Raw genomic sequence first — 144,179 nt, 5'->3', positions numbered from 1 at the left:
AGGTATGGTGGAAATGTTGGACAAAGGATGCTGAATATGAAGCTACCGGGCAGAATTGAAAGAAGAAACCACAATGAAGATTCATGGATTTAGTGAAAGAGGACATCAGAAAGTTGGTGTGACAGAGGAGGATAGATAGAGGGTGAGATGGAGGCAGATGACCTCTAAAGGGAGCAGCTGAAGGGTAGAGAAGAAGATGAATTTGTAGAGGGAACCTGGTGTTTGTATTGGTTGCTGCTGTAATTTATAGTCCATCTTTATACCGTATGTACCTGCTTATACATGTGTAAGACTCTGAGAAAATATGGGGTCTATTCCTGTACATTTTACAGAAATTGAATGGATCACAGACTTTATACATACTTCTATTTTCCCTTTCTTATTACACTTTCTTTTCCATAATCCAACACAAAGTCTCATGACCCTCCATTTTTCCCATAATAAATCTGTAATAGGACACAAGGCTGAACACGAGCGTGAAAGCCATGCCCGATGTTTTCTATACCAGTTTTCTATACTCATTTTATTTGTGATTGCCTATGGGCCCCACCTGCTGGGACTGTGAAGGTCATATCACACCAGTAAAATAACCCACAAGTCCCCTAGCTGAAGTGATCAAGTATTCAGCATCCATCTCAGTACACCAGGCTTTATTTCTGGTCCACTGAACTTTTAAATGAGCACCCATCTTTGGGGGATTTTTGCTTTGTAACCCTACTTAAATAGCCCTGTATTCTAGTTTCCCTTTATTGTCGCCCTTCTGTATGCACAGTGTATACAGCGTATGTAGACAGTGTTCAGAGTTACAACATGCCCAATAAAGTCACTGCGCCTGCTCAGCTCAATTCCACTGTTATACTTTGACTTATAAGTAACACTTATTTGTTCAATTTGGTAATCAAAAACACCCATATCACTCGTAAGTCATTGCAGGGCAAAGTCATTTCAATTTTTTGGTTAACATGGTAACCAACATGGCTGAGGAGGACACATAGTGGATGGGTCAGACTTTTGGAATAAGAGGTCATTCATCAGCTTGTTCCGCTAGTCTGTAAGCACGGCTGTTATTAAAAATTGCAAAACAAATGGAAATGTGTTGTTAAGGATATTCTGCACTCGCTGTCAACAGTTCTAGTGTGTGTGGTGAATTCATTGATTCACTTCTGCACCTACAGAAAATGTTTTTGATGTTTGTCCCGTTAGTCTCCTGCGTTGTGTCTGCAATCTAAGACAGATAATTTTGCACTTTTCAAGCTGTGACTATATTTTTCTGAGTGATATATGCATGTGTGTTTTCTATTTTTATTGTATTTTATTTTATTTAGAATATCAACGTAACTTGAGCCGAATGACTGCCTGTCAAAGTTTGTTTCCCATTTCATTCATATTGTGCATAAATCAATAATGTTCATGACTGTTTTCCAGTGTTTTACATGTATGTGAATATCACGAACCGCCGCCAGAGGGCAGACTCTTCCAATGGGAAACAGGAAGCTTAAGCAGAAATACAGTAGTTTGGCCGAAGAAGACGGCGAAAGGAAGTTTGTAAACTGCTGTTGTTTTGTTTTTTCATTCTTATTGTCATATAGTTTAGACAAAAAGAAGAAAAAAGAGAGTCACTATGCCCGTTATATGTGCGGCAACAGGATGCAACAATAAGTTTGTCAAAGGGTCGGAAATAAGATTTTACAGGTAAGCTTTCTGTGCAGCGGAGGAGCTAAAGTTTCTCTTTAGCTTGCAACGGTATTGTTGCACAGCGTTGGTGTGTGTTTTCAGTCGCTTTAAGATGGCCTCAAGATTGAATGCAACATTAAAAGGTTTGGACATTAGCTTCAAGAAAAGCTGCCGTGATTTAGCTTAGCATTAGCTCCACAGAGCTAGCTAACGTTAAACGTGAGGGTGCTGACATTATACACCGCACCACGACGCCACACAGGTACAACGTAATGGCTTTTTCTGGGCAAGTTACTTCACCGCTTTCCTGATTTTTCAAGCTTCGTTTTCTTGAAGGAAGAGTATCTACTTAAAGCTAGTTGCTTATGGTTACGGCTTATGTACATGTACACGGTGTTGATATGTTAATGCAGCCCACCAATAAACCTATTTAACAAATTCCGGTTGCACATAAGGCTTTCAGAAGTGAATAGAAGGTAAGTTGACAATAATTTGGTAGCTTGATAAAATGTTACTGTAATAAATGTAGTCACTCGTTGATGCCTCGGTCAGTATCTGCTTTTAAGCAAAGATATAGTTTACAGATTTGTAAAACATAATCTGGAATTTCCTTGCATGTAAAACAAGTCCATGTAGACCAGAGTTTTGAGGTTTTGGCCGTTCACCAAAGGAAAGTTATCTTATCATTTAATTTATTCAGTTGGCAAAAGATGAGAGGAAACTGTAGGATGTTCTGTTAAGTAGGACTGGTACATGCTTAAGTGTAATTCATGGTCCTGCAAATGCGTCCCTCTGCGTGCACGTTTCTTGCAGTCCTAGATTGTAACTGCACGTAGCTGGAAATGAACGATTGGTTGACAGGCGGGCTGGAAAGATTAGCAAAAGTACCCCCACAAAACTTGAAAGATCCAAAATATACAGCATGAAAAGCTCAGCCAGTGACTGCAGTGGAGACTTAGGGCTCATTGTTTCTAACATTCGTTTTCAGTTCAGCTCTTTGTATGTTAGAACTTCCACTCCTCTCCGTGGCTGACAGACCAACAACGGCACAAACAAGAGTTTGTTTGTGCTGTTGGGTGGCTGTAACTCAGGTGGTAGAGCAGGTTACCTACTGATCGGAAGGTTGGTGGTTCGATTCCTGGCTTCCCATAGTCTGCATGCCAAATATCCTTGGGCAAGATACTAACCCCAAATTGCTCTCCGATGCATCCATCGGAGTATGAATGTGTGTGAATGTTAGTTAAAAAAAGCACTTAGACAAATGTGCTTGTCTGGCATCCCCAGACTACCAAATTACCTTTGCTGAACCATAATTTCTTTACATCTTTGGTTAATCACCAAATATTCATTTTAAGCCAGGATGTGTTGGATTAACATTCACACTTTGAGAGCAACTCAGGGTTCAGTATCTTGCTTAGGAATACTAGGGCATGCAGACTGGAGCATCCAGGGTTTGGAGCATCTCTTCTCTTTCTTGTGTGTCAGGTTTCCTCTTAGCAAGCCTCAACTCGCCAGCAAATGGGTGCACAGCCTTGGGATGAAGAACTTCATCCCAACTGCCAACACTTGCCTCTGTTCGGAGCACTTTAGGCCAGACTGCTTCAGAGACTACAATGGCAAACAGTTTCTCCGAGAGGATGCGGTGCCCACCATATTCACCCAAGGACAGGATTCCTCAAAGGTGCGGTCTCACAACAGGATCATGCTTATTCTAAACAGGTGACTCTGCTTTCTTTGTTTGAGGTGATAACGCTGTAAATTCCACAGATTGAACTGCGTAAAAGAGGAGTAATCCTGAAGGAGACAAATGTCGCAAATCAGATGACGACACAAGCGGACAGAGACAGAGCAAAAGAAGCTGCTCTTCGCAGAGACAAAAGAGGAGGAATGAGGGTGAGTGTCTCTTTTACTATTGTGTATACTGTGGGAGGGTAATGTGTGCTCACTTTTTTACCCCTCAAGAATTATTTTTAAAAGTCTAAAATGCAAAAATAATAATAAAGTGTCATGACTGTTGCATAAATGCAACAAAGCCATGATGTTTTGATATAACATCAGAGGTATTAGAATATTAACCAGAAGCCATTGACTGGATCATTTGAAATAAAGCAGTTTCTTTGTTGTCATTAAACCACGAATCTCTTTCCCCAGTTGTCTCTATGTGTAATATAAAGTGTATTATTTATTTTAGGCCTAATTTATCTCTGCATGAGCTATATTTCTTTGTTATTGTTATTGTTGCAGGGTGGACGAGGTGGCCGTGGAGCGAAACAGCTGTCAGACAGGTGAGAGATGCTTGCTGTACATCCACAAAAATGCATTCTAAAGCATGAAACCTTTATTGTGCTTACACCTACCACTACCACACACGTTTTGGAAATGCTTGCTGATCCAGTTTGGTGTTGCTGCTAATGCTCTTGTGTGTTTGCATGTTTGCAAGGCGAAACATCACAGCTAGGCTCACATCCTGTTTTCTTTGTTTGTTTTTTGTCATGGTTCTTCTTCCCATTGTTGTGGCTTCTCTTGGTGAATAATATTATTAAAATTGGGCTAAAAGTCAAGCCTGGACAGGGATCAGTTTTAGTTTTAAAATAAAAATGTTCCCTGTGTGGATGCAGGCATACAGTATCTCCACTGACTTTGTTGGTAGAAGCATTTGTTTGTGCTTAACACTAAGTTCTTTTTGTCATGAATCCTTTTTTTACTGTCTTGCACTTAGTTTGCTAATTAGATGTGAACATAAATTATGCCTGCGTGGATAACATTCTCCTTTTCTGGCTTAAGTGATTGTGCCCTTATGCAGACTGTTGGAGAAGAAACACATTAACAAAAAAACCCCAACAAAAACTTAAATTAAGACCATCTGCTGGTGACATTCCTCAGATTTCCGTTCTCATTTGCCAGAGTGTGTATTGATGAGCCACTACAGTGACCATCAGAACGATGAAAAAATATTGCCATAAACAGTTTATTTTGCGACAGCACAAAACAAACGATAGCGTAAAATGAAACGATAGACGTTTTTATATCGTCATCTGATATATATCGTTATATCGAACAGCCCTATTTTTAAGTATTATTAACATTGTCAGACATAAGCATTAAATTGGGTTCATAAAGAGGTGGTTTACATTCAGTTATGACCTTCTTACGTGACAGTTTCAGAATGAAATTTAAAAAAAATGATCAAAACTATCAGAAGAGAAAAGCTTTAAAGAAAACCAGATGCAACTGTTCTATAAGACATTGTCTGTTTGAATCACGCAGGCAGAATGTTGGAGCCAAAAACAAAGTGTACGACAACAAAGGGCGACTGCTCTCCAATGGCAAGGACTTGTGTGACTGTTTGGATGTGGACTGCATGGGCTGCTTCTACCCGTGCCCTGAATGTGGATCTCGCAGGTGTGGCATTGAGTGCCGCTGTGACAGGAAGTGGCTTTACGAGCAGATGGAAGTGGAAGGTGGCGAAATCATCCGGAACAAGTTCGCCATTTAGTTTTCAGATATGCTTTTCTTTCTCTCTGATTTCATATCCAAATCAGGCTGATGGACCATTCAAGACTATGATGCACTCTTTAAGAAATAATCCACAATATTTATCAAGTTTTACAAACCTAACAGGAGAAGAAAACTCTTTTTTTTTTCTCTCTTCTTTAAATAAAGATTTTTTTCTCAATATTTAATGTCTGTGCTGTTGATATAGTGTAGCATGTTATTTTTAAAAAGGACTTTTCTGTAGTATTATCAGCAGTTTGGTTTGTAAATGGGGAAAACATATGGAGTGTAATGTATACATTGTATAGTTTGTATAGATGATTGGAGCATGAAGTCAGTAACATATTCATCAGGGAATGGGATGGTGACATAGTATCATCCAAACACTAACAGGGTTTTAAAGTTAATCATAAAGTTAAGGTGACCAATTTATTATATATTAAAACACTGCCTAAATAATAATAATAATAAAAAAAAAAAGGGAACACCCAGTCATCGCCCAGGGCGTCTTGTCTTAATACCTGTCGGGCACACAACATTTCATTTAAACATTTCACTGTCACCAAAGCAGGGGAAATGAAAACTGGTTTATGATTCTTAAGTGGACGAATCGATGTCCCTGAATTTTAATTGACTTTGAGTTATACTGTTCCCTATAATTGTTCCCTTAATTCTTTTTTTTAATTTAGTGGTGTGGATTTATTTTATTTGTGCGGGATGAGTACAGAAAAACATTAAAAATGTCAGCCTCTGGAAGTGTGCAGTGTAGAGGATTACATAGTGACCTAACAAATAAATGGTCGCTGGTTCAATTCCAGAACACAACTCTCCTTTTGGGTTGTGTCAGGGAGGGCTACTGGTATTAAAAACTGCTGAACTACCCTTATCACAAGAGGTCTGCTGAATGTAGCTCTGTGGGTGTATATATACGATCACATTGCAGCAACTTAATGCATTATTAAAGACTGCAAAAATGACCTGCTGAGGTTCAACGCAGTGCTTATGCAATACAATACTACAAATTTGGGTATAAATCCAATATCAAGTGAATACACAGCCAGTATTGCTGATACAGATACTGATATTTTTAACCTATAAAAGCAGCGTATGTAGGGGAGAGCAGCGGGTCGTGATTAATGAGATGAATCATTACGTCCCACAATATTTAGTTAAAATGAAAGAATACACATTTCAGCTTTTCGTGTATTTTGAAACTGTTTTTTGGAGACCTGGAATGTAAATGTGCCTGTCTCTAAGTCACTGTCTGTTGTTTAAATGTGCTATAGGTAGGCTACAAATAAAATAGATGTGACAGTCAACACAAAAAGGTTCAGCCATTTTTCATAGCATATGTCTGAGGTATATTTAAATAAAACATTTCCAACACAATTCAGTGGGCTTCATACTCGACAGTATCACTTCTATCATCCTTTCATCGTTTTGATACCAGACTGCTTTATGTTTGACAAGCTGTTAAGACATTTATCGACAGAAACATGAAAATAGATGAAAAGCATTAATAACAAAGTAAATAAAGCCAGTGACCCGTTTTAAAATCACAGAATAGTGTGATGACAAATGAAATTCATGAGCGGAGCTCCTCATCCCCGTGAGTTAGACTGACAGATAATTTCTCAGAGGTTTGAATGTCAGGACTTTGCTCTCATTGTATATCTGATCCGCGCTCATTCAAAGGCGGCGCTGAAATGGGAACTAATCCTTCCTACATGTATTCCCACCTTTTTGACACAGAGTCTTAATTATTTATATTACAGAGAGCACTTTGGCATTAGCTTAAAGGCTGTTTAACGACAAATCGTTCGTTTTTAAGTACACGTTTTATCAGTTATCCAGCTAGTAAATGATTACCCTTGAAAATGTGATTCATGCTAAGTTCCACAATGATCTTTTTGCCTGATTATCACAGACTGGACATACTTCAGCAGCAGTCTTTTCACTCCCTTCTTCGTACTGACCTAAGGCCATAGACAACAGCATGACACAGCAGTTCATCGTGCCGGCTGGCAAGAGAATTGCAGAACTCCTCAGACAGTAATGTCTCATTTGTACACATCCCGCTGTCCTTGAGCTCAGCTGTAGGTCAAGAGTCATGCAGCCCAGGGTAGCTTCGCCTCCATACCCTCTTCTTATTACCACAGATTGAGCAATGGCAGCAAAGGCTGAAAACTATGAACTTTAAAGAACTGCAACGGTGGATATTTTACTTTTTAAAGGGCATGCTAATAAAATGCAAGTCCTTTTTTTTACTGTACATATTTTTTGGAGAGGAGGGTGCAGTCATCTCACTGCAGGCTGTGTTATGAAATGGAGGCATGCTGCCCTTCTTTATTTACCAGCACCACTGTCTTTATTTATAATGCTGTTAAAGGTGTACGTGTGAATGAATCTTATTAATATTTATAAAAACATGAGAATAGACAGTTGATGCAAACATCGTTCATCACAGCCCGTGAAGCTTTGTTGTCTGATTTAAATTCAAGTTGAACTATTTTCCCCATGCAGTACAGTTTGTTATGCAGCGACTCAGAACACTGAGGACGCTCCAGATACAGGTATGGGTCTTCAAAGGACACCTGTATGCTCTCTCGTCATCGCTGCCGGTGTCGTTATGTTTGATGTTGGAATCGATATCAGAGCACTTTGTTAAAGAAGCAGTTTCCTTTTCATTTAGAACAAGTTTCCTGTTTAATGAGCTCTTGAGAATGAATATTTTCCGCTCGTAATATATGCTGTCAAGTCATGTTTTGCTGTTGTTGTTTTTGCCTTACAGCAGTGTGGATCTAGTGATGGCAATGTCTGTTGGCTGGTTCATTACATGGATTCAGACTTGAATCTTGTCAAGTGTGTGGTAGATTGGCACAGTATTTGTTAGAAACACAAACACACCCATGTATGCACTGCAGTTGTAATCAGTAATCCCGACCCCCTTTCATCTGGTGCTGTGATCAGTTCCAACCACTTCAACTCAATTTAGTTGTACTTATATAACACCAAATTACAACAACAGTCGCCTCAAGGTGCTTTATTTTATAAGGTAATGATGCTACAATGGTACAGAGAAATTTCTACAGTCAGATTACCTCTATGAGCAAGCACTTGGCAACAGTGGGAAGGAAAAACACAATTTTAACAGGAAAAAACCTTCAGCAGAACCAGGCTCAGGGAGGTGCGGCAATCTGCTGCACGTGGTTGGGGGGGAGGGGAGGTAGACAGCACCAAAGATGCTCTTTTAGAGAGCCAGGTTTAATTATAACTAATGATTAAATCCAGATTGGTGAAGAAGAAACACTCTATTGCAATCTAACTCATTAGTCAGGTCACTTTACTTTTAATATTAATTAAAAGTGATTACAATTTTACACACTACAGCCAGGTTAGCACTGTCAAAATGAGCATTTTTCAAAAGGTCTTTTAGTACTAGTGCAAGTACCACTAGCCTGGCTAAGTTTTATCTGTCACATCAGCGCTCTTAGCAGATTAAATCATATCAGTTCAACTCAAGCTGGATGCTACACAAAAACCTGACACAATTACTGGAAAGCACAATAAAACAGTTTACTGGAGAAACTTCCTAAAGTACTCTAAAGTCCAGAAAATAGAGTAATCTGCAGAGTCCGACCTCAGCGTCTTTAACAGCTGTTAGCATTAACACACACAAACATAAACTTCTAAAAATGGTTTGCCCTGTTTTCTTACAAAATTCTTCATCCAAATAAATAAATAAATTCATCATAGCCCGAGACGTAGCCATCCACTACATCACTGCGTCCATTTCCTCCCTCGAGCAAAGAAAGCCATATGACACCTCATCCGTAAACTTGATAAAATGTCTATTGCAATACTGGCTGCGGCGGTCATCAGTGAGGACGGAGCACAAACCTCCAGGGGGCTACTGGATAAAAACAAGCCACCGTTAAAGGACACCGGTGACCAGAACGGACGGAAATCTGTCAGCAGATATGCAGCCTGCAGTGTTCACAGCGAACTGGAGATGTGAGCCAAGTGAGTTGGAGGCTGGAAGTAAATCCATGAACATTGCTGTGAGACGACCAAAGGTCTGTTGGGACGTTGACAGAGAAAATGGAGTAACGGGGCTGTCACATCTTTCGCTCCTGTAAACTAACAGCTTCTTTTATTTTTCAGTAGAAAGAAAATTCATTGACAATTAATCCATGCTTTGAGCTCAGTAGCATTCTAAGATTTTCAAATAATGTTTCTAGCTACTTGTATTACCAGCTGATGACAGAATTACATACAAAGGGAAGCATAACTAAAATTAAGCTTCCAGCTTAAAACTTAAGAGCATGCACCTATGTCAAACACCCAAATGATCTCTTTTGGCTCTGTTCAATGCAGAGGCGTGGCATGTCTACCCTGAGCACCTTCCAAGTGATCGAGATCCTCATTATAGCTTTTAGGCAGCACGCAGGCATCTTTCAGTAGAAGCTCATTTATGCAGTTTGTATCTAGGATCTAATTCTTTGTTTAATACCCCACACCTCTGTCCATTAGCGAAGTTAGAAATTGCTGTTGATATCCGTAGAGGTCAAACCAACATGTCTTTTGCAGGAATTGTCTTATTAATCCCCCCACCCTCAACCAGTTATGGCACATGGCTGCCCCTCCCTGAGGTTTCTTCCTGCTAAAAGGGAGTTTTTCCTTCCCACTGTCATTGAAGTGTTTGCTCATTGGGGGTCATCTGATTGTTGGGGTTTCTCTGTATTATTGTAGGGTCTTTACCTTACAATAATAAGCATCTTGAGGCGATTTTATATAAATAAAATAGAATTGAACTGAATTAAGCAAAACATCAAACAGTAGCTTTAACCTTTTGAAGTGGAGAAATGTTGTTTTCCTATATTTGCCCAATGCTTTCTCCTAATTGGAAGGCATCTATTTATTTAATCATAAGTTCAGAAGCCAGATAAGATGAGCTGTCCAGCCAGCTCTTCCGGTTCTCCTCTCAGTTGGCATGCCTCTGAGACCTCCAAGTTTGCCTGAATCATCTCAGCTGACACCTTTCAGTGCAAAGAAGCCTCTTCAAGGATGAGACCAGCTACTTTATGGAGTGAACTATAAGTGACTTCGTTCTTTTGGTCTAGATCTAGATGCAAAGGTGAAATGTAACTTAGACCTGATCTTGGGTCCACTGTCCTTTCGGTTGTTAACATGCAACATGTTTGGTTATCAAGCTAAGAACCATGGCTTCAAACCTGGTCCAGGTGGTTTCATACTCAGGTAGAGACCGCACCAGTTTGTGGTGAAGGTCATGGTCAGATGAAATGAAGACTCTTGTCCATCCACTGAAAACATAGTGGACTGTGCTGAGGATGTGGATATAGCTCTTGCATTGTATGGTTTGTTTAAAAATCCTCCTTCAGGCTGCTTGTATGGGAACAGAAAAGGTCCGTTTGTTGTGATGTGGTCAGCACTAAAAAGGCTGCCGCCTCACACCTGTGGGCCATGCTCCATCTCTCTACATGCCAGCGTGGACTCTACTGCCTGCAGCTTAGGTCAGTTTTGCCTGTAGGCTTGATTATTACTCCATCTTAGCTCCTCTTAGTCTCTGACTCAAAACAACAAACTGAAAATTTGTTGGTCCAAACAAGATCCTGAACTTCAGCAAGCTGCTGTTGTACAAGTGCAACAATACTTTATGTAATCATTGCCCATGGATTTCTGTTCTGACCTCTTTTGCTATCATTGATTTTCTCGCTTGTGAAGGCACTTTAGCTTTGACTTTTGAGCTACAAGCCGTGGAAATATTGATATCCACTGAATACAAGTTTCTTGAGCAGCACACTTTTAGAATCACTCACAAACTTTATGGCAAGCGTCTTTTCATCACCCACTCCACAGCACCCACAGTTGTGATATACATTAAATAAAAATTGAATTAAAATGTGCAGTATTGTCATGCAATTGTAACACAACTTACCTACATCTTTTTCTCCCTAACAAGACCGACAAATGCTTTACTTCCTTTCAGGATTCCAGTGGAATCCCTCACACGGATGGGATCCATCCATCCATCCATCCATCCATCCATCCATCCATCCATCTGTTCTCTTCTGCTTTTCCTTGTCAGGGTCACAGGGGTGCGGGCTGGAGCCTATCCCAGCTACCATAGGGCAGGAGGTGGGGTACACCCTGGAGAAGTTGCCAGCTGGATGCAGGGCTAACACAGAGAGACAGACAACAGTTTGCACCACATTCACACCTATGGGCAGTTTGGAATCACCAACTGACCTAACCCTTTGGACCTTTGGGAGGAAGCCGGAGTACCCATGGTTATTAAAGTTAACAAGTAAAATTAAAAACTAAAACTATACTGGACGTCTACAAGACTGAGTGCACTGCTTTCAATGCATCACACTGCTCTGCATCGCTTCCTGCTGTTTCAACCCCTCCATCAACTCAACATCCATCAGTAAGACTCCAGGGAGATATCTACTTATCACTGCCCAAATCACAACAGCAGTCGCCCCAGGGCACTTTATACTGTAGAATAAAGACCCCACAATAATACAGAGAAAACCCCAACAATCAAATGACTCCCTATGAGTGAGCACTTGGTGACAGTGGGAAGGAAAAACTCCCTTTTGAAGGGAGGAAACCTTCAGCAGAACCAGGCTCAAGGAAGTGCAGGCATCTGACTGGATAGGGGTGATGGGAGGGACAAACATGAGTTATGTGACTGAATTGTGGCCTTTTGTTATGCTGTAGCTACCTAAGATGTGCCATACCTCAAAAATATTAAACATAGATATATCTCTGTGTTGAGAGACCCATTCCTGGGCACTGGAGGAAGATTTTCACAGACTGAAAGGCTAACTTTCACACATGCTGATGTGTAATGAACAAAATCTCATTAGGAACCTGATCCAGACTGGAGATTCAGAGTGTCAGGATAACTTGTCCTTTGTTGCTTTGAATGTAACAACTTTTAATTTAATCTATCTCTTCTGAACCTTGAGACCTAATTAAAGGAATACTTTACATTTATGGAGTACCCAATTAATTAGAAATATCGTGTTAGATACGGTTGGAACAAATTATTGATAGACTGATAGAGCAATGCATTAAACAACAAATGATCTCAGCAGTTAAGCTTACCATAATCACTACTTGATCAATCCTCACTGTGGTAGTTATCAAAAGAATAGGGGCAAAGTGGAAAAAAAATCACAGAGAGGAAATGGTGGGCAGGAAATGACACATTATTAGAAAATAATAATATTGTTAATGCACACGCACACACACAGTGACACCACAACCTGCAGTGACGCAGATAAGACATAGCAGTGCCTCAGCAGGTAGAGTGGGTCGTCTTCTAGGGCTAACAGAAAGGTCGGTGGTTTGGTCACTGCAGTCTCCTCCAGTCCAGACGCTGATGATACTGAACCTTAAAATGTAAGAGCGTGAATGTATGTGTGTGCATGATCATTTACTTAACAGATGTATGTAAGGCCTGTAGTAGAAAAGCATTTTGATTTCTCAGTCAGAGTAGAATAATGCAACATAAGTGCTGGTCTATTTACTTAATTCCTGATCTTTGCCTTAGTGGCATTTTTTTTTTATTGGTCTTGTCAGTGTCGCAGATTGTCATGATCCATTATACGTGATTGTCTCACAAAACACTGAGACTGCAGAATCACTGTATCATGATCACATCATTTTTTGTGCAAAAAGCATCACTATAGTGTTGCGTTGCCTCTTATTGCATTCCAGCCCCTGAAAAGGAAAAAAAATATACACTTTAGTTCAACAATTAAACCGTGTTTTGTTGTTTTTTTTCACCAACAAACCCACATGCTAAAGCTGTTAATGAATGAGTTGCTGTCCACAATGCAGGAGGATAAAGCCGGTGTGTTGCCAGGTAACAGCACTGTAGGTAGTTAACAGCTTGTCATATTAATGAGTGAGTTGTTGCTAGCAGCAGCCTCAGGTTTGTCTCTGGCCTTATAATAAGATTTTATGCTAACAGTCTGTAGAGTCAGAAGATGCACCTGCATTGGGCTAAAAATAAGTCTGTTCCAAACTTTATCGTAACAGACTTTTTCAGACTTCAGGGCGCGAAGGGCTCATTTATTCTTCTTCTCATTTCTCTGCAAAGGTGTCCATTAATTTTGCCTTTTTCTTTTGTCCCAAATTTTGAAAAGTCCTTAGTTTGGATCAGAGGAGAAAAAACAAAGCTTGCAGGTGCATACTCTGTTTTATATTCATTTTTTAATCTATATATGTTTTGAGGCCTCCTCACACCCAAGCATACAATATTAGATCTGTATCTTTAGCTGGCTTATAGTTTCCACCACTTTAACAGCTCTGAGGTTTTCTGCTCACTAGGCTGTGTTGAGTTGAGTAGAGAGACACCGATTTGCAGGCACTTTGCAGGGGGAGGGGGGGGGGGGGGGAGTTCAATATGCTGCAAACTCTATATTTTCATTTCCACCTGTCAAAAGAGGAGGAGAAGTGTTCTGTTTTCTTTGCAAGATTATATCCTGTTCTCAGCAGGGAAACCTGACTCGCAGGATTATTGACTTTCAGGGGTCAGTCACCCCGCTCAAAACAAAAAGGGAAACTGTTGGGTGGTTGCTTTTCTAGCTGACTCTACAGGTCTGCTGCATCTACACAGTTTCTTCTGCTGTGACTTATGACACTATAAGACTGAAGCGCGCCACTAATAATGCAAGCGGTCTAATAACGACTATTGATACCTGTGTTCTGGTGTGACCACAATTACCTACACGTATAAAGAGAATAACTTTTAAGGGAGGGGTTGCATTTATAAAAAATTTTAATAAAACAGATTGAAACAGAAAGGCTTGTATCACTGGTTTATTTCAGAGGGAAGAGGTGCAAAGAAGATAACTGTTAAGCGCAGGATGAATACTGGGGTTCTTTAAAAGGGCTAACAGCTGGGTATGTATCCAGACAAGGTCCCGCAGTCTGTGTTTGCATTGCATGCAGTGCACTCACACTTCCTGGCCACAGGGTAGATGAAACCCCGTGGACATTGCTCTGTGTATTTCACCTCGTAGGACCACTCTCCGTTGCAGGTTTTCTGTTTGGGCCCGTCGTCAGTATGAACATAGTTGGGATCCTACCAGCAGAGCAGAGGGATCAGACACATGGATATAAACACAGTCAGTTCCATTTCTTTAAAGGGATTTCATTCCAACTTCATGAATCTGACAGCTTTTGACTTTTGCTGCCACTATTTAAGATTATTTAGCTTGTGAGACATTAAAAAACTCAAAAGTACAAGATTTTAATCGGCTTTGCAAACATTTTAATAAATAAACTAATACCGGACTACAACCCTTTCAAAAGGGTCACTTGTGGTATCTTTTGATGTTAGAGGTCAATTTTAAATTTTCATTTTCTATATACTTGTACAAAGTTTGTATAATTTTGATGGTCATTGAATGTGTGCTTTAACCCTAAAGCTTGTATTATGTAATGATCTCTCATTATAGTATTTTTCTTTCTTTTCTGTTTTTATGGAGCAGTAGTATGTAGAGAGGGAAAACAGGTGGAGGGCCAGGGAATGACACAAGAGATGGCTTGGTGAGGATCAAATGTGTGCCCCTGCAGTAGCCTTTAAGAGGTCTGCTATAAAGTTGTAAATGTGATTTATCTTTAAAGAAAACTTATAGCAATACATAATCTTACTGAACACTATAAAATTTTCAGATTGCAACTATTATTGTCACCCCCAGCCACTCAGACTGGATGACTGCGAGGCTGGTTCTCGGTTCTGGAGGTTCCTTGTTGTTAAAAGGGAGTTTTTCCTTCCCACTGTCACCTAGCGCTTGCTCATGGGAGGTTATGTGATTGGGCTTTTCTCCGTAGTGCCTTCACCTTACAATAAAACACATTTAAGTGACAGCTGTGGTGATTTGTATAAATCAAATCGAAATGAATGATTTCCTCAGGAGCACTGAGCTCAGCTTAACACATCACGTCTAAGCAGAATAAACGCACATGTCTCACCGGGAAAAACAGTGCACAAGTAGCACAAGTTAGAGGAGAGCGAGTCACTCTTCACCTTTTGGAAACACTGTCCTTCACAAATGGTGGTGTCGACGAACTCGGTGGTGCCGCAGGTGTCCACAGGGAGGCTGATGTTCTTTGGGCGACAGCCGGAGCTGCAGTCTTGCTCCGCCCCCGCCAGCGCCAGCACTGCTGCCATGACAACCAGCTGCATCCTCTGCCGGATGCACTACACGCTGCTGCCACAAGAGGTGATCGGGTATCAAATGAGGCGCTTTGAGACAATGTCAGAAGTTTAGTGTTGATTAAAACGCGGCTGTGTCATTATACATGATTATATTATGGAGATGTGGATTAATGGCGTTATTTCCTCTACAGAAGAGTAATGTATACACTCAAATGTGCTGGTGTGCATTTACAGGAGTGGTGGCTGATTTAGTGTGCTGTAAAACAAAATGTATTCTGAAATGAAAAGCGGGAAATAATAGTCGAGATTATTTTTTATTTTATTTTTCAGAGTTGGATCTTATTTAACTGCACATTTTTATTCATCTTGTAGACTAGATCCTAAAAGAGTGGTTCACTTAAATTAAAGCATCCAGCCATGTAAATATAGTCATAGCTTCTGTCTTTTCAGATTAAAAGACATCCATCTCTGAAATGTCTGTCTTCATCTCAAGGTAAAACGATAAATATTGTAAAACACGATTAAAACATGCATTCTTAATGGTATTAAAAAGATTACATTTCCAAAGCTCAGCACATTACTCAAGAACAATAGCATGTCTTTCTACAGAGGAGCATTCCTGACTGCAAACAGATGACCTTTAATCTAATAAAATACAGATAAAGCATGATTAGCTCAAGGCTCAGTGAGTTTTTCCACATCTCACACTGATATGTCATTTAAAGTATGTGGAAAAAGGGAAAGAAATATAAAATATATTTTGAAAAGCTTCCAAAGTTTCCAAAGCTAATAATAAATTTCCACTTTGAAAAACGTTTTTTAAATGCTAAGGCAATTATGGTTCGAGAAAGCTCAGAAGCAGTGCTTTAAATTAAATTATCAAATTAAATTAGGAAAATTTGACCTAAAACTACTATAGATACAAATGAATAACTGCAATAAAAATAAAAATAAAAAAACAAAGGAAAATTGTGGTTTAGCATGAAAACAATGAAAAGATGACAACCTATATCTTTTATTAAAGCCAGATAGAAAATGAATTCTATTATTAAACAGCCTAACAAAGATGATAAACGGATGATGCACAGAATTTAATAAACCTCTTCTAATTAACCCCTTTCATGCACACGGCTGTTTCTTCAAACTAAACCCTTAAATGACATCATTTAAACTCTTTGATATGTAATATCACAAATTTTTTTTTCTGTTAAACCTCTTTCTAGAGGAAGAACTCAATCTGCCACGTCCCCACAACTATGCTATAACCTCATTCTGTCTTTAACAGCAGATCCGTGACAACGTCTTCAGCAGCTTTCTTGTCATCTACATGAACAGGAAACATACCTGTAGAGCTCTGCTGATGCTTTGAACCTCTGCTGAGAGTCCTGTCCCTTCGTTCGCTCTCTAAACACCTGTAACAGCTTTCAACCTGCAGCTGTCTTTATTGCTTAAATAGCACCGCTCACAAATCTGTTTAATCCTATCAGCCTTGGCCAGGGCGATAGTTTTCCTACCTGTTTATACATAACAAGCAAATCCTCGTGTCTTTCCTTAAACACTGCAGGGACGTCCCATGGCTCGAGGCCTTTCCTCCTACAAACGAGGAGGAGTGGGGCGGTATCTTCAGAAATCTTGTTTAGGTTATGTGAGTGAAAGGCGCAGATGGACACCAGAATTATAAAAATAAAACTGCCCCCACAGTGAGATGGCAAACATAGATATGAGATGCACTAATTAATTTGTGTGCTCCATCTCCATTACTCCATTGTGTCATTTCTTCTTTTTCCACTGTGTCAACAGCGCTGGCACATATTGTTGTATTTATAGATTTATTAGACCACCTGCCATGAAAACAAGAAAACACAAACAATTTAGAGATCTGTCAAAAACTTGTTTAAAACGATAAATTATATTTGTTATTTGTGAGCCAAATAACAAACTGAATTCATGTTTTTATACCCAAATTTGAGGCGGCACGCCGGACTTCTCTGAGGAGTCAGGAATTAATCGAGCGTTACATTCAACCAGGAAAACTATATTTTCTGTTTACGAGTGTAAATAAATAACTGATTTGACATCTTAATCCAAAAATAAAATAATCTTGTTTATTTATTTATTTTATTAAACAGTAAATTTGAAAATTCTTGGGGAAAAAAATTAGCATTAAAAATATAAAGTGCTTGAGCACACGGGTGGATTAACCATTACAGAAACTTACAGAAACCAGTACTTACCAGCAATGTTAACTTAGGGCAGCATACGCTTTACACTCGATGATGGTCTCTTAAATTTATTAAGCACTGTGTGTACAGGCCAGCTATTATCCAATATGTAACATACAAGTAAAAGTAAGTAAAGTATTTTTCTTGTCATGATCTGAACAACGATATGTCACTGTCTGTGAATACAGGAAGTCTAATCAGCAAAAAATATTTGCTCTAAATGAATTGCTATTTTAGGACTGTTCCTGTTCCTTCACATCATTTTATCTCAATGAGGTAAAATTTCATTTTCTCTTGGACCCAGTGATAGAAGGCACATTAAAGAAACAGCACTTCCACAATGAGCTGATTTCTTTCAGGTAAAAAGGTTTATTGTCTGTCTGGTGTAGCAGACATTCTGACTCACAGCAGACACTCATTAGTGTATTAAAGAAGGCTGCATTATCTCAGGGGAAAGCCATTGCTGTTGGTAAGTGTCCTGTATGTGTTAGCTCAAGGCAGATACTTAAAAAAGTAAACTCCTAAAAACAAATGAATTTGTTTCGTTGATTTGCATAAAAACATGGAGGAGGACTATATTGTGGTGCTCAGTGCCTAGAATTACTGTTAATGTGAGATGTTTTATTATAAAAGGATAATTTGAATGCATATGGCATAGCTGAGCAACTGCTACAGAAACACTCTTGCATCCCTCGCCTCTGTGATCATCTTCATCCAGATGTACATCTTCAGAGCCCTGTGTTGTCCTTGGTTACATTATGCTTGTTAAAATTTAAAAGATTTGATTTTTTGGTTGTTTTTTTGTGCATTATTAGGATCCACATTAGCATCAGTGTTAGTTACTCTTGATGATGTCCTCCATTCATACGTACGCATAGAATCAACATTCACAAACACATGAACATAAGTAAAAAAAGCAAATCTTTACAGATATTATTTTGATTCATAAATAAATCTTATTTCCTCTATAATGTCATCTCATCCATTTTCTTAAATGCTTCTATACTATTCAAGGTTTCAGGGGTAACTGGAGCCTATCTCAGCTTAATAAATCTTGAAACTGCTCCTACTTTAAATGAATCTTATAATTTTATGTTGACCATTTCGTGACAGCATTCTATATAGTACATTATACATTTATTCCAAGTCACGTTTATAATATATTCCTTATTAAAATAGAATATTCTGACTGATGTTTAGCGGTTCGCCAGTCCAGGTTACATTGCATTGCAGCGTGCAACATGCAGTTTTATTCTGTACTACTTGTGCACCTATGTGAAAAATAGTTTCCACGGGACTACCTACAGTAAGCACACAACGTCAGCAGCTTGTAGATCCACATTCAAGTAATCTTAAGTGATCATTTTCTGTATGACTTTATCTGTCTTTCACATTGTTAGGAAGGAATTTTGGCCAACTGTTCTTTACAGCACTGCTTCAGTTCATTGATATTTGTGGGCATTCGTTTAAGCTCAGCTCTATCCAGTCTCATCTGTCCAAAGGATATTGTTTCTGAACTCTTTAGTTTGTTCAGATGCAGCTTTGCAAACCAAACTGTGCTGCCACGCCCTTATCAGAGAGAAGAGGTGTTCCCCTGGTAACCATTTCAAACAAGCCATACTTGTTCAGTCTTTTTCTAAATGTGCGGCCATGACCTTTAACAGTTAACATGCTAACTGAGACCTGTAGAGTCTGATATGTAGCTCATAGGTTTTAGCATTTTCTCTGAGCATTGTACTTTCTGACCAGGGGGTGAATTTTCTTGGATATTATGTTAACACATCTGTAAATCCGATCAGTAAAGAGCAAAAACTTCACTGCTCACCTATGTATTACAATAAAGTTTAACTTTGAGGCATGTATGAAAAAAAGTGGATTTCAATGGAGAAGTAGGCAGGAAGTCAGCTTGCTAGTTTCTTTCTAAAGATGATATGCCATACACCATGATCTGACCCAGGGAGGAAGTGTGGTTTCACATAAATATAGACAGATAACTAGACAGCAGTGATGTCTGTGAGGTTAGTGAAGTTGGGGTAGCTTGCATAAAATGGCGTGCTACCTGGTGGCTAGCTGCAGAGCTGTGGTTGGGATAATATAAACATGTGTCCTTTTTTTAATGTGAGGTTCCCTGATGGGAAGAGCCAGATGCAATCCTTTTGCAGGAATGTGATTGAAATAGAATATCTGAGAGGATCCATTCACATTCACACAAGGTTAGTTATTAACATGCCGCTGTGTGTTTGGATGACTCGCTATGAAAGATTCCTGATCCTAAGCCTCATTTACCGATTTAAATCTTAGAGTGACTCTTCCCTGAAGCATTCAAAAATTTGCGATTTGGCACCGTGAGCCCGTGGGCTGTAGGTACATCGTAAGGTTTTAAAAACTGAGTTTAAAACCGAGCTGCAAATTTTATTTTAATAATAAAAAGCCATAGAGGCAGATTATGACCACTGATTGTTTTAGGGGTTGTTTATATTAAATAAAATATTTAAAAAATGTTGTTAAAAACAACATTCTTAATAAACGTAGCAGGATCTATGACTTAGAAGCAGTATTGTAATGTAATCACCTAACAAGTGGATCCAACTCTTTGAGTAAGTATAAGTATTTTTGCACTCGGGTACAGCTTTAGATTTTATAGAGCACATACAGATTCCAAGATTCTGTGAATCTTCGAGAAATTCAGTGTTCTGCTGCTGCACTCGGTAAAAGTTAGCACTGCACCACAATCTGGACAAGCTGCAGTGACAGTAGAATTTAACTACCTGGGCAGCAGCCATCACAATTCACCCAACTGCTGCTCCGTCTGCCCTTGCAGCCACTAGGGAATCAGGTTTCCCGGGCATCCTGCTAAAGTGCCGTACCTGCTTAATAAGGCTGCAAGGACTTTTATTGAGTCAACCCCATCCTCTGCGGTGCTACTTCTTTTTAGGAAATTTTGGCAGAAATGCATCATGTTTTTTGTGCATTTTGCCCTGAATGAACACTAGGCAGATTTGATTAATCTTATATTTAGAGCAAAACGGATCATTAGTCATTTTCTGAGAAAAAAATGGTACAACAGATGGTAGTTCCTCTTAAAAAAAAGCACATCTGCTCTGAAAATTGATTAATTAATTGCGGTGCTGAAATTATATCATCCATTCATGCATTCTGTCGATATGCTGGCTATCTGGATAGAGAAGGTAAGACTTTGAAATTCATGTCTGCATCACAGTCTGAAAATCAGCCCATATGCTCTGCAGCAAGCTAAAAGAAAACACCAGCAAAGAATTGCTGAAATTAGCAGGATGTTTCCAAGAGAAAACACCTTTTTTCCCTTCCTACAGCCATGAGAAGAAGTCCTGCCCTGTCACATCAGGGTCCACTGGGAATCAATTGGGCAATGATGAACTGTTCCCGGGCCCGTGATGATATTCTGCTTCATAACTCGAAGCACTGCTATATAAAATGGGCTCCTTTGGGTGTAAAAGCTCATAGCTCTAGATGAAGCCACATATAAAACAGCTCCAAGTCATACATCTTGCTGACATCACAGATTTCATCCATGGGTCATTGGTTTTAAGCTTAGGAACAGAGTCCCATTGCTTTCTCTCTTTTCTTTTTATCAGTGCAGCATAAACACTGCCATAACCGCATCAACACCCTGCACAAACATGCTCAGTCACACCTCGCCCCTGTCCTCTGCTGCTCCGTCTGCTAATGCATGAAACACAAGCAGACTTCTTTAAACTCGTTTTGTCGCATGCAAACCCCCCTAAAAAAAACAACAACAACAAAAAAGACTCAGCAGTGCCCTGAACGCACTGCATCACCCCACACTCACGCTCTCTCCCGCCTTCCACCTGGTCTAAACAAACGCCTCCACAGCACTGCCAAGGACAAGACTTTTGTTTGGTGACTGCGCTGGATATTTCTGCGTGCAGGTCGAGTGTGGAAGTAGGTGGTAGGTGTGCTTATGTGTATCGACCGCTGATGATTCTTTGCTGACTTCTGTTGTCTACCTTTTCTCCTTTACATTTTAATATTCAGTCTCATTTCATTATTTGACTTATTTTAAGCAAATGTAAATGTGTTCTTTTATTGGTTATAAAGTCCTTAAAAACAGCTAAAGATGTAAAATACTGCTCAACAAAAAATTAAAGGAACACTCGGAAAGCAAATCAGATACAAATGGGGAAAAAATCATGCTGATATCCCTGCTGTGATGGACTGAGTAATGTGTTAAGAAGAAAAGAATGGCACACGATTTGATGGAAATTACAATCATCCAGCTATAGTGGGCTGAATTCAAAGACACCCACAAAGTCAATATTAAAAATGATGCAGCAGGTTAGTCCAGTTTGCCAAAATATTACAACTCAGAATGGTGCTTTATTTTATTTATTTTATCAACTTTCCTTCTGACGATGCTATCTGTGTTGAGAGCTCAGTGGATCTGCGCTGGACAGTGCAGATCCACTGAGCGCAGCGCAAGCTAGCAAGACGGAAGCTAAGCTCCTTGCAACATGGCAAATTGAACCTCCCCCACCCTCATTCAGATCTGGCGTTTGGAACTATTTTGGTCTTCATGTGAAGTATGACCCTGAAGGTAAGCGCGTCATGGACAAAAGTAAAACAGTATGTCGGATGTGCCACGCAATGCTCAATTACATTGGTGGGAACTAGTGCGTTAGCGCAGTTTGCTCGTTAACGTGTTGACACCGTCCAGCCCCATGCACGGGGCGATCCGTGGTAGCTCGTTAACGGAGATTGGCCGTGTTGTGGCGTTAAAGTCATTTCAGATTAACGCTGACAGCACTAGTGGGAACACAATGAATATGACTGCACATTTACGCCGACATCATCCTAGTGCAAAGACAAGTGGAAGCAGACAAAAACAACAAGCACGCATGCTACAAAAACTTTACCCGAGTCATTTAGACAGCCGTTAGCACATGATTCTCCTTATGGGGACCTGATATGTTTAATATGCTGCTGAGAATATAGCTCAGAAGAAGCGTATAGTATAGCTTTTATTTTGGAAAGAGCCATTTCTCTGTAATAAACTCTCTTTTCCAAAGATGAGTGATTCCTCGATCATCCATCCATCCATCTTCATCTGCTTTATCCGAGGCCGGGCCGCAGGGGCAGCAGCCTAAGCAAAGAGGCCCAGACCTCCCTCTCCCCAGCCACCTCCTCCAGCTTATCCGGGGGAATACCAAGGCGTTCACAGGCCAGCCGAGAGATATAATCTCTCCAGCGTGTCCTGGGTCTGCCCCGGGGCCTCCTCCCGGTGGGACATGCCTGGAACACCTCACCCAGGAGGCGCCCAGGGGGCATCCTTGTCAGATGCCCGAACCACCTCAGCTGGCTCCTTTCGATGTGGAGCAGCAGCGGCTCTACTCTGAGCCCCTCCCGGATGGCCGAACTTCTCACCCTATCTCTAAGGGAGAGGCCAGCCACCCTTCGGAGGAAGCTCATTTCTGCCGCTTGTATCCGCGATCTCGTTCTTTCGGTCACTACCCACAGCTCGTGGCCATAGGTGAGGGTAGGGACGTAGATCGACCGGTAAATTGAGAGCTTCGCTTTTACACTCAGCTCCCTCTTCACCATGACGGACCGGTGCAGCGTCTGCATTACTGCAGCTGCAGCCCCAATCCGTCTGTCGATCTCCGGCTCCCTTCTCCCATCACTCGCGAACAAGACCCCGAGATACTTGAACTCCTCCACTTGGGGCAGGAACTCATCCCCGACCCGGAGTGGGCACTCCACCCTAAGACTCTTATGAAAAGGATACCGAGGGAACAGTTTACCCTGCCCGGGATAGGGTTACCGGGGCCCCGCCCTGGAGCCAGACCCGGGGAGGGTGCCCGAGGGCGAGCGTCTGGTGGCCGGGCCTTAGCCCATGGGGCCCGGCTGGGCACAGCCCGAAGAGGAGACATGGGCCCATCCTCCCGCAGGCCCACCACCCGCAGGAGGCGCCATAGGGGTCGGGCGCATTGTGTGTCGGGTGGCGGCCAGGAGCGGAGGCCCTGGCGGACTGACCCCCGGCTGCCAAGACTGGCAATAGGGATTTCTCGATCAGATAGATTTATTTTTTTATTACTTTGTTGTTTCAGCAACAATAAATTTAAAAACTGTACTTTTGAGTTAATATATATTTATAATTTTAATAAATGACAAATTAAAAAAGCATGAACATTTTTTGTATCGAAAAAATATTGAACCGTGACACCAAAGTGTCGAACCGAACCGAACCGTGAATTTTGTGTATCGTTGCACCCCTAATAGATAGATAGATTGTCAATTAAGCAGATATAAGGCCTGGAGTTGATTCGAGGTGTGGTGCTTGCATTTGGAAGATCTTGCTGTGAGCAGACAACATGCGGTGAAAGGAGCTCTCCATGTAGGTGAAACAAGCCATCCTTAAACTGCAAAAACTGGAAAAATCCATCAGAGAAATTGCTGCAATATTAGGAGTGACAAAATCTACAGGTAAACTGGTGAACTCAGCAATGCAAAAAGACCTGGACGTCCACGGAAGACAACAGTGGTGGATGATCGCAGCGTCATTTCCCCCTTCACAACAGACAACACTCTCCGGGAGGTAGACGCATCAATATCCAAGTGTACCATAAAGAGAAGACTGCATGAAAGTAAAGAGGGTTCACTGCAAGGTGCAAACTAGTCATAACCCTCAAGAATAGAAAGGCTAGACTAGACTATGCTAAAAAAAGCCGACACAGTTCTAGAAAAAACATTCTTTGAACAGATGAAACCAAGATCAACCTCTACCAGAATGATGGCAAGAAAAAAGTATGATGACGGTGTGAAACTGCCCAACACATACCACATCATCTGTAAAACACAGTGGAGGCAGTGTGATGACTTGGGCGTGCATGGTTGGCTGTGGCACTGGGACACTAGTGTTTGTTGATGATATGACACAGGACCAAAGCAGCCGAATTAATTCTGAGGTGTTCAGAGACAGTGTCCGCGCAAATCCAGCTAAATGCAGTCAAGTTGATTAGGCGGCATTTAATAATATAGATGGACAATGACCGCAAACATACAGCCAAAGCAACCCAGCTGTTTATTAAAACAAAGAAGTGGAATATTCTTTATTCTGATCTGATCTTAACCCAACTGAGCATGAATTTCACTTGTTGAAGACTAAACTTTCGACAGAAAGGGTCACGGCTAAGGGGATGAGCTGTGTGGAGAAAATAAATGAGGATCCAAGCACAGGCACTCACTGAGATGTGAAGGTGGTTTATTGTAAAATAAAGCACAAGGTGAAAAATGGCAAAACGGAACAAAAACTAATCATAGTGGGTCAAACTAAACTACTAAATAGCAAACATGAACACGAACATGTAGGAGGATGAACGGTGGCATAAGAAGGTGGACGGCAGGGAAAAACACACGGAGATTCGCAGTAGATTCACAGACAAACCAGCAACTAGTACACACAGAAGAACACAAGGAGATTACACACAGGTGGGGAACACAGCTGGAAGTAATTGACAAGACGAGGCAGAGGAAGCAAAACTGAATACACTCACATGAGACACGGACCTTCACAATAAAACAGGAAACAAGAAACAATTCACAAGGACGCTGACTTGACGCTGAACTAAACCTGCACTAAACACAAGACACAAAACCTAGGAACTAAACCCTTAAGCAGAATAAACTGAAGCAGACTAAATAATAATAATAATAATCATCAAAGCCCAACAAGAGATCAAGAATATAACCCATCCATCCATCCGCTTCCGCTTATCCTTTTCAGGGTCGTGGGGGCGCTGGAGCCTATCCCAGCTGTCATAGGGCGAGAGGCGGGGTACACCCTGGACAGGTCGCCAGTCTGTCATAGGGCCAACACATACGGACAGACAACCATTCACACCTAGTGGCAATTTGGAAGAATATAACCCAAAATACAAAATCAAACTAAAGCACAAGCAACTCAAAATGCTGGGTCAAAATGACCCAGAACCATGACAGAAAGGACCACAAACAAACAACAACTAAAAACCCTGCAGAAAAGGGGCTGGCCGAGTATTAAAATAGAGGAAACCCCAGCATCTGGTGATGTCTATGAGTTCAAGGCTTCAGGCTGTCATTACCAGCAAACCAACTATTACAAATGAACCTTTTATTTTCAGTTCTTTGATTTGTCCAATTATTTTTGAGCCCCTGACATCAAAAGATTGTCTTAAAAATTGCTGCATTTTTCTGCAACGTTTTTGTTCAAGCCACTGAATTAAAGCTGAAAGTCTGCACATCAACTGCATCTGAGTTGTTTCATTTAAAATTCACTGCGTTAATGAACCAAAACCCAAAGAACCAAAATTAGAAAAAAAGTTGTCTGTCCAAATATTTACGGACCTAACTGTATGTTAAACCTCTTAAATTAAAGCTGAAAATCTGGGCTTGAATAATGTGTTGTTTGTTTGATTTAAAGCGCACAGTGCTGGTGTACAGAAGCAAAATTACAAAATATGCATCACTGTCCAAAAACATACCGAGATATCTATGATACAGCGCTGAGTTTTATTACATACGGACAAGCTGTAAAGGTTATCATTGCTTCCTGTACTGCATTTTAAAGTTAAGTAAGTAAAGTTGTAATTCTGCATGATGGCTTTGAAAAAAACAGAAACAAATATTGATTGTGTCTCATGCATAGAGAGTTTGACATTTCCCTCGTCTTTTTATGAATTTGGAGTGCTGGATGTTTTTCAGCGGGTATGCTTTGTGAGAGGCAGAAGGGTTTTTGATGAGCTCTGGCACTGGTTCAAAGTGCAACTAAACTTGTGTTTAATAAGGCACCTTGCATCCCCACTCTATCACCTCTTATTATTACTGACCTCACAACTCCCTCTGGTGCTGACTGAGGTGGATACTCGGTGAATAAGAGCAGGGGTTGAGGGGAGCATGATGTCTCCGTGTGCGGTGGGTGGAAAGAGCTTACATGTGGTACAGACTAGAAAAGACCTCCACTTAAGTCTTAGTTAAGTATCTGAGAAGTACAGAGAAGGAGAGAAGACTGTGAAGATGAGGCTCTTTAGAGAAGCAGTGAGTGAGATTTGCACTGTCAGCAGCATTGATTACTTCACAAGCACAAGCATACACATTGGGTTTTACATTTCGTTTCATATTCTCTGGTATCAAAATGTAGCACAATGGCCGTATGAAAGAGTTAAGAAGGAGACTGCACAAGCAACCAAAAATATCCCAACAGGAATATTAGAAGTAGAGATTTAGTAAATACCTTAGAGGATTATTAGGATTCCTCAGAGGAATATTGTATCTGGAATAACAGGCTGTCCGTGCCCTAATTAGTGCTTTTGTTTCAGATGTATACTTTGAATCAAATGGACTGAACTCAATGGGCTATAGCTACTGATTGCTTTGTAGCCCAGCAGTATGCCTGCAGCAGTACCTGCAGAAAAACTAATTATGTGTGCAATCAAACCTGGGAGGTTTCAAAGGTGCAGTGAGTAAGACCTGAGTGCAAAATGATCCACATAAATCTGCGGCAGCAATAGGGTGAATAATCGATAACACTGACTCAACAGTTACCTCACCAGGTGCTGTGATGTCTGGTATTTAAAGTTACGGCAGTTGTTATCCCAAAAGACGTGTCTATGGACACCTTTGACCCGTTAACAGACGGCTGACAGCACAAACAAGCTGAAAGTATTGCCAAGCAATGATGAAATTACAGAATATGATATGTTTGTGAACTGCATTTGTCCTCTACTTGTTTTGGTCAGTTGCATCCTTGAGCACACTAATCATCACATTGCCTATTGTGTGTTTCATGCACCAAATCTGTCTTCTTTTGCTTGGAGTATCATCATTTTCACAAAGTCTTACAGCCGTATGCAAATAAGAGCTAATGTGGCCACATTAATGAAAAATCCTTGTGGTATTCATTATACCCACTTGTCTGTGGTTTTCAGTACTCATTACTCAAAAAAGTAATGCATTCCTAATCGCCTAGTCAATAGTAATGCATTGTTTGACTAATTAATACCCTAACACAGTAATTTGTTAGCCTGCTTGTTGTATTGCACTCTCCATTCTTTCTCCTGCAGGCTAGTTTCGGCTGAGAAGATGACCTCTAATTACATAGTATATGAATTGTTGTGCAGTCGCTTTAAAGAATATATAACAAATTAGACAAGAAAGGTCCTGAAATATTTTGTCTTTCTGTCTTTCTTGGCAGGGTTACTGTTTACACTGTTGACACTATGTCAACACTGCTAGTGCTAGTTTCAATCAGGTTTGTGTCTGGACTTTGAGCAGCTCATTGCATCACCTTGTTTTTTTTATTTTTCAGCCATTCTGTTGCAGATTTGCTGTTGAGATTGGGATCATTGTCCTGCTTTGGGCTGATATTGGTCAAGCTTTGGCTGTCGGATGGCTTCACATTAGACTCTAGAATGCTTTAACAAACAAAGTTCATAGTTGACTAGGTGACCAAATCTACTGTTGTGAACTTTAACGTTTAATAATGCACAAATTTAAATGATTCAGACCAACAAAGAGCCAAAACCTGCTGTTTGTACAGAGGTGCTCACACTTGCTCATGACTGGTTAATCCAGTGCATTTGATGAGCAGCATATTGCTACTATTGACCACCTTAATTCCTATGGAAGCATTAAGGGTGTGTGTAGTTTTTCACTGGACTGCATAGACTCCTGTGAATGCGTTCTCATGACTGTATATTGACCAGACTCTGGTGATTAATGAGATACATCCCAGTTACATGCAAACAATTTTATCCCTTGAACTATGTTTTAAATTTTTTTTTATCACTTATGACAAGCCTTACTGATGTAAACAAACTTTGAAAAAGCAATAAGAAAGTGTTTTCTGCGTAAACTTCAAAGACTCCAGCTCTATAAATCAATTTAAGAGTGAGCATGTTTGAAATTTTCTTTCTTTTAGTTTAGAAGTTAGCACTTGTTTGGCTGCACATGTAGATTTGATTCATGTCTTACTTGATGTTTCTGTACACTGCAGTGTTTTATACTGCCCAGGATTAATTACAACTATGGCAGACAAGAACATTGGATTATGTCACGCTGTTGAAGCTCAGTAACAAAATAACTTATTGAGACCAAGAAAAAAGTTGACCCCAAGTTGCTTTCTGATGCATCTGTTCGAAGGTGAAGGGAAGTCATGCTCGGTGCTGTCAGGAGATGAGGTAGAGGAGGGACAGACATTATGGTTTTTAAGTTGCAGGACTTGATTTCCCTACAACAAACTGCAGTAACGGATCATCTGGTACTCTAGAGTTACATGTGAATTATCTACTCATCTACACAGGCCTTCCACGATCTCGGCAGAATGAGGCCAACAGAGCACATGGTTTTTTTTTTAATGACATCTTTATGGCCACATAGGAAGGTTGACTGAAAGGTTTTGTTTGGGGTTTTTTTGGCAGATATTATGTTTCTGTTGCTAAAAATCTAATTGTTTTCTAAATTTGAGAGTGTTAACTGGGTTGAAATTGGCTCTTTTTTTTTTTAGCATGGAATATGAAACAGGTCAATGTGGCCATAAACGCCAAGACAGGTGGTTCCCTGTTTACATCAAACAGAAAATAGGCACTACCAAAACATCAGAGCCACGCCAGCCAGAGAAAGGTGGAGCATTAACATCAAAAACATTCTTCTGCATATCCATGTTGATGGCATGACTCAGATAACATAGGATGGAAATGTACTTCCCTAGTTATAGTGAATTCAATAAGTCAAGACAGATTCATCAAAAGTAGGCAGTCCATCAAAGCGACAAATGATATATTAATACATAAATTATTTTGAAAACAACAATTTGTTGTAATGTGTTTCTTTCAACCACAGTGGTTAAAAATCTCAGTATCAAAACAATTTCTTGTTTGGGCCTCAGGAGGAAGAAAAACATCAAGATCATTTCTTACTTTGAACGACTGCCTAATCTTAGCCTCCTAAGACCCAAACTCTTCCACTGCATGCATTTTTAACTTCTCTTAGATATTTGGGCATATTGGGGCCCGATAAATGTATAAACAAAGAAAAAAATGGTTTTTTTTTTACCTTATTTTTGTTTTAATGAAAAATCAGAGCCACATATGAGGATATTCGTTTAAAATTTTGATAGAACAGTAGCAGTATAATGTCCTCGTAAGTGGATATCAGGCCGTTGAAAAACAAAATTTAGTGTTTTGGTCTAAATCACCCAAAATGTGATGTCCACATATGTGGACGCCAGGTCCTAGGGGGTTAAAGAATCTGTCTTGACTTATTTAACTGGCTATAAATGGGACCCAGTATATCTGAGTCCTGAAGGTATCATGCCATGAATGAACACCTATTTACTGTTCAAAGTAGGGTTCAAACTGGATTCTCAATGGCATGTCCTCCACTGAGCGTTCACCTTCCTGCTCTGTCTGGTCCTCCTCCACCTCATCACCGGACAGCACAAAGTCTGACTCCCCTTCTACAATTCTGAGTAAAGTCCTTTCTGCCTCAATCTTTCCTTTGCTTCTTGAAGTGTGGATATAGGTTGAAAACAGGAATGAGTAAGTCCTCCTGTCCACTACACAGAACACTGTCTGTGTAATGGACAGTATTCACAGTTCTTTGCATTTTCCACAGTTTGTCATGTTACAGCCTTATTCCCAAATTCATTTCTCACCTCAAAACTCTACATGCGATACCCCATAATGACCAAATGAAAAAAAGTTTGCTTGAAATTCTTGCAAATTTAGTAAAATAATTATATGAGCAAGGGCCATCATTTTGAAAAGAAAGCCCATGTGGAAACTTGAAACCCTGAGATGTCTCCTTGACAGTACAGTAAGACTCAAATAGATTGCATGAATTGTGCTCGTGGAGGTCTCAGACTCGTGTCCCCCCAACAGAGGACAAGAATGAATCGCTGGGTCATAGGAGGTTAATGAACACTTTGCATTCTGTTTCGAGTGCTCTCCTAATCAAATATCAGAGGGAGGGCAGGCACAGCGAACATGAATTATTGGTTTTTGTGGCCTCTGTGAACATTTTTTTTGTTGTTGCATGAGCTAACCTTTTTTCCTGTGATAATATTAACAAAAACAATGTTAAACGATTGTTAGGTGAAGTGAAATTGTATGAAAAGTATTTCCAGTGCTTTAAATTCACACTTTTTAAAGTTACAATATATGGACGTATGTAAATAAGTGATGTATGCATTTTCTGATTTAATATGAGAAAATAAACAACAACAACAGCAAAAACACCGATTAATTTTTTTAGGAAAGTGGTTGGTGACTGCAAAATGCATAGTTAAAATATTATGTTAATGCATTACTTTTTTTAATGGTGGGGAGACACAAACACACCGGCTGCTACCCAGCAGTGACAATGAAGGGCAGATGAAGCTCGGGTGAGAGACTGCAGCACGGTGCGCAGTGACCGGCTGCAGCCACTGGGGGAGGACCGAGCACCGCCTGCACGAGCTGCGGTACACGAGCGACTTTCTCACTGAGACTCTCCATCATCACACAGAGACACACACACACACACACACACAATGGGAGGGATCCAGGAGTATAGGTAGGGATACGGCGGCAGACAGACAGATGTGCGATGCTCAGACTTAAACCATGAAGCCATTCCCCCTCGCCCGTGCGAAGGTAAACTTTTACCCACCCTCGTATCTTGTCTTCGTGTGGAGCTGTCATTGATGCCAACTCGCTACGCGCACACCTGCTACTTCCTCCTCTTCTTCTCATTCTTTTTTTCTCCTCTGGAGGGGGTAACATTATTGCTCTCGGCATACCAGAAGCGATGCAGCAGAAACGGAGGCTGAAGTGGCGATAGATCCTGTTGAATTGAGACAAGACGTCGAGACGCAGCCAAAAAAAGTGTCCTCTCCAGAGTGCGTCAGAGCACGGATGTGTGTACTGGATGTGGATATGGTCGCTGCGTGGATACAGCGAGGGATTTTGCGGCGTTACCCTCCAAAATCATAACGGGGATTTGAGCGAGAGTGAACAACTGCATCCTCACCTAGCCTCCTTCCCCTGCTTCCTCCATCAGATTGGTTTGTGAAGAGGGGGGGCGGGGGAGGGGGGGGGGGGGACTGAGGCGATGTCGTTTTGGCCCCCTTTCAGATGTAAGTATGGATGTTAGAATAAAGGGAGGATACTTTAATGCGTAAATTGTATTGTAACCATAAATGTCTTCCATATTCCTTTGTGTTCACTCCATAGTAATAATGATGGTGATGATAATAACAATGATGTATTTTGATTGTGTATTCGATAAAACAACACACATCGATATGAAGGTTTTGGTTTTATTTGCCTAAACCAACTGCTGTTTCCTCCTCTCTTCTTGTTCTCGCAGCTCCTGAGAGCGTCAGATGAATAAAGTCATTCAAATTCACCGGAGCTGTATAAAATAACGGAGATCTCTCTTCCTCTCTCTCTCTTTTTTAAACTCGTCCTAAAATGGCAACCATGAGTGACCAGGGAGGATCAAAAGACGCATTCGGGCGCAAGCCCGCCTCGCGGAGAAATTAACCACCTGATGGGCACCGGAGGAACCGAGGAGAGACTGTTTAGGTGTCGCTTGTTGACTTGGTGATTTACAATGCTGAGCAAATAAGGGGCGCTGCAAGTTTGACCGAGCGTCTGCGTAACAGGCTATGCCACCGGCCTTTACATCTGATCTTTTTCCTTCTTTCTTCTTCTTCTTCTTTTTTTTTGGATATGGTAATGATGTCATGAAATACCGGAGGAGGGGGGGCTGTACCTAAACTGGAAGAGATGGCAATCAGTATCATGTAAGTAGGATACATGGGATTCGCTCAGCATGGACCCATCTGAGGTGTGTTTGCTATTCTGACTTTCTCGCATTCACGACTGATTGGTCGAGAGGCTTCATGCCTCATTTTGTCTCCCTGCGCGCGCTGAGCTGCAACTTTTGTCCTCTGGTCTGCGTCCACATCACAGCGCGCGAGCGCTTACTGTAAGCGTCCGCGGACCGAAGCGCTCACTGACTTAAAATGGAGTTTGCCATGGTGGGCGCGGACGGTGGGTGCAACAGCCACCTGCCTTACGGATATGCCCAGGCTCGCGCGCGGGAGAGGGAGCGCGAGAGGGAGCGCCAGGCTGCCCACACCAGAGCGGCGGCCGCAGCGGCTGCTGCCGAAGGTGGAACGTGCACGGAGGGAGGTGGAGGAGGAGGTAGCTGCGGTGGCGTCGGAGGGTCCACCTCCAACACCTCCTCGAGCGCTCATCTCCTTAACAACCGCCAGCATCAGTCTCGCGCCGCCTCCTCCGCGAACGCCAACATCAGCAGCGGCGGTACCGCCTCGCGCCCCTCCCCCTCCTCCTTCACCTCCACCACCACCACCTCCACCTCCTCCTCGCAGCAGAACCAGCAGGAGCCCGAGCAGCAGCAGAGATTTGTCCGAGAGCGGAAAAAGCAGCGCGGCGTCGGACGCTGGAGACGGAACCGGGGCACTCTCGGTGGGGACCTGCGCCACTCCGAGCTGGCTCTGCTCGGATCCGAGGAGGACATCATGATAGAGGAGGAAGAGGCCGAAGGAGCCGAGGAAGAGGAGGAGGAGGGGGAGGGAGGCGGGGGCGACCGGGGGAGCAAAAGGTCGAGTTTTTTGTGCAACATGGATGATGAGGAGGAGACCGTGTCGATCACCGACAGGCGGCCCCAGTCCGGATACGAAAACGTTTACAGCGAGTGCGGCTGCTGCGAGAGAGTTGTCATCAACGTGTCGGGTCTGAAGTTTGAAACTCAGCTCAAGACGCTCACTCAGTTCCCGGACACGCTCCTGGGAGATCCGGACAAGAGGATCAGGTACTTCGACCCGCTGAGGAACGAATACTTCTTCGACCGGAACCGACCGAGTTTTGACGCCATTCTTTACTACTACCAGTCAGGCGGGCGCTTAAAAAGACCAGTCAACGTCCCATTTGACATATTTTCCGAGGAGGTCAAGTTTTATGAACTCGGGGAGGAGGCGATACTAAAGTTTCGGGAGGATGAGGGCTTCGTCAAAGAGGAGGAGAAACCTCTGCCGGAGGATGAGTTCAAGCGCCAGATTTGGCTGCTCTTTGAGTATCCGGAGAGCTCGAGCCCTGCCAGGGGGATCGCGGTCGTGTCCGTCCTTGTTATTGTCATTTCTATTGTGATTTTCTGCCTGGAGACGCTGCCGGAGTTCAGGGATGACAAAGAGTATCTACAGCCACGAAACAACTCCTCTCAAGCCGATCACGGATTTACTCCTTTTAACGACCCTTTTTTCGTCGTGGAAACGGTCTGCATCATCTGGTTCTCGTTTGAGATTATAGTTCGCTTCTTTGCCAGTCCGAGCAAAACTCTCTTCTTTAAAAACATTATGAACTCCATAGACATTGTTTCCATTTTGCCTTATTTCATTACTCTCGGCACGGACCTGGCGCAGCATCAGGGCAACGGACAGCACGCGATGAGTTTCGCCATCCTGAGAATAATCCGCCTTGTCAGGGTGTTTCGCATCTTCAAGCTGTCCAGGCACTCTAAGGGGCTGCAGATCCTGGGTCACACCCTGCGTGCCAGCATGAGGGAGCTGGCCCTCCTCATTTTCTTCCTGGTCATAGGTGTCATCCTGTTCTCCAGCGCGGTGTACTTCGCCGAGGCGGACGAACCCACCTCGCAGTTTACGAGCATCCCGGACGCGTTTTGGTGGGCTGTAGTGACCATGACCACAGTGGGTTACGGAGACATGAAGCCCATCACTGTGGGTGGGAAGATAGTGGGCTCCCTCTGCGCGATCGCGGGCGTGTTAACCATTGCGCTCCCGGTCCCGGTCATAGTGTCCAACTTCAACTACTTTTATCACAGGGAGACCGATAACGAGGACCAGTCGCCGGTGGTGGAGAGCATGCCCCCGGGCTGCCCGTACTTCCCTGACTTTCTAAGAAAATTCAAAGGCTCGCCCTCTGGCTCCTCGCTCGGTGACAAAGCGGAGTATATGGAAATGGAGGAGGGGGTGACGGAGTCGCTTTGCGGGCTGGACAAGAGCCCCAGTAAAGGAAACGGCACAGACATAAGCAGAAAAAACAGTACTAACTCAAAATCCATTCAGACTGACGTGTGATTACAATTAGAGTTTATTATTATTAATTATTTTTCCTGAAGAAGAAGAACACGCCCTATAAAGATAATTTTGAGCATCATTTCTGCCCAACAGCAGGTGACCCCCTCCCGCCCTCACATCCCCAACACAAGTTTGAAACACGCCTCAGACACACACACACACACACACACACACACACACACACACACACACGCGCACATTCATGCCAACTGATTGGCAGGTTGTGATGCTTCTCTCTCTTTCTCCTGTTTTTAACCATCGCGCACTTCTCTAACAGCAGCCTTTCCCCCAAACCATCTTCACCACACACCAGTCTATTTGTTCATCTAAGCTGTGCGGGCTTCCAAATCTGACATCAAATTGAAATTCTAGTAAAGACAGGCTATGCATTCGCACTTTATGAGTTTCATCTGTCAATAACAGATATAGGGATGATCGTTTTTGCTGTTATGCAATAAAGTTCAAAATCTGTTTGCACTAATGTAGATTTTTTTTTTTTTTTGCGCTGGGTTTTGACAGATTTGTATTCAGAGACAGAAGCTGTAGGCCATGAAAGTGGCGCGTATTTAGTAATCCTCTGACCACTTCGCTAAAGAATGTTTGAACAACTTCCTCACAGAGAGCAGACTAAGGATATTAATAATCCCCTTTATATGCTGCCAGTAAAACTAAAGAAAAAAGAAAAAATTGGAAACGAAAATACGGATAAGTCTTTTGTAACTGTTCCAGTATTTAACATTAAAGAAAAGCTAACTGATAAGACAGCATTTAGTAAACCAGGGCTACAGTTATTTCTATGACACCTACACAACTATGTTTTTCCACAACAGGCCAAAAGAAAAAAAAAAAGCCTTCTATTGCTGACCCACTGCGAGAGCTAAGCACAGGAATCACCAGTTTATAAAATGGCTGGAGAAATGACTCGCCCCAGGTTTTGTATGGACATGCTTGTTGGAAACTCGGCGACAGCAGTTTCCCCCAGTTTCATTTAAACCACCTCAAAATGACAATATCCCTTTACAAGGAGGCAGATGGAAAGTTAAAGCAAAAATGACTCATCGTGGAAACTCATTGGAAGGGAGCTTGCGAGCAATTTTCTCTCCTGTCTGCTGGACTTCGTGCACAATTCCTTCCCCCCCCCCCACCCCGCCTCACCCCCCAAGAGGACTGCGATTATCTGCGAGCTCGGAGGATCGTCATGATGTGGATGTCTTCCAAGGTATGTGGCCCACAGCTTGTGTGTGAAAATTATTATTTGTTTTAAAAAAACAACCTTGTAATGATCAAAACAGCGCCAGTCACATGTTTTTAATGGAAAATATATGCCACTAAACAAGGTCCCATCTCGAGAAAAACACTTTCATTCCGAGCACGACACCCTCACTTTTATTTTCAAACACTCCCGTGTTACTTTGACAACAGAACCACGCGTGAATGCGCGTGCGTAAAGCCCTGTAGACGCTGGAGGAATGTGGCGCACATTTTTCCAGTCTTCATGTGGCCAGTTGATGTTTCTGCTGTACAACATTTAAGCTGTGTTCAAGTGTCATATGCAAAACCAATAACTGCAAAACTAATAAGGTGACATAAGTCAGATTGCTGTGATTTTGTGCCAAATATTTGGAAAGATCTAACACCAGGAATTGTGTTTCTGCAAAACTAAATTCTAAGTATGATGGCAAAGTGCTGCAGAATTTACTCCCTGCTTTGCTGCACATCAAAAGATCATTTTACTTGTTTACTTGTTCTGTTTTGTTATATACTGAACTGCTGCTTTTATAATTCCAAATGCTTTAGTTAAAGATTTTTAAATCGCAGTTTTTGCTTTTCAGATGAGGAAAAAAACAAGAAACAAGTTCCTCACTTGAATGTGCGGGTGCTTGTGTGTGTGCGTGCTTGTGTGTGTGTGTCTGGCACTAGATGGATGTTTTTACAACCATCTGCTGAAGGAGGAAAATTTCTCTGAGTGCTTACACTAAATCTTAGTTTAGGACATGGATGCACAAGCAGGACTGTGTGACATCAAATAGTCTGAGAGCCAGTCAAAGTTAAATATGCCATTTACACAAGTGGGATGTGGAAACTAAAAGCTTCCAATGCACAAGAAATAAGTCAAACTTAGAGAAGTAAGAGGCATCCTGTGCCAAGCAGTTGAACTTTTCAAATAAGCAATCAAAGCAGAGTACTACAAGTTTTAAAGCACATCTTTGTGTTTAAAATTTGAAGTGATTTAACGCATATTTATACATTAGGCACATTAGGCCTTTATTTCCAATAGAGAAGTAGTGCAGTAAGAACAACAAACAAAAAACTGTTTAAACTCTAAAAACTGTGTTGCATGCTGGGAAAAGTCAAGAAAACAAAAGTTGATTGTCTCAAGACTTTTCAGTCTTCTGAATACTTACAGAATGCATCAAAAGGTGCTATGACATCAACGCTCAGTTCCCATCTTAAGTCAAATCTAAATGCGTCTGTATTCATAAAATCGAACCAGACACCTCGCCACTCACTGTCATTGCTTCTCAGCGTTTCTCTGCACGCTAACACTGCATCAGCATGTGATAATTTATCTCACGGAGCGCTTTCTATCCTCAGAGGAACTCTTCACGCGAGATATTCTCAACACCTGCACCCACAGCATCACAGCACACTCTTGGCACAGGGCCATCTCCTCTTGATACCTCACACTTTGCACTTACATAATGTGGCTTATGGCAAGAGGCAAAATCCAAAACATTTTTTATGCAAATTGTGTGGGTCAGGCATATTTTAAGGCTTGTAGCTGCTGAGTTGACTGCAACAGCGTGTGTCATCCTGAGCCATGGAAGCTCAGCGACTCGTACTGTTCATAGAGTGCTTTTGCCACGTACTGGGGGAGTCTTTGTAGTGCAGATTTAAACCATATGGCTGGGCCATGTGACCAAGTGAGAGTTATTTATGGTTGTTTTTCAAAAGGTATTGCTTTATTTACCACTTTTTATTGTACCAAAGAACATAAAAGGGGGGAGCACATAATGTCAGATTTGGTTATGTAAGAACAGGAAGTACAGATGAGGTGAGGTTATCAACTCAAAGTTTTCCATTTTTGGCAATCAGAGACTAGTTTGAGTAATCTCATCTGCATCAGATTTTTCCAGTGTCAAGATTTTGTTATTGCTTCTGTTATACAGGGGTGAGTTTTGCTTTTCTTATCCATTATATGAATAGATGGATTTTAAAGTTAATTATTTGACTGAATCCAACAGCTTTACTGATGATAGAACTAATAATAGCCCAACACGTGTAAGAGGTGCTAATACAGCCATACTACTATACCACTGCCTGTTGCTTGTTGATAAATGTTGTCTACATTGCTCCTGTGTACTACACTGTACAAACAACAGTGAACCGCAGCGTTTCAGTCTAGTGGTCACATTTTTGCTATACAGAGCCAAAGCCGGGCAAACGCACATGGCTGCCAAGTAGGATCTCTGAATCTTGCTCACTTTTTGAAGTTCATTACAAATGTGCTTGTTGATGTGCAGCTCTAAAACACAAAGGATGAGGTGGTTTATGCAACCTTAATGTTGCATAACCTAATGTAATAGTTTGGACTCAAACGATTACTTTATTGGAGATTATGTATCTGAATTTCAGGAGCAGGACCACGCCTCCAATCACGCTCCTTCCACCTGCCATCTATATGGGTTCCCCTAGTTCTGCAATCTGTTCATTCTCGTGTAGGTGCCCCACCCTCCCTCCCTCCTTCTTCTCCATTCTTCAACTTCTTCACTCCTATTTAGTACATGAGGATCTGCCAGGCTGCCAAACCGCAGCTCAATTCATGTCAAAGTTCTGTCTATGGCTTTCACGGTCATTACGCCATCTCGTGAGCATTAGTGGTTGTCTGTCTCTCTGTGATAGTATGGTGACCTGTCCAGTGTGCTTCTTAAACCTTTCTGCTCACACATACAGGAGAACTGAGCGAGGGCTATGTTCCTATTTAGAAATAGTCTGGTTTTTAAGATGGAATTCTCTTATATGTTTTATGCGTTAGAAAATTATTGTTTTTTTGGTGCTGCTAGGGCTGACGTGGTTAAGCTAGCAACCCACGTACCAAATGAGCTGCAGGGGCCGGGGTTCGAGTCTTCTCCGATCGTTTCCTGCGTGTCATTGCCCCTGCTTTCTCCGCTCTTCCTTGTCTACTGCCCCTCCTCTCCATCCACAAATGTTTGCACCCAATAGTTTTCAGAAACAATGAAAACATTGCAAATGCATTTAGGTATGGTGTGTGGCCTTTCTTCTGTGGGAAATCTAACCCAGTGGTTAGCTCGTCCATGAGGTCTGTGTAGGTTTTCAGTCATCCAGCCCATGGTTAAGAATAATCGATTGGTACTCAGTCTTTTGTTTTTTTTTGGAATAGCTGTCACACGGGTTTCTGTTTTAAATGATCTGTTGATTTTAGCTCCTCACACCTTTGAGTCCATTGTCTACATTTTATGTGAGAGTTGACTCCTCTGTGCTGAAACAACCTGCTCTGCATAACAGAAGCCAAATTGTGCTGACAACCATAGGTCAAAGTCACGGCTGACCCCTGTGACAAATGGCTCATTTAGCTGTTTGGAAAATGACTTCTACCTGCAGCCAAGACATCCATCCATTTTCTACATCAGCTTATACCCACTCAGGGTCACAGAGGGCTGGAGTCTATCCCAGAATACACTGGGCAAGAGGCAGGGAACATATCAAAGATAGTCAATGACAGACCGATAAAACATATTCAGACTGAGCGCTTGACAGTCTACTTACAATGAAGACCAAACTATGTTCAGTGACAAAGCAAATATTACATATATTTATATTTAAATTATGTTTATTTATTTAAATATATTTAATTGTTCCTCTTTTAATCGTATAATAAATAGGCATAAACGTTCAAAAAATATTTACTGACCATAAATGTGATTTATCTTTTCCATCTCCATTTTCTATTCTTGGACTCTACTAGAGAAGTTTGAATTTCAGGATGTTAAGTTTCAGGACCTAATCTGCAGTGACTCAGTCTTTTACTTTGAAAACTTATCAGATACTCTATATTAGCAGTAAAGCATGTCAAGTGGAATAAAAACCATTGAGTAGTGGGTAGTATCAAGCCCTTCAGATCACCTGCGTATGAAACAAAATATTTTAGTGTGAATAGCAGGTGGGCGGGGTATCTTTCTGTGACATCACGAAGTTCTAGGAGTAGAAAAAAAACAGTGTTTAGAGCAGCCTGAAACCTGAGCTTTCAGCTTATATGATGCTATTTTAATACCTTAACGACCTTATAACACCTAATATGTTACTAAGCAATGATGTTATTATGACTTATAATTGGCATATAACCTACAAACTAATGTTTATTCTGGGAACAGTAGCTTGATTACACGGCCATTCAAACTACGTGTCCTGAATTTATGTAATGCCTTTGGCACAGAAGAAGACCGTGAAACAGATGCAGCCAAGTTTCTCTGATTGTGAGTATGACATCAGAAATTATGGAAATGAATAAAGTAGGAACTGATGGTGAAATTTAATATCTGCTTAATATTTGGCTGTACTGTAATAGCTCAGTACAGAGGCTTTTGTTTTTGCATTTATAAAAGAAAGTTTGTTTTTAGTAGTTGATTCGACCTCGGCTTAGCCTGAAGGTGGGTGGAACTATGCTGGGGGCTACATGAAACTGCAATACTTAGCGTGGCATGCAATGATTTTACTAGTCGGCACTAGTCTCAGACCTCATTTCACTTCAGTTTTATATTTGTGCATTGCTGGCATCCAAGCTTTAATTTGTCTTCATTCGTTTCCCCTTGTTGCCAGTGCAAAGCTGCCTTTTCTCACCAGTTCACTCCACTTGCCGATCAAGGGAATGGACCTGCCATGATTTTGTTATGTGTCGCTAACACGTTTGAGTGCTCGTATTTTCATGCTTCGTGGCCACAGTGGTCAAAAAGTCATCTTTTCCTGTAATGTGATTACCAACAAGCGACCTAAACAAGTCCTTTTTATGTTTTCTATTTGCCACTTATGTGAGAATGGTGACTTCTGTGTGAAGAAGTGCATTCCCTTAGCATCACCGTGTAAAGTGGGATGCCCTGGTAGAGATGGGAAGCTGTCAAAAAAATAATATCTACTTGCCCACACAATCACTTGAGGACATGTCTTATCAGCCAAAATAAGTGAAACAAACCGTGATGTGTACAATTTTCAGTGTATGTCATTTCCTTTAAAAAAGGTAACCAAATATTTGGAATTTGAAGAGTAAAAGCTCTTATTCTTCTCACAGTTTCCACATTATCCACATGCACATTTCTTTTTTTAAATAAATGCAATGACTTTGTGAAAAAAAATCATTAATGTGTCAAAATATCGTAGACCGGAACAACACAATAGTGACCTCTTGTTTGAGAAAGGAATCCTTAATTTGCTGTTTTAAGTAATTATGGGAAATAATCTTCTCATAGACCAGCCATCATGCCTCAATGATAAAATCTTTTCCGTTGAAGTATCCAGAGCAACAAGAAGAGAAAACAAGCAAACAACAGAGTGGAATTTCATGAGGCTGGAATGCTTCTCCATTCATCTGTCTTGCCAATACATTAATCAGGCCTGATAAAACTCTGTCAGCCGGCTGTGTTGCCAACGTGCACAATAGACGATCCCAGCTGTTGTCACTGTGCGAGTATTTGTGATAATTGTTGTTCTTTTGTTGAAAAAAGAATTCAATCTATGTTCCTGTAAAATCATTAGTAAATAGTTCAAAAAATGCAGGAGTGATTAATCACTTTAAACTCAGGAAGGCTGTTAACAAGGTATTGCTGAGCTGCCGTCCAAATCAATTGGTCAGAGAAAATTGAGAGACAGACAGCTGACAGAGAAAGGATTAGAAAAGAAGTGCTCTGTTAATCAAGCAAAGAAGCCTGATTAACATTTCTGGGTTAGTTTACCTGCTGTTAAGAACACCTCCCCCAAACAAACCTTATCCAGTCATAGCCTAACAACCAGGGATGGCAGTAATGCGCTACTGTAATCTGATTACTTTTTTCAAGTAACGAGTAAAGTAAGGGATTACTATTGCAAAAAAGTAATTAGATTACTGTTACTTTCTGGTAAGCATGCTGCGTAACTGTGTTACTAAACCGCGATTTTGTTTGTGATAGTGTCTCGTGACAATGAAGTACGAGCGTGCGACGCCTGTGGCAGCAGACGTGTGCAGATCAACAATGGATAATATGGAGTGCGGGAGAGAGTACGACCATGCAGCGTTTAAAGGATGAACGTACTTAATTACTTTAAGTTTGATTCCGTAAAAAGTGACAAAAACATTAGCGTCTGCTGTACACTCTGCGTGGGAGGAAAACTTCTTTCTACATTGAAAAATGAAACTTCAACTTTGAGCAAGCACCTAGCAAGCCGCCACGGGAATGTAAAATTCACAGAGAAAACCCCGGATCCCCCCATTGACATGATCACTGTGGCATCGGCCCACCACTCCTGCTAAACATGTGAAAATAGATTTAAGAGTGACAGGACTCAGTGCAGCTGAGTCTTTGATTTTATTTATTTTTTGCTGTGTTTTACTTGCATCTATTTGAAAGTGAATGTAAACACAAAAATATTTTATTTTATATGCTGGAGTATACAGAAAATAGGTTTAAATGTTAAACAAATTTCTTCAAGTCAAAGACCGTTATATATAATTTAATTTTTGCTTGATGCAATGTGCATAAAATTAAAACATTAAAACTAATAAAACAAGTTTTAAAAACAGACCTTTTCATTTGATTCAATTTTATTTTCAAATCAAATCAAATCAAATCACTTTTATTGTCACATCACATGTGCAGGCACACTGGCACAGCACATGCGAGTGAAATTCTTGTGTGCGAGCCCCACAAGCAACAGAGATGTGCAAACACAACAACACAAACGAGCAAAATACAAGAATGGCCAACCTGAAACTAATAAATATATGTACAATATATAATAGTGTATGCATCATATGTATATGATATGTATATGATGGATTATGCAGAAAAAGTAGAATAGGGCTGAAAGGTCTATTGCTTTATTATATTTTCAGAGTGATGATGTCTATGGTGATGGTATCCCAGAGAGTAAAAACAAAACAAAACAAATCTTAATTATTGAAACAGTTTTTATATGAATAACAAGTTAGTTTGCCCAACTAACTTTAACCCAGTGGTGTCAACCATACATCACATGATCTGGCAAACGGTCAAATTGAGCCCAGTGGACAGCTTTACAAATGGTGGGTATGTTCTGGCATGATTTCTGAATGATCCTTACAGGTTCGTGTTGAGTCATTATGAATGGATCAAAATTATACCCTTCTTAGTGAAAAAGATTACATGCGGTGTTCCGTATCACACCAAGGCCGGAGTCACGGTAGGTGGAAAACGGTGTTGGGAGACCAGGATAAAGTTACTGTGCATATGTGCAATAATAATAAGCACTCACAGTTATTTTCTGGCTTCAAAGTGACTTTGGTGTATCAACATGGTGATAAAATGCCAATAACACGAAATCAGTCTGCTATCAGTTTTTGATTTAATGGGGTCAAGTTGGCAATTCCATGCAGTCTGTTTGTGATACTGTGGCTATGAACTGGGATAAATTGCTGAAAAGCACAAACCTGCTGCTGTTTGTTGTTAATCTGCTGCAGTCTATATAAAGAGTAATTCAAATAAATTACTTACATTCATAGTGTAGCCAGAACCTCATAGATTTAATAAAGAAATTCATAGTATAGTGATGCAGTCGCTGCAGGTTGGGGTTTTTACTGAAAATGACACAGGCACCCAGAAACTCTGCTTTTATATATAGGAATATAACCAGAATACAACCAGGCTGAGTCACAGTAGTGGTTGCACAGGGGTTGAGGTTGTTGTGCTCTCAACCTCTGGGAAACCAGATGGTTGCTGCAACTCCTTGCACTCTGCCTCCAACTGGAGGGAGGTTGCTGTATATTTTTATTGTACTGTGTGTACTTGTGAGCTATTCAGCATCATTTGTAATCAAAGTACAGTTTTGGATAACATCTCCGATTATTCATTATCTTTTATTGCAAATGGACGGTTCAATAAAGAATGCACTTGATTTTAATTGTTAGACCGACTTGAGATGAAGCTTATGAAATACTTTTACAGCCCAGCAAGCTGTAAAAGCAACTTTTGCAATAACAACAGTATTTGTGCTGCGGTTTTGCTTTTAGTCAGAAAAATCCAGAGTATTGCTAATCTTTACTTATCAGAGCATATTGTTTAAAAGATTAAACAATTAATGGTTAATATGGCATCGCTATCACTGTAAACTACCTTTATTTTTATTTAACGTGATAAACAACAATTTGAACAGGTTTGACTCGCTAATTGATCCATGTCAACATCCTAATTGCTCCAGCCCATCATGCATTTGACAAAGACAGTTGGGTTCCTCCAGTTTTCCATGTATCCGCTGTATTCACAGCCCCATTGGACAGGAGCAGATAATAAAACACACCTGGGATTACATCTCTATTGTAAGTTTAAACCAGCTTGTGGTTTCCATGTAGCAGTTACATAATGTCCTTCTATTGAAGAATAGCAACCTGATTCTCTGCACCCTCCACTGTATACCCTCTTTCCAACTGGCTGCATTAATCTGACAGCATCTCTGGCTTTATTGTGTTACTTCACTCTAGACGTGAAGATTATATTGCTAATTACTCATATGCTTCCGTATTGGATTTCGCCGCCCACAGTTTATGTTATTGCCTTACAGTTATTAAAAATGGTGCTTGTTGCATGTTCAGCATTTAAAAGAAAAAAAAAGCTGGTTTGTTTTTATTTTTGCTTTTGTTTTGTCCTATAAAGAGGACATTCAGTCCTCTTCATAGTACCTTATTATCCTAACAGAGCACTTTGTGCTCAGACTACAGGCTTACTTTTGATTCCAGTTTTCAGTAGTTTTCAGTCCCCTCTGTTATGGAACCAGCTAACAGTTTTGATTCAGGTGGCAGATATTAAGTGCCGATATTGATTTTTGATTAAGCTTATATTTAGAGCTGGACCAGATGACCCCGAAACCTCCGTTAGTTATGGTATAATACAGCAGTCCCCAACCTTTTTTGCACCACGGACTGCTTTAATGTCAGACAATATTTTCACTGACCGACCTTTAAGGTGTTGCGGATAAATACAACCTCCTGGAGGACACGGCGGGTCTGGGCCCGCACTGGGCAGGATGGCTGCTGTGTTTGCTTTGGATTACTTCTCACCCCCCACCCAACCCTGTGCCTTGTCACGTGCTCCATAATGTTGTGCTGTGGACATTTATGTGTTTTTTGTGCAGAGGAGTTTTTTTGTTTCCTGTTCTCATGCTGTCCTCCCAGCAGCCCAGCATGAGTAGAGGTCTCTTTTTATCCTCTTGTACTTTCCCATTGTAGTGTATATTTCAGTGTTTTTCTGTAACGCTACCGATCTCCGACCTGTATCCCCATGTGATGTCTGTGTTGTGTGTGCAAGGTCGGGGGGGGTGGGGGTCCCAATTCACTGCAGGGCAACCTGCATGTGGCGAATAAAGCCTTGATTGATTGATTGATTGATTGATTGATTGATTGATTGATAAATTATTAAGCTCTGGCTCTTTCTCCCATGTCTCTCTTTTGTCTTGTCTTCCTCCGCTCACCCCCAGATGGTCGCGGCACCTGACTGTCCCTCCCTGAGTCTGATTCCGCTGGAGGTTTCTTCCTGTTAAAAGGGAGTTTTTCCTTCCCACTGTCGCCAATTCCTCATAGGGTGCAATCTGATTGTTGGGGTTTCTTTCTATATTGTAGGGTCTTTACTTTGCAATATAAAATTCTAACTTCATTTTGTTCGAATGCAGAGTTTATTTAGTTTCTAAAAAAATGGATTAATATTTCAGTATTTAAATGGCCAGTTTACCTGTAGTGTACACAGAGGTATGAGGGGTCAAAGTGTTGATGAAGTTTGCTGTCACACACAGTCAATCTGGGGCAACAGAGGATTACAGATTTGTTATGGCATTGGGAAAGGTAAGCATTTCAAAGATTTGTCATATCAAGTTGAGGCTTTTTTCACCCCTCATTTTCCAGAGTGGTACCTAAAACCCCACAGCGCTGCAGCTTTTTGTGAACAAGCTTCAGATTTGATTAAATAGAGCAGCTGCTCAACCATAAAAAAAAAAAGTTTTCTCTCCTGCTCCCTGTGAAGATGAGCTGGCGAACAGAGGATGGGTGCCCTGCTGGTCCTGTAAACGTTTGAGAGGCTGCAGATGCTGTTTATCAACTGTGGAAATCTAGAAACACACATCAGCATGTGCCAGAAAATCACTGAAGGGCAAGCCTGACAAATAGTCAAATATGCACTTTTAGATTGTATTGTAAACCGTATGTGGGTAATTTAAGTTTCATTTATATTTGGAAACAGAAATAGTGTTTGGATGGTCGCAATCTGAGAACTCTTAGGCTATAATCTAATAACTTAGCCTTTAGAGGAAGCAGTAATTCTTCGTGTTCTTTGTGTCATCACTGTTTAAAAATACTAATAAATCAAAAAGTGCTAATAAAAAGCCTACTCTGCCGTCAGATGACTTCGAGATTGGATTTCTGTACTTCTTAGGCTCTCAACTTTTGAAACTAAAAATGTGGCCACTGCTACACAAACTACAACTGTCAAGCAGAACGCTTGTTAAAAATGTTCCTTTAGATCAGATAATAGAGACTCTGGTTTTTATGTCTAGCTGTTTATTAGTTTCCATGAATTACAATTAGTTTTATCATTAATATTCAAAGATAAAGAATTTTAAGCTGTACATTGAAAATCTATTTAGGTACAAATGCACAAATGCAACCCCCTAGGGCTAATTATTGGACCAAAAGATAACTACATGTACCTCTCTGAAGTCCAAAAAAGGTAGATTTATTTTCCCAAACAGTTAAGAAAAATTACCAATATCAGAAGACAGTATGCTTGGACGCATTGGAAATGAAATGGGGTAAAATATACATTTTACACTTCTATTTCAAGGTTTTTGTTTTTTTTTAATTTAATGTAGCTATTTGAAAAGCATTTAATTCCCCCTTTCATTCTGTATGTTTTTCTGCATATCAGTGCCACAAATGTCAGGTAGTTAAAGATACATTTTCACCCTTTTTAATCAGTCACTTTTTGTACAGTTGCATTAAAGTACAAAAATTGTCAGCAGAGTTACGACGCTGATGAAGATCAAGACTGGAAATGACAAGAGTACAAATACGTACTGCCTGCCAAGTGCGCGCAGCAGTGCTTGTGTAATGCCGCAGTGACAAGCCATTATACCCTAAAGGTGCAATAAGGCTCTTTATTTTCTGAGGCTACAACTGTGAGATCAGCCACAAAAGGTGATACACAATGTAGAGAACAGCAGATAATGTTCATATCATTTTTATCACCATATAAAGTCAGTATTATCTACAGAAAGGCTGTCCAAGAGTAAAACATAATTAACTTTTTCAAATGCTCTTTGAAGTTGCAATTTTTTTTGTTCATATTTATAAGATAAGGGACTTGGTTGAAGTCCTGACCATATACAGAGCTGCGGCTGGCTTTGAAATCAGTTACAAGAAACAAACCCAGGGAAACCCGAGCATCTCATTAGGCCAGATGTCTCTGTGTTCTCTGTTACTAAAGAGGTACAAGTACTGCCAAAGTGGACTTATCTCACTGTTATTTGCTCCAAGCATGTCAGCACTGAAATGGACAAACATATATGCCAAATACTGGTTTTAGGCTTGAAATCGTACATACATGTCATTATAATTAGACTAGATTAGACTAAAATCATTGCTGCAATTACTAAACATAAGACTCTGTCTGTCTTATGCCAGTGCATTTGCTTGTCAGGAAGAAAGTATTGATTCATTGGACTTTTCTCTGTGTTTCATACATTTAGCGGCGGTCAGAAGTGCAATTAAAGTGTGCTGTCGAAACTGTTTGGTCTAAATGCTACAAGCTACTCGCGATTAGATAACAGACAAATTCTCCTTGAGTGGATAGGACAAACAAAACCTGATGACAAGGTGGTGTTAGGGTCAGGCAGTGCATCATGTTAATACAATGTCAGTGTCTACATTTCATTAGATTAGAGTGGAAATGAGATGACACTTGTAGTTACTACATATATATATACACACACACATATATATTGCAGGGTGCATTTAAATTTCGCTACCCTTTTAACGCAGTGAAGACACTGCAGTTGTAGCCCACAGCATAAACTGATCCTGAAGCTTTGTATTAAGTGTTTCTGAAGCGTCACGCAGCCCCAACATTAGCAACATAACATGTTAAAACAAATATCATAGTAGCTTTTCATGCAGACCTAATCGTGTTAAAGCAGCAGTGTGGAGGAGTGTTTCTTAATATTTCTGGAGACTAAGCCTGCTGGACCTTATGTATTTAATTTAATGATAGGCAATATTATATGAAAACCGAAAGAGCTACATGCTCTCCATTATTGATTCAAATTACTGTGTGCAATGTGCGTGCTGGATTGATGTGCAACTTTCTAGCCTCTTTTAGATAATTGATTTATCCACAAAAGCTGCAAATTGTCTACATGGCTCTATTGCTCTCATCAATCACTTTTACTGCAATCAAGCAACAGATAGCAGCAAGGCAAAGTTAAAAACAGACCGAGGAAGAAAGTCAAAGACTCAAAGAGGGCAAAGGATAGGAAATAGCAGGCTTGAATTTATCAACTGGGCAGACACATGACTCCAGTGAGGGGATAGACGTGAAAGAAGGGGCAACTGCATGCCAGCCTTATCAGAGCTAATATTGTTGTAAATCACATATTTGTCAGCTTGTTTAATATACTTAAAGCATTTCCCAATAATCTGTTAATGCAGCTTTAAGTTAGTGTACCTAAAAAAGTGCTTGGATTGAAGGGGGATTGAAGATAGACACAGACATTCAGACATGGACATAGCACAACTCTCTTCATGCCGATCAATCAGATGAAGAGCCAACTTTAAGTAGTTATCAAAAGAGCGCTTCATTACCGCAACAAAACTAGGGGCAAGCAAGGTACAACCAAACACATTTTGCTTTTGATAAATGAAGAAATGTTTTTGCTAGATTATATATATTTTGAACAATCAACACAGACATCCCCTACTACTACCAAAAAAAAAAGGAACACATTTTGATGATTTAAAGGGAATTCGTTTGAACAGTTCTAGCTGTATTTAAAAATATGTGACTGTGTGTGTGTGGCTTAGTCTAAGCCATATATATGCATCCATGCACATTTTCCAAGGCTCTTTAGACTAAGTCACATCTTTAACAATACTTTAATATGCATTTTATTTTTTACTCTTGAAGCGCTTTACCTCACATTGGTAGTCATTTACCAATTAACCTGACATGTATGTCTTTGGGACTGTGGCAGGAAGCCAGAATACCCACAGGAAACCCACACATCCACACAGCCAGAGTATCACTCCACCCTAACCATTAAGCTATTTTCAGTAGTTTTGCACCTGGGGGTGCCTTAATTGTAGCACTATGTTACAGTTGACATAATGCTACAAAAAAATGTACATGCATGAATTTTAATTTGTATCAGTTGTCCAGCGTTTATTCCTCGTAATAGCACTGCATGTGTCTGATTGGATATCTGGTTTCACAGGGGAAAAAATAACAATGACGATATAGAGGTCTTCAAAACTCATGTAATATTTTACACTTTGCATTGCAGGGTTGAAAGCAGAACATCTTCCAGTCGGGTGGTAAACTGACCAGAAGCACACCCTAAAAAAAAAGTGCCTCGTGCACTCCTAGCGAGAGTCGTTTTACGTATACTATACATTAATTGGAAAGCTGTGTGCTTTGTGGTTTGCTACAGCTTAGTGACTTGTCCTACAAAACGTGCATCTGCAGTTAGAAATCTCACTGCACCGAGCAGTAAATGTATTCATCACCCACAATATAACGGCGCACAGTCTAGAATACTAATAATCTCTCTACTGCTTTCCCCCGAAACCTGTTTGCATTTCTGCATTTTTCCTGCTCAGTCAGATACCAGCAGCTTTACAAAATGTCTCAGTGATTACATCTTACACTGTTTGATAGCACTGTCAATAAGTAGTTCATCACCATTATCTAACAGGCATTTCAGATTCAGAGAGTATCACCCACTTGCGGTGCTATTGAACAAAGACAGCTGAACTCAGGGCTCGAATTCAAACCGAAAGAGAGTTGTGCAGAACTGAATGCACACCTTTGATTCACATAGCTTTCTGACTAGTCCTGGATGGTGTAGCGACCACAAATGTTAAAAGGCAATAAGTAATATACAGTTATGTAAGTGTGCCACGTGTGCAGTCAACATCAATTACAGTCAGATGACCTCAAGTTTCACCCTGTGGTCAGTTTGTTCAGTGTGGACAATGAAAACACAAATCCCACATGAGCCTGGATCAGGGGGCGTCTCCTGTTCTATCGATCGCTATTATGTAAACTTGAGCCCGACTCTGTAACATTAAAGCGTTCTCGGCTTTTGTCCTGCCCGAGCAGCATTTGGATGTGTTGGAAAATGGCTGCCGTGACCGGACCTCTACAGACCTCGTCTCCCACTCGTTCTCTCTGCTCTCCTGCTTTGGAGTGACTAGATGCTTTTATGTGGAGTGACTAATGCTCGCTCTAAAGGGCCTGGGGTATATCTCATCGGGTGTGCATGCGTGCATTTGTGTGTATGTGCATGTGTGTGCGCTGTACGCGACCAATCCGCATGCCAGGACTTGACTTGCTTACATGAGGATGAGTCACTTTCATGGTCTGCAAAGACCAAGACCCCCCCACACACACACACGCACATCATCTTGATCCATGCAAATGATTTGATTTTTAAATGTTTATTGTATAGTATCAATTGGATTCGAGTTACAGTAAGTGAAGGAGGTTTGAGGTGCAGATTGGCACAAACAGTAATTTTCACTGTGTGAATATAAATGATTTCTGTGCCCAGTTATGCCAGATCAGATTCAAACAGACATTCAGTCGTCGTTAAACGCGGAAGATGTGTCCTTAACTTTTTAAAACTTCTACAGGTGTTCGGTACACAGATTCTGAAGAAAAATCCAGAAGCCAGAAATAAAACAGAACATTTACTAGTTTTTTGGGGGTTTTTTTGTCTCTTTATGTTAAACTTTTAGTGGTGCACAGTAAAATCATGTGCCAGCTTTAATGGCTGCTTTACACATACAAGTACATGTGGCATTCACATACTTTTATTTAAATAAAAGATCTGGGTACTTGTGGACTGCAGAGAACAATAGCTGGAGTTCATTTTGCTGTCTTTGGCTCTCTTCAGGACAAAGCCAATTTTTTTCACCCATCAGTGTCAGAATGAACATCTGTCAGCACCTAGATGAGCTCCTCACTCCTTTCCCCTCGTACAGTCCCTCTTTGCATGTGATTCAACATAATGTATTTAAATTATGTAGGTGGGATAGCGCAGCGGCTCAGTGCTCGCCACTATCATCCCACAGCAAGAAGGTCCTTGGTTTGGTTAGAGATAATGAACGCATGAATGGCTGATGTGGGTGTTTTACTTCAGCAGCAGAGCACAGTTGGTGATTGTATTCATGTTGGTTTTCAGGCCATGTGTTTTACCTGCAGCTGCCTTAAATCTTTGTAAAACGGGAAATTTTAAAACGCTTAAGACGTTTCACACTGATTTCATCATGTCCCGTGAGATTTCTCGGACTTCGTTTGCTTAAAACCTGAATTACAGTCTGCTGCATAGCTGAGGTTAAAGTAGAGTTTGAACAGAAACATCACGGTGCACTGTGTCCATCAGCTCTCTCTGCAGGCTTCAGTCAGTGTAAACAGAAAGAGAGCTGAAAGGATTTTATACAAAAGTTAATTCAAAGCAGCAGCCGGCCAACAAATGAATCACTGTAAGTGAAGTATCCAGCAGTCCATTTCTCTTCAAGAAATCATGTCTGCGTCCTGCTAATTAGTTTTCTCGGTAATGTGACAGGGATATAATTACAACGTGGATTATATTCATAGATTTTAGTTTTTTGTTTGCTTGCTTTTGTTTTGTTTTTCTTTGTTTTTCTTTCTTCTTTTTTTAGCCATTGCATGGTCACAGTTCCAATCCAAGTTGCATTTGAGGGATTCAAGTCCTAAGACCCTTACAGGATCGGCTGAAAAAACAAAAAAAGATTCAGGGCCTTTTGTTAAAGTTAGGAAAAGCTGTGGTTTCGTTTAGACATTGAAGCAAACTCTTAGACTTTTTCTGCTGTAAACCAAGATCTTAAAATCCCTTTCTCCTAACTCGAGTGAAGGGAATGAAGATTGAGATTTGGGGAATTAAACGTACATTTCTTTTTTTCTTGTTACATTGAGATTCAGAGCACTTTCATACCTACATGATAAAAAACCTACCAGTCCACAGCGAATTGGTCTGGGCTAGGAAATAGTCTCACACAGAACATCAAATAAAACTGTTGTTTTTACATTTTAGTTTTAGTGTGAAATAAAACAAACTAGAAATAGTTTCGGGTTCATGCTAAGCTAAACTACTAGCTTCTTATTTACATCACAGGAATGACGGCACGATCATCACCATCAGTCATCGACCCTTCACAAGAACCGATGTTGTGTTGCAAAAGGAAACAGGGTAGAAAAAGAAAAGGAATTCTTTGTCAGGTAACATTTTACTGATCTGTTGTCAACTTGTTTGATATTTTAATTCCCAACATTTTCCCCATCGTCGACCACATCAGCTGAAAGCTTTAGAGAATTGGAAAACAAATAATCTGATAATTAAAGTGAGAAAAAAACCCTCTAGTGTGAGAATTCACTGGCTTTTAAACTGCAGTGAGTATTTCAGGGCTTTTGCGATGCTAGTTGGCAACGCGAGAAATGCAACGGCATTGCCATATTTTATTGTTTCACTGTTTTCTTGTGCTTTACGGTCTAAATGGTTTGTTAAGTGTTTATTAAAACTATTTACAGGCGAGCCATCCTATTTAGAAAATGGTTTATTGTGAAACTTTATGTTTAAGATGATGACTGGTTGGGCAGCAGTTTAATTGACTGGTGCTTTCGGTTCTGCTTCCCTTTGGCTGCCATGTTGGCACAAACACACACACTCATTCTATCTTGTGCAGATATCTGTTGCATGCAATCTTGAGAGCTGCGTGATTAACCAAACTGCTTGACTGCTTCCCTCAGTGGCACATCGCAGCCTCCCTCCCTTGCTTCCCGTTCGCCTCTTTGATCACACACATTCTTACATACAACACACACCCTCCCACCGGCTTCCACAGTTTCTGTTTTCCTTTTGATTTCATTTACTGCAGCAGGTCGGTTTTAATTTATTTATGCTCCCTTACCTCTCATTCAGATAATTTGTTATCATGCCTTCCTGCTCCGTGTCGCTCTCTGCTGATCCTATCCAATTCGGCTTTAATTAGTGTGTTCTTGATGACTTCTTTTGAGGTGCCAACTCAGATTTTTTCCCCTTTTTTAAAAAAAACTATTCTCTGCTGATTCGTGTAAATGAATAACCTCAAGATCGGGTTTAGCGTGGGCCAGGGAATGATGCTTTATCGAGAATTCCCATTGAGTTTTAGGGAAATAGTTGTGGCCTTTTTGATTTGAAAGGAACAGGAAGCGTATAAAGCAGCTGTGCTGAAACGTTTTTTTCAGTGGTTCTCATTACATTTATTTGGGTTTTCTCTCACGGATCTGATATCAGTTAATGATATGTCAAGATGCCAAAGCTGCTAGAGCCATATTTTCTTTAATAAATGGAAGCTGATTTTGCCAGGGCTATGGCATGTTGTTATTAGCATGACATGGAAATAATAATAATAATAAAATTTCTCCCAGCGGACAACTGTTTCCAGTTCTGGCTTCGCTCATACCACTGAGGGTGAAAACCGTCTTTATGTTCAAGGGACTTTGCAGTTTCATTTTCCTTGGGCCGCGTCCACGCAGCTATTTTGGAAGGCTTTAACTGACGTCTGTTGGATTATGCAGAGAAACCACGGCGTCCTCTTTTAGGATTTTTTGTTTTACTTCGCAGGCCACTAACAGTAAATCCTTTTTCCCTCCAGCCAACTCCTGGTTTTATGCAGTCATGGTTTTCTGCCTCTTCGTTAGATGCGAGACTCAGCAGTTGGCAGATTTAAAAGGCTACCATTGAACTGATGGAAAATTCCATTTAATTTTTACTGTTAACAAACAGTTGATTTGTTGATTTTTTCTTCTTTCCCCCTGCAGCCACAGAATCTATTTGTGTGGGCCTCTGTGCATGCTATCTGGTGCACAGAAAATACTGAAAATGTCTCCAAATTATTCAGAGTGAGTGAAGGTAGACTGCCAAGTATGAGAACAGGCAGCAGGTAACCACACAGAATAAGTTAAGAAGATGTTATATTCGTCCTGTCATTTTAGTATTATTCAAATGTCTCCGCAGGTCTATGTTTTTTATCTCAGCGCTGTCCCTGTAGATGTTATGCTGAGTTTTATAGCCTTTAACTGCCTAATTAAGTAAATCTGTGCAAATGATACTGCTTTTCCTTTCAGACCAGTTTTATGAAAAATCATATCTGTTACACGGCAGTATTTTCCATTTGCACTAAAATTCACCTCATTTTAATGTAACAGGATAAGTATTTTACACGTTAGTTGATAAGTAGCTTTTGTGCCACATTCAAATAAATGCAAAGCTTAAATTTAAATGAAATGAAAATTTGAAAATGAAAAAAATGCTCATTTCAACGACTGTGAGTGAAAAAAACTGGATTGAAAGCTCCGTGGTTTTAAAAGAAATGTAGTGACATCAATTCATCAAGAACAGATCAGCTGACCCCCAAACTAATAAATGCCGAAAAATTATCCATGAACAAATTAATTATTTGAGTGACCCACTGTATATACTTACATAAGAGTGCAAATCCAGCAGAAAATCCATTAGTGAAAGAATGACTAAATATGTGAACGCATGAATAAAGAATTAGTAAATGAGCAGAGTCGGCGCATGAAAGGAGGAAGGTGAATAATGGATGAATGAATGAATTAGTCAAGAAACACCCAGTGAATGGGTGATTGATTGAACGAGCAGTAAGTAGATAAAAAATTGATGGATTACTTTGTGTGTGTGTGTGTGTGTGTGTGTGTGTGTGTGTGTGTGTGTGTGTGTGTGTGTGTGTGTGTGAAAGAAAAGAGAGATAAAGTATGAATGAGTTATCAAAAGAATCAATCAGTGTGTAAGAATGGAGGATATGAGTTTATGAATGAAAGAAGAGTGAATGAACACATGGATGGGAATGAAAGTCAAGAGGAGTGGCAAAGACAGTAGCAGTGAATGAGTTAAATAGTGAGGGAGAGACTCGGTGTGTTTATTCATCAGATACTGTTCAAATCAATCGTTTCACAAGCACCATGAAAGTGTGAAAGTAACTAACAGGCTGTATTGCCGTTCAAATACTTAAATTGTAAAGTGTCAGACACACAGCGTACTTATAACTCATTGTACTTTACTCTGGTGTTGTGCATAAAGCTAGATTTAATGTTGATTTTCATTACATAAATATTTTATAGTCAAATTCTTCCTCCCAAACCCAGATCTTTCTAGACATGTTTCCTTTTTTCCCTCTTCTGGTACAGTGTGTCGGCATGGGGGGGAAGACATATTATTAGTTATCTCAGTGTTTGCCTCTGTGGGTTTCCTGTGAGCTAATTGGAGCCCTCCCATGTGTCCCAGTTGAAAAACTGCATGTTTTGCTGTTAAAAATAGGTACAGCATTTCCTGCTGTGCCAGGGATGGTATTTGTCTCACAAAAAAAAAGAAAAAAAACACATCGGTAGAGCTTGTTAATTTTAGTGGTAGCTGCAGCATCGGAAACTCATGCACACGCACAGGCAGAATACGCAAATGGCCAAAGAGCCTCATTCGAGTTGATGCAACAGTGGGGAAAATTAAGCTTGTTATCTTTTAAATGGGAAAAATAAAGTCTATGCCTGAATTTCTAAGTGAAGAACTGCATCAATGGTGGATTTATTGTGACGGAACCAGCTGCTCGTTGTAGAGCTTTACAATCTCCCAGTGCAACGTTTTCCACCACAGAGCGGTTGATTTTGGTTCCCTTTGCTTTTTCTTTCATTCTCTGCAAGCTACGTGTTAGTCAAGGAAAGCTCAATTGTGCAAAACATTTGTGCCAAATTTTCCACCAGCAGCACAGTTGTTATTGATCCTAACACTATTCTTGTGTAAGAAATGAGACATTTTTAAAGAAAAACATTACACTGTAGACATGGCAGTAAAAGTCTGAACACACAAGCTGTGCCTTTTATTTTAATGAATCAAATTAGTTGTAGACTTCAAGTAAAAGTTGATATTGCTGTGGGATATTTGCATGGTGGCAACGATTTTATTCGCAATCTAAATAATCCCACATTATTGCAACCATTACACCGGTTTCATTACAAAGCAATCTGCCAGGAATGTACACATACACATATTTCCTTAGCGAATGCAGAACGTAGCTAGATTATGTCAAATTACATCAAGTCAGTTAATTGTTTTTTTCCTGGAGTTTGTGTGTGTAAGCAGACTTCCTCTAAAACGTCTGTGTAGACAGACTCTCCCGTCCTTTTTGCCAAAATAATTCAATATTTGTGGAGATCTGGATCATTGATGTGTGCAGTTATAGTCACATTACACCTCACTAAGCACGAGACAGATATCCCATTTATAAGCTGGATTGTAATAGATGCGGGACCCAGAAAGCTTCAGACGTAAGTGGCAGGTACGATATCTCCAGATGAGACTGCCAGAAATTATTCAGTGTTGGCAGACATTTGTGCTTTTTTGTTTCTCCTTTGGTTTATTTGTTTATTTATTATGAAACGCTCTCCCCGAGCACACCGGGCTCTTCCCGTCAGACTTGATCAATTGGCTCCATGTAATGTTGTTCCAGGGCTGCATTGCCATACATTTGTTGAAAACGCTCTCTCGGAGGATGGGGTGGAGGGCACCATAAGTCATAAGCAAGAAACTTGTGTTTTGGATAAATGTAATCATTGTCATAGCAACAGGGGCTGGAATCTCTGATAGTAGCTATTTTTCTGTGGAAAACATTGTCCTTGTGTGTGTGTGTGTGTGTGTGTGTGTGTGTGTGTGTGTGTGTGTGTGTGTGTGTGTGTGTGCGCGTGTGCATGCCATGTGTTTGGGGTTTGGTTAAGTGCAACTGTTAAAAAGGAGAAAAAGACGTTTGCACTTTCTTTTCTTTCTTCTTCTTCTTTTTTTTCCCCAAGTCTCACCCACGGTTTGGAAAATGTGTGTTTTGGAGAAAAGAGTTTTCCAAACAGTTCACTGGCTGAGAAAACGACTCTAAAAATATATAATATGTGCATGTCTTTCTTATTTGACTCAATCTGCTGCATATTCTGGAGTGAAATTCAAGTGCTAAACAGCAAAGAGGAGCCTCATGATATCAGTAACAGTTCAGGGTCCTGGCTGTCGTGCTACATGCTGTTTTTAAGTGGCTCTCTGCAACAGCTGGGGAGCAGGGTTTAATCCACAGTGCGAGGCTGAATTATGCATTATACTGTGAATGCTACACCATGTCTATTTAAATGCAGTGCCTGTCCTGTCTTTTGGGTCTCCACTGCTTGTGCAGCTACTCGGCTATAGATGTCACATAAAGAGGAAGAGTGTGCTGGAGAAAACCAAAAATTATATGCAGATTTCTCTTTGTGCTTCAATTATGATTTTTAGTGGATATTTAAATTAATGTGCTGGAAGGCTAAAGGTTCTTGCTTTGTAAATCCAGATACACCGATATTGTTAGCTTTAAATAAAAACTTAAAAAAAAATACTTTTAAATAGAGATGCTTGTGAAAACTCTTTGCTTGTTTAGCATTAATAAATAGGCCGGTGTTTACCTAAGTGAAAATATAAGCTCTTAAATAGCTTTGTGCCTAGAGATAAAGGTAATAAACTGAGGCAAATGAGACATAATGCATTTTTTGGAGTAATAAGTCATAATTATTGGGGAAAAAAAGTTGTTCCCAATGGGAAAAAATTCACCTCCATAATAAGGTTGATTAGTGGACGCTAATTAGGAGCATCATAAACACATATGGAACCTGTCTGATTTAAACCTGTAATGTTCTCTGTGTTATTGAAGTGCGCAGCAAGAAAAATCATTTTCAGGTGATTTTTAAGCACTTGCTGGGATATTCAGCCCACTAGCAGATTATTGAAAAAAAATGTCTCCACAGTCCCCAAAATTTCCTCCTAAGATCTGTAGATAACTTTCGCAAGTTTTTCAAACTGCTAACACAAATGTGAACTACATGGGAGGCACTGCAGGACAGGTTTTTGCTGTCCAAAATGTATCTGAACGAGATTACAATTCACTAGCAACCGTATCTATGTACAGCTTATAATAAAAGATGTTAGGCTATAGTACTGTAATAGTAGACATGTTTGCTAACGACCTGACATGTGCCCTAGCAAATCCACGCTATTACTCATAAACAAACAATGTTGGCTTATAAAATGGAATAATCAAGGGGGGATAAAATCATGTGGTGATTTGAAACAGGTAGGATATGTCTGTAAACCCTCAAGCAGCATTTTGCAATAAAAATAAGCAGACAAACGTGCAAAATGCCTAAGGAAGGTGAAACCACAGCTGCACTGCCTTCAGTGCTACAGTACAGTTGTGGTTTGCTGGTCAAATGGTTAAAAAGCAAAAGTTCCTCTTGGTGCTGTTTAACTGTATATCTTCAGATGTTCGCAACCAATTTACTAAAGCCGGAAAGATATTCTATTGTAACTGTTTGAAAACTAAACTGCATAGTTTTAGACTTTGATATTTCAATTCTTTGTTCCTGTATAGCCTTCAATTATTTATTATAGCATGTATTTGCCATGTACTTCTGAGTTTAATGCACATAATTACATAGATGTTGGCTACAGCAGAGAGTTTTCACTGCTTTTATTAATCTTTGCATTATAACTTTCCTGTCTCTGCAACTGGCTGAAGGACCAATAACAGCAAGAGTGACAGACCAATTGGCTGTTGCACTGCCCCCTGGTGATAGTAAACAGCTACTGCATGTAGATGATAGTCAGCAAAGCTGTTTGTAGGCTGTGTGGAACCACTATTTCCCCCACTGCATGTCATCAAATTAAAACCCAAGTGGTTCAACCACCAACAATGGTCATTGAAAACATGCATTAATGTGGATAGTGTGTCAAATTTTTTTTTTTTAAATCACTCAGATCTTTACACTTGTGTCCTCAAACAATAACTAGCCAAGCCACAGCTATAATAATAACATACAGGCTTCATTTATAGCTTATTTATATATCAAGATTTACAAGATTCACTTTCATCTCCCCCCTTTCAGCATCAAATGTCAGGGTCTAAGTTGAAGTAAGTTGTACTGTAACTTCGGTCTAATAAAAGGTAAAGGATCAGTAGAGTGCCCAGTGCTATAACTGGTACAGCAGCACCAGAGAGAGCACTGCCACTCTGGAGAAAAAGCTGTTATTCTGCCAATGTTAAAATTGCAAACCCCCATTATAGTCATGGCACAGTGGCCAGATAGTGCCCATTCAGGGCCGATGTGCTAAAATTGCTGCTTTTGAGAGCTCGACGACATCAGATGATACAACAATAGTGACTGGTGACTTGTGAACATGTGTTCATTCTTATATAAGAAACAATGGCTGACAAAGAGCCCAAGCACGCTGGCTTTAAGGGCCTCTAAAGAAAATCTATGTAGATAAATAACAAAAGAAAAGGAAGATTGCTTTTTTTTAAAAATACACATAATGGCGTTTTATAAGAATAATATGATTTGTGTATGTTTTTGTTGCCGAAATAGTGACGGCAGTTGGACACACCGCTCCCCTTCCTTTCTAAAGGGTAAAGATTCTGCTGTAACAGAATTACTACACTAAAGGATTCACTTTAGAGTCCAGGATTTAGTTTAATTACAGTCTGACGAGCTGGACCATAATCAATCCAGTCATCACACTTACCTTTATACCACTGCAATCATCCTCAGGTGTCTAATCAAGCAATATTCTAGTGCAGTGAAAAATGCCTTTTTTCAGCTGTCCTCATCAGCCGAGCCAGTCTTTTATTCTTGCCTGTTTCACCTTTTTTTCCTCCTGTTATTGAAGTCCAGATGTTTGAATCAGCTGCTTTGAGCAAGGCGATTCTTCCCTTTCTGCTTCCTTTGCAGAAGAAAATTATCACATTAATTTTTCCACTTTTCAGGATGTAAATCCAGGGAATGGTGCATTATGCACGCAGAGAAACAGAAGCATGAACCAAATAAAAGAGCGAGCTCCTGTGAATGCATACATGATGCTGTTGCCTTTTAAATAAAATCCCACACCATTCTGACACAACCACATATTTGAAAATATGCTTAAAGGGTAAATGCTTTCGTGTGAGGATAGAGGCATCTACAGTGTGCGCCACATAGTTTGTAATGGTGATACTGGAACCTTGTCTTTGTGCCTGTCCACTATAATTGTTAAAAACAGACTAACATCACTGTGATGTTTGTCTGCAGATTACAGAATGCCATAAAGTTGTGCTGTGTACGAGGAGGGAAGGTGCAAATCGTTTTGAAATTGGTGGTCTACAACCCCAGAAAACTGCGATAAAAGGATGTGTTAGTCCCCATTGCACCAAAGGGAAACAAGAATGCTCAGTGATCTAGCCCTTTCAAGGCTGATCCCTTCAGGCCGCTGCTGCTGGATAGGCTTGACCTTGCCTTTGTGTGGAGGCAAGACTGCAACAACAAACAAGAAGTCTGCTGTTTGACGTACAGTCTTGATTCTGAGTTTCACAGGTGAAGAAGCAGGTCTTAGTAAAGGCAACGAGACACGAGGTATACTTATATACAGGAGTGACGTACTTTAAGACATCACTCCTGCTGGATGTAGTGATCACGAGCAGTACATGCTTAATCTCACGTAATTCTATGGGCAGTGCGCATTTGTTGTATAGATAATTTGCACAAAACAGAAGAGCAGCTGGTATATCTGTTCACAAACAAGCCAGCCAGTAATTTCAAATCTGATGTCCATAAAGTAGTTTTGTAGATGCATTTTTTATGAACAGCCTGAACTAACCTCTGTTTCCACTGATGACTTCACAATAAAAGCTACTCAGTGTAGTACTGAGTACTACAGTACTAAAGCAAGTGTACTTTAAATTAGAATGAGCAACAGCAACATGTGACATGGCTGGCTTGATTGAAATATATGCAAGGGCAAAATGTTTATAGGTATTAGGAATGGGGAAAAAACGACATATGGCATAGTATCTCATTTTTCTTCACAGTGGCGTTGTATCCAGGGACTAAAAGCATACTAAATACTAAAAGCCAGAGGACTCATTTTGCCTAATAGGAGGCAAGCTTTCTGCAAACAGTTGCAGTCTGACTTGAACTGACTGCAGTCACTCTCAGAGAGACTGTCAAAGGTTTGCAAATAACTGCTGTGCAATTTATAAATGGAGACATGCCAACATGTTGCCCTCAGTCTGAATGAGTCTGTCAATTTGCACAACTCAAGGGAACTCGACTCAACTGGCTGCCCGCTGGTTGTATTCTGGTTATATTCCTATAGAACAGGAAGGCTGCTGAACACAAATGAAATGTGAATTTCTGTCTATGCAGACAGCAACAGATGTGTGATTTTCAATGATTGACTATAGTTAATTGCTGTATTATCAGAAACCGATTGCATGTAATTGCCAGTTTGACCCCATCCATTCAGAGGCTGATAGCAGGCTGACTCTGTATTATGGCAACATTTATGGGAGGTTTTAGTGACAGTGTTATTTTCATTTTACAGCTAAAAGAAAAAAAAACAAAACAGAAGTGAGATACCTTTTATCTTATTGGATAAAACTATTATTGACAACATTTAACTCATCTGCAGTTGCTAAAAGATGATAAAGCACAATAAATGTTACAAAACGTTAAAACTTGCAAATCGTAGCGTGGGGTTCCTGGTGAATCCCACAATTTTATAATGTTCTTTATAAAACTAGCTTCTGAATACAACAAGCAGATGAACACATGCCTTTAGGTTCTTTTGGATATACGTTGATGCAGGTATTGTCTGAGAGTCTGTGAAGGAGTGGCGGCAAGTACAGCGGCTACAGAAAGAAGTACAGGTGTTAAAATAAGTCAGAAGGTTGTGGAAAAAAACCAGTGAAGTCCAATCAGAATGGCTTGTTTGAAATGAGAGCAGGGGGAGATCAACAAAAGAAGAGCTCAAAGAGACTGAGGTGTTTTGTGAGGAGCTCAATTTCATGAAAGAAGCACAGTGTCTCAAGTGCAAATACAGTAGTTATGTGTGCAGAAAAATCCTTTTTTTTAAACCATGAAAGAGATTATAGGAAGAAAGAAACTATAAAACAGACAGCGGCTTGACTCGAATGTGATGGAGAAACTGCAGGATAATTGACTGTCCTCAGCTCACACAATGCAGGACCTGTTCCCAGCTGACACCATGGAGAGAAAAATTTAGCCCGTCAATCGATTCACACAGCACAGCAGAACTTCCAGACATTTTTTTTTTCTTTCAACACTGAATGGCTCATTTATGTATAATTATGGTGATAAGTGTCTGCTGTTATGATCAGAAACAGAGACTGTTGCCAAGAATGAGCCAAATGAGTGGAAAAATGGCATTCAGGGCAGTGAACGGCATTGTTATTATTAGTGCATCATTATTGACAGGAAGTACATAAATCACTGTTGAAAAAAAACGGACAATATAATAGTGCGCTTGTATTAAGGATGAATGTGAAGGTCACAGCATGATTATTCAGAAAAAATGAGAAAAAATTAGGGATTACACAGTCCAACAGTCGGGGTTATTACCGATTTATAATCCCCTTTCCCTAGATTAAAATACGGAAAACTCTGAGAGAATTATGTGTAAGTTAACATAATTTCTACTTAAAGAGGGGGATTTTTTGAAACAGAAGCTACCTTATATGGATGAAATGGTGGTGTGCTAGTTTACCCGCTAATGGAAGCTAGCTTGGTTAGAAAGCAGTGTGATTGCATGCAGACACGCATAATTTGTATTAAGTAATAGACTGAAAAAACAAGAACCAAAACTGAAGCACAAACTTGTGATATGGTTTGTGATATTTTCTGATATTTTAACATGTGGGAATTCACCTCCTTTTAGAGCCAGCCCCAAGTTGTCCCTAACTACAGTGTCACTTCCACGTTAGCTTTGGAGGATGCCACTTAAGTCTGAGGCTTGTTCTTTCCAAATCCCTAGACTAACCTGTGAAAAGTAAAAAATGTTAGAACCTTTGTTGGGTCAAATTATTGTATTATATGTACACATTTCTTAAAAGTAATGCTATTTGTTACTTAAAGTAATATGTTACACTACTCATTATATTCCTTTCTTGTTATGTAAAATGACCTTAAAGCATTGACACATAATAACAAGTTAACAATAAAAATCTGAGGCAACAGTTGCAGACACCAACACATATTTGTATTCTAATAAGGAAACACATACTTGCACATACATGCTTTCTTTTATCGCTATCAACACAAAGTAACCAGCCTAAAGAGACTTCAAAGCTGTCACCATGGTGATTCTACATTAGAGCCATTAACAAGTAGAAAGGGATGCTACATGCTGACAGCTCATCACTCCTTTGTTACCTGTTGAAGTTCAGGGTCTGGCTGCTGGGCTGGGGTCAGCATTCACTGAGCTTTAACATTTTTCTGGCTTTTTTGTTAGCTTTGTGTTAGCATGCTGCCAGTCTGGCAACTTGGGTAACCTCAAACAAACATACTAAACTTATAGATATATTACAGTTGTTTATATCAAAGTATAAAGGTCATATTATGGGAAGAAATGGTTTAAAAGTTCAGGTCCATCCATCCATTCGCTTCCGCTTATCCTTTTCAGGGTCGCGGGGGGTGCTGGAGCCTATCCCAGCTGTCATAGGGCGAGAGGCGGGGTACACCCTGGACAGGTCGCCAGTCTGTCGCAGGGCCAACACACAGGGACAGGCAACCATTCGCACTCACATTCATTCACACCTAGTGACAATTTGGATTATCCAATCAACCTATCCCCACAAGCTGCATGTCTTTGGACAGTGGGAGGAAGCCGGAGTACCCGGAGGGAACCCACGCAAACACGGAGAGAACATGCAAACTCCACACAGAAAGACCCCGGCCTGATGTTGGAATTGAACTCAGGACCTTCTTGCTGTGCGGCAACGGTGCTAACCACCGTGCCACCATGCTGCCTTAAAAGTTCAGGTGAAACAGCAAAAATTACCTACCAATACATTTTTGTGTTGATGTAAACGGCCTGTATTTGTATAGCGATTTACTAGTCTCTAAGGACCCCAAAGCGCTTTACACATTCAGTCATCCACCCACTGGTGATGGCAAGCTACATTGTAGCCACAGCCACCCTGGGGCGCACTGACAGAGCTGCCGGACACTGGCGCCACCGGGCCCTCTGACCACCACCAGTAGGCAACGGGTGAAGTGTCTTGCCCAAGGACACAACGACCGAGACTATCCAAACCGGGGCTCGAACCGGCAATCTTCTGATTACAAGGCGAACTCCCAACTTTTGAGCCACGATCGCCCCAGATGTACCCTACTTTGAGTTGAGACTGTATATTATTGCTATATGTTGTTATTTTTAATCCAAACCACAATTACAAAACTTTTTGGGGAGTTTATGAGACTCTAAATCATCAGTTTGACCCCCCCCCCCCCAAAAGAAACAATAATACATTTTTAAGCAACAAAAATTGCAGAAAAACGTTGTATTTAGCAAAAATGATATGAATTAAATGTGTTAGTTTCAAATAATTATACATTTTTGGTATTTCAAGTTTCAGGCTTTACATGGATAAAAAATAAAAAATACATAACAATACACTCAATCATGAAAAAACTATTTAGATGTCGAAAGTTGCAGTGATAAAGACACACAGACAGGTGACAAATTAATACCTAAGAGCTACCATTTGGCACCAGCTTCAGTGCACTCTGACAGTGATTCAGTCTTCAGATATAATTGGACAGATGAAACACCATTTTTCTAAAACATAGCAATAAACATCCTCGTAAAGCCAATAGATCCTCAAGCGCCTTAGGTTTTTCCTTTTATTTGTCACAGGTCTTTGACTTACAGGAGACAAGGCTGATATGTGAAAACTGTGTCACCCTAGAACAGATTGACTGTTCCTGAACTGTGGCCTGCTGTGGATTACTGCTTCATTATTCATCCTTACAAATTGCCAAGTGGACTGTTGAATTAAGCTTAGTCAACCCAAACAGGTGAACGGGGCCAATGTGTGAATCACTGCACTCATAACGCTGAGCAGTTTCACAGATTCGTAATAACTATAATGTGTCTGATTATAACTACGAACCGACATACACAAGCGGGTCATCTTTGTTTGCATTTTCAGACTGGAGCAACTGGAGTGAACTGTAGGACTGTACAGCATACTCTAATGTGCAATGTAATCAACATTCACATCAAGGATGAGATTTCAACAGCAAAAAGATGGCCAATAAACATAAACCATGATCACAGAAGTAGAACAAGCCAGTGAACACAAAGTGCTCATGAAACAAAATCAACTACACACGCTCTGTCTTTGATTTTTGTCTTACCACCTGCACTGGACAACTTCGGTGCCGTTAAAGAAAGGGTCATTAACTTCAAGACTATAAGCACTTAAATCTCATCCAGAACAAAAAAGAGGCTCTTTAGTATGGATGAGTAAAGATCAAATGGAAAATATACCCTCCTTTCTGCACCAGAATACTGCTAGGAATGGATAAATCTGTCTGATGCATAAAAAAGTAGAAAAGTAGTCAACTGAAAAGGAAACAGTAAGAAGTGGTCCTTCTAGGACACAGCCACTTCTTGAGGGAAAGACTTGTAAAGGGGCTTTGATTTTTGTCTTGTTTCCTCTGAAGATTTTTATTTTAGGAAAAAGTCAGACTTTGTGTTTCATTTTACGTTTTACATTCCCAGCAAATGAAGTAGGAGAAAAAGCAACTCACTATTAACTTAATTTCAGGCTTCAGACTGACATCGCTCATTAATTTTCTTCTTCTAAAAAAGCAAAAGCAAATAAAGACTTCTGAGGAAGACGTCACTTAGGGCAGATGGGGGACGCTGTGGGAGACGTGACGGACAAATCAATTCAGCAGAATGACAGGGTGCAGTATTGTGGTCCAGCCATGGGAAGACTCAGTAAAAGAACAAAGAGAGCAAAACCACAATGGCAAAGGCATGGTAACCGTGTAAAATCTTTGTTGCAATCTATTTGCAGTGTCTTCTGGTTTCCACTGATTTTACACCAGTAAGCATAGTTTTCCTCTACCATGGTCTTGGGACAGCACAGGAGGTTCCTACTACTGACCACGTGCCCACCAAACCAGTGGGAAAAACACTGTACTGTGGATCCATTGTAGTTTCTATATTATTCAGTTTATACCTGTAAAAACAGTTATTAATTGTCAGTAAATATCCCTGACTACAACATCCCACATAGCAGACAGGTCTGGCCTGGATCTGGTGTCAAGCCGGCACTGCTGGCTGACTTTTGGCATGGTAAGTGGTATGTCATCGAGATGTAGGCCAGGCCTGGCGTAGATGGGACTATTTATGTGATGGCATGCCATATCAGGCCCGATTATGGTTTGGTTTATGTGGCCCAGGCTCATAGAAAACAGTTCTGTCCCAGATCCGGCATCAAGCTGGCACTTCTGACTGACAGGTGTCATGGCAGAGTGTATGTCAACCAGATGTGGGCCCGGTCTGGCAATGATGACACTATTTATGTTCCTATTTTAGTTAGAAGATCCAAATACCACGTTGCAATACTGTACTGCTATGGTAGCCAACGTTTCAAATGCAGGTTTGACCGGGTTGTGATTGTGCACTTTATCCAAAGCCTAGTGAGGGTTTACCACTGTAAAGGCTGTAGCTCTGGAGGTAGAGCCAGTCATCTACTGATTGGAAGATTAGTGGTTCGATCCCTGGCTCCTTCAGTCACATCAAGTCACGTGTGAATGTGCATCCATGTAGTCAGGAAGCACTTTGAGTAATCCAGGAGAGTAGAACAGCGCTATATAAGAGTCAGTCCATTCACTGTCTCAACTGAGTTTCTTCATGTTACTTTTGCACTATTATGTTCTGGCACATGTTGTTATTACATGGCTTGATTAAGGTACACATTAGGCAGACATCTGGGGCCATAGCTGAAACTGTTCTGGGCCAGGACAGGGCCAGCAGTGTGTCCTGAAATGGCCTTGAGCGGGCCCATGTGTGGGCCACCTCTGGCAAACCAAATCTGGGCCACCAAAGGGCCGTCATTCTTTGCGGTATGTGGGCCAGATCCGGGCCATACCAGTTTTGCTTGTGGGATGTACAGTAGTCAGGTTTCACAAACCCACTCCTGTCCTCATGTGCAGAAAGCTGGGGGGTTGAGGGCAACAAGGACAAAATTATGAAATCACATCAAAGGGAAGCTCAGAATTTACTCTTGGTTTGTTGCTAACTAATGATCATTAATTAAGGCCAGGTTGGTACAACTACAGTTATTAGTTAGCATTGCAAAGAACCTGAGCCACAGGTTCACAATTAAACTGTGCATATACAGAAACAGAACTGTGCTTCTTTGATTTCTACAGCATGCATTTACCATGAATCGAGTGTGGGCGAACATGATTTCCACTCCCACAGTAAACCATACATGGATACATACAGTACTTTGATTACTCTTTGGCAGTGTCAGTAGGTAGGAAGAAGGCTGGGGTTGCATCTTTGTTGCTGATTTGGCAGTCCATGCAGGTAGGCGACTGGCACCTCCATGTGTAAGGAAGAAAGCACATGATAGTCTACTAGCTAGCCTTGCCAGACCAACAGAGGAGTTGGCATCAACAATGATGATGAATATTGCAGCAACCTAATTGAGAGAAAAATGGGACTCATTTTTGCTGGGTGAAAATTGTATTCAAGCTCAAGTCGAGAAGTGGTGAATTTAAGGTGATTGTAGAGATTCCTGTAGAGATTCCTGGCAGCTTTTACAACCGGAAATGTAACATCTTCGTTGAAATCTATTCACATGGCTGGAAATAAATAGAAAAAGATTCTTTTTTTTTATGTTACAGATTATTTATTTTCTTTAAAGTAAAACAGATTTTCCTCTCCCCCTGTAGCAGAATTCAGGCTGTTGGCCTTGCTTGATAAATCTCACCTATGTGATAGTGGGGAGATAAACACGCTGTTCAGCAGAAGTTTTCAAACTAATTGCATGTTACTGGTGTATTGACTAACCTCTGAGAAAATACAATTAAGTTTCCATTCAAAGTTCCTGATCAATTTTTATCCAGCAGGGTTTAATTTAGCAAACTGTGTAGCCTGTGGGACTTGTCTAGTCAGAGTAAGAAAATACATTCAGCGCCAATCAGATTGTGACCAGAAAGAATTAACTATTGAGCCTCGTAGAAAAAAAATCATGGGTAAAGTTAATTGAAAAAGTTGTCTAAGACAAGCTCAAAACATTTAAATCTATCAAAAGGACATTTTTTTGGTCACTTTGGGTAAGCATACAGCAACACAATAATGTTATGGCAAACTTGTTAGAAGACATCTGTTCATGTAACAACAGAGCAACATTTTGCACTTTTAGACTTATTTCTGGGAGCCTCAGAAATAATTCAAATACAGTCTTTTAGCTCCATTTTTAGTCTCATCGAACTCCTGAGCAAGAGTTATTTTACTATTTTAGAGGTCTAAATATAAAAAGAGTTAGAAAGACTTGACAATATTAAAACATAATATAACTTCTCTGTGGTTCTTAATACAACTGACCACCAAATGAGCAATACTATTTGGCACATCCCTAAAAAGAACATTGGGCTCAATTTAAGGACATTTTATTCAAACGTCATTTCAGTACTCAGTTTGTTTGTTTTTTTGTTTTTTTTTAAACATTATGTTTATTGACTTTTATATTACAGAACAAGCAAAGAATAGTAGTACAGTTAACCTGAGATTTATATTAAAGAACATAGTCCCCAAAATAAACAAATATAAATTAAAAGAAACAACAATAATAATAATAAAAATAAATAAATAATAAAATAAAACAAAACCGATGCACAGCATGGTAAAACAAACAAAGCAAGACGCGAACGAAAAATAAAAACAACAAAAACAAAGAAACAGATAACAAAGAAAACAACAACAAAAAAAAACAAAAAAACAAACAAAAAGAAAACCACACACACACAAAGAAACCCAAAACTCAGCACCAAGTATCACTTTCTAAATTAATTCCCTTCATAATGTCTCAGAAACTCAGTTAAAGGTAACCATATTTCTTCAAAATCTACTCCCTTTCCTCTGATAATATAAGTAAGTCGTTCCAATACAATACATGATGCCATCTCCTTCACCCACATATGACTTGAGGGTGCATCCACTTTCTTCCAATACAAAGATATTAAGCCCCTAGCTTGCAGGAGGCCAAAGTCAATTATTTTAGCTGTCTGGTGCTAAAGTCACAGTTCTTTGGATATACAGTGGGGCAAAAAAGTATTTAGTCAGCCACCGATTGTGCAAGCTGCCCCACCTAAAATGATGACAGAGGTCAGTAATTTGCACCAGAGGTACACTTCAACTGTGAGAGACAGAATGTGAAAAAAAAATCCATGAATCCACATGGTAGGATTTGTAAAGAATTTATTCGTAAATCAGGGTGGAAAATAAGTATTTGGTCAATAATAAAAATACAACTCAATACTTTGTAACATAACCTTTGTTGGCAATAACAGAGGTCAAACATTTACTATAGGTCTTTACCAGGTTTGCACACACAGTAGCTGGTATTTTGGCCCATTCCTCCATGCAGATCTTCTCGAGAGCAGTGATGTTTTGGGGCTGTCGCCGAGCAACACGGACTTTCAACTCCCGCCACAGATTTTCTATGGGGTTGAGGTCTGGAGACTGGCTAGGCCACTCCAGGACTTTCAAATGCTTCTTACGGAGCCACTCCTTTGTTGCCCGGGCGGTGTGTTTTGGATCATTGTCATGTTGGAAGACCCAGCCTCGTTTCATCTTCAAAGTTCTCACTGATGGAAGGAGGTTTTGGCTTTAAAATCTCACGATACATGGCCCCATTCATTCTGTCCTTAACACGGATCAGTCGTCCTGTCCCCTTGGCAGAAAAACAGCCCCATAGCATGATGTTTCCACCCCCATGCTTCACAGTAGGTATGGTGTTCTTGGGATGCAACTCAGTATTCTTCTTCCTCCAAACACGACGAGTTGAGTTTATACCAAAAAGTTCTACTTTGGTTTCATCTGACCACATGACATTCTCCCAATCCTCTGCTGTATCATCCATGTGCTCTCTGGCAAACTTCAGACGGGCCTGGACATGCACTGGCTTCAGCAGCGGAACACGTCTGGCACTGCGGGATTTGATTCCCTGCCGTTGTAGTGTGTTACTGATGGTGACCTTTGTTACTTTGGTCCCAGCTCTCTGCAGGTCATTCACCAGGTCCCCCCGTGTGGTTCTGGGATCTTTGCTCACCGTTCTCATGATCATTTTGACCCCACGGGATGAGATCTTGCGTGGAGCCCCAGATCGAGGGAGATTATCAGTGGTCTTGTATGTCTTCCATTTTCTGATGATTGCTCCCACAGTTGATTTTTTCACACCAAGCTGCTTGCCTATTGTAGATTCACTCTTCCCAGTCTGGTGCAGGTCTACAATGCTTTTCCTGGTGTCCTTCGAAAGCTCTTTGGTCTTGGCCATGGCGGAGTTTGGAGTCTGACTGTTTGAGGCTGTGGACAGGTGTCTTTTATACAGATGATGAGTTCAAACAGGTGCCATTCATACAGGTGACGAGTGGGGGACAGAAAAGCTTCTTACAGAAGACGTTACAGGTCTGTGAGAGCCAGAGATTTTCCTTGTTTGAGGTGACCAAATACTTATTTTCCACCCTAATTTACGAATAAATTCTTTACAAATCCTACCATGTGAATTCATGGATTTTTTTTTCACATTCTGTCTCTCACAGTTGAAGTGTACCTCTGGTGCAAATTACTGACCTCTGTCATCATTTTAAGTGGGGGAACTTGCGCAATCGGTGGCTGACTAAATACTTTTTTGCCCCACTGTATACCCAACACACACATTTTTGCTTCAACAGGTATATTTACTCCAACAATCTTAGATAAAGTTTGCGTGATTAATTTCCAGTACTGTTGTAATTTTGGACAGCTCCATACACAGTGGAGCAGAGTGCCCTTCTCGTCTAAACATTTACTGCAGCTATCTGGGATGACAGGCGACCAGCGATTCAGTTTGACTGGGGTTATATAAGTTCTCATCAACCACTTATATTGGAGGAGTTTCATCCTTGTATTAATTGATTGTCTTTGGGCTTTTAAACATGCAGTTTCCCAGTCCACCTCGTGTATCTCCTCTTGGATGTCAGCCCTCCATGCGTCCAACTTGTCAGTGGCAGATTCCCCATCATGTGTTAACAGAGCTGTATAAACTGAAGAGATATGACTTCTGCCCACTGGCTTTTTAAGTATGACATTCTCCAATTGTGATAATAGTGGCTCAGATACAATCTGTTTATATTTTGACATAATGAAATGTTTAACTTGTACATATTTTAAAAAATGTTTTTTGGGGATGCTGTATATTTGGCATAGCTGATCAAATGTAAGAAGGTTGCCATGCTTATAAAGATCTGCCACCTTCTGTACACCTTTATCTGCCCAGATTTTGAAACCCCAGTACTCAGTTTTTAAGTTTTGTTTAATTTTAATAGGACTCCGTCATTGTCCACTGTACCCAAGAAGGTGAAATTTTGATGTGCTCCATGATTCATCTTCTTTCCTGTCCTGTTTGTGTTTCTGGGATCTATGGATTTGACTGGACCCTTGAAAATATCAGAAAATGTTTTTTGATGGGGTTTTTTGGAATCAAGAGAAATTTTAATATATGACTAATGCTAACCTAGTCATAATATAATACCAAACCACTTTTGGGTTTCTAATCAAACATTCAGAACAGAATTGTAGTGGGTCAATTTTTCCGAAACGAGTTCTAGTTTGTAATTTAGTTGTGAATTGGGGGATATATTGCCAGCAGTTTCTATCATCAAGGGAAACAACATGGTATTTTTTATGCTTGGCAAGACAACTGACAGGCATCTACATCTGCTGTTGATAAGCGATTGTAGGCGTTTCATTAAGTCACTGTTGAAGTGCACATGTGAGAAATGCCTGCGGGGGCACTAGATAGAGGAGGCTGGTTTGGAGGTGGTACGATGTGACTGACGGGGATGAGACGATAATGACAGTTTTCATTTTGGGTAAACGGCTCTGTGCTTTTGTTCACACAAATTATGAAATTGTGCTTAATGTACCATGAGCACAGTTAAAATCTATACATGAAATTAAAAAAGTAATGAACAAAACAAAAAACAAAAACCCGGGCAACGCATAATAGGTTAAAGTCACGCATTTGTGTCGTAGAAGATTTAGTAGTCGTTCAAGCTCTAAAACAGTAGAGGAAATTTGAAATAAGGGACCACATAGTCTGGAGCTTCTTTAAAAGCTGCACAGAAAGCCTGGATTTAGAGAAAAAAAATACAAGTTTAGTATATTTAACTGTTATGTCCACTTTAACTCTTGCACACTGTGTGCTGTGTTGTGATATTGTTGGAAACTACTGAACAGAGTGACGGACAAATGACTGAAGCATTCAACTTCTCTCAATTTACGTGGCAGTTAACAACCACAAAAACAAAAAACATTACCAAGCTGACTTCAGGATTGCCAGGAACATTAATGCAACATCCACTTTTATATAATTAACAAGTGTTGCATAACATCAAGCTCAATCATTATTGAGTTTATCTGACAGGGAAGTGGGGGCATGTCTAATAAATTAAAAAGCTTGGGAGCCACCGTGTATAGCATTACACTGTTAACAAGACTTGGCATCTAAAGCCATGCTAGCGGCTCTGTGAGGTTGTACCTTGCCATATCAGAGCTTTGAGCTATAAATGCAAACATCATGCAGCGTGTTGACGGGGATGCTGTTTAACAGGATCTTCACCGTCTTTACTTAGCATGCTTAGATGCAAAAATGTGCTCGCAAGTGCGAAAACACAAACTGCAAGCAAGACTGATTAAGCGTTGGGCATGGAACATAAAAGTGATCAGAATTTTTCCTTAAGGAAATCAAGAATGGATGTAGAAAATTTTTATGTATTTGTATGTAAATATTGACATTTCTGCCTGGATCAATGTAGCAGAAAGGCCAACACTGCCATCCCCTAAAGACATGCGGCATACCTAAAAATACATTACAAATAAATCCTTTAAACACTCCCATACAGTACAGCACTGATTGGAACTGATCTACACAGTTACTGAGACACTTTATCATATTAACATATAAACTTGTTATCATATTAAAGATAGGGCCCTATGCAGACAATCTATTTCAAATGTATTTGTGTCAAATTGTGTTTCTAAGAAAGGAAGATGGCTCTAATTTTGACATTTTGGACTGTAAACCCTTCGTTCTGTCAGTAAGTCGTGGGGCTAAAAAATTAGATAAGAGGGTCTGTCACTATACGTCAGTGTCACAGAAGACAGAACCATCTAAACTTATAGATTGTTTGGCTGCTGGCTTGGAAGTAATTGAAGCTAACCCAGATTTCAGCTGCTTTTTCCATCTTCATGCTTTTTGTACTGTACATTGGTTATGTCATTCAAACACAGGTCAGTACTTTTGGACAATTAGTGACTGCTCATTCAGAAATAAAAACCCAAAACAGGGACGATTTTGTTCAGCTGCATTCAGTGAAAGTATTCTTGTTTAGAGTGAAGCAGAGTGTTGTGACATTAATGATATTTCCTGACCACTGCCTCCGTTTCTGTTCTAGCTTTAATTCACCGTGACAGTCTGTCATGGTGTAATGCGACTCGTTGTGTTACACATGTGCTTTCCAAACAGCACCTCACACTCTCAGACCAAGACACAAATAAACACAAAACACCTGAAGCTCGGCTTTTTCACGCAGCAGCCGACACATCTAATGAGAACCACAGAAAACGTTGATGGGACCGCTGGAGTTTGGGCTTCACAGAGCACATTCATAGACAAGTCTGCCTAAATGAACAGCATCAGATAAGCAGATGTGCAAGTTATGTTGGGGTTTTTTTTCTAACGGAAAGTGCTGACAGAGAGCTCAGTGACAGGGTTGAAATGAGCACAGTGTGTATTATGTCCCCGGCGTACATTGTGTTGCACGTACCGTCGATCCTGGCCTGAATATTTATAGTCTATCTGTGTTCATTTGTGTATGTTTATGTGTGTGTGTGTGTGCGCGTGAATCTGAAAGCCAGTGTGGATGTAAGAGCCCTGCAGGGGTGTGAGGCAAGAAGCAGCAAGAGGCAGAAAAAATCCCCGCTGCCTTTGGATTAGTGTCAGCAAACAGGAAGCCAGGCACCGTGCTCCATGTGCCTGTGCACTCTCTTAAAGCCAGTCCCTGTGGCATTATTTAGCTTTTTTTTCTCAAAGTGTCATATTTTTATGTCTAGGGTTTGGATCAAAACCCAGCTAAAGTTTTCTGATATTACCTTTAATGTCTTTTACAATCTTTCTTCACAGACTGTGTATAAAAGATAGATGTCGCCAATGTGATTTCACGTCGCCACTTGGCGGATCTATGAGATTAGTTAGCTGCCTGAATCTTTGGCTGATGTGGAAAGTAGAAATCAAATAATTGACATGTATTTTTGATGTTATGAACTGGAAAGCCAGTCACTTCTGATCATCAAAAGTAGGCATTTGACATTTTCACAGCTGAAAAGCGTCAAACTTGGCTACTCACAGCCTACTTCAGGACTTCTACATGACCTTTTTTCTCAGCTCTGTAGGTCACTACTTGTCTTTGATAGTTAAAGGATAACCAACAAGAATTGCTGTGCATCAGTCTGTTGATGTGGATCATTTGATCAGAGTGGCTTTAAAACTGCCCTTTGCGGCTTTGTACAGTTCTGATTCTGATTATTTAATGTTAAAAAAACAAACAAAACAAGTGTAACTAGGAATTTTAAATCTTGGGACTTTGTGAGATGTCTGGAAATATCACCACTCCATTTTTTCCCACTAAAAAGCAGTGCATACACCGTTTGTGGGTCACATCTGGTCTGTTGGTCTTTGTGAAAACATACAAATGCGCCCGTGACATCAGATAACCTGTGAAATCCTTTGCAAAGGACAAAGTGGTGTCTGTTTCCACCTTATAAACAACTCTGTTTCCTGGACAGCTTCCTTTGAAAGAATGAAACAAGTGACTTGCCTGCGAAGTTCCTGCTGCCGCTTTGATGATAATAGTTGCTCGTGACACCTAGACCGGAATATTTAGATGAAAGTTATAACAAAAACACTTTGGTGTCATAGAGAATATTCTCAAGGGAGCCAGAGCTCAAGCTCAATCTGTCATAATCACACATATATAGTTAAAAAGAAATTAAAAGGTGACGGTTGAGTTGACATTTTTGCACCTGTGGCAGATCCAGAGGAATTTTTTACCTTTATGTCAAAAAAAGAGAGAACTCTTTAATATTTAATCCCTGCCTCTTGATTTTTGCTACATTAATAAGACCAACTAGACCCATGATGCATGAGAACAGATTTATTCGCACAGATTTAACTGCCTGTGTAAAAAAAACCCAAAAACAAGAGTTATGAATGCATTTGTAGCAGGAGGCTGCACGGTTGATGTGCAATCTAGGTAGCAAGTAATGAGAAGGTGTTACGTCTCATTTCCCAACTTGATTCAACAGTAATAGTTCTTGCTGCTGATGTCCTCACCTATTTGCCCTCTTGAGGAATTTATTCCACTCCAAGATAAAGATGATGTTGTTCTGCCCGTGTGAAAAACCTTGCTGCTTTGCACATGCTGGCAGGAAGTCTCAAGCTAAAATAAATGAAACGGCTTCTTGATTCACAGCTGTGCATTAGTTAGTTGTTGCTATCAAAATGTAAGGGGAATAATAGAAGCTTTCCCCCCCCAGACACATCTGTAGTCCTTCTCTGGCTGGTAGATCTCTGCAGTCACACCTTTGTCTCTCACGCTCATGTTTTTTTTAAACGAATAGCACTCAGTGCATCGTCTGTGACTGTAGGCGTCAAGACTGCAACCTCTCTCATCATGATAATAAGCGCTCCGTTTTAAGAATAACGAGGTCACGGGACACCGGTCTTGCACGTAAAGGATCGTTGGACAGCAGTAGAGAATCTCACTGCGTGTCGGATATCGTGGTCATAGGTGTCATCATTTTTTTCAGTCAGTTTTATCAATCCAGAATCATTGATACTTGGTATTTTTATACTTGTCCTTTCTGTAAATACCTGAAAGAAATACACCGATTGTCAGCCGTGAGTTACTGTCCCTGATTATACTGTAGTAAGAAGGTGCTGGTCAGCTAAAGCTTAAAAGGCAAAAGGAGAGTGTATTAATTGATTTTTTTAAACAAACAACGTATTTTTTGTTCCAAAACAGTAAAATGACTCTTCAAAAACAGGTGAACTAACTGTTGAGTCATTTGGATTATTAGCTCTATCAGTCCCTCCCCTACAGTTTTATTAATATCCTTTCAAGCTTCAGGGCTGTAAAATTGTCTCCCACATAATGCTGTACCTGAGGGCTCTGTTTCTGGCAGTCTCTACTGGGCGCTCTCTACAAACACCATAATGATTTTAAATCCATTCCCAACAGAAAAGCTGCTGCTGGGCTCTTGCATCGTGAATAGGGATGGCTTCTGGGTACGCAGGTGGATTGTCGGATGTGAGCAGGTTTGCGGTGGTGCTCTTGGCTTAGCCTTGAGCAACAGTGTCTCAATGTGGCACTAAAAATGGTCCTGCCTCCTATTGGCGAGCTCACAGCTATGAGGCCAGTTACATGACAATATTCTCCCTAGATCTGTTTTAGTTTAGCAAATGAATAAATGGAATCTCTTGTTCTCATTTATAAAGTGTGGGTATTTTTTTTAACCATTATTTCCCACCACTGAGGTATTTAGTGTTTTCCAGGTATCTCCCCTTTAACATCGGTGGTTTATGTGTAATTCACAAACTGCAGACTGTCTCCTGGGCTGATGATTGTATTACTGAGAACTGTGTAGAATCACCCAGTAAAAGAAAGGTAGTATTCTAGGGAATGATGAGACGCAATCAGTTCAGTTTCAATAGCATTTTCAAGCTTAAAAGCAAAGTTACACTCATGTTTGAATGATTTGAATGCATCTTTTATACTTAATGCTGGTATGTAAATAAATCTGAATGTAAATGATTGAGAACAGACGTTTCTATGACTGATTTTTTTTATTGTACTTGTGATACTGTTACACTTTGGGTATAATATAGGTGAGTACTGATGTTTGTTATAAATGCATATATTATACAAATTAATGCAAATGTTTGCACAAACAACACCTAATAACATTAATAATAACCACTCTGCACCTGCTGAGAAGTTGCTTTCCTTCATACATGATACGCTCCAAAGTTCCTTGCACAACAAATGGCTCATTCTAATATTGCACCAACCCATTAAGGGTGAAATGAAACTTAATTTATTGCTATGATATGTGCTCATAAAATATTAGTTTTTTTAAACTGTCTTCACACAGTATATCATAATAACGCTTATAAACCTCGGCAGATCACAGCATGGGTCGCCTTGCCTAGTGTGGCAGTGCCGTGGACATCTCTGCTGACATATTCAGTGTGTGTTTCAGTGTTGTAGTAAGTTAGTCATGGTTCTCTTCAGCTTTAGGTTGCTCTACTCGTGCACAAACACACACACACAGCCGCTTTTATTTCAAGAATTGTGACACAGTGGCTTTTTAGTGCCAGAACGCAATACTGTAAATCGCAGACAGTGAATAATATTAATGACATTCACTGATCTCTTCTGAGTTCCCCTCTCAGGACAGTCTGACGCTCAGTATATTGAGTGCTCATGCTGACATTATTGAATCCTATATTTGCCCTCCTACCGTTACAGGTGCAGTGTACTGGAGCGCAAATATACCACAGGAGCCCCCCCAACAAACAAAACCTGGAATGTAAACAAGCACAGGTTTAGCTCCAAAGTCCTAATAAGGGAATTAGATTAAAAACAGTCAGTATGTTTGTTGTAATTGCCTTGTGCCTGCTGCAGCTATGATTGCATACAGAATGCCTTCAACTCCTGGGAGACTTTGTGGAAATCCTCAAATTATTGAGGTGGAGAATTATACAACAGCTGCTCCGTTTAAAGAGGACGCTTGTCTCTAATAGTGTGCATCTTAATAAGCACAAATAGCTGTGGCACAAAACAGTTCTGTGAAATGTTTCACCCTACAGGGGGTAGCCAAAATAACAAACACTTCATGAGGAAGGAATTTAAATTTGAGTTTAATCAACATTAAAAACAGCTACAGAGGAGCTTTTGGTTTTTTTAATGCGGCGTATGTCCGTCATCACGCCGCTATAGGTTTCTGTCGGGCATGTGATCACAGTTTCTCTTTCGTAATTGGAGTTTACCTGTTTTTGGCATACACCTCTGTTATTTGTCTGATTTTAGACTAATTAAATACAATTTTTTTCCTGTTTTTTTTTTTTTTACTAAACGTACAATTTTGACAACCAAGCTGCTGCTTTGCGTTTATAACCTGGTATGACACTGACATCAGCTCTACTTTGGAGCAGCTGTTGTTATACTTGAGCAGAAACCAAAGATGACTGTTGATTGATGAAAAAACAGGAGCTGTCGCTGCCCTATCCCTACTGGAAACCCCCACACTAGTGATGCGCGAATGTTTACTGCTGTACATCAAATGGTCCAAGGAAGAAACTGAAGCAACTTACACCAGATTCTGATATTAAAATAAAAATGTTATATTTCATTTTACTTGTTTTTTCTCAATAAGAGATGCTTTCCCTTTATTTCAGAATATCTAATACAGTGCACTACATTGAACTACATGGAGCTGAGTGTAATGGGCAACAACAACAAAATAAAACTAGCATTAGTGGCATAATGTAAAAAAAACTTAGTAAAACACTACATTTTGGGTAATTATTCATTGCAATAAAAAGCATAAAATTAAATTAATGAGATGTAAGTGTTATTAATATTATTTATATATATGTATTATTGAAATTATTATTATTTTAGTGGTTGTGTAACACTCACACTATATGTATTTTTATCAATGAGTATGTCTACATTTTTATTTAAAAAATCAACATATCAGGTGTGGTCTTATTTAAGCTTTCCTGTATAAATTTCTGCATTTAAGAAAAATAATATAACACACACATATGTATGTGTATATATATATATATATATATATATATATATATATATATATATATATATATATATGTATATATACACACACACACACACAGACAAGAAGAGAAGAGAGAGTAATATAATAAAAGGAAATCAGTTTTATCTGTTGGATGAAGACAGACCTTTTTGTTGAGACAACCAAGAATATCCATCCATCCATCAGGGGTCGGGTCGCGGGGGCATCAGCCTAAGCAGAGAAGACCAAACCTCTCTCTCCTTACCCTAGCAAGGCGTTCTCAGGCCAGCCGAGAGATATAATCTCTCCGGCATGTCCTGGATCTTCCCCGGGGCCTCCTCCCGGCGAGACATTTCCATACCTCACCCAGGAGGCACCCAGGAGCAATAACACTATCTACAGCTTTCACAAGTTGCATACTTTTAAAATGCTTAGCCTAAACCTTGACATTTGGACATACACGCAGACATGCACAAGTGTTATGATTGGCCACAGTTTTGCTGATGAAAGGCTTGATTTTTCATCTTCTCAGCGTACATAACCTTTGCCCTGTTTGAGCGAGCCCTGCCTGTTTTGCTAGCAGCAGGAATTGACGAGGTAACGTTTACAGTATGTAACTGAAAGTCAGAGGCGAGTCATGCGCTTGTGTGGATGGGACTTATCTGTGCGTCTCCTTCTCCAGCAGGATGATGTTATCAAAAGTTGTACACCCAAACAACAATGGGTGTGTCTAGTGCTGTGACATTAGGGCTTCCCCGGTTTGATGGGACGGTGCAGCATTAAAAAAACAAAAAACAAAACCACTGGTTATTTCACTCAGTGTAAATAAACTGTATCAGTTCAATAAATCAGAACCCCCTGTCATTGGATGAATATGATACTGGCAGACAGAGTAAACTGTTTTAAGTGCTTAAGCTACTGAAGGATAAATGAACGTAAGCATGTTAAGGGGTGTATAACAAATGGTTTATTTATGTAACTAAACCCCCATGTGGTCTTATACAAAGCTCAGACGTATCCCCTGCCAAAGTGCTTCAGAAGGAGCTGCTGCTTAATGACCCTGATGTTTATCTGTAGTGAGTGCATCTTGCCCAACTTTTGGGTGGGAAAGGAAAATATGCACAATATCAGCTTGGTGTTTGGGCAAATTGCTCCATCTTGAGGGTGCCGTTTCGTCAAGCATGATTATAGATTTCCTGTTTCTCTCTTTGTTGCAGCGCTGCCAGTTACAGGGAGAGGGAGTATCCCTGCACCCCGCCCGCATCTCTGGAAATCACAGAGAACAAGCAAAACGTTGTGACAGGTCATCTTGAGCACAAGCGGACACTGAAAAGCAACAACCGGATGACACTTGGCGTTTGGACAATTGGAGGAGAGAGCTGCTGTATGGTATCAGTAAACAAACCCTCGAAGGCTGAGACTGGAGTTAGCGTGTGAGTGAGTCGCGGCCCAAAATGATTGCCTTAATTACTACACATGTAAAGATGTATGAAGTGAAGATAACTAAGAAGACTTGTTCAAAAATACAGATGTTTTATTTACATGTGAAAAAAGTGTCTTGTAAGGAACAGATGTGAATATTTTAATATGATAGAGATAATGTTTGGTCGTAACGTCGACATGTTTTAGTTGGGTCGGCTTCGTAGGTGTCATAGGTTACTAAATGGTGAGTTTGCTCTGCTTCTGTGCGGCCAGCAGTATGACTTTAAAAAAAAAAAAAGAAATCTCGTTTCATATTGTCAACCACACAAGGCTGGCCTGAGTTGCTCGCTTATCTGTTGGCAAAAAAAAAATTAAATAACGATCTACGACACATTGTGTCATAACACATGGAAATCCTCGTCCGGAAAGTGTATAGGGTTGGGAGAGAAATACGAGACATATATTGACTGGCTCAATGCAACACACTGAAATACATCAGAAGATTATCCTCTTACATTAAGATCCACTTACACTAAAGCAAAGATGTCAGGCACATAAACACCCATCATAAATATCAGCCACACTCACTTTCTATCACAGCAGACGAAACTCGCCGGGCTCTCACTGCTCGAGAATCATTGACGTAAAGACGAAATACCTTACGTTTCTTTTCTCCGATGCAAATTTAGAGCTGACCAGCTGCTTTGTTGATATGTTTTCACTTTGAATTTACCTGTATGCAAAAGTAACATGGACGTGTGTTCTATATTTTTTTAAACCTAGCCTTGATAATTACATTAACCAAAGGTGAAACCCTGAATTTACTGTATGTTGTGGACTTCTGGAAAATGTTGTGACATAGATGCACACTGAATAGGAAAAAAAATGTAAATACCAGACGTTTCTACTTGTGTGTCCTAAGATGTGTTTCGCAGATAGAGTAATTTGAGACTTTTCACTTTCTTTGACTGTTATGACCATCCACCATAATCCTCTGTGTTCAGTTTGTCCGTTTCACTTTCTTCATATTGTTGCGAATGCTGCTCCAACATTCTTCAGTGTACTTCTTTATTTCATTTGTTCCTTTTTCTTCTTTTGTCTTTTTAACAAAACTCCCATTGAAAATCCACTTACCTATTTATTTGGCATATTGAGACATGAGGTTACTGATGTCATTTGTGCAGCTTTGTGAGAGGGGCGCTGGCATTTGTTACCGCTCTTAGATCTGCAAAGTTGCCTGTGAATACAAGGATTAGAAATGTCCACTGACATGCCAGTAGTAGTAAATCATATCACATACATACATATATAAATATATTTTAATGAAGACATTGTTTTCCTTTAAAAAGCACCCTTTACATACACTATTTGCTTTAATGGCACATGAAAGCTTGTGTCCTTCATCTTATCTTCCAAGTTCTCATGTGTGCTCTTTTTCTGAAAATTCATATCTGTAATTACCTCAATATAGTGACCCTTACGAAAGATGTTTACTGAATGTTAAAAAATTTCCTTGGTGTCAAATTCTTTTCTTCTTCTTTTTTTTTTTTAAATCACCCTATAGCCACAATATTTTAAAAACAGATGTCAGTGGTTTATTTGGGGTACTCTTTATAGAAAAGATGTGGGGTTTTTTTCGTCAGTTTACTTTATCATTGTGAGGAGGGATACCAGCAGTTTAACCAAGAACACCAGTGCACAGTAGCAGAGGTTAGGGACTGTCACTTTAAAAAGTTGCATAACAACAAATGTGTGAAAGAAAGGAGGGGAAAAAGGTGATCCAAAAGGAGCAATCACACATCCAATTGTAGCTAAGGATGCACACATACACATATGTGATGCAGCATGTGACAGCAAACTGGTTTCATTTATCTACCTTTTATGATGAGATTGTAATTTGAAGATGTCAGACTGTGTGTTGGAGTTATTGCAATATAGTAAGAATGAAAATTAATAGTCAGTTGTAGCACATTTGTTAACTTCTGATAAAATCTGTGCTAGCATCATGCGAAACCATTGATCACTGTAGGCTAACGATGTGAAAGTCACACCCTTGGACGTTGTGTCTGCGCTGAGCAGGGGGTTTCGCGTCATGGCTAAAACGTTGGCTGGACGAGGTGTTTATTTGCAGTTTATGCATCACAAACTGTTAAACTGTATTTTGGGGGCATAGCTTTAAGAAGCATTTGCAAGCAGTGACGCTACAATAAATATTTGAAATCGTGAAGTCCAGTTGTTCTTGATTGCGTCGTTGCTGGGATTCATGGTCCGTATCTTTGACCGGCTTTTTGCATGCTGCATCACATATACGTCCAATGTTAGTGTGTGCCGATTGTTATTGTCGACTCATATTGACAGAAACATGATTTTCTGTGATGTAAATTGGTTATTTTTTGCTGGATTTTTTGCATTTGAAGCTGAACATTAGCTCACGGGGTGTTCAGATATCTGAGACGCAGCTATCCCAGATACTATCGCACCAACTGCCAGTGATGACCAGAAGCTGTGTGACACTGATATATTTATGAGGGACAAATTAATTAGCTACAGCTTGGTGTTACCACAAAAGCCAAAGAGTAATATTCCCACAGGTTAGTAGACAGAAAAAGAACATGATCAGCCTGCCAATTGATCCCGCAGGCCACCGCATTCAATCAAGCAGAGCAAATAAGCACCAAAGGAGGCTGGAGGAAATCTGGGCACTCTGTAACCCATTTCCTCAATCTATGAATTAAAATAATTTATTTGGTTAGACTTGACAATTGTGTCGAGCTGCACTGATGCACAGCACTGAGTTATATATGCTCTAAACTAAATACTCAGAAGGAAACCAAGAAAAATGTCACATACAAAGACAGAAGATTACCAAGGCGGAATTTCAGCCTTTGAAGCAGAAAATCATGGACGTGTACACTAAACAGAAAGGTCCTCAGATTATCCAGCCTCATCATCCAGGTCCTGTCGTGAGCAAACTTTGCACTGCTAGGCATTCCTAAGGACGCTAAAGTGACCTGCGGTAATAACTGCAGTGATAATTTGTTGTGATTCAGCGCGGCAAATGAGCAGATTTTACAAAGCTGCTGGGGAGGTTACCAACAGTTTGTGTGGGGACATTAGATAACACACAGGACGAGGTGAGAGGAGAACATTTTAATTACAATTGCCTTGGAGCTAGAAAACTCACCAACACTACATGTAAAACATTTCTGAATGCCAGAGAGAGTAGCTCACACAACTGCTGACCAGAGTCGCTCAGATCAGTTTTGAACTCAACACATCAAAGAAAAGAACTAGACTCAAACAAAAGAAAACAATTGTTGGGACTGAGTTTTAGATTAATAAGACCTCTTACGTAAGCACCCACATTGTGAGAAAGTGCTTTTCTGTCGAAGCTCACGTATTTCTGAGGCCTAAACACCTGCGAGACTCTTCCGTCTCTGTGCAACCGAGCAAGATTAAGTTTTAAGATGAATGCCTCCTTTAGTCAATAACAAAGGATTTACTCACTGAAAGAAATCACCGATTGGTTTCTAAAGCCAAGACAAACAAGACGGTTCAGATTTAGCTGAGAAAAAAGTTTCTTATGGTTTTTCAGCGTTGATCCAAAACCGTCGAAATTACATCCTCATGTTCAGCCAGCCTTTGAATTTAGTCCAGGTTTCAGTTTCTTCGTACATTTGGGCTCCACAATGACAGAGCATTTCACAGAGCATCACAGTTATTAAAAACCAACCCGAAAACCAAGACCCTGCTCAGTGAAACAAAAATGTCAGTTTTGCCTTTAAGACTGAATTTACTCTTCATACACTGAATTTGATTCAAATTTAAAACCCTCTTTTTGTCTCCAGATATCTTGAAAGGACAAACCGACTGAGCCTGATATCTTCACATTGCACCCGGAAAGCACTGCAGATGCTTCCATGCGGCTCGGTTTGGATATTACATCCCGCCGACACATACTGTACATAAATAAAAGCGCTGCATTATTATGAGGATAAAAGCCCGAGTGTTTATTGTAATATCCACAGCATTAGATAACAGCAGAAACTCGTTTTATGTCTTAATCTCCTTATAAACAAGGTGCCCTGTGAGGAGCGCTGCAGAACTGTTGAGCGGTGACGCAGTTTGCTTTTGCTGTGAAGTGTTTTCGTGCTGCAAATTCAATGAACGCAGTGTTTACCTGTCCGCATCCATATATTTAGAAACCGGTCTGAGATATGAGACAAATAAAACAAAAAAAGCTTTGCATAATTTGTTTGTGTCTGTTGGAAATACAGCTAATGTAAGCACAAAGGTCAGATTACTGGGTTTACAGCGAGGATGACCACATGACCACGAGTATTACGTTGGAATTGGAAGCACTTTTAGTAGTTAATACAGAAGCAACTATAACTGGTCATACATGTAACTCTACCACAAACCAGTGATATCCTTGCTGCGTTTCTCTAGACAGAGATTACAGGGCTCAACCATCTTTCATCAAAGTACGAGACATATGACTTTTTTTTATTAAGTGTGGACTTATCTCTTCGGTTGTTGATGGAAAACAGGTTCTAGCTTATCCAAATTCAGGCCATGATGCTTTTATCATATCCCAAAATGTCAGACTGAGAATCTGAGTTCTTCTGGATTCTGAGGGAAATTGCACCAGTTAACAAATGACGAATGACTAAATAGTTGCAGCCCTAATGGAAAACAAGACAATTTTTTTGGAACATTGTGTAATTCCCCCCCTCGCTCTGTGATAAATGCTCTGTGTGTCATGTCTCAGTAAAACGCATTCGAACGCGTGAAATTAGACAAAACACAAGCAAACAAACTAAACGTTTCCATCAATTCCGCAACACGTTTGCAACATTTAGACAAAACCAAAAATGGGAAAATTGCCGTCATCGACAGGTCCGGCAGTAAATGTGCTGCAAATGCAGAAAACGCACTCTGATGCAAAGCGCCCGCTTCTTTATTCGGCCGTTGTCTATATTCCCAGCACGTTCTGTCCAGTTGCACGTGCACACTGAATGTGGTGAAGATGATTGCTTCGTTTAATTGTGTTTCGTCTATTTGCATGTTTTGGTTAATTACGGAGCGTTAGCTTCTCTGGGCCTGCCGTAATCCTCGCATCCAAAGTATGATTTAAAAGCCCGCAGACGGTCATAAAGATGAAACGTGCTGTTTTTCGGGACGCGCCCAGCACAGAAAGATAATTAGTATGTGTCCTTTTACCTACAGTATGCAGACCAGTTGCTGTAGCCAATAATTTTGTCATGAACAGACTGCATGTGGGGCACTGCACAATTCCCCCCCAAAGCAAACCTTCACATTTACAGGCCAAGAAACAGTGAGCATGTGGGAGTATCACTTTCAAGCAAATGGGCATTCTTTATGCACAACATTTCTAATTTAGCACTTTGCAATTAGGTCAGAAACTCTTAACCTGTGAAACCGACGTGACAGTTGTTTCTGATCATTACTCCAGGAGAGAATTTGACAGGACAGAGACGGGGTTCAAAACCAGGATAATCAGGCGTCTATGCAAGCTGGTGCAGATTGGTCAGCTACAAGTAACGGCGGTCACAATCCAGCATATCTACTATTAGTCTCGATGATTCTCACGATCGCCTCACTCGCAGTGGAAACGCCGTCTACGTGCAGCCACGAGAGGTGTTTCTACATGCTTGCTGCTCTGCTGCTGCAGTGTGATGATGACAATGATGGCGATTCTGTTTTTTGTTTAGGGGGTTGAGTTTACAAAGGAGGGATAATCATCATTGATCAGTGCAGAGAAACTGGCAGTAGTTATTCATGAATATGTAAAATATTTCTACAGTTCAGGTGTTGAGAAATATCCATGTGAGTTTTGGCCAGCCTTGCTTTTATTCTGCATGATGCTTTGTTTTGAGAAATATGCATCCTAATCCAAGGTATGTTTGTATTCCTTTCCTGAGGGTGCGCCTCTCTTTCTCCTTCACTCTCTCTCTCTGTATCTTTGGAGCTTGTCACTTTCTGACCTTAATTGTCCTGTTTTGTTTTCTTCTTTGTTTTATTTATGATTTTTTTTTTTTGATTAGTTTTTTTGGGGGTAAGCCTTCCAAATTCTGGATTTTCTACATTCATAACATTTTGTAGACAGCAATATGAGATGTGATTGAAATGGAATATGTGCAATGTTGATTAAAGAAAAATATAATATATTCAATAAAAATCCAGAAAACAGAAGTATGCTGCTCATCATTTTGCTGTCATAGACAAACCTCATCTGAAGGCGGGTCTACAGTAATCTTAGAAATCCTGCATGTTTGCTTGCAGGCTGACGCGTTTTCTTGCCTCTATAAATACTCAGTATGAATAGCTACTCTAGTCTAATCTTTAATCTTCATTACTTACAAATATAACAAGGCGTATTTCAGTCTTCTATCCTATACATTTTGGTGCACCCATAGAGCAGATGTACAAGCCTGTAACTGATGGCATGGATGGTGATGGACTTGATCTTCCTCAAAAGTACTTTAACCAGGACAGTGTGAAGAGAATCAGATTGGGGCCTTGTGAGTGTTTGCCCTTTCTCACACAGCAGGAGATGGTCTGTGAGTGCAAGTAATACTTTTTCTTTCTTTTTCTTTTGATTCAGCTTGGATGCAGGAGGCAGCACCTAATGCCCAGACAATTACCCGCTCTATGGGCTCAATCAGACATTATAGGACTTTGTACCAGGGAGCTGGCAAGTTAAGGACCATTTAATGTCCGTTCCAACTGACTCAGGCATTTGCGTCCTCGCAAGCAGCTGAGTGAATTTGAGGACTGCGGTGGATGTGCGATACAGCTACAGTTTTCTTATGCTGTGTGATTATGGAGAGAAATATGCCTCAAAAGCAAATGCGTACGATATAATCCAGAAGTGCTAAGATTTGCACAAAACTGGGCCATCTGGGCGTCAGCGCACAGGTGACAGAACAGCATAATTGTGTATCACTGTCGATCCTCTGGAGGGAATATATGCTAACTAATCTCTGTATATTTTGGGAAAAGAAGTGTAATATTATAACAATATTACCATTCTCTGATAATAGCAGGCTAATGTTAATGTTAAGCCTAATGACAAATGGGTGTAATAACAGTTTATTTAACCTATATATTAACCTTCAGGCTACAGTTTAATGCTTTTAATTATTAAATCTGTATTTCCTAGTAGAGGGGTGTTGAGCTGTTCTATCTATTATATGACGAAATGCCTGCTTTTAAAGCCCAGGTGTTCTACTTTTACACGTGAACGCAGCTCACATTTGTGGATCTGGAAGCTGGCAGCATGAAATTTGTCTTAAAACTCCACGTGGGCATGCAATGGGATCTGTGCGTATCAGGTAATCGGTACACATGCATTTAAGACTTTGTACGTGAGCAACAGGGATGGTGTGGGTACTTTTTCGAGCTTTGTAGATGTCATTGTCTTCCCATATGTGATTCTAAGTGAGCCAGATGGACTGAAGTGAAGTGGGCTCATTTTTTTGTGGTTAGGTAGCATTTCTTCAGCACCGCAGCAAAAAGCAGCGAGATTACAACACTGCAAGACATGAATATTAAACACTTAGAAACAGAAACCATTTACGTCAAACTTTAAACTATCCTGTCATTATGGGGGTTCTTTTGTTGTTGTTTTTTTTAACTACACATTGTCATGCAATCGCCTACTTTGGCTAATCTGCTAACATCAGCACATCTCCCTCCCTGCCTGTTTTCTCACAGTGTTTTGTTTGCTGTTGGCTGAACTGCTGGGACATCACTCGTGCGGCTCAGTCAGAATCAGCTCTGTCAGCAGGGGCCGGGTATCACAGTGACAGAACATTTTCACCCACAGTGGCCGTTTACGGTGGTTGCTTTTGAAACTGGATGCCCGAGCCATTCGTGTTCAACGCTGCTTAAATATTTCAAATGGCTCCGTTGTGGTGCAATTACTAGACTCTTGGACAAACACCAGTTCATCCATCAAGCTGCTGATGGACGTGCTGCGGGCGGGTACGTGCTCGGCCTCCTCGCAGTGGTTGCGCTGGGATGGAAACTATTCGTTTCCAGTGCCTGTCAGGGGAAAATTTAACAAATGCTTGACATTATTTTGAATTTTTTTAATGCCCTACAAATGTTTGAGGAGCTAAGAGAGTTTGTCATTTGTTGTGGATGACAGCGACCCTGAAAGGTGGATGTATGACTGTGGGTTCAGCTCAAAGAGAGGAAAATTAGACCAGTGTCGAGGATATATATAGTAGCTCACCCTTTACAGCTGTTCCCGAAAAAACGAGACAAGGTCTACAGGAGGGTGCCTGCACACACACACACACACACACACACACACACACACACACACACACACACACAATGCAACTAACAAACATCCAGACCAACTCGTTCAGATGGCTGCCTCCTTGCTGTGAGTGAACCTGAAGAAGCGGTGATGCAGAATGTTTTATCCACTGTGTTTGCTCACTTTTTCTTTCTTGAACAAAGAGCTTGCAAAGGAAGCTCACTGCTGCACAGTTATACAGTTGGTTCCATTCATTTTATTTGCGTAGCACTCATAGCACAATAGAAGTTATCTCAAGGTGTAAGGTAAAGACAGAAAACAATCAATCCACTTTGTGCAAGTACTTGGCAGCAGTCGGGAGAAAAGGAAAAAAAAAACTCCCTTGAACTGGGAGAAAACCTCCAGCAGAACGAGGCTCAGTGAGGGGCAGCCATCTGCCACAGCCAGCTGAGGAATGAGGGGGGAAAGAGATGAGAGAAAAGAAGAGCAAAGAGAGCCCACAAACAGGACGAAGCACAAACTGTGGGGGAGAGAAGACTCAAAGTTACGACTGTATGTCGTAACTTTGAGTCATTTATAGCAGCATATAAATGCACGGGAGGTGAAACCCATGAGAGCGGAGGAGAAATACTCTGTGCATCATGGGAGATACCCCTACCTCCACCTGCCCGAGCAGGATAAATAAAGGGATGGTTCAGGGTCACCAGCTTCAGTGGTAACTTTAAGCTCGATAGGAAAATCAATGCTTAAAGCCTCATTTTGAACTCAATGAGGGTGACTATCACCAGAGTCAAAACTGGGAGCTGGATCCACATGAAAAAGGCTCCCATTCTACCTTCTAAAACTTTGGCAACAACAAGTTAGCTTTTGGATAATGTGGTGCTGTGAGGTCTTTAAGGTATGCCTAAGTTTATAAAGAGTAACAAACAGGACTTTGAATTCAGTCCTAGATGTAGCATGATAGATCCCAGATGAGGCTATCACAGTCACATTTATATAAAAGGTGTATCCAAAAGAATTACCCGATTTAAAAAGGCAATTTTTAAAGCAATGTGCACAGGAGCTTGTAGTAAATTCTAAAATACATTGCATGTCCTTATATATATATATATATATATGTTTATATATATATATATACAGTATCTATCTATATATCTATATATCTATATTTCTATATCTATATATATCTATATCTATATATCTATCTATATCTATCTATATATATATATATATATATATATATATATATATATATGTATATATATATTAGGGGTGCAACGATATTCGTATCGATATTGAACCGTTCGATACAGTGCTTTCGGTTCAGTACGCATATGTATCGAACAATACAACATTTGTAATTTATTTTATCAATTTGCCTTCTGACGATGCTGTCTGTGTTGAGCGCTCAGTGAATCTGTGTTCGACTACTCCGCCTAGGCTGCACTGTCGAGCGCAGATCCACTGAGCGCTCAACACAGACAGCATAGTCAGAAGGAAGAGCGCAGGGCAAGCTAGCGAGACAGAAGTTAAGCTCTCCTTGCAACAGGCAAATTGAACCTCATTCAGATCTGGCGTTTGGAATTATTTTGGTTTTCATGTGACGTATGACCCTGAAGGTAAGCGAGTCATGGACTAAAGTAAAACAGTATGTTGGATGTGCCATGCAATGCTCAATTACATTGGTGTGAACTAGTGTGTTAGCGCAGTTAGCTCGTTAACGTGTTGGCCGTCTAGCCCCATGCACGGAGCGATCGGCGGTAGCTCGTTAACGGAGATTTGCCATGTTGTGGCGTTAAGGTCATTTCAACGAGATTAACCTGAAAGCACTAGTGGGAACACAACGAATATGACTGCACATTTACGCCGACATCATCCTAGTGCAAAGACAAGTGGAAGCAGACACAAAAAAGCAAGCATGCTACTAACTTTAGCCGAGTCATTTAGACAGCTGTTAGCACATGATTCTCCTTATGCTGCTGAGAATATAGCCCAGAAGAAGCGGATAGTATAGCTTTTATTTTGGAAAGAGCCATTTCTCTGTAATAAACTCTCTTTTCCAAAGATGAGTGATTCCTCAATCAGATACAGGGCTTGCAATATCGCTAGCTCGACGTCCCGGAGCTAGCGATTTTTTTCAGTCGGGGTACCAAAATCTATCTCTTCCCTGCCCGTCGGGCTATTGTAGGAAGGAAAAATATATGTCAATGCTTTTGCATTCTTTCAGAAATGTAGCTGGGTAATTATGTCATTGGCATCGGTGAGCCACTGTCAATATGTGACATATTGAAGTCGCGTTTGAATTTGCGCTTGTTTTTTTGCTTTCACTTTGCAATCGTGCGAACTGTGTATAGAGAGCGACAGCACTGATCTGTGAGTGATGATAATTTGTGCACCAATTCCTCTGACATCGTCTTATTAATCGTTAGCTTACTATGCAAACATGACAAGTGAAATCTCCCGCAGCTTACACATGTGAGAGGTTGATCGCGCAGAGAATCGCTGAGCTTATGTGAGTGAGCGTGTAAAAGCATTTCAGTTCTGCTGAGCCAAATAAGACAGGTCAGGGTGAAGAAGTGACAGCCAAAGAAAAGCTTACCACAAAACGGAGAAGTTATGACAAATCAGACTATAAGGCAAAAAGAAAGTGCAGCTTTATGGTTTCATGGACAAAAGAATTTCTGTGGCTGCGATATGATGAGCTAAATAACCAGGGCTGCACATAAGTGGTCCGCAGGTGCGCATTCGCTGTCAAAATAAAAAACACGCACAAGGGTTAGGGTTAAATTTAAAAACTGTACTTTTGAGTTAAAATATATATTTATAATTTTAATAAATGACAAATTAAAAATGCATGAAATTTTTTTTGTATCGAAAAAATATCGAACCGTGACACCAAAGTATCGAACCGAACCGAACCGTGAATTTTGTGTATCGTTGCACCCGAACACAAAATTCACGGTTCGGTTCGGTTCGATACTTTGGTGTCACGGTTCGATATTTTTTCGATACAAAAAAATGTTCATGCATTTTTAATTTGTCATTTATTAAAATTATAAATATATATTTTAACTCAAAAGTACAGTTTTTAAATTTAACCCTAACCCTTGTGCGTGTTTTTTATTTTGACAGCGAATGCGCACCTGCGGACCACTTATGTGCAGCCCTGGTTATTTAGCTCATCATATCGCAGCCACAGAAATTCTTTTGTCCATGAAACCATAAAGCTGCACTTTCTTTTTGCCTTATAGTCTGATTTGTCATAACTTCTCCGTTTTGTGGTAAGCTTTTCTTTGGCTGTCACTTCTTCACCCTGACCTGTCTTATTTGGCTCAGCAGAACTGAAATGCTTTTACACGCTCACTCACATAAGCTCAGCGATTCTCTGCGCGATCAACCTCTCACATGTGTAAGCTGCGGGAGATTTCACTTGTCATGTTTGCATAGTAAGCTAACGATTAATAAGACGATGTCAGAGGAATTGGTGCACAAATTATCATCACTCACAGATCAGTGCTGTCGCTCTCTATACACAGTTCGCACGATTGCAAAGTGAAAGCAAAAAAACAAGCGCAAATTCAAACGCGACTTCAATATGTCACATATTGACAGTGGCTCACCGATGCCAATGACATAATTACCCAGCTACATTTCTGAAAGAATGCAAAAGCATTGACATATATTTTTCCTACAATAGCCCGACGGGCAGGGAAGAGAAAGATTTTGGTAGCCCGACTGAAAAAAATCGCTAGCCCCAGGACGTCGGGCTAGCGATATTGCGAGCCCTGTATCTGATTGAGGAATCACTCATCTTTGGAAAAGAGAGTTTATTACAGAGAAATGGCTCTTTCCAAAATAAAAAGCTATACTATCCGCTTCTTCTGGGCTATATTCTCAGCAGCATAAGGAGAATCATGTGCTAACAGCTGTCTAAATGACTCGGCTAAAGTTAGTAGCATGCTTGCTTTTTTGTGTCTGCTTCCACTTGTCTTTGCACTACGATGATGTCGGCGTAAATGTGCAGTCATATTCGTTGTGTTCCCACTAGTGCTTTCAGGTTAATCTCGTTGAAATGACCTTAACGCCACAACATGGCAAATCTCCGTTAAACGAGCTACCGCCGATCGCTCCGTGCATGGGGCTAGACGGCCAACACGTTAATGAGCTAACTGCGCTAACACACTAGTTCACACCAATGTAATTGAGCATTGCATGGCACATCCAACATACTGTTTTACTTTAGTCCATGACTCGCTTACCTTCAGGGTCATACGTCACATGAAAACCAAAATAATTCCAAACGCCAGATCTGAATGAGGTTCAATTTGCCTGTTGCAAGGAGAGCTTAACTTCTGTCTCGCTAGCTTGCCCTGCGCTCTTCCTTCTGACTATGCTGTCTGTGTTGAGCGCTCAGTGGATCTGCGCTCGACAGTGCAGCCTAGGCGGAGTAGTCGAACACAGATTCACTGAGCGCTCAACACAGACAGCATCGTCAGAAGGAAAATTGATAAAATAAATTACAAATGTTGTATTGTTCGATACATATGCGTACCGAACCGAAAGCACTGTATCGAACGGTTCAATATCGATACGAATATCGTTGCACCCCTAATATATATATATATATATATATATATATATATATATATATATATAGCACTCGGAGCACTAGGTGCGGTGACTCCCAAGCTAGGCGAGTGGCTCCAGCAGATCCTGGGAATAACATCGGAGATCTCTGTCCAGAAGAGCGCAGTCCTGGGAACAGCTAAGATACTGCGCAGGACCCTCAAGCTCCCAGGCCTCTGGTAGAGGACCCGAGCTTGAAGGATAAACCCCCCGCAGGGGCGTGCTGGGTGTTTTTTTAATATATATTAGTGCTGTCAAAATTATCGCGTTAATTGTTAAGATCAACGCGAAATGTTTAATGCATTAAAAAAATTTAACGCTGATTTTGTTTTTTTATTAATTTCCTGTAATCTAAGACCTTTAAATTCATGAGCACCTCTGGAGGAGGGGGCAACAGTGTGCTATGCTGGCGTTTGGCCTGACAGAAATGATTAGAAGAAGAAGAAGAAGTGACACCATGCTACTATCTAGCTAACACTAGCTAACACACGCAAGCATGGACGAGGGCGGACTTTTGGGTGGAAAGTTTCTCTTTAAGAAGTTGCCTGATGGCTTGTTGGACAAAACGAGAGTAAGATGCACAATTTGCAACGCTGAATTCAAGTACCACAGAAGCAGTTCATCACTGGCGTATCACCTGAGAGCAAAACACCCAACTGAATCCACCTCTACGGGACCTCGCCAGTCTACGCTTCAGGAGTATGGTGCTTGTGGACGAATAACAAAAAATGTGAGAGAAAAGGTAACCAATTCCTTGGTTGTTTGGATAGCTAAAAACTGCCGACCAGTTAGCATAGTAGAAGATGATGGACTGAGAGAAGTCATTCGTGCTGCATCAGGAGATGAGTGTTACAATCTGCCCTCGAGAGGAACCATTGTGTCGAGACTGCACACTTTGTATGGGGACCAGAGGGCTCAGCAGTCCAGCAAGCTTGTGCAAGTAAGGAATGTCGCTCTCACCGGAGACCACTGGACTTCGGTGAACAACGATAATTACTTAAAAGATCCAAGTTCCAAGTTCCAAGTTCAACTTTATTGTCACTTCAACCATATACAGTTTAAAAATACACAGTGAGGCGAAACAACGTTCCTCCAGGAACCAAGGTGCTACAAGACAAGTTAGTGCAAAAAAAAAAATAATATATCTAGTAATAATATTGTGCAAAAGAGCATTTACAGGTTGGTGTGTGCGATGGTTTGGTGGTGTAGGTCGGTGTGTTTGCGCTTTGTGTTGGTTAGTCAGTCCAGTCTCAATGTTTTGAGGTATTTGAGTTAAGCTGAGTGATAATGTTAGTGTATGTGTGTGTGTGCGTGTTTATCAGTCAGTCCCTTTTTGCTGAGGAGACGGATGGCTTGTGGAAAAAAGCTGTTGCACAGTCTGGATGTGCGTGCCCGAATGCTTCGGTACCTTTTTCCAGATGGCAGGAGTGTAAAGAGTGTGTGAGAGGGGTGTGTCCGATCAGCCACAATGCTGGTGGCTTTGCGAATGCAGCGTGTGGTGTAGATGTCCTCAATAGAGGGTAGAGAGACCCCGATGATCTTCTCTGCTGTTCCCACTATCCGCTGTAGGGTCTTGCGGTCTGATATGGCACAGCTCCCAAACCAGACAGTGATGCAGCCGCTCAGGATGCTCTCAATAGTTCCTCTATAGAAGGTGGTCAGGATCGGTGGTGGAAGCCGGGCCTTTCTCAGTCTTCTCAGAAAGAAGAGACGCTGTTGGGCTTTCTTGTGCAGGGAGCTGGTGTTGAGGGACCAGCCGAGGTCCTTCTCCAGGTGTACACCCAGGAATTTGGTGCTGTCAACGATCTCCACAGAGGAGCCGTTGATGCTCAGCGGTGAGTGGTCGCCTCGTGTCCTCCTAAAGTCAACAACCATCTCTTTTGTCTTGTCAACATTCAGAGACAGGTTGTTGTCCTTACACCAGTCCGTTAGTCTCTGCACTTCCTCTCTGTACGCTGACTCGTCGTTCTTGCTAATGAGACCCACCACGGTCGTGTCATCAGCGAATTTAATGATGTGATTTGAACTGTGTGTTGCTACACAGTCATGAGTCAGCAGTGTGAACAGCAGAGGACTGAGCACACAGCCTTGTGGGGCCCCAGTGCTCAGTGTGGTGGTGCTGGAGGTGCAGTTCCCGATCCGTACTGACTGAGGCCTTCCGGTCAGAAAGTCCAGGATCCAGTTGCAGAGGGAGGTGTTCAGGCCTAACAGGCTCAGCTTTCCGATCAGTTGTTGGGGGATGATCGTGTTAAATGCTGAGCTGAAATCTATGTACAGCATTCGGACGTGTGAGTCCTTCTTGTCCAAGTGTGTCAGGGCAAGATGGAGTGCAGTGGAGATGGCGTCGTCCGTTGAGCGGTTATGGCGGTATGCAAATTACATTGGGTCCAGTGAGGGGGGCAGCAGGGTCTTGATGTGTCTCATGACGAGCCGTTCGAAGCACTTCATGATGGTGGGTGTAAGTGCGATAGGGCGGTAGTCATTGAGACAGGACACAGAAGACTTCTTGGGCACGGGGACGATGGTGGTGGCCTTGAAGCACGTGGGGACAACGGCACTGCTCAGAGAGATGTTGAAGATGTCGGTGAGAACATTTGCCAGCTGATCAGCACATTCTCTGAGCACTCTGCCTGGGATGTTGTCTGGTCCAGCAGCTTTACGTGGATTGACTCTGCGTAGAGTTTTCCTCACCTCAGCTGTAGTGAGACACAGGACCTGGTCGTTCGGAGGAGGGGTGGTCTTCCTCGCCGCCACGTTGTTCTGCCTGTCGAACCGAGCATAGAAGTTGTTAAGCACATCTGGGAGGGAGCCGTCACTGTCACAGGCAGGTGGTGTCGTCCTGTAGTTAGCGATGGCTTGTAAGCCCTGCCACATGCGTCGTGTGTCGCCGCTGTCCTTAAAGTGGTTGTGGATTCTCTGGGCGTGTGCGCGCTTCGCCTCTCTGATGGCCCGAGAAAGTTCAGCCCTCGCTCTTCTAAGCGCCACCTTATCTCCCTCTTTGAAGGCAGAGTCTCGGGTCCTTAGAAGTGCACGCACTTCCGCAGTAATCCACGGTTTCTGGTTGGGTCGTGAGATGATGATCTTGGAGACAGTGACGTCATCGGTGCACTTGTTGATATAGCTGGACACTGATGATGTGTACTCCTCCAAGTCAGTGAAGTCGCCGTAAGTTGCAGCCTCTCTAAACATGTTCCAGTCAGTGCTCTCAAAACAGTCCTGAAGAGCAGAGATGGCTCCTGCTGGCCAGGTTTTCACCTGCTTCAGAACCGGTTTTGATCGCCTGACGAGTGGTCTGTATGCTGGAATTAGCATAACAGAGATGTGGTCTGAGTAGCCGAGGTGGGGGCGGGGCTCTGCCCGATATGCGCCGGGGATGTTTGTGTAAACAAGATCCAGCGTGTTTTCTCCCCTCGTTGCAAAGTCCACATACTGATGGAATCTAGGAAGCACTGACTTGAGATTTGCATGGTTGAAGTCCCCAGCAACAATAAACAGTCCATCCGGGTGTGTATTTTGCAGTTCACTGATCTTTGTATACAATTCCCATAGCGCTTCCTTAGCATTAGCGCTAGGTGGAATGTACACTCCGATAATGAAAACAGTGGTGAATTCCCGTGGTAAGTAAAAAGGTCTGCATCTAACAGTCACAAACTCCACCAGCGATGAGCAATAACTAGAGACTAGCACAGAGTTCTTGCACCATTTCTCGTTGATGTAAACACACAAGCCGCCACCGCGAGTCTTACCGCACAGAGCTGCATTTCTGTCGGCGCGAAACGAGGCCAGCCCGTTTAGCTGAATAGCGGCGTCCGGTACTCTTTCGCTGAGCCATGTTTCCGTGAAAACAAAGACACAGCAGTCTCTAATCTCACGCTGTGTGGCCTGCTGGAGTCGGATGTAATCCAGTTTGTTATCCAGGGAGCAGACGTTGGATAAGATGATGGACGGTAGAGCCGGCCGGCTAGGGTTTGTTTTTAGCCTAGCACAGACTCCCGCCCGCTTGCCGCGCTTCCGCTTCCTCGCGCAACGCTTCCGATGTCTCCACCTCCGTCCGCCGGCATCAGGCAACGCCGAGGCTTCGAGGCCTGGTTCGCGGAGCAAGCCGAGTTCACGCAGCGTTTCCCGCAGCCCCTCCTGGATGTCGTCAACTAGGTTATTTAGGTTGAAAAGTGTCTGGCTGTTGTATGCACGAACACCGACACCAGTTGCGACGTTATCCATACATAGTGCAAAATAAGCACGCTACACACAAAAACGTAAACAATAAACAATGCAGCACCAGTTTTGGCTCCGGAGTGGCCGCTGCGTGCTACTGCCGCGCCGCCATCCTACTGCCGCGCCGCCATCCTACTGCCGCGCCGCCATCTATATATAAAGAATAAAAAAATGTAATTGGAGCCAGGCTATTAATAAAGTAATTGAGATTAATCGCAATTAATAACAGAAAATTGTGAGATTAGTTAGTTAATTTTTTTTAATCTATTGACAGCACTAATATATATATATAGATATAGATATATATATCTATATATCTATATCTATATATCTATATCTATATATATCTATATATCTATATCTATATCTATATATAGATATCTATATCTATATATATAGATAGATATCTATATCTATATATATATATATATATGTATACCACACACACACACATCAGTATATTTGTGTTACACAGCAGAAGCCTCCTGAACACAACTTGCAGAGTCAGAGTGGTGGCACAGCACTGTTTGGGCTTCACGCTCGACACGTCTCTCTTCCAGGAGAACCCATCTCTCAGAGCCGTAAGACGACACCTGACAGGGAACAATATATCAGCACATGGCAGAAGGTTGCTCTCATATGATCATGCCAGCGAATTTGGCGTTCACAATTTCCCCTCAGCACAGAAACCCAATACCACCTCCCTGCCTCATGCTTGTGGCCCCTGAAACCCAATCACCCAAATGGTACCTGCTTGCTCCTTTACAAACGCCGCTGCCGTCACCGTAGCTGAGGACGGAAAAGTTGTCAGCAACAATTGTTCTTGCTGCTATGGACAAACTGTTCTTTTACATCCAGAAAATGCCAGTCCGCCTTCTGCCAGACAAATACAGCGTGACTCAGGCCAGTGACCTCCCCAGGGGAACATTTACCAGCTTCTGCACTTAGATCCAGTGGCATTGACCTTGCACTTACTCCCCTGGCATAGTCCTTTCACTCTCAATTTATTAAATTTGGCATTCAATGACAATGTTCAATGTTGTCAGGGATAAATGTTGCATTTTACAGCGTTTCTGTATTTAGTTGTGCGTGACAGAGGTACATTTTTTGAGGCAAATAGTCTAAGAACAAGAAATAGATACAGAAAGATCTAGACAGATGTATGTGTCCGTGAGCCTATAGATCAATATAAAGTCCACAAATGCAGACATCCTGACTAACTACGGTGTAACCAATTTTCAGGGAGTTTGGGAGGAAAAACAGAGGTGGAAGACAGGCGAGCGGTGCAACCCCACTCAACCAACACACATCAAACCATCAGCGATTTCCATTGGATTTATCTCACAGCCCAACAGCTGCTTTGAAGTCGAGATGCTTAAGCAGCTTGTTAGGTTTCACGTCATTCGGCATACAAAGTGAGAGGAAAACACAGTTCAGGTTGTCAGGAGCAGTGTGGTTAATCTGCTTTATGTGTAAAGTCAATCCAAATGTGTTTCACAGCTCAAGGCGCTAAAATAAAGGGGACACTGTCTGGTTTCTCTTTATCCAGGATTTTAAAATGTAAAAGTTTATGAAAGTCAAAGGTCAAAGGCCCAGTGCTGCTCTGGGATCTGTGCTCAGTAGGACTGTCCTCTCACAGCATGTTAGAGTATCCTCTCTGCTGTCTCCAAGCCCGAGGAGAGTCTATTTCTATGTGGAGACAACAACAACAAAATGTTTTCTCTACTCATGTGGTGGAAGAGGTCAAAACAGGTGACTGGGACTGTATTTTTCACTGGAGGCCAGGCGGATCTCCTGAGTGGGCCTGACCCGGTCGCACAGCCGGGTCGACACTAAGCGCCTCGTCGCTTCACCGTGTTTGTTAGCTCAATTCATTCTGCTTCAGGTTGCACAGGCTCCGCTGTAGTTTGCGCCCAAAACGATCGTGCCTGAAAAGCGAGAAGAAACGAGGCAGTGATGTCGCTGACATCTGAATTAGTCACGTGACCGGTCTCGCTCCGCTCGTCTGCAGGAGATCAATTGAAGTGTATTCCCCAAACTCTGGAGATGCTGGGAGCAGAGAAGTGGGTAGCAACTCCGGGGGAGAGAGAGGAAGAGAGGGGAGGATGGTTGCAGTGTTGAAAAGCACTCGGGTTAAATGTGTGTGTGAGAGAAGAGAAATTTCTGTTTGTTGTCATGGTAACAGGCAGTGTGGTCTGTAGCGAAAACATATCCCTAGCATAGAGGCTTGATCAGGATCCAGCGGCTCCTCGCTAAACAGCTCCCCTCCACCATTTTGAACGTGGGAACGCTGATCGTGTTGCAAATGCTTAATGATCCGTGATGCTCTGAATCATATGAAATGCACAGATCAGCCGAGCCGAAGGGAAACGGGGACAGTTTCATATGTGAAACTCAGCTGTAGTACTATCAGGGTCGATGCAGGCTTCATAAACGGGAGGTGAGTCACTGAATTGTTGAGGGGAGCGTGAGGAAGGCGTTTCCTTTTGTGCTGTGTGGGATTTCAATGCAACCATGCACGAAGGTGAGAGGACAAAAAATGTCAACAACAGTAACATTTACTGAAGGGTTGGTATCGAACTGTGACAAATCCCAAGTGCCTTGAAGAGTTAAGTATGATTATGGTGTTTGGTGGTAACATTTATAAATATTTGTACAAAAATGCCATCACTGGCACTGTAACCTAAAAATATAACATTAAAACTACATACTTTGATTTCAACTCTAGAAATCTTTCTTAGGCCATTCAACAACTGACAGTGAATTTTAAAATATTCTTTAGGACTTTGGCAGTTCTAAGGACTGGCTGCTTGAGACCTGTTGGATCTGGATTCCTTAGAATTCAGACTTCCCCATGATGGATGGCAAACCTCTCCAGGGTGTATCCCACATTGCACCCTGTGACAGCTGCGACAGGCTCCAGCACCCCTGTGAATTCATTGAGCGTCTAAGAAAATGGATTATTATGGAGTATTAAAAATTTGTTAGTGTGTCAAAGCTGTAGACTATGTGCATAAAGGTATTGGGTGTTTTCAGTCTCATTACAACAGGTATATAAAATCCAGCATCCCAGCCATGCAGGCTGCCTTTACAACCTTCTGTGAAAGAATGGGTCAGTCTAAAGAGCTCACTGAATTTGAGCATGGTGCTGTAATTGGACGCCATCATTGCAACCAGTCGTATTCTACCATCAGCTCTAAGTGGTGTTATTGTTTAGGAAGCACAGCTACTCAGCCATGAAGTGGCAGATCATGTAAACATTAAGAACAATGCCACTGAGTGCTGAGGTGCATAGTCTATAAAGGTTGTCAATGCTCTCCTGCCTGCAGGGGTCCAAAACTTCCTGTGACATTAACATCAGCACAAAAACTTCACGCCGGGAGCTTCGTGGAATTGGTTCCATCATACTATTACACACCCATCACTTTTTTTAAGTTTTTCTTTTGCTTTTTAATTCATTTTCAGTCCAATTGTTATACCTGGACTGAATCATTCAATCATAAAAAGGCGACTAACTCAAGGCATAAATCTGTCCTGTGTCTAAGAAAACTTAAAGAAACAAGTTTAAATCTTCAATCTTTTGTTAAACTTTGCTACTAGCAATCTGATATAAACATATCCGTCTTCATTCATTTGAGACAAGATTAGTCCATATAATTTGTACCCAGTTTTAAGTTAGAAGAATGCCAGATATAACAGCCTTTGATTATATTTTTACAGTGTCAAGATGATTTCCATGAGCTATCTGCTGAACTCTTAGAGTATCTCAGCATGGTCTACTGTGTGCCCTCAAAAAAAGAAAGAAAACCAGACAAGTGGAGGATAAAAGAAGTGGTGGGCCTAAAAAAACTATATACAGTGGATGAACAGCATCTGAAACTGGAAATTAAATCCAGGAAAACCTAATACAATAGAAAAACACACAGTGGAAAACTGGGATCACGGATTGGCCTCCCCAGAGCCCAGTCCTTGAAGCAGTGTGGGATCATGTTGACAGAAATTGTAACAAAAGGCAGCCAACATCAAAAGAAGAGCATTGATTGTCCTTCAAGAAGCCCAGAGAACTATTCCTGAACTATTCTATTCTATGAACCATTCCTACTACTTAAAGAAAAGATATGAAAGCTTGTCTAACAGAGTTCAAGCTGTGTTGAAGAATAAAGGTGGTCATACTGAAGCTTGTTAGAACTGTATGAATGTAATCTATGTATACAGGTTTCAGTGAGTAATAGAGCACTGCATGTCATCTATAAATACTGACAGAATAAAGACTATTTTATTCTGTTTTATCATTCCGTCCTTGATAAACTTTACTGAAGTCAAACCCTTCTGTAAAAGGTCATTTTATGTTATTAATGCCAGAGATAAAACTATTTGTCCTTTCATCGTGTTTCAATGGTTTAGATTTATTCTTTGCTGTGAGATTTCAAAATCAAATTGCACAAGATGCACTAATACTTCTTGATCAAGGTATATGAATGCATTTATTTTCCTTGCATGTCTGTTACCCTTAATGTTTTATTTGAGGTTTTTAATAAAACATATATAAATGAATATATAAAATAACATTTTAAAATAAGTGAAGAAAATGATAGGACAGTGGCTGAGTAGAAGCATCATATGAAGGTTCCAGTTTTGAGTACTGGCGTTGCTGACAGTGTAAGATGCAGTGATGATGTTTGTAGATTGAAGAGGTTGAAGAGACCCCAGAGCATTTGATGCTTTTCATACATAAACTTTAGTTGGTCCAGAACTCTGATTCCACACCTGACCTTCACCAGCTCCACTGGCTTCTAGCTAAATACCTTTGTGAACTGCTGCATGTCAACGCACCCACTCGTACTCTCAGGTCTCCATCTTCTCTCCATGTCACCCCCCCCCCCCCCCCCCCCCCCCGTTTCACTACCATCTAGAGCCAAACATTCATGCTACTGAGTCTCTCTCCATTTCCAAAACATTTTCATTTCCTGACCGTGTTCCACCGTCACATAAATCCTCTGACTTTACATATTGGAAATTTGTTTTATTGACTTGATGGGCATTTTTGTTTATTCTTATTGTTTTTAACTTTTCTGTAAAAGGGGACGGTGAGTGTTTTGACATGAAAATGAAGTGTTAGTACTTAGTACTTATCGGGGGATCGTGGCAGTTCGTCTTGTAATTGGAAGGTTGCCGGTTCGAGCCCCAGCTCCGACAGTCTCGGTCGTTGTGTCCTTGGGCAAGACACTTCACCCGTTGCCTACTGGTGGTGGTCAGAGGGCCCGGTGGCGCCAGTGTCCGGCAGCCTCGCCTCTGTCAGTGCGCCCCAGGGCAGCTGTGGCTACAATGTAGCTCGCCAGTGTGTGAATGTGTGGATGACTGAATGTAGTGTAAAGTGCTTCGGGGTCCATAGGGACTAAGTAAAGCGCTATACACATACAGGCCATTTACCATTTACTGTGTTATTAAAAGAGTTTAAAGATGTCACAGATCAAAATGCCAGTGGCTTCACTGCCATCACAAGTTGAGCTCCACTTTACTCCTGTGAAAGACTTCCTGTGTGCAGTGTATTGAGCATGATAAGTGGATTTAAATGATGGAAGACTTACGAACATAAAAAAAAAAGGTTTGAAGCAGTGGGGAGAAAAAAGGAAAATAACCTGCCAACTGGCAGAAATAGGATTAAATTTAGGTCAGGATGAGGATTAAAGTGCAGGGGTTAAGCATACAGCTTAATGAGTTAATGCTTCCAGTGGAGGTCGTCAGAAGCGTGTACGAAGGAGGCAGACAGAGTTTCAAAAAGCACGAAAGCTGCCTTGTTCAAGTACAAAGATCCTGCGTGAGATCTGGAAATCACCACTTCAGTTTTAGACTTCACTGTGAATGAAACAGACACTGAGAGACTCCTGCACACTCTTTCCACTGAGGTACACCCCGGAAAAACACACTGTCAGTCCTCCTCTCCGTCTCTTTCTCACACACTGAAGAGGAGCGAGAGTGACAGAAGAAAGCAGCATATGGAGAAGTAGCATGTGCCTGCCATTCACCCGAGACTGTAATCTTCTGCGCTGTAACCTCAGCTGTAATCTGACTGAAGTCTGCTTTGATTGTCTCTTGCGTTTGAACGAAAAAGAAAAGCATCTCCCTTCTCCTTCACGAAAACACGGCTAAAATTAGCATGACCTTTTTAAAATCTTGTTTTTCAGACACGGAAATAGAAATCAGATGGCTTGCAGGGGAAACAAAAGCCTTTCTCCCATTCTGAACATCACACAGTCTGCGCCTGGGAGCTCAGGCTTTGCATAAAATGAGCATTGATAAATTTAGCAGCGCTTACGTAACTCACGCTCAGTTTGAATCTTACCGATGAGGCAGAAAAAAAAGGCGCCTGTTTCGTCTCGGCTCCGCTTTGTTAATGAATTTTTGCGATAGAGCCGCAAACGTGCAGCACGGTGCGACGGCGGCTGCGCTTGACGGGGAGCGTGCACGGCGGGGCCACTATGCCACGCCGTGAAGGTGATGTTTGAAATGTTTGTTACTCCTCCCCATCCACCCCTCCACCCTGCAGCCCCCTCACCGCATGAATATCCGCATCCATAAACCCCAGAGAAGCTGTCAGTCTATTTTGGTGTTACCTGCGTTTGATTTTTCACAGAGTAAAAGCTTCTGGCAGAGATTTCCAGCTTCGAAAAAAAGAAAAAAGTAAGGAACTAGAACCTCACTTTTTAATATTTAAAGAATTGCCACCAAAGAATAGTTGTTTTACAAATAGCTCTGACAGTAAAAAGAATAAACCCTGTCAGTTCTGGAGGATGTGTTCTTTTCTCTTCGCTGCGTCTGGAGGCAAGGAATGCTCGGATGCGCTCAAGCACGATGGTAAGAGATACCCATCAAAGTGTGTGTGAGGAGAAGCCACTCTCCTTCACTCTGGATGGACAATCCCGTCTCAATTTGACTTCCATTTAAAACACATGCTGATATTTATTCGAGAAATAGCGGAGGCATTTCAGCTTCAACGCTGGCCCGATTTGGCTTCTGCGTTCGTCGGAGGGCGCAGACGGGGAAATAAAAACAGCACTGTGGCCAAATGAATGTCAATTCGTCTCATCACCAGGAACCAATTACCTCTCTCATAGACTGTTGCCTAGCTGCTTCCCTGCTCCGCTGAAATATCCAGAGGCTCGGAGGGAGAGCATACTGAAGGGGCTGCACACAATCTCTTCCAATTCTCCTCTGGCAAAATGACCATCCAGCCATGCCAAATGTGGATCAGGAGCAAGAGAGATGAGCATAACATAGGCAAAAGGAATTCTGGGTAATACAATGCAAGTGATAAGCCTTTAGATACTCCTGTGTCCATTTTGCTCAACATGATGAGACACTGTGCTGGTTGTAGGCCCAGTGTGCACTAGGTGGAGAGAACAGTGTCTCCGCTGATGAAGCAACACTAACGGAGGAGAGACGCAGCAAAGCGAAGCGAGAAGAGCCTGTTCTTCACGCTGCAAAGGAAACTTTAACAGGAGAATCGCTTAAAGTACACTGAGATAGAAGTTCCATTTTTAGACAGAATAAGAGTTTTGCTTTCTTTAATTCATCCTTAAGACACAGTTCTCAACACAGCTGGTGTTTGTATCCTGACATTGACTCATATTCTGCTTTCTCTTTGAATTGCAGGGATCGACTGACACGCTGGGTAAGTAGCCAACATATACCCTCCATTCTTTAACAGGAATTGTAACGTTTGTTTATGCATTTCAGTGATGGTTTATAGGTGGGATTTGCAATAGGAACATAGCACTTTCAGCACCTGAGACAGATGACCAATGTCGAACTAGCCAGTTACTTTGGAACAGCGGTCCCCAACCTTTTTTGCGCCACGGACCGGTTTATGTCCAACAATATTTCAAGGGCTGGCCTTTAAGGTGTTGCGGATAAATTCAACAAAATAAAACCTGTACCGGTACCAAAAAAAAATAAGATGTATTCATAACACATGGTAAAAAGACCCAGGGAAACTGATAAAAGCAATCAAAACAAAAATACAGATGAAAACCATAAATTTAACACCTGAGCCTCAATTCTCACGACCCGGAGGTTGGGGACCGCTGCTTTAGAATACATCCACTGAAAAGACCCAATGGTCATTTATGCATTTAAAAAACAACGCTAATACCAGCAAAGAAGCTGGTTCTAGCCTCCTGCCTTCAGCAATCATTTGCCTTATGTCCTTATAGAAGTATAGGTTTGAGTGTGGACTGATGTTTGAGCAAAAACAACAATTTCAAGAAAGTAAACTTGGGTTCTGTAAGCAGGAGAGTGATTTTCCGCACTGTGTTTGCTTAATAGCACTTACTGTAATAGGTGGAATTGGAGGATTGCTTTTTTGATGATGATGATGGCCATTTAGTGATGTCACCCACCGAGCTTATAGTGGGTGTTTCAGCCTTTTATCACAGGATCCCCACACTCATATGTATGTGTGTTTGCTTGTGTGATCTAAAAAATCCTTATACCCTCCATTATCTTCTTCCCAAATTGTAGAGGAGTTTGGGAGGAAAGCTCTTCTACATTAGTTAGTATTTAATATTCATAATAAATGTAGTTAATATTAATAATTTTGTGTTCCTTGGAGCTTTTTGCTGCATGTATTTGATTTTTTTTTCCATTTATATCTTATTTTTCATGCCTTGTACTTTTATATCTGGGAATCAATCTGGTGTAAAACCAGTTTTTCTGAAGGGAGTAAATGAAGAAACTGGTGGAGAAAGAAAAGTTTTGTCTTTGATTTAAACAGGAAAATAAAATGTCCCGTTTAATTAACTTTTAATAAAAAGAACATGATGCTTCCTTCTCGCGATTTAAACTCTGACGTCAGCTGAAGTGATTAGGAGGATAAATGGTAAAAGACAGCTGGTGCACCTGTGGCTAACCATACAGCAACCTGGGGCAGATGTTCTGTCGTTAACACAAATTGCATTATTAATACACTTGCAGTCCTGCGCTGATGTGGGAGCCATTCCTACTTTCATCTTCTCAACGAAATGTGAAGGACAAGGTATGTGAGAGACAGCCAGATGGGAAGCAAGGTCCCTGAAGCCCACTTTACTAATTAACGTTTAATGATATGTGATGTAAAAACCTTCTCCCTGAGATATCTTTCACCACATGGTTGGGTACACAGACTCATGACCTCTGACTTCCACAGATGCACTTTCGGACACAATGTTGCCTTTTGATTTATTTACTCATGTAGACACTAGAATGAATGAAAATGTGAAAATGAAAACCATCAGTTTCACATTGTGAATCCACAGTTAGTGTCCTATCTTCACTAGCTGAAATCCAGTCCAACTATCTTCAAGTGGTAACAATGATCTTACTACAGTAAAATATTTACAGGCCTTTACTCTAAATGCATTGCAACTACCAGGATAACTCATAAACATCAGCTATCCGGTTTTTAATTGATGACGTATGAACTCTGTTTCCGGGTCCAACTTCTCTGCGTTTATTAAAGCTGTTGCATTTTTGACATGTTTTAATGCTTTGTATTTTGTTCTGTTTAATCTGAACAAGCCCCTAAAACAAGGTGGTGATCACTACCTTTTTGACGTGTTTTTTTATCACCACTAATCATTTTAAAGCTCAGTTTTTAAAACCTTATGATGTAACTACAGCCCAGCCCATGCAGCAGTATATTAATGACTAGCCTCTATTGCGAATCGATTATCTCAGTTGTTTTCCCGACTGAAGTTTGGTCCTTTTACAGCATCCTGCCATGTGACTGTATTTGTCCCTAACAATCGGGAAACCACACGTTAGCTTTCATCAAGTGGAAAAAAGTTAACGTTCATCCTCCAGCTTCACTGTGCTAATGTGTTTATATTATGCTAGCTGTGTAGCTAGCCACTACGTAGCACATCATTATATACCAGCTAGCCCAACTTTAGTAACCCCACAAACGTCACTGCTGCTTAGTTTCCTGTCTAAAATCTCTCAGTCAGAACATGGTATATTAAGTTTAGGTGGAAACTAGCGAGCTAACCTCCTGCTAACTTTAACTCAGTTAAATTTCATAAATTCTGTTTTCATGGATGCCTGGATGTTCAACTTATTAAAGATGAAAGAATTTAGACCGTTTTTAACTCTCAGTGATGCCACTGTGTTCGTTTGACTTTGGGAGCTGAAGCAGAGTTTGGAACCAGAAACAGCTAATGACATCAGACTTAAAGACCGGATAGTATTTAGCATCATGCAAAGTGCTTAACTATTAACATTCATCTATTAATTGTAAAGAAAACTCTGTTTCATAAAGGAACAATACAACTCACTCAAAAAATCTTAGCAAAGACACAAAGACAAACAGAAGTTATGGCTAAGTGACTCGATAAAGTACCTAACAGAAGTATGTGATTACACCCCTTTATGGACATCACGTTTTTCAGACGATTTAATATTGTATTACCTTTAATAAGTTCACAAATAGAGGTTTTCCTTTTATGAACAAGAAAAAACCCTAACTATTTTAGGAAGACCCCAAAAAAGAAAATACACCTGTGATCGATGTCCCAATTTTGAAAACCTTTGATTACTGAAATATAACTGCGTGCATCTGTGGATATAAAACGGCCTGAATGTAGCAAAACTGCTATAAAATGAATTTTAAACTTTGAATAAAAGAACTGCGTATAATCTGGCTGCAAATAGGAGAAAATATCAAAAGAATTGTGGGAAAAAAGCAGGTTTTAAGAGTTCATAAAGATGGAATTGGATACGGGAAGATCACGGAACTGCTAAAAGTCTGCGAAAACAGAGTTGCAGCAGTGATCAGGAGGTATAGAGCATGCCATAGCGCCTATTAATCAGAGCTGCAGTGTCTGTCCTCAAATGGACAAGGGCTTCAGACTTGGCACAGGGGTTATCGTGATGATCTGAGTTTCTGTGACAGTTCAGACACTGTGAAGGGCGTTGTATAAAATTAAACCGTTAATTGCTCTTCGGGACAAAAATGCAGGAATAAACTTTGCTGGAGATGAAAAGAAGCCTGATAAATATGGAGAGAAAATTGTATGGAGAGATGAGACTGAGATAAACGGTTTTGGACAATGACACATTTCTTGTAGTTTTCCCTCTTTACACCACCACGGTGGCTTTAAATCAAACAATCCAGATGTGATTAAAGTGAAAACCTTTCAAATTTAATTCAAGAGATTTTCCAAAAATGTTACATGAACTCTTTAAAAATCACATTTTTATGCATCTGAGAAGTTAAAACAAAATGAGATAACTGACTGATAGACAGTTTCATGTTCAGGTGAGGCCTGTTCTGTTATTCCATCTTTAGTTAAGACAATAAAAGAATTGCAGTTTCTTTTTAACATTGCAAACTCACTGGAGCTGTCCAGAGGTCCAAAGAGATGTTAATGAAGGAAGCCATCAATAGGTTTAAAACCAAAATAAAACTATCATTGCAAAGGTAAATACTTCAAGAGTGGCCAAAACAATAATTTGATTCATTCTTAAGAAGAATTAATTTACTGGACAGCAAAGCAACGTCAAAAGGACTGAAAGAGCAGTGAAGACAACTAAAGCTGATGATCACAGAATTATTTTCTGGATTAATAAAACCATTTCACTACATCTAACCAAGCCAAGAGCAGTCTCAAAGAGGTAGGCCATCATTGTTCAGGTCAACAATCATGTGGTGCCTTCCTGAAAGGAAATACAGAGGTTTGAAAATAAGGTGGCTACACTCAAGAAGACAAAGGTGAACATGCCTAGTACTGGAATACAAACAAAAAACATGTTTGGGTGGATAAAACAAGAATAAATGTACCAGACTGATTGGTAGAGAAAGAGAGAAACGGTGTACCACATTGTCTGTCAAACAGTGGAGGTAATGTTATGGCACGGACATATATAGAAGCAGCAGGATGAATTTTGAAGTATACAGGGCTATACTCTCTGCTCAGATTCAGCCAAACACTGAAGAAACTGATTGGACAGAGAAAATTAACCAAAGCAAACAGCAAAAGCAAACCAAGAGTTTCTCAAGGAAAAAAGAAATGGGATACTTTTCAACCTGACAGAGCATGCTTTTCAAGTACTGAAAGCAGGGAGACGAGCAAGTAAGTAACAACTGACCTAACAAAGCATCTCAAGGGAGGAAACGCAGCATCTGGTGATGTCCATGGCTTCTAGACTTCAGGAAATCACTGTCTGCGAAGGATCTAAATATTATAAACAAACCTTATATTTAAATTTGTGCTAGTTTGTCCAATTACATCTGAAAACAGGTTTCTGTAAATAAAGTTTTATAATCAATATCATAATTGATGATTCAGGCCTGTATATGGGTGCTTGTGGATACGCCAACATATCAACTGCCAAACCCCAAGTCTCCTGGTTTGGCAGAGGAGGAAAATTTCTAAATCATAACATTTTCAAGCAGGCTGCTAAATCGACCAAGAATTTCTAAGGAAAAATAAAAAACCATGACATGGCCAGAGGCAAACTTGACTTGAAACCAGCAGAACACTTATGGGGTGTTTTGAAGAGAAAGGAACAAAAACACAATATCTCCTGCCAAGTAAATTATCTCAGAAGATTGAGAAAAACTTGAGTAACAGTGCTATCCTCTGCCCTGAGGAGGAACTGTAACTGAAAATAAAGGCAGACAAACAAAAAATTAACAAAATAAAAGATTGTGTTGCATTGTGTTTGTTTTGTGAAGCAGTTACAGGGACAATGAGGGCACAAGGTTGCAAAGGACTCAGTAGTGCAGCAAATGATCTCTTCTGTATAGGAAGTGGTAGAGCTGGGGGATAAAGGGAAAATAGCCAAGCCCTTGATAACAAGTCAAATGTACAAATCCTCATATATCAAAAGCTAAAGACAAAGAATTTTAAAATAACTTGTAAGGTCACGTATACATTCGAGGGAGTTTTGCCATCTTCCGCAGTAACCTCTACGGTGGCCCTGAGAGGCCAAACGGACTGAAAACACTAGCAATAAGAAAAACGCTGCAAAAGCACACAAAACACAACGGAAATAGGAAAAAACAGAAGGGAAGTGTTTTTGAGGAGACAATAACCCGACGGACCAGTTGCAGGAACCAAAATATGCTAAGAATTGCGCTGGGAGACACTTAAAAGAAGTGGAGGAAACAAAAGATGAGAGGTAAGTGTGTTAGCCTAACTATTAGCCTAAAAATCCGTCATCAGTATTATATGAATCATGATAAAACACGCCTACAGTGTTTTGGGTTCCTGCAACTGGTCCGTCAGGTTATTGTCTCCCCAGAAACACTTCCCTAGTGCTTTTGGAAATCTGTTTTTTTTTCTGTTTTCGTATTTCCGTTGTGTTTTGTGTGCTTCTCCAGCGTTTTTCTTATTGCTGGTGTTTTCTTAAGTTGCAGTCCATTTGGCCTCTTAGGGCCACCGTAAACCCCACTGATCCAAACCCCAGTAAATTTGTAGGAATATACTTATTGGGGTGAATAATTCATTATGTATTTACCCATTTATTAATCTAAAAATGCAAATACTGACTTCACGAGTTCTTTCTAGAAACCCTGTGTGAGTATGGACACCCTCAATGCTGTCAAACACACATCGATAGTAATTATTTTTTGTACCTGTGTGTACTTTTTTATTCTTTGCTTTACGATGACTTTCAATAACATCCTGGTCCAAAGTTAGAGGTAGTGAAATTTTAATGTTTATAAATGATCGACTGTGTTGTGAATTATTAAAGCAGAAGGTGCTGCTCGGGGGAGATGAGAGGGTGACGGGGAAACGTATGAATGCTGAGTGGTTTCCCTGCAAGATAAGAAGGAAAAAAAATGAGAATATTTGGATATAATATCCCCCTTAACTGAACGCTCAACCACAATGACATTGTTAAAGAACAAGTAATACAAAGCATCTTTCAGCTTAGCCCCAGAAAAAAATTAAACTCTAACCTGTGACCCTAGATGTGATTAATACAAATTATTAATACTAGCATTAGCCTCAACAATCCTTCATCAGTCACACTTTAATCCCAAAGTGTATTAAACATGTGAACAACAGGTTCTCCTTAAAAGCCCTGCCAGAAATGCACAATTCTCCACTGGTCACATGTTAGTCTGACCACCAGAGAATAAATCTGGCTGAAACAAACTCTTTTCTTGTGATGCTTTCTTCCCCATGGTGTCCAAGTCTACCAGCTCAGGAGCTGTGAAGGGCCAGACAGCAACTCCTGGAAACTCCAGCCCATGTGTAAGTGATAAAAATAAACCCCCGTGGTCGATGATGGCTCGGTTCTTCAGGAACACTAGGTCACACAAGTTATTGTGGCTATATTTACTAAACTGAACCCCTCTTTCAAGTGTACTGGTGGTCATTTTAGAAATAAGTTCTCCCTTAATAAGATCTGAAGGCTTACAGAAGTCTTTGATGTGTGTCATGAGGCCACTGATTGACAGCTGTGATTGGCAGCTGGCGCGTCTGCTGCTCTCTCCGGCTCTTGAACTCGCCCTGTCTCCGACTTCTGCAGCTTCTGTTCCCCCTCATTTAGACAGTACGCGGTTAAACACAGAGAAAGAAAGAGACAGAGGGGGAGAGGTTCTGAAACAAAGAAAGCAGGAGACAGGCAAAAAGCAGAGAGCGGTAGCTGGAGCATGCTGTACGCCTACAGCGATCGTGTCCCTCCCCGTCTAGACTTAACCAAACACCGATACATAGGTCCCTGCTGGCTGGAAGCTTTAAATGATGCACGTAAACAAATGCAGGCATTCACAGGTTCTTTGGCAATGCTCTTGTTGCACAGTCAAAGTCTTATCATCTCTTTCTTTCATTTTCTATCAGTTCTCTCTAAATCTAAAACTATGTTTCTCCCATGAGTCCATCAAAATTATTGAACATGTTTTTTAACTCTGCAGTAGTTTAGCATGTCTTTTTACATGCATATTTTTTTATTTGGTCTTGTATTGTTTCCTTTTCCCCTGCTGAAGCCCATTTTGTTGCGGCTGCAGTGACAGAATTTCCCTACTGGGATCAATAAAGCTGCATTTCATCTCATCTTTTATGAATCTGAGCACAGGGGAAAAACCATCAGCAACACAGACGACACAGTGATAGCAAAGTGGAGAACAGGGAGGTGGCCAGGAGAACCACTGCTACCTCATTTCCTGGACTCATCTGTGACTAATTTGCATTTCCAAATATTTTTTCTGTAAAAGCTGCGATGCTCAGCGGTTTGAGGTACTTCAGGGTATCGGACAAAACATGCAGAGGAAAACTGTCTGGCTAAAGTATCAAAAAAGGACAAAGTAAAGCAGAATCAACATTACACACTTTAAAGGGTTAAATGACTTTGCAGCCTAATAATTTGTTTTTTTTCTTCAGGTGTTATGAAAAGCATTTTAATTAACAGTTTAATTGTCCAGCACGCACTCAGCCAACTAACTGGTAGTGAGCAAACCCGCAGTGTGTTCTTGTTAGCGAAACAAACTTGCTGTATTTTAACATCCAACTCTAACCAACCATAAACAATGTGCCCCTAAGCGTATAATATGCAGCCTTCTAATAGACAATGCCCAAAATGGGGTTTGTTATAGCAGCTGCTCTAAATGTAGTGAGTTCTTCTTTAATTTAACATTAAATAGTATCCAAAATGTTTTAATTTATGTCGCTCAGTCTTGTGATTTTTGTCAGCTGACAGTTTATTTCATCAAGGATAAGCAGAATTTAGCAAAGGCCAGTGAGATTAAACACTAATCAAGGATTGCCAACCAAAATAAGTTGGCACACTACAAAAGTCTTTAGAAGCGAGCTTCCAGCTGCCTTCTGTTCACCGCTATTGATCATCAGAGGAGACAGACTGGCAGGATGTAGCAGTGGTGTGCTGGTCCAGATCCCAAGACTGGCTCTGCAGAAGAATTAATGTCTGTACTGCTCTATGCAGGGACCATCTAATGAGTTCTGGACCCATGTACTGTATAATGCTTTGCTTTGTTGTTTTCTCACATGGAGGGGTGACTGCTGACAATTAAGTTCCTGGCATTTCATCAGAGAGTTGTATAAAAATCACTGTGAGCATTATACATGGTGTGTTTAAAAGGAATGGAATAATTCAATCCATTACAAGACTTTCTTAGAAAAACTAAAAATTGTATTATTACAAGACAGTGAGTAATCTTAATGATAGTAAATGAATATATGAATAGTAAATAGGCCAAGTATAATATAATAGAGGGTAATGCATTGTCAGCACTGTTTACATTCTACCCAAAGTAGACTGAAGTAGACGAAGTAGACTAAACTACAGTGTGTACAATGTCACCTCTAGATCTCAGTAGTTTGTAGATTGAGTAAACTAAATTCTATTTTTTTTTATCCTCCCAATTCAAGGCAAGAAAGATCAAAGACATACATTCAGACTGTAATCTAGTCGTGGTCGGCTATTGTGTTTCTGCAAAAAGCGATTTTGAACACACTGTATTTTAACATATCTGAATTATATCAACACTTAGCGATAAATCAAGACTAAAAAACGGATGTGTCAACCAAATATTTTGCAATGTTTTACGTTCTTACTCCGATTCACCTCAAAAACCTTGCTGTTCATCTGTAGTGAATCCACTGACTGTAGCAAACTGGCTCCCAACTGGATCAGCCCTAGAGTCTTTGGCTATCTGAGGGTGTCAGTAGCTACTGTTCACCTCAGCTGTCATTGTGCATCCACGTCTAATTACTCTGGACGAAGCTTCAAAACTCTGTGAAGGGGGTCTGATATGAGCAGTGTTGGGCAAGTTACTTTGAAAAAGTAATTAATTATAGTTACTAGTTACTTCTTCAAAAAAAAACTGAGTTAGTAACTGAGTTACAATATTCCAAAAGTACTTAATTACTTGAAAAGTAACTATTGCGTTACTTTAAAAAAAAACATTTAACCCTCTGGGGTCCAGGGTATAATTGGCCATTTTTAACTACTTTTGATTTTCCCTCCACATTTTCCCTTTAAAAACTATTTACTTTGCCTTGTTTGGTATCATCCTTTTCAGCACAACCTCACGTGTCTGAATTTACAGTCATGTTTTCATTTTGACATACTGTATTAACACAATTGATCTAAAATCAGACAAAAAACATAAAATCAGAGTAGAAAAAGTTACATTTTTTACTGTAACAACCACAAACATGTTTAATGAATCATTTTTCATAAATTTAAATGCAAATATAAATTGTCAATTTTAAAATCCTATGCACAAGTTTTGCAAACAACAAAGTTATTTGCATCCATTTACCATTTATTATTTTTTTATTCATATTTTTATTAAGGTTTCAAAAGCAGGCATTCACAATATGTACATCATGTAAGCATTCTTCATACTTAGGTTATCTGCCTTAGATACTGAAATAGTATTTTAATTTACAACCAAGTCATAAGGGAAGAATACTTACAACGATAGAAGTAATTGAAACCATCACATAATCCGAAAATCAAAAAACAAAACTAACAAACCTAAAAAAAGAAAAAAACAAACAAACAAAAAAAACCAAAACAAAACAAAACAAAACAAACAAAAAAAAAACACGGATGTGTTGGTATGGGGTGATCCTATAAATATATATACATACATCATAATTATTGGTTTGTAATAGTAAAATCTGGCCTATGAGACGTGATATATTTGACCCAGTTTTCCCAATATGATGTAAATTTCTCCAGCTTGTGGTTAACAGAAGCTGTTATCTTTTCCATTTACCATTTAAAACTATTTACAGAACAATCAGCTGTTCGGCATTCAATAAGATGCCACACAAATATTTGTGCCACTCCAAAAAAATAATTTCTGTCCACTATAAAGGAGAACATCACAGCCTGATACCTGCAGGTCTGACAGCAGCAGGTGTATCACTCCTGTTTCTACCTGGAGACAGCAGTCGCCTCATTGTTCTGACACACAACACAAAACTATCCACAACACTACACACTAACTAAACTAAAACTTCCCCTGTTTTTTTTTTTTTGGGGGGGGGGGGGGGGGGGGGTCATAAGCAGAGCGCTCGCTAGCGCTGTCCTTAGACTGTAAATGTGACGAAACTATTGAGGAAAAAACGCTGCGTATATATTGTTTATCATGACTCTGGTTTTAGGTGGCCTATCAACACAATTTAAAAACTGGCATATATCACCTTGTTGCTTTGTCTTTAAGTGGTCATGTGATTAGCTTACCACGACTACTTTATTCTTCCTCAGTCAAACAGCAGCACTCATGCGCCCCCTTAGCTCCAGGTGTTGTGCTTAGACCAGACCTTCCCAAAGTGTGGGGCCCGCCCCCTAGGGGGGCGCAGAGCCATGACAAGGGGGGCCATGACAAGGGGGGAAAAAAAACAAAAGGCTTGGACACTGCTAGCATGGGGCGCCTACAGAAACGCAAAGCAGGAGATGAAGCATCGCTGAAAATATGACTAGAAAATATGGTGAAGCATATCTTCCCTTTGGCTTCACCTGCACAAGTGCCGAGGTAGGTCTCCCCTGGAGAATTGCTTTTCCCTTCGTTGGGAGCAGCGCTGGGCTGTTTAAATCACAGACAAACAGTATTCCACATTTGTGATTTTTAGTTCACAATCACTTCTTGTAATGACTAACTACTCCTGACATTTTGGCGATATACATTCTATACTATAATTTATACAGTAAAGTTACAGCGAGATACAAAAAATGTCAGGCTCATCCTGCCACGATTTGTTCCCCCGGTTTTAATCACAGACAAACAGTATCCCACAGTTGTTTATGTTTTTAAACCTATTTTGCACAGAGAGGCATTTTTTGAAAAATATATTGATATCAATGTTGAATATTATTACACATGAAAAAAAAACAACTACATGTAAAACAATCACATCGTGAGGCCTCTGCCTTTGTAAATAGAGGGACAGTAACTGCGATTGTATGTAAGCGTGTAAAACCTGCAGACGGAGTAACGGACCGCGTTTTTTGTTAGTAACTGTAAGGGCGTTGTAACAACAGGAATAGTAATTAGTTAGGTTCCTCGTTACTGAAAAAAGTAACGCCGTTAGTAACGCTGTTACTTGTAATGCCGTTATTCCCATCACTGGATATGAGTGAGTTAGAGAAACTCACATCTAACCATTGACAGCCATACTAAGGTGTGCTACTGAGGATATGCCTGAAATGTTCTGTTGGTAAGCACTTCTGTGTTTGTACAAAAGGTTAGCTGCAGTTAGCTGGTGTTAGTGAAACCTTCTATGAAGTGGATCTAAGATCAGTGACTGTCACTAACTGAATAAACGTTCATATGAGAATGTAATCAAACTTTTTTCACAGTGAAAGTGTGATTGTTATGACACTGAAAGCTAGCTTTAGCTGGCATAAGCTGGCGTTATATTAGCTTATTGTTGTTGTTTAGCCGGCTTCCTGTTAGCTGTCTGGAAGGTTGCTTGTCTAATCTCTTAATTATAATAATTAAGTGTGACAATAAATGAGCATTTTTATGCACGTTTTCGTGACTTAGAGCACTGACTTCGGTTCAAGACATGAGGCTTAGCCTGAATGTCCAATTACTGTATTCCTGTAATGTAGTGGTTTCCACACACCAGGACCTGCTTTTAAAGATTTTTAATGGGTTAATTCTGAGTTTATGAGAATTGTTGGAAGACGTAAGACGTAAGCACTCGACTTTATTTGGCTCTCTCTGGACCTGGATTGATCAGTGTAGTAGACCTTAAATGCACCCGTTGGCTCAAATAGTTTGTTTTTTCCTGTGCTTGTATTGATAAGCCATCCCAGCCACTCACTTAATGACCACAGAAGTAGTTCAGAAATGTTAGTCTTCGAGCCATTTCACACCGACAGTAAAAGAGCAGTGTAATCAATTAAATCAATGCTGTCTAAGAAGAGAAGAGCTTCTGCAACGTCATTAGATGCCATTATCAAAATTTAAAGTCCAGAGGACTGTGTCCTGCAGGGTTTCTTCAAAAGTCTATACTATTTGAAGCAATGAGCACACCGAAACAGTGGCTTAAATGGTCCGCTATAAAGTAGGCTAGAGATAAATAGAAGAAAAAAAACACAATTTTTCTTCGCACATGGACTAAGTGAGCCTAGCACCCACTGCAACTCCCTACTTGCAGAGGACCGCAGCATAAACATCATTAAAAAAATTAAGTGAAAGTTATTCATCTTTTTAAATATACATGGCTAATAGTTTACCTGATTTTTTTTAATGTTTAGCCTATTTGTAAACCCATTATACATCTATCCTGTAATACTAGGACCCAATCAAACAAGCAATGGAAAAAATGTATACATGACAAGGACTTTCATTCTCAGGGAATTACAAGTTCTTTGGAAACTGCTACATCAAGCTTATTTAGTTGAATTACAGAGATTCACAATATTACGAATCTCATATCTCAGGAGGATATGAGATTCTGTAAAATGTACTTTTATTAAAACCCTAATTGCGATTTCAGAGAACATACAGGCTATGATAACAGAAACACACAAACATTAATCTTGGTTGGAAATATAACCTTATATGGAGAAAATACAAGGGAAACTGTGCAGTGCACCTTGTGTAGTGAGCCTGGGCTAAAGATGAAACGGGGTCATTGGATTTTTGATGGTTTTGCAAAGGTGATCTGCACGAGATTCAACCTGACAAACAAAGTTACAGTAAAACATGCCTGAATGTGAATTCAATATTACATGCAAAACAGCATCCATCACATCCTTCAGTGAGGGCATCCAGGGAGGGGGGTGGCTTTGCTTCTTTGTTGTTATTATAAAGAGACAGTTGTTATCCTGTTGAAATGAGGGATAATCTGGTGTGCCTGCATTGTGTATGTTGTGTTCTCTGCGTGTCTTTCGCTTGCGCGCAGGAGATGAATTAGTCGCAGTTAACAAAAGCCAAACTTGTCAATGGGGAAAATGTAACGTCACTAATAGGCTTTGAGTCTGCGTTCGAGCGGGCTCACAGTTGCCTGGTTTTCCCACACAGAGCTGATGTCATTTCATCCAGGAAGCCATTAAATATGCAAGCTACGGAAAGATTACAGACACAGTGTGTAATTAATGTGGATATTTTTTTTACATTTAACCAAAGAGTAGCTGCAATACAAACAGGCATATGTAGAACTTTTAAAGCTGCATGGAAATTAGCAGTTTGAGCTTATGAAAAGGAAAAGTAGCTGCTGTGTTGTTTTAATGTTGGAATGTCTCAGGAGTCTTTAGGAGCGTTTAATCAGTTAATATTTTTAGTAAATCAGTCAAACTGAACCTTATTTTGATAGAATAAGGATAAGTTGAACATATAATCACATCTGGTAATACTTCTTGGCAGCAAACACACATGGAAAATGGTCATATTTTCATTGTTATGAATCACCTGCTTTTTAAAATGTTATTCTCAGCTGAAAATAAATCAAATGCCAAGAAATAAATCTTGACAGGCATCCAAACGTCAACGCATCGCTTTATGTTTTTATGTTTGTGAAAAAGACTCGTTAAGTTTTACTACTCTCCTTATTTTTCACCCTGTCACACTGCCCTTTTTTCCAACCTGCTACTCAGTGTGGCCTATATTTGAGAGCCGCTGTCATAAATTATGTTTGGGTTTTGTAAATATGTGCCACGAAACCTGTTTTACAGTGTACAGTTGCCATTATTTCCTAATAGGCATTTTTCATGGCAAATATTTTGACTAATCATAGCAGGAAAAGCACCGGTGCTGCTAATAACTAATCATGGCTCTGTTTCATGTATAGGCGTACCAGTGTGTCGCCTTTCTCTCTGCGTCATGTCAAACGTCTTCAGGGAAGAAGGGGCCAATTTCTCCTCTGTCAGTATACTGTACAAGTTGACTGCTTTTGGCAGGACCTCAGCACCTTTGGAGCCTTTACTTCAGTCCTCCAACATCAGACTCATGGATTCGCAGATGCCGATTATCACTCTGGCTGAAAGTGACCCACATCTGTCAGCTGCCAATGTATCATTTACGGAGCAAACTGCGCCAGCCAGTGATGAATGAACCTGCCTCTTTTGCTCGATACGATGCTGGCTGGCTCGCTGTCCAGAACAAGAGCACCTGACATGAATTGTCAGGAGTGCAAAGCAGTCCACCGTTTGCTAAGGTGGTATTCCAATTTTCATGTTTTTTTTTTTTAATCAAAGTAAAAATCCAACAAACGAAAGTAACATTTCAGTATGAGCATGTATCAAACCGTCATTCATGGATTCAACAGGTTCCGCTGCTTGTTTCCATTTCAGGGGTTTTGTGATCTTACTCATTCATTTGCACAGAATGAATGATGAATGAAAAAATATTTGTCCCCTTCCTGATTTCTTGTTTTTGGATATTTCACACTCTTGAATGTTTCAGATCATGAAGCAAAACATGAAAGATAGCCCAGGTAAATATAAAATCAAGGTTTTAAATCATGTGTGCCACTGCCAGTCTTTCACATCACTGTGGAGAAGTTCAACTCTTTTATGCTGGATTGTTTTAATTTAGCCACACTGAAGTGTTTTTGAGCATTTTGTTTATTTCAAAGCTTCTCAATGAAATTTGAGTCTGGACTTTGGCCACTCCAGAACTTTCATTTCATTTCTTGTTATTTGAGCCATTCAGAGGTGGACTTGCTGGTGTGTTTAGGATCATTGTCACAAGTGTCTTGAGCTTTATGGTATGAATTAATGGCCAGACCTTCTACTTCAGGATTTTCTGGTAAAGAGCAGAATTCATGGTTCAATCAATGACAGTAGGTCATCTAGATCCTGAAATATCAAAGCAGCCCCAGACCATCACAAAACAACCACCATGTTTGACTGTTGGTCCTATTTTTTTGTTTGTTTTGTTATGAAAGCCTGACACAGACACAAGGTCCCAAAACCTTAATAATGGCTTGATTTCATACTCAGTGACTTTGCCTTCAATTCTGCTCACATCATTTGTGATGTTTCCAGTTGCAGCCTTTTCCTATGGCATGTCCAAAGAGCTGGACATAGAGGTTTCCAGAAATAACATACAAACAAAACCTGATTAACAGGTATTCAGGAGGTTTTTCTTTGTTTGTTGCTTTGGATTAGTTTGTACACTTGTATATGTTTCTACACTTTTGCTTAACTAGAGGATAACGTATGTGCTGATGTATAGTGTAGCTGATCACTCTGCCACATGCTGTAAAGGCTCACCAAAGTGTAACATCTTCAAAAATGAATGCAGTAAAAAATATTTTGGTCCAGAACTGGTTATTTTTGAAGGAAGAGACCTAGGGGAATTTACTGTGAAAGCCCATCAAACTTGCTCATCCTCCTCATCTCTTAATACACAGACGCTGAGCTGTCTGTTGGATGAAGTGGATTCCCCTTAGGTATTTTTTCTGCAGCGTGACTAAGTCCCTGTTATTTCTTCCCCAACTACAACAACAGCATTTGTTTGCTGTTTTGAACAAACAGAAAAACTAGAGGCCAAACTAGTGTATCGTGACAGTGGGATGATCTGTGGACCACCTGCGGGTGCTCCCATGTGTTGCATTTCTTTCTTTCTTTTTATTTCTGTGTTTTGGCTCTAAGACCTCAATGTGTGTGACATGGAAGAAGCTCCTAGAATTAAAAAAAGGTTCCAGATCTTGCTGGTAGAAAGTCTCAAAGATGACTGGGTGCAAATTTGTGAAGCACCATTTAGCAAAGGTTCTTAAAGTCATGTTTTAGCGTATAGTAATCAGTGTGAAATTCAGCATTCCTGGTACAGTTCAGTAGGGGATTTACCGTGACACTATATCAGTGGTGACAATAATGAGGAAATGCCAAAATATTTTCATTTTTACACCTGAGACAGAGCTGGGTTGACTGTGCAGCTTGACAAGCTGTTAAACTTTCTTTAATCGTATCTGTAAACAGGTGAATGCACTGCTGCACTCTTTCCTTACACTCACAAATCACTCACGGTGCTATAAAACGCCTCTAAGCAGATCGAGTTTGGGAATACTTGATCTAAAGACGCTTTCTCAGGTTGACCCATCTCAGTCTTGCGTTATGTTTTTGCACATTTAAAAATACAGCCCATCATTTTTAACACATTCTCAGCAAGGTAAATAAAATGCAACAAGCTGCCAGACAGCTAAAAGCTGGTAGGCACACGGTCCATTAACTGCTACCACTGTGAGATGATGATGATTTTAAACCCTGAAGGATAGCGAAATGTTTAATCAAATCTAGATCTACAAAAAATAACCCATAAATATGATAAATGCACTGATCCAAAAGAAGTCTGTGAAATGCAGAGGGAACACAAGGTGGGAATCAACTGGTTTCACAGACTCTTTCCCAGCAGTGCCTGCTTTTGTTTCTGGTTCAGGATGAAAACAATCTGTCTCCGTCTGTCTGCTAGTTGAATTTGAGATGGTTATGTGGACTCATTCTCTGGAACTGACTAGCGTCACATTCATGTACTTTACGGGTGACCAAAATCTCTCGCTGTGCAGCGAGTCCTCCCGGAGGCGCTCACGGTGGCCCACATGCCCCAGAATTACCATGACAAGCTGTTAATCACGTCTGGTCATTTATCTGTCAGAGTCTGCCCAAGTGTGGCACAGTGAGATGGACAATTCCCCACGACGGAGTCACACAGCCACCTCCAGCTGTCCGGCCGAATGGTTGTCAGTGTGTCTCAGAGCCAGCGTTCGCATTTGAGGTCTTCTGACTCATACGCTTGATGATGTCACTCCAGCAACTTCAGCGGCGGCAGATCGGCCAAACACCTGACTGACACCGAGCAGCACTTCTCATTTCATTCACTGACTTCATTTGGCAGCTGAGCATTGCATTAAGAGCCAGGATGTAGTGACTGGCAAAGATGTTCAAAATCTAAACTGGAGGCCATCTTGCAGTGGGATCACAGCAGCACCCAGCAGCGACTAAGTTGTTGGAACAGGGTATCCTTTGCTCAGGGCTCAGGCTCATCCTCAGCCTTCATTTTGAGCTACACAGCTGTGAAGTTTGTGACTTTTTGTTGCGCCATGATAATACTGGCAACTTCTTAGCACAAGCAAACGCTTGCCTGCTTTCACATGGATATGACCTTGAGTGACATGATGTCAGCCACACTTTGCAACTATAACAGCTTCAACTCTTCCGGGAAGGCTTTCCAAAAGGTTCAGGAGTGTTTGTGGAAATTTTTGGCCATTCTTCCAGAAGAGTGTTTTGTCAGGTCACACACTGATGTTGGGCAAGAAGGCCTGGCTTTCAGTCATTCATCCCAAAGGTGATGTGAGGTCAGGACTCTGTGCAGGCTAGTCAATTTCTCTCATATGTGTCTTTATGGACCTTGTTTTGTGCGGTGGTGCGCAGTCATGTTGGAACAGGAAGTGATCTCCCCCAAACTGGAGTATGAAATGGTCCAAAATGCCCTGGTATCTTAAAGCATTAAGAGTTCCTTTCACTGGCACTAAGGGGCCGAGTCCAACTCCTGAAAAACAACCCCACACCATAATCTCCTCTCCACCTCAATCCGCATTATATTGTAAGACGGAGAAGCGTGATTCAGTCCAGCTTTACATGACTGCATCCAATGCTTTGCATTGCACTTGGTGATGTAAGGCATGGATGCAGATCCTCAGCCATAGAAAGCCATCCATGAAGCTTTCTATGGACTGTTCTTGAGCTAATCTAAAGGCCACATGAAGGTTGGAGGTCTGTAGCGATTGACTCTGCAGGAAGTTGGCAACCTTTGCACACTATGAGCTGCAGAATCCACTGACCCGACTGTGATTTTACGTGGCTGAGTTGCTATGATTCCCAATAACTTCCTATTTGATATAATAGCATGAACAGTTGATTGTGGAAGATTTTGTAGTGAGGAAATTTTGTGACCCGACTTGTTGCACAGGTGATATATTATCAAGGCACCACGCTGGAACTCAGTGAGCTCCTGAGAGCGACCCATTCTTTCACAAATATTTGAAGCACCAGGTGTTTGATTTTTTTATACACCTGTGACCACAGAAGTGATCAGAACACCTAAATTCCATGATTTTGATGGGTGACTGAATACTTTTGGCAATACAGTAAATGTATACACATGCGTATGCCAACAGATCAAGTGTCTTTGTGGTTGTTCTGCTACACCACAATAGTTGTTCATCTACAAAACTATCGAATGAGGAAACATCTCCTTTTTCTAAATTTGCAAAATAATTTGGTAAAGAAATCCAAAAACATTTGAATATACAAGTGATAAAAAATTACCTAATACTTCCATCACATGTTGTGGAAACAGCAACTGTTAAATTTACAGTCATGCTCAAAAACAGTTGCTTGATACGTTTCATTTTCTGTGACCTGTAAATAACTTTGACCTGTGAGAGCGCTCAGAATAAATAATGAGTCGGTAACGTGCGGCACAAAATGATCTTATTTCCCCCGAAGCGATGTGAGTCACGGTGCATGAATAAATTGTTGATCCAAAAATCATAATTGTAAGCATGTGTATAACTCAGCACAAGTCACTGCTTATCATCTGAGGAGGCAGGTAGCCTGAGGTAAAGCTAACATGACGCAGGTGTTAACTTGTTACTTCTAGGCCTGGGTGAAAGATTTTAGGCTCGCACTTTATTTTCACGCATAGCAAACCATGTTCGTGTTCTGAGTTTGGTTTGGGATTTCCAGCGTTTTAGGGCAAAATAGACTCAATCAGTATCAATATGAAAGCTTTTTCTTTAGCATGCTGAGAAGAGAGATTTCATAACTGATACAAAACAAATGCATTAATCGCTGAGTACCTCATTTTTTCTTTTTTTTGTTTTACTGTTTTTAAAGTAGTATTCTTTGTTAGTATAACTACTTAGCTCACCCTGAAGCAGCTTTCAGACAGTGATCACCAAGTTTCTTCATTATACAGGAACTGGGATTCTTAAACTTGACTTTTATTTTCAGGGACTGGAAGTTGCAGGGGGCTAAAAGTGCTGAGTAGACTGGAGGTCAGTGGAGAAATTACAAAGGGCAAGTGGTCATAACAGGACTTCCAGGGAGTTATCTAAATATAGATAACTCCCTGGAATGAAAGCACACAAGAAGATAACCTTCATTGTGAGATTGGCCATTTCAGTCCATGCACAAAAGTTGTGTTTATGACCTCAGAGCATTGCTGAGATATGACCTCTCATTCTGCTTTAACAGACTTTCCAGCATTAAGAAAATCTATGTGACTCCTTTAATGAAGTTTGGCTTGTATATCGTTCACAGACCACAATCAACACTGTGGGCTATCGTCAGTTTTTTTTTCCATGCAATCCAATAACGCAGAAATAGATTTTGACTTGAACTAAAGAATCCAGCAATACTTAATTTCTGAGCGAGACACAGGGGGGAAAACAGCGAAGCTTGGCCATCAGTGATCAATGATTCCAGTAAAAAGTGAGTTTTTTAGAAAGCTGCAGGGAATTTGTGCTTGTTGCCCTCATATACACTGTTTTGTGTGACTCCTCACTTCATGTTTATACAACCCATAGAAACACAATGGCTATACTGATAGGGACTACAACAAAATCAAAAATAATTATTATGTAATCTATCTAATTCTCATTTCAGCATTGCATGCACATTTTTTGCTCGATTGATGCCTGATGATAAAAAGCCTGAAAAGTTATCTTAAAAACACTTTTGCCATCAAGAAAGGATTCTTCCTCGTGACCTGGTCTCAGGTTCCTTTTTTTAATACAGTTTGATCAAACAAATTGTGCTTTTAAATTGCATCACAATAAAACAAACAGAAGTGTGTGCTGCAGTACTGATTGTTATCCATCACACAGCAGTGAGGGATCTTGTGATTATCGGTGCCAGTTATTTGCTATGTGCTAGTGTGCATGCATCTGCTGAGCAGCTCATGCACAGGATATCTTGCTAGAATGGGATTAAACACAAAGTTAAAAAAAATAGCCCTGAAGATTCACTGAGGAACAGTTAAATCCAACTGCAGCAAGTTATAAAATATAATGTCAATAAAACCTTCACTAAAACACAAATAACTCCAATCTTAAAATTGGAAAACATTTTCTCTGTAAAATAGTTCAAATAACAGCTCCTGCAGAGCTGCCTCCAATAGCCTGTTAACTTCCAAGTGCCCTGTCACACCACACTGGATAGTCTGTGCAGGCATTAGCTCTGGCCAAATATCAATTGATTTTTGGAACAAGTGGCCAGCTCCCAGATTGTTATATTATCATTCATTGTTTCAGACCCGTCCAGATTAATTTGATCGCAGCAGGATAAAAAATGGTCAATCAGGCTGTAATGTAGCTGTAATACTGTGTATGACATGATGTTCCAAGCCCACAAAAATAGATGGAGAGGAAGAATTGATGCAGTGACAGGAGGCAGATGTCCAGTAGAGAGGAGCATGAATCAAAAAGTAGTGATGTTAGACAGAAAAAATACATAAATACAGAAATTGCTTTAAAATCAATGTGCGCAACACAACAGTGTGGAGAATTTAACAGAAATGCACTACTCAAATGTGATCCGAAGCATAAGATGCCCTTTGTTATTGTTTTGTTTTTTTATACCAAAAAAAGGTTTTGTATAATTTTTTCTCAAGACTTTCTTGAGACTTTCTCTTCCAAAGGTTTTCTTTGGGCTATGGCTGCTTTTTCAATGTTTTAACTGACCATTTTCAGAGGAATAGTTTCTTATTTTGTTTTTTGGGAGGGGTTGGGGTTCTTTTCTTTGACAGGATGAATTGTGTCTTGATTCATTTCCCCATTTCTTTAGTTGAATCAATGAAAAATGCAACAAACAAAATCATTTGACAGGCATAAAATAGTATTGACTTGGTACATCTCAGCATGGTGTGCAGTATGTCTTTAAAATTTTCAGGGAACTGGATGAAAAACTATCTATAGCAGATAAACTGTATCTGAAATTCATGTCCTTAAGCAAAGACCTGACACGAGAAATACATCTGACCCTTCAGCTGATCTACTGCTATCTACTGTTCACTGAAGACTCAAAAAAATAGTGTCAGTGGAAGGGTGGCTGTCAAGAAGACATTCTGAAGTAAGGGAAACAGGGAGAAAAGGCAGAGGTGTCACACAAGGAAAGTGTCATTGATTGTAATCCACTTTGCAATACCAACTTCTCCAGCATGATGACAGTGATGCAAGTGCAGTAAAAGCATGCCTGCATAGAAAAACACACAATGAATCACTAGCAGTCATGGATTGGCCTCCCCAAAGTCTGGACCTCAACATTACTGAAGCAGAGTGGGATGCAGGCTCTGTGATATTCTACCTGCTGTTACAATTCACAAGGCTGAGTGCACTCATGGATGGGATTAACCAGTTGCATTTGGGTGCATTTATTAATGAAGAATTAAAAAACAAAAACAATGACTTGTTGCAGCAGTTCCATTCAATTAACGTACCATACTTGATTTCATTGAGCTCTTTAGAACAACCCAACCCTTGCAAAGTCAGACTGCATGACTAGCTGCTTGACTTAATACAACAGTGTGCATCCCTGCTGTATATATATAGTTGTACTGTAGCTATAGTGATTTTAAAATAGATTGCTAACTAAAACACTTACTAATTAAGATAAAGTCTTAGAACCTATTTCAGATTTTTGTTATCATCCGATTCATCAGCAAAAGAGGATTTTAAACATTTGAATGAAATGAAAGCGTAACTTATAAATGGTAAGCATTTACCGTGATAGATTTTCTACTTCAAGCTTTCGAAATTGAGTTGATTTTCCTGTTGTATGCAAATGCATGTTAAGGATTGAAAGCCTCAAGGGGTTGGAAACTGTAGAAAAACATCTGACACACTTCACAGATTTTAGATAATAGTCCAAATGTTATGTAAATTATAATTAAGTGGTGTAAACTGATTAAAATATATAAACCTCCTACTTGTGGTCCTTTAACTCCGGCTTGATGTACAACCACGCTCAGTCTGAAGTTGTTCAGGCTGATTTAATTCATATATCATCATGCAGCATTTCATTTCATGTCTGTCACCCCTCATCACACTGCACACAAATCTTTAGCAGTGGTGGAAATGTTAGTTTACAGTGTGGTATAATCCTGATTATCTCAAACACATTATAGGACTGCTCAAATGATTTTGCAAAATGGGACTAGCCAAGAAAGAAACCATCATGAGAATAGTCCTAATTTAATAGACATTTGCAACAAGTTGAAAAAAGATGAACACAGTGCTGTTTACAGCCCGTGTGAAATAACATATCACGCAAAAGTAGATTTCTCCATTTAAATTTATATAATGTTCACTGAAAGTCAGATGATTCACTGAAAGTCAGATGTGAGACACGTTTGAAGCAGCAATGATGGAGTGCCCATTCCAGATTGGGAAGGAGTTGCTTCCCCAAGTGGAGTCATGAGTAAGGAAAGGAGAAAAAGGGAGCTGGAGATCCTTATGTATGCCCACAAGCTGTGTGTAGTGCCTGGAGGAATTACACCATGGAACCAATTGGCAGAAATGAGCTTAACAAAAGAAGAAGAAGAAGTAGTTTTATTGTCATGATCATATGTATACAAATTGTCCCCAGCTAGACTGTCCCTCAGAAATAGAGTGATTATTTTTGGAGTGGCTCAGAGTAAAGTCATTATGACTCCACATCAAAAGGAGGCAGTGGAGGTATTTCAGGAGGCAAGCTATTTCTAGCTTCCTCCTAAGGGTGGCTGGCCTCTCCCTTAGAGATAGGGTGAGAAGTTTGGCCATCCGGGAGGGGCTCAGAATAGAGCCGCTTCACATCAAAAGGAGCCAGTTGAGGTGGTTCGGGCATCTGACAAGGATGCCTCCTGGGCGCCTCCTGGGCGAGGTTCTTCAGGCATGTCAACCCGGGAGGAGGCCCCGGGGCAGATCCAGGACACGCTAGAGAGATTATATCTCTCAGCTGGCCTGGGAACACCTTGTTGTTCCCCTGGACAAGCGGAGGAGGTAGATGGGGAGAGGGAGGTCTGGGCTTCTGACCCTGGGTAAGCGGAAGAAGATGGATAGATTGATTCCAGGACACACTGGATTTGTCAGTGTGTCCTTGTCAAAACAAATGCTAAAACATGTTTTCAATAAATGTAGAGTTAAATTGAACAAACTGAGCTAATTATTAAAAACATTATCAATAATTATACTTGCCTATCTGTTTATACAGTCCAATCAGCTGTCAAAAAGCAACACAATATTTTTTGTTGGGTGTGGCTGACTGAACTCTGACACCTTCTTGCAATAATTTCAAGTCCCATCCAGCTTGGCGAATTTATGTGTGGGCTCTCCTCGCTGCCTCTAAAAGTTAGCGAGGTCAGCTTCCAGTTACGTCACCGTTTGGCACTCATACTGATAAAGCTGCTGTGGAAGTGAGTCGCTAAAGTCGACTAGGACTGCACAGCTGGGTACATGACTCCTGTACCGTGCAACAGAAAGATGTTGTACAGTTTTATTTATTTATATTTTTAAACCACCTAATTTCTAAGGGCATTCACCACAGGATTTCTCAGTCCAGTCCAAACTTGCAGCACAGATTACCACCTATACGTACAGAAAATACTCCATGAATGTTGCTTTATAGGAAAGGTTCAGCTGTCACAACTGTTTTCAACACAAATCCTTGCTTGACAGTGCAGCAAAACGTTGAACAAAGTGTGTACAAAATAGTACAGAAATTGTCCTCAATGTCAAATTGTGTTGACGTTAATGAGCCCGTCTGAACAAAAAGAAAACAGTCTCCAGTCTGATTGAAGCTACAGCCGCGTCACCTAAAAGCTGTGGCGGCCCGGAGCGAGACTAACATCCTCAGATGCATCTCAATTGAGTCACTGATGCAGCTCTAACCCATTTCCAAATGAGCGTCTGGCAAGACCCTCCTTGTCAAGGCAGATAGGATGACGGCGCAGAGCCGTGCGGACAAATGGTGAGGGCGTTGAGCTGCAAACAGAATGAAAATGACCAAGATAGACAGGGGGAGATACTGAGAGCGACACAGAGATGGAAGAATGCATTGCACTGCTTTATTCAGCTCCCACACACTTAACGTCTCCACATTGTCTGTTTTCTTCTTTTTCTTCTTTTTTTTTTGCTGTTGTTGTTTTGTTTTTGCAAGGATGCTGCTGAGGTGAATCATCCTGTGACCTACATCTGAGCACCCAGGCTTAAAGAAAATTAAATAGATATCATTAGCTGGCAGCTCCCATCCACTTGTTCCACGTTACATTGGCTTAACAGCCCAGCACTCTATCAAGGAGGCTTAGTTGTTGAGGTGAAGTATGTGTGACTGTTTGTGTGCATTTTGTCTGCCATGACGTGCCATTTGCAAATGTCAGTACTTTCACATGATCACATGATTTGGTCTTTTCAGCTTAAAACTGTAAATCTCTTTTTGCTCTCCCTGCCCTCTGACCTGCAGGAGTGTGACAGTGAAAGAAAAGTATTACCGGTCTTGTTGAACCCAATTAATTTAATCTTTCAAATTTTAAACGTATCTCGCGTAAAATCTAAGAATGTGCAGAATTTTAGCTCATTTTCAGAGGTAAACTTTATAAACGTAACCTGAAGTTCTCAATTCAAATGTGTTACAGACATACAGAAAATTTTCCCTTAAACTGCTGAGAAAGGCACGCTAAGCTTCAGCCTCAGGATCTCAGCAGAGCTTTCTCATTCCAGGAACAATGAATTATTGTATTGAGAAGTCCATGGATGGCAGTATATGTATGACAAATATGTGGTTGCAGCATCCCTGCAGGCTCCTTGTACATAGCGTACATACACTCCATATCTTGTGTGTGAATCCACTTTTACTGCTGACTAAATGATTTGCTCGAATGTCATTTTCCTTCTCTGTTCTCAAACTGTGCTAAGGAAGTAGGAAGCATGTTTCAGATCAACGTCAGAGAAGACGCTTACCTGATCATGTGTACTTTTTTACTAGTAGTGTATACACGTGAAATGTCTTTACATGTGACCAATCCATCCATCAATCCATCTACTCTCTTCCATTTATGCAATTAAAGGTCATGAGGGGGCTGGAGCATATCCCAGCAACATAATCAAGGCGTATAATTGACATACAAAAACAAATCACCAAAACAAGGAGTCAATGAGCATCTCCAAAGAAGCAAAAAGGTTAAGATGCATGTCGACTACAAGTTCCTTGGACCTAGTTGTCCATTGTCCCCCTCAGCGACCTCTTTCTTGGTCCACAAATGTGAAAATGACAAACATATTATACTGTATAATATTTAGAGTTCGCCACAATTTCTAACAGTTGCTGAAGGAAGTGAGGAGAGACTGACTAACTCCCTCGTACTCAGTCAGGACACTAATGTTGTTTTCACTCTACAAGCACACTATCTCTGTAGCTGCCAAACATAGAGGTGAGTAGTTCAGGAAAGCAAAGTGGAAACGGGGATATTTCTTTCTTTTTTTCTTTCCACAATCGCTGCAAAGCAGGCATGACTGACAGATTGTTTTCAAAAGTTAAAGAAAGACTTGCAGTGTAGGCCCCCCTTCCAGTGCCACCTTCTGAAAGAAATCTTTTAGACTCTCCAAACTGCGTGTGTGAAACGTGAGTATCTGCTTTATTACAGCTGCTGTCGTGTGGAGGGAGCCAGAGAACGATTTCCTAGACTAGGAAAGAAATGAAATAGAATGTGAGGAAACTGTGATCGCGTTTCTTCAGAGCTTTCAAACACGAGTGTACCGCTAGATCCAAATATAAACACTCGCTTGTTCTCTATGTCTCTCTCACCTCTCTCTCACACACACTTTCTCCTCTCACTGCATGCATTCAGAGCTGGCAGGCTCAACCACCCCCTAGCTGGTGAAGTGACAGGGGGGAGCAAACAAGCGACACATGTGCACATGCGAGCGAGACTGGCTTCACACAGGGTCACATGCAGCTTCCTATCAGATAACAAGCCGGCATTACAATCGCAGGAGCTTCTGTTTTAAGTTTGAGGGGTTTTAAACGGCAAGCTAATTGGATGTGAACAGTGTGACACATCAGCCAACCCGGAGCTGACCTACAAAATGGCAAGGACTTCACTAGAGTGGAACAATTGCCCAGTTTTCTGTTACACCAAAAAAACTTGAGCTATTTCACCTACATTTTAAAGTTTTTCATGGTCCCTGTAAATACATCCCCATCATATGTTTGCAATGAAACTAAAAAGTTACTAATAATTCTACTATTAATAATAATTACATATCTCTGTATTATATTGAAGACGTATCAACTGAAGCTGAATTTGGGCATGGCCACACTTTTGTGTAATACAGACTTTTTACCACAAGAGGGTGTCGCGAATGTTCACAGAAACTTGCTAATAAACATGATTTTTTTTAATGTTGTTATATTTATGGTTTTATTTTTTGGTTTGGTTTTGTTGTGTGGAAAAGGATTCATAATAAAAATAATAATGGTTAATAATTAATAAATAATTTTTATATGTAAAAAATATTTTATATATATATAGTAATATAATAAATATAACAAAATTATTTTTTTATATAGTTAAGCTTGACCAGATAAAATTTTGTAATATATTACTTTTTTTTTTTTAATATTTCATGTCATAATAACATTAAAGTCAATTGCATTACTTGGCTGTCAAATTATTATTAAGAATTCAGTAGAATAAGGTAAAAACACAGTACAATCGATAGGTTTGATAAGGACTGTGGGATTTGAAAAAGAGATTTTATAAAAACTGAGAGTGAGAATAACTCATAATGACCTTTGAAAATGATACTCTTTGAAGCTATCTGCCACCTCCATAATCCTCAAAAGAGCAAAGTCAGGATGCAATTGTGAATAAAAGGAACTGAGCTCGCACCCCCACACACATACACATGCACATGCGCGCACTCAGTGCAAACACACATACACATGTCCTTTTCCACTCCCTCAGTTACATAACCTTAATGCAAGAGACAGCTTGACTAAGACATCCAGGGTCCATCCTGTGATCGCTGTTTACTTCAGCATGCAAGGGAATTCATCCGTTCATCCATCCGTTCATTCACTCACTCATTCATTCATTAGCATGCTGAGCTGATGACCTGCATGTCAAGAGAGACGAATCATGTGAAGAGAAAGCAGTGTCCTTGGGGCCAACCGGTGTGTGCGTGTGTGATATGTGTTTTTGGACAGGAGCTGTTGCTGCCAGTCTCAGTTCCAACCTGCTGTTTTACATTAAGTAAATCTCCAAACTTCCTCTTACTAACACAAAATATTTTTCTTGAAGCATATTCAGATTTTCAACTCTGAATATGTGCATAAGAGACTCCTCGCATACCACATGATCTGCAGATACAGCCAAGAGCTAGTTTTCGGTAGCCCCCCTGACATGTCTACTGCAGCAAAGAGGAAAAAAGTGAAGCTAGTCTTTTAACTGCGTGGCTTTTATTTTTTACCTCAGCTTAGTTTGGATAAACCAAAGCTGTTTGCATTTAGCTAAACAAATAAATAAGGCAAACAAAGCTCTAAACAAGTCACCTTTCAGTTTATAGCAGTTCTGTACCATTTTGTTTACCAAATCAAAACTCACATTGCTGCGGTCAGTTAGATATAATGTGACCTTGCTTGCAACTAAGCGTGCTCAGCCAACAGTAAGTAGTGGATTAACTAGACTCAACTCAAGTCTGATTTTGGGGCCCAGTACATAAATCCATGAACTAAAATTAGCTCCAGCTCTCCAGCTCAAACAATAACACCATATATTAGTATCATATCGTGTATTGTGTATGGGCTTCTGCGCTTAAAGGACACTTACACCTTATATATTTTATATAATTTAAGAAAATTCTACTTCTAATAATTTGACTTTAAAATGCAAGACTATACAGAGTGAGCAAGAAATAAACACTGATGCGGACCTAGGTCAGCATAAGCAGCAACAACAACAACATTATTTCTGAGAGTCTCACCTTGAAGGCTGACATGGGCAGATAGTTTTGGCAAACCTCCTGTTTTTCTTTTCTCTTCTTTGCATGATGCTTCACTTCCAAACACACACACACACACACACACACACACACTCCATAGCTAAGGGAGCAACAGGCGTTCAGGTTACTGCCTGGCAGATGCACAGTGGGATGCTCCCAGAGGCCTCTGCTGCAGAATACAGCCAGGCCCCTCTGACAGCCAGGCAGAGTCGACTGTGACAAATAGTAGTGGACTTTTTACGCCCCAGCAACTTGCACCGCCAACCCAAACACACACACACACACACACACACACACACACACACACACCCACCCTTGGCACCCCCACCTCCTCCGCCTCCATCTCTTTTCCCATCAGTGATACATATACAATAAGATTGGAGGTGCAGCACGTCAACAGCTGCTGGCTTTTTCTTTTTTCTTTTTTCTTTTTTTTTGTGTCCCGTTTGGATCTTTGGCCATCAGAATTGTTGTCTTAAGGCCAAGAAAGATGCCAAGCGGATTTATTTTACCAAGTGGATCATCATGGCCTTGCCATATTGGTCCATTTGATTGACCTTTATTATAATTATGAATTTATTTTATTTTCAGTTGCTACAAACGGGACAGACATGACTGGGGGATAGGACAGGGAGAAAGAATGAAAGAAAGAGAGGGAGAGAAAGAAAACCAAAGGGGAGAAGAGACGGTGAGAAGGGGGGGAAGAAAGAAAAAAACAAACAAACAAAAAAACAAAACACCTGGGTCACCTGTGTGGAGAAAAAAAACAGAAGAGAAAGCAAACAACAAAGAGCAACATAATAAAAAAAAAACAGCACCATCACAATAAACTAGCTAGCAGTAGATATCAGTAGATACTAAATAATAAACGATATTGTGCAGCACGCAAGATAGACAGCGCACAATGTGCTTTGAGGCAGCAGCCAAGAAAGCTGTAGTCCGCGTCTGTGAATACCCGTGTGTACACCTGTGTGCATACCTGTGTGGATCAGCATGCTTGCATTCCAAAGGTTTCTCCATGTAACGATCTGCTAGGGAGTGTGGGGGGGCCACAGCCCCGTCCTCCAGGGTATGAAGCAGGTATGGAGGAGATCAAAACTCCAGACATCCAGAGGCCCCCAGAACACAAGAGACCAAGGAAGACCAACAGAGGGGCAGCCGCGCCACTGTCCCAGTAAGAGCTGAGGAGAGTCCCAGATGAGGGCTCACCCAGCAGCCGCGGAGCAGAAGCCAGGGGGAGTTGTAGTGACGCGCCCATGAGCTCCGCCGGCAGCCAGCTGTGCCTGAGTGACCGAGCCCCAGGCCGAGAGGCTGGGGGCACCCCACCTCCGAAGTGGCCCGAGCGAGCCCCAGGCTCCAGGCCCCGATGAGCGGCCGCCAAGGAGTGAGCCGGTGTGTACCCGGACGCCCACCCCCAGACACAAAGAACCACCAACGCACCGATACCTGAGGGAGTCCGCCACTGGCAGGGGAAGTGGTGGTGGGTGCTGGCTTTTTCTACAGCGAAAGAAAAATATAAGACAACCGAAAAAAGGACGGAAAAAGGTAAAGAAAACACTGTGAAAGCAATATGCACGGTCACATCTGCGCTGATCAAAGGTGCTGGTGGTGCTATATTTTGCACACTCTAAGTTACAACTTTGCATAAATAATCTGAATCAGATTAAAGCCGCTGCTGTGACCACCTTAACCAAATTACGTTCAAATGGTGAAAGTCATTATCATCAATAAAACTGGCCTAAGAGTAACTTGATTAGCAGACCTGCAGGACTCATCGATCTAGAAATGTAACTTTATCTGATTTATGCTGATGTTATGATTTTGTGGAAGCAGCTGATGCAAAATGAAGTTGAAAAGCGTCACAGTTTAAACTGTATAAAAACATCTTAAAGTGCTTTGCATAATGTCTCTGTAAAAACAAAACAAAACAGTGTACTAATGAAATATATATATAGTTTTTTACTATTTCCTCTTGTGGGGCATACATTTATCTATGTGGGCAAAGTCCTGACAGCTCGGATGTATTTACCATCCATCAGCATCCACATGCTCCATTACCCTGATGGGCACATCAAGTGGCAAGGGTCATGTATAAAATTAGTGAGCTGACACATAAATCTAAACCCAATAATCTACTAGCAGCAGGTCGACCGATGCATCTATAGTAAATAATTATTAATGTTCACAGACAGGTACTGGAGCACAAGATACACTGAGGAGCAGAGAATATACACTAACTGGCCACTTCATTAGGTACATCTGTTCAACTGCTTGTTAAGACAAATGTCTAATCAGCCAATCGCATAACACATTTAGGCATGCAGACATAGTCAAGACAACCTGCCAAAGTTCAAACCGAGCATCAGAATGTCAAGGAAAAGTGGTTTTAGTACTTTGAGCACGGCACGTTGGTGGGGACAGACAGGCTGGTCTGAAACTGCTGATCTGCTGAGATTTTCCCACACAGCCTCTCAGCCACTCAGAATGGTCTGAAAAAGAGAAAATATCCAGCGAGCAGCAGTTCTCTGGGCAAAAATGCCTTCTTTTCATGCTCAACCCAGTATAACGGCAAAATGTGCAACAGACACGCTGGTTCAAAGTGTGAAATAGACATGCCTGCAAACACTGCAGTGAGTTGCAGCAACAGCAGAGTGAGATTTTATTTCAGTCCAACATGACAATAATCCTGGGAAAACTTTTGAAGAGACATTACGAAAACATTCACGTGGAAATACACATTAGCCACCTAGCTTAATCGTCTCTGGTGATCAAGGACCCTGGATTGTACACCATACCTTCCTTGCTCACTTGCAACTTCTTGGCCCAACACATTTAGACAAATATATTATCTCCCGCGAGGGATGGGAATTGATAAGAATTTAGCGATTCCAATTCTATTATGAATTCTCTTATCGGTCAAAGAATGCCTAGACTGCTTTGAGTTGATAGGAAGACAACGGTGACTCAAATACCACTCATTATAACCAGAGTATGCAGAACAGCATCTCTGAATACACAGAACATAGAACGTTGAAGCAGATGAGCAGCAGAAGACTACACAGACACTCACCGCTCACCAAAATTGGACAACAGAAGTTTGGAAAAATGTTGCCTGCTCTGATGAGTCTCAGTTTCTGCTGTGACACTTAGATGGTAACTTTAGAATTTGATGTAAACAACATGAAAGTATGGATCCGTCCTGCACTGTATCAACGGTTCAGGCTGGTGGTACTGCTGTAATGGTATGGGCATTGTATAAACACCTCAGCCTACCTGTGTATTATTGCTCATCATCCCCATCCTTTTATGACCACAGTGTACTCATGTTCTCATGGCTGCCTCCAACAATATGGAATGCCATGTTACACATTTATGTGTTTATAAATTAGATAATTTGCTTCAAACTAAACCATCCGAGAAGGTTAAGAGAGGAGAAACCACCAGGCAGTGAAATAGACCTTAAATGTAAGAAATAACCACTGCTATATATCCTTGGTTTTATCTTTATCAGTACCAACAACAGCAACACCAACAAAGGTTCATTTGTACAAATCTATGATAAGTTAGCAGTCAGCATGCAAAATAGGATAACCGAAATTTAAATGTTGTTACTTTATACTGATGGGTTTACCTACTGGGGTAGGCACGGGCCAGTATTAATGTGGTAAATGTTCGTTTATTGCATTACACGTGTCTAATGGCTCCAATTACTACTACCAAACTTGTACTTACATTTTAGTCACAAATGGATTAACACATAAGTACATGGTGCAGCATGCATCAGACATTTAATCCAATGGGGAACAATTCTCCCTTTTGATGTACTGAATACATGTTGTTAACATCTCTGCATTTTCATTTAATTACCACGAGGGCAGGATTTTTAAATTAAATGTATTTATATTGTTCTAATCACACGAACCACACAAGAAAATTGTGTCACAGCAACAGAGGCTTGAGGAGTAATTGTATCCGTATTTAACTTAAAATAGTGTATCATAACCGTCCATTATGTTTAAACTGAAATGTAAAAAAGCGCGACTTGTTATAGTCAACACATCCTAGCCTTGTACTTTTAGTCCTGTTAGCTTTGAGCACCTTGTTCAGTGTCAGGGTTTCAATTCAGTTTTATTTATCCAGCGCCAAATCACAACAACAGTCGCCTCAACGCACTTATACTTTAAGGTAGACCTATAATAATACAACAAACCCGATGTAGGGGTTGGGATTTGTTATACATCACCACATCCTCTCCTTGGGGTCTTAATGGTGTCCTGGGGCAGAACAGACCAAGAGGACCAGAGATCATCCGACCACCAACGAGAAAACTTATCAGAAAAACTAAGCCCCCTGCCAAGGCCAACCCTCTGTAAGAAAGTGATGCAGGTCGATAGCAACATTGAGTAAGTTCTTCTTTTATCCACACTCCCTTTCTTTACCAGGTTCCATGAAACTCGGCTTATGTTGTTAAATACTGAACCCTCTATTGGGCTTCTGGTCCCTTATGAAAAAGACATTGACATTTTCTAACCCAAACAGATACAATTCAATATTCCTAGCAAGGCACATATATTAGAATACACAGCAGCAGTTTTTTTCTCCTCTTGAATCATCCTGCACTACCTCAGATTGATTATGTGAGTGTCTGAAGTCGAACAAGCCTCCCCAATGTACGTATGGGACAACTGAATTGAAATTACAAACAGTATTTAACATCAATGGAATTATGAATGTTTAGGTATCAGATTATCATTCCTAGTGTATGTTTGCACATTTGTATAAGTACGCAATTACCTACTTAAAAATGTTTCAAGCAGGGAGAATGCCCCAGAACGTTGACTATTGTGCCAATGCTGTGCTGCATTCAGGCACCCTGAGGGGGTTCTCGTATCACTGCTGCTCAGTCAGGAAAGACCAATTAGAAAGAAAACAAAAAAAGTGTCTGCAGACTGTTACGCATTTCAGCTACACCTCAATAAAACTAGTCGTGCAGATATTTAGTAGCATCTTTCCAACGTACTCTAGTCAGTTGATATGTTTTGGTGATTCGTGTTGTGTTATCCCTTTGATGACAGCATGGACTGTATATGTATTCATTTGAAATTAGTATGATGGCTATATAGGCATCTATAGCCAATGTGCAATGGATATTTATACATTTACCATGGGTCTCTCTCCCCTTTGCCATAAGGAGCGTACAACGTGTTCCTCCTGTTCAGGTAACCACAGAATCCTCAAAACGTCAATAATAACTCAACAGATTCTGTTACAGGCCCTTCATTTCTGGACCTTTAAGTCATTCTCTAATTAGGATTTTACCTGCATGAGCACATTTCTGATGTAAAGTTAAAGATATTAAAAAATGTATCAATATTCCCATCTCGCCCATTGGCTTAATCCAAGCATGTCGATAAACATTTTATTATCCACTCCAGAAAATCTTTTAATGCACATTTAATGTCCCTGGGTGCTCTGATCAGGTGCAGCTAAGAGTCATTGACCTCAGCACTGCTGAGATGTGATCAGTTAAAGTGCAGCATTTAAAGCATTTAAACCTAAAATACACACAGCCATACCCGTGGAAAATGCCTGCTGACTCATGCTCTGTCATTAACCCTTTAATAAATGTGAGCTATTTACCCTAATTGTTAATAAAGTACGGGCAGATGTATGGTCACTGCTGTCATGCTTCAAGAAGATAAAGGAAAGTCTCATTTTCAGCTTTAGAACAGTTAGCAGTCTCTAAAAATCTGCTGCAGTTTAAGTATGGAAAAAAAAATCAATCAACGGAAAAGTATTTAATATTTGATTTTTTTTTCTAAAAGAAAAAGAACACTTTTCAGGATAAGTAATATCCCCTTTTCCTCTCTGAGATATTTATTCTAACGATGCAGTCACTTTTTCATAGCTTTCATACAAAATTTAGAATCAGGTAATAAAATCGAGTTAATTTTTACACATTAAACTGCTAAAAAGCTGTGAAAAAGGAGTGAAAATAACATTTTCACATTAAAGTTCCACTTAATTTTACATTCATTCATCAGTAGTTATGTTCTCACTCTGCATAATCAATATCTTACACTTTCAAACTTTAAACGAAGCCTATTATGTGCATTTATAGGCCTGTTTTTTTTTTTACTCTTGGACTCTACTAGAGTAGCTCATGGTTCAGAATGATCACTATTCATCATGTAGACTTCCCCCTCTGTTTGAAAGAAGTCATTTTGGCTCATTTCACGTCGTTCCCTGAGCATATCGCCCATCTATGAAACAATATAATAACATGTGGACAACAGTCATATCTACACAGTACTACTTGTGTTAAGACTGGCAGAGGAACAAAACTGCAATCAAAATCCAGATAAGCGATACCAACAAGGGAATATTTAATTGACATTTGACTGACATACAATATTATGCTGAAGTCTTGATCCGCCCCGTATTTCTTTATATTAGGAGCCAGATTTTCCTGTAAAAACCATTTGTTTTGGCACGATTTGCAGTGTGTCCTTATAAAATCTGAGGAAACTGAACAATTGGAGTAGTAGACCTAAGAAATATCTACAGCAGATAAAAAGCATCTGAAAGTTTTTAGGGAATCAGAAGTTCCATCAGAAATAATCTCAGTGGAGTGTTTTGAAATTTTTAGTTCAAATTGTCATTATATAAGGAGGCGGTCAGGAGAGCAGCACAACAGTGAGGGTACAACATCTGTACAGCACAACCAAGGTGTTTTCATGGACTGTGGCTTCATTTCAGCTGGTGGTTTGTAGGGATCTTGTCAAACTGATGGAATTATGAATTCAGACAGGTGTCTGATTTGGATCCACAATGCAGTACTGTCTGGAAAGCATTTGACTGGCAAAGGCCTTATTTTTTTAGTATGACAAACACACTGCCAGTGCAGTAAAAGCATACCTTGGCAGAAAAACACACAATGAAACCCTATCAGTCATGGACTGGAGCCTGGACCTCAACATTATTGAAGCAGTGACAGAAAACAAAACAAAAGGCAGAAACATCCAAAGAAGAGCTTTGAATGTTCTTCAAGAAGCCTGGAGAAATATTCCTAAAGAACTACTTAAAGAAATAATACTAAGAAAGCTTAAAAGAGAGTTCAGACTGTGCTGAAGAATAAAGGTGGTCAATTTGAACTGAGTTGAATTGTACAAACTCTATTTTTGCCTTATTTACTGTAATTCCACGTATGTTTGCACATGTTTCGATGAATCACTGCATCTATTTCCCATTTTCATTGCAGAATATAAAGAACTGAAGGGCAAGGCTTTTGCACAGTACTGTATTATGAAATATGGCATTTGGCCATTTTAAAGTGTTCAAAGTATAAAGGTTTGACAATGTTTAAAGTGAATTTTAAGTAAACAAAGATATAAATATGCACGTACACATGTAATCTGGACTGTAGAAATCATCTCTACACTGGAAATATGGTCCAAACTTAACAAATGACTTGTTTGGTTTAAGTTTGTGTGTTTTAAATGATGTCACACAGGTGCCGGTTGGCAGATCATACATACGTTTTTTTTCATTTGCGTGGTATATTCATTTCCAAGGCCGTGGTCTTGCAGACTCCTACTCATTCTACATGTGCAGCTGCAACCCTGATGCTATCCCTGAGGGAACATACCAAAGTTAATACCCCCACCCCCTCCAACACACAGAAACAACACAACTGCCTAGAGGAAGATCAGAAGCCAGCTGGTCAAACCACCTTGGAGAAGGTCTTACACAGGACTCAGACTTCCCTCTGCCTGAAATGGGATGTGACCCAGAAAAGGAAGAGGACAGAGCGAGCCAGATGTTGGGGTGTTATGCTTCAGGGAGCGAATCAGGGCTGAGGTGAGTGACAGGGAGTGATGTGTGCAGCGTGCATGGTACAGTATCTGAATGCAGAGGGATAAGTGTGAACTTCTTGTGAGCAAACTGGAGCTTTACCCATACGTTCATTCACGCACCCCCCCCCCACCCCCCTAACAGATGCACTAGCGACATCTCCTCAGAGCTGAGAGGCAGCTCAGTGAGAGGTTTTATTTCACGCAGCTCTTCAGTATTAGTCTGAGGGGAGCTTGAAAGCTACTGTGGCTCAGTCTCTCACTTCACTGAGCCAGTCACTCTTAAATTGGAGGAAATGTAAATGACTTACATAATCAGCACCCCCTCTACACACACACACACACACACACACACACACACACACACTAAAAAAAAAGTGTAGTCAGCATTTAGTAGAAGTGTTGATAACCTGTAAAAAGATTTTTTTTTCAAAATTTGCCAAATATAATCAGTCATGTTCAGCAAGTCAATTTACAGATTGTCCAAGTGAGCAGAACAAGCCTAATTTGTCCGGTAGCATCTTCTGCTTCATAGAGAGGCTCAAGCCTGACCCAGAGACACGATCCTCATATGAGTGGAGCTGTTCTCTTTATTAATCACACTGTATTTATCCCTTTGTGCATGTTGGGCGTTTTATTAAAGGAACATGGCTTGATTTAAAACACGCGCGGAGCGTGACTCTGCATACATTCAGGTCTGGACACAGCTATACAGCAGGAGGCAGTGAAACGGCTCTTCTGAGTGGGTTTATTTCACCATTACGTTGATGTTTTGGGGAGGTTGTTTAGTTTAGTGTTTCTTTTCGCTTTATGCTGGATTTTCAAATTAATTTCAATTTCAGTTGGCAGCCCCTGACAGCCAAAACAAAAGACTTTTTTCCATTTATTGAGACAGATTGGCCAAGAGTGTTGCTGCCATCTACAGACTCAAGATTACATTTGTTACCGCCTTCCCCCACCCCTGGCGTGCACCATCCACCAACATCACCCCCTCACCCCCACTCCCACTCTTTCATACGCACACAAAGTAAACAGCTGAAGCCCTGAATGAGAATGAACTGAGCGGAGATCTCTGCGGCAGAGATATTCAGGAACCAGAGCGTGCACATGGAAAAGGATAGAGGCACGCCATGTTTAGGCTCTCCTGTATTGACCTGTAGCAGCAGCACAGTATTAGTTGCTCGAAGTGGCTCAAAGTCACAGTCACAGCTAAAATGGTTCAGCCATGCACTGCTTTCCTAATACCACAGTCCTGTTTCACACACAAACAAGTTGTTCCTCACATATTGAGTTTGTGAAACCTTAAAAGACTGCAATGTCTATCTAGCTGCTTACCATTTAAGATCACATTTCTTCTTCTTTTTTAAAAGAGTTTTCAGTGACAAATCATCTCAAATTGTCCACAAAATCATTCAGAACACCAGCAAAGAATTGGTCATATTTTGGAAATTCTCTTTTCTTTCCCATTTTCTTTAATATCACCACTCTGAGGATCACCCTGATGTACCAGATGGAAACCTGCAGTTTATATCGCTACAGTTTGCATTCATTTCCCTGTAGGCAGCTGTAGACTGAAGCATGTTACGCACCTAACCTTGCGATTGCTGTGAAACCAAATCCAAAAGAACAAGTTATTAACCTCAGCAGTCCGAAGTTGAAAATATACAAACCATTGCCAAAATTAGACACAGGTTTCTGTACCCTTGGACTCCTTTGCCCTTGGGTGACCCTGGGAACAAATGGTTGCATATTCCTTCTTCTGTCACCAGCTGCAGACAAACTGCAGCACAGCTCCCTGCTGCCGGTTTTACCCTGTAGACTCAGGAATCGCATCACCTCCTAGGACAAAGGTGGAAGGTGAAGGGTGCACAAGCTTCTGCCACTGGACTGAAAATAGCACTCTCTGGTGGACGGGCCAAACTGGCCAAGGTGCAGCAGGTGACATGTGCATCAAATTGACAACTGCTTAGAGAGTACCGGAGGAGATATTTTGGAAATGTCATGCACTACCATTGTTAGCATACCCCTTGTGTTAGGCTGTATGAAGGCTGTCTCAGTGAGCAGGCGCAACAGGCAGGGAGGCCCGCACGGGGGGGTGGGGGGGAGGGAATTTATTATGGTTCTCATCAGCAGGACTCAATTGCTGGAGGCGCAATGGTTGTTCAGAGGGTTGTCATAATTTCTGTCATCTATTTAAAGTCAAACTCAGGTGGAGACCAAAGTCTCAGGAGCACAGGACAACTTGCATTCTGCAGATGTCTGCTCTTTGGAAAAGTGCCCTGTTAAAAATCGCCATGTGCTCAACTACTTTCACTCCATTGGAAACGTTAAATGCCAAATCCCCCCTATGAAGGTGTGGGGGGGGGTAAAAAAAAAAAAAAAAAACACGAACCCCTCCCATTTTGCCGAGGATGACTCAGCTTTCGTGAGGTGTACTGTTTAGAGCACCTTAAAGGGGTGGTGTGACAATACACACTGATTTGTGTCGTTTCATTTCGCCATGTGTGCCTGCTACACACAGGGGGAAATGTTTTTACACTGCCAGCTTCACTAACTGAGAAATGGCTTAA

The 144,179-nt window shown here is 40.7% G+C and overlaps 3 protein-coding genes across 7 annotated transcripts; 2 read left to right on the top strand and 1 right to left on the bottom strand.

The window, feature by feature from the left end:
* Window positions 1-1,494: 1,494 nt before the first annotated feature.
* Window positions 1,495-5,352, top strand: arl14ep (ADP-ribosylation factor-like 14 effector protein). The gene is made up of 5 exons (XM_082528254.1): window positions 1,495-1,692; window positions 3,160-3,355; window positions 3,442-3,567; window positions 3,919-3,959; window positions 4,942-5,352. The coding sequence occupies exons 1-5, from the start codon at window positions 1,622-1,624 to the stop codon at window positions 5,168-5,170; spliced, it is 663 nt and encodes a 220-aa protein (XP_082384380.1). The 5' UTR covers window positions 1,495-1,621; the 3' UTR covers window positions 5,171-5,352.
* An 8,722-nt stretch (window positions 5,353-14,074) lies between these two features.
* LOC309702686 (gonadotropin subunit beta-1-like) lies at window positions 14,075-15,400 on the bottom strand (the record flags this gene model as incomplete). Its single annotated transcript, XM_082527299.1, has 2 exons — window positions 14,075-14,293; window positions 15,242-15,400. 2 exons carry the CDS (start codon window positions 15,398-15,400, stop codon window positions 14,102-14,104), a joined length of 351 nt encoding a protein of 116 aa, XP_082383425.1. The 3' UTR covers window positions 14,075-14,101.
* Window positions 15,401-31,704: 16,304 nt separating this feature from the next.
* Window positions 31,705-141,606, top strand: kcna4 (potassium voltage-gated channel, shaker-related subfamily, member 4). Of its 5 annotated transcripts, XM_082535427.1 has the most exons (5): window positions 31,705-31,741; window positions 31,975-35,948; window positions 80,470-80,685; window positions 105,462-105,480; window positions 141,439-141,606. In XM_082535427.1, the coding sequence occupies exon 2, from the start codon at window positions 32,636-32,638 to the stop codon at window positions 34,727-34,729; it is 2,094 nt and encodes a 697-aa protein (XP_082391553.1). In that variant the 5' UTR covers window positions 31,705-31,741; window positions 31,975-32,635; the 3' UTR covers window positions 34,730-35,948; window positions 80,470-80,685; window positions 105,462-105,480; window positions 141,439-141,606. The 5 variants fall into 5 exon arrangements, with proteins under 5 accessions (XP_082391553.1, XP_082391554.1, XP_082391555.1 ...); XM_082535428.1 differs by lacking the exons at window positions 105,462-105,480; window positions 141,439-141,606 and adding an exon at window positions 84,523-86,876; XM_082535429.1 differs by lacking the exons at window positions 80,470-80,685; window positions 141,439-141,606 and having other exon boundaries at window positions 105,462-106,273.
* The last annotated feature ends 2,573 nt before the right edge of the window (window positions 141,607-144,179 follow it).

Source organism: Aulonocara stuartgranti, assembly GCF_965226115.1.
Source record: "Aulonocara stuartgranti genome assembly, chromosome: 1".
Taxonomy (NCBI): Eukaryota; Metazoa; Chordata; class Actinopteri; order Cichliformes; family Cichlidae; genus Aulonocara; species Aulonocara stuartgranti.
The sequence above is the reverse complement of the archived record's forward strand: the minus strand, read 5'-3'. Positions and strand labels throughout refer to the sequence as shown.

Coding starts and splice junctions, on each gene's coding strand:
- arl14ep (XM_082528254.1), top strand. CDS start 1,622: ATGCCCGTTATATGTGCGGCAACAGGATGCAACAATAAGTTTGTCAAA. Junction 1,693..3,159: donor TCGGAAATAAGATTTTACAG/GTAAGCTTTCTG, acceptor CTTGTGTGTCAG/GTTTCCTCTTAGCAAGCCTC. Junction 3,356..3,441: donor AAGGACAGGATTCCTCAAAG/GTGCGGTCTCAC, acceptor TAAATTCCACAG/ATTGAACTGCGTAAAAGAGG.
- kcna4 (XM_082535427.1), top strand. CDS start 32,636: ATGGAGTTTGCCATGGTGGGCGCGGACGGTGGGTGCAACAGCCACCTG.